The 113,963-nt window shown below is 45.0% G+C and overlaps 1 protein-coding gene across 1 annotated transcript; it reads left to right on the top strand.

Moving 5' to 3' along the window:
* The first annotated feature begins 13,545 nt into the window (after positions 1-13,545).
* LOC149429098 (E3 ubiquitin-protein ligase MID2-like) lies at positions 13,546-77,971 on the top strand. Its single transcript, XM_089666735.1, has 4 exons — positions 13,546-13,744; positions 27,056-27,217; positions 44,626-44,833; positions 68,949-77,971. The coding sequence occupies exons 1-4, from the start codon at positions 13,546-13,548 to the stop codon at positions 69,352-69,354; spliced, it is 975 nt and encodes a 324-aa protein (XP_089522861.1). The 3' UTR covers positions 69,355-77,971.
* The last annotated feature ends 35,992 nt before the right edge of the window (positions 77,972-113,963 follow it).

The following is a 113,963-nucleotide window of genomic DNA, read 5'->3' on the forward strand; positions in this document are numbered from 1 at the left end:
CGTGTGTTTTGGGTCCTTGTCATGCTGGAACACCCATCCACGACCCATTTTCAATGCCCTGGCTGAGGGAAAAAGGTTTCTCACCCAAGATTTGACGGTATATTGCCCCATCCATCGTCCCTTTGATGCGGTGCAGTGTCCTGTCCCCTTAGCAGAAAAACACCCCCAAAGCAGAATGTTTCCACCACCATGTTTGACAGTTGGGATGGTGTTTCTTGGGGTCATAGGCAGCATTCCTCCTCCTCCAAACACGGCGAAATGAGTTGATGCCAAAGAGCTTCGATTTTGGTCTCATCTGACACCAACACTTTCAACCAGTCCTCCTCTGCATCATTCAGATGTTCAGTGGCAGACTTCAGACGGACCTGGACATGTGCTTTTCTTGAGCAGAGGGACCTTGCAGGCACTGCAGGATTTCAGTCCTTGTCGGCGTAGTGTGTTACCAATTGTTTTTCTTGGTGACTGTGGTCCCAGCTGCCTGGAGATCATTGACAAGATCCTCATGTGTAGTTCTGGGATGATTCCTCTCTGTTCTCATGATCATTGACACTCCACGAGGTGAGATCTTGCATGGTGCACCAGACCTAGGGAGACTGACACTTGTTTTGTGTTTCTTCCATTTGTGAATGATTGCACCAACTGTTGTCACCTTCTCACCAAGCTGCTTGGCCATAGTTTGGTAGCCATGACCAGCCTTGTGTAGGTCTGCAATCTTGTCCCTGACATCCTTGGACAGCTCTTTGGTCTTTGCCATGGTGGAGAGTTTGGAATCTGATGGTTTGATTGCTCCTGTGGACAGGTGTCTTTTACACAGGTAACAAAATGAGATCAGCAGCACTCCCTTTAAGAGACTGCTTCTAATCTCAGCTTGTTACCTGTATGAAAGACACCTGGGAGCCAGAAATCCTGCTGAATGATAGGGGATGAAATACTTATTTCCCTCATGAACATTATATATTACAAGATGCTAGGTCTCTTTAACGTGTTATAGGAAAACACGACCGATATTGATACTCTGTGTTCTGTATTCATCATACCGCCTCTGTCAGTCTGAACTGACTGCATACATAAAGGGATTCAGGTGCGTGAAATTGCATAAGTTCAGGAGCCTGAGACTGTTTCAGACGACAGTATTTCCTGAAATAATTAGATAACGCAGAAAATTACTTATGCTCTTTTTTGATGATTTGGAACTGCTTAATCCGCATACTTCAGGAAATGAAGGTGAGCGGTTATTGGTAATGTGTAGTTTAACACAATTCATTTTAAAGAGTCCATAAACCTAAAAACTGCAAGTGCACATTAGCCCTGATTCATTAAGCCGCAGATTCTCATAGCTGTTCATCCATTGCATGGAAATTCTTCTCTGTGCGACTGGAGTAAAATCGAATGTCCTCAGGCTATATTCTCTGCAGTGTGAATGTGGAAAAAACCTCCTCTAGATGGAGCTGAGGAGCATTTTGATGGTCATCGCCATCTAGTGGCCATAATGCTGTACTTTTCTGATTCTCACATTCTCAAGCTGCAGAGAATATAGCCTGAGAACACTCAATTTATCCACATTCGCACAGAACAAATTTACATGCAGTTATGGTGGCTGAATAGCTATGCAATTTTTTTAAAAATAAACATGACCCTTAACCACTTCCCATCTGGCCCATGTACATAAACGGCCGGACAGGAGCAATGCAGGAGCGGGTGGCCGTTTATAAACGGTCTCCGCATTCCCTGCTGTGCGGCACCACAATCCAGTGCCCGATCGCTGTACGGGACCTCTGTGTGAGGTCCCGATCATGTGATCACTGATTGGCCAATCAGTGATCACATGAATAGTAGTAAGCAAGATGTCACTTCCTGACATCATTGCTTGCTACGTGTTTATAAATGGCCCCCGCATTCACTGCCTGTGTGTGCTCCCTGCGACCGCACGGCACCTCAATCCGGTGGCCCGCTGTGTCCTCCAGACACAGAGGAATACCGATCGCTGTACGGCACCTCTGTATGAGGTCCCGTTCATGTGATCACTGATTGGCCAATCAGCGATCACAGGAATAGTAGTAAGCAAGATGTCAATTCCTGACATCATTGCTTACTATGTGTGAAATCTGTGAATGATCACAGAGATCACATGGTTTATGGCCATTCACAACAGCCTTGTACCATGTGACAAGCTGTGACCAATCACAGCCCCAACCTCAACCCTAATGAACACTTTTGGGATGAACTGGAGTCAGAGAAAGAATTTTTCCCTTCAGCAGACGTTCATTGTTATTTTAGAGTTGGGTGCAGAAGAAAAAGTAGAAAAGCTTCCCCCTGACAATATGCTGTAGAGATAGACCCTTGCCCTCTGTGGAAGCAGAGGGCTCACTGCAAAGTCAGAGCTAGCAAAATTGGATCAATTTTTGAAAGATGTTGGGTTCCAGTATGGCCAATCAGTGATCACATGAAGAGTAGTAAGCAAGATGTCACTTCCTGACATCATTGCTTACTACTTGTGAAATGTGTGAATGATCACAGAGATCACATGGTACAGGGACATTCAATACAGCCTTGTACCATGTGACAAGCTGTGACCAATCACAGCTCACACAGTATTTCTCAATGGCTGCAGGAATGCAGCCAGAGAGGAGAAATTATTGCTTTTACAGCCTTTATGGGTTTGGGTTATTTTTTTTTTTACCAAAGAGATAGATGAATACGTTTTGGCCAAGATTTATGAAGAACAATTATTTATTTGCAAAATTTTATAAGAAAAACAATTTTTTTTTCAAAATCTTTGGACTTTTTCTTTTATATAGAAAAAAAAAATAAAAATCCCAGCGGTGAATTAATATCACCAAAATAAAGTTTTATCTGTCTCTAAAAATGCTAAAAGATTCATATGGGTACAGTGTTGCATGACCGCGCAATTGGGGCTGCCCATTCAAGTGAATGTTCTGCTGCACTATGTTCAGATGTGAATGGGGCCTTCCAACGGAGACTATAAATCCACTGATCCAATGGTGTCACCATCAGGAAACCCTTTTTGGGGGAAAAATGCTATGCAGCCATCACTGTAGGATGGAGGTGATCAGCAGCCCTGAGAATAACAGTAGAGGCAAAAAAAGGGGCAAAAACAAATACAGTCAGGTCCATAAATATTGGGACATGGACACAATTCTAACATTTTTGGCTCTATACACCACCACAATGGATTTGAAATGAAACAAACAAGATGTGCTTTACCTGCAGACTGTCAGCTTTAATTTGAGGGTATTTACATCCAAATCAGGTGAACGGTGTAGGAATTACAACAGTTTGCATATGTGCCTCCCACTTGTTAAGGGACCAAAAGTAATGGGACAGAATAATAATCATAAATCAAACTTTCACTTTTTAATACTTGGTTGCAAATCCTTTGCAGTCAATTACAGCCTGAAGTCTGGAACGCATAGACATCACCAGACGCTGGGTTTCATCCCTGGTGATGCTCTGCCAGGCCTCTACTGCAACTGTCTTCAGTTCCTGCTTGTTCTTGGGGCATTTTCCCTTCAGTTTTGTCTTCAGCAAGTGAAATGCTCAATCGGATTCAGGTCAGGTGATTGACTTGGCCATTGCAGAACATTCCACTTCTTTCCCATAAAAAACTCTTTGGTTGCTTTTGCAGTCTGCTTTGGGTCATTGTCCATCTGCACTGTGAAGCGTCCAATGAGTTGTGAAGCATTTCGCTGAATATGAGCAGATAATATTCCCGAAACACTTCACAATTCATCCGGCTGCTTCTGTCAGCAGTCACATCATCAATAAATACAAGAGAAGCAGTTCCATTGGCAGCCATACATGCCCACGCCATGGCACTACCACCACCATGCTTCACTGATGAGGTGGTATGCTTAGGATCATGAGCAGTTCCTTTCCTTCTCCATACTCTTCTCTTCCCATCACTCTGGTACAAGTTGATGTCGGTCTCATCTGTCCATAGGATGTTGTTCCAGAACTGTGAAGGCTTTTTTACATGTCGTTTGGCAAACTCTAATCTGGCCTTCCTGTTTTTGAGGGTCACCAATGGTTTCCATCTTGTGGTGAACCCTCTGTATTCACTCTGGTGAAGTCTTCTCTTGATTGGTGACTTTGACACACATACACCTACCTTCTGGAGAGTGTTCTTGATCTGGCCAACTGTTGTGAAGGGTGTTTTCTTCACCAGGGAAAGAATTCTTTGGTCATCCACCACAGTTGTTTTCCGTGGTCTTCCGGGTCTTTTGGTGTTGCTGAGCTCACCGGTGCGTTCCTTCTTTTTAAGAATGTTCCAAACAGTTGTTTTAGAGGCAAAAATGTTAGAATTGTGTTGATGTCCCAATATTTATGGACCTGACTGTATTTTATTGAGAAAAAAAAAAGCCAATTGTTTAAGAGGCAATATGTTTTAGCGAACTTACTTTTATTATTTCCGGTTTACATCTACTTTGATTTCTACATTTTGCTTTGCAGTTATTGTATGTAACAGTCTCTCTATCCATTTATGCTGCATTTATTTGTCGTTTCGTCCCAGGGGGAGTGAAGGACAGCTTTTGTTTGCGCTCCCTGTAGAAATAGAAAAAAAAAAAACAATTCCCAGGCAAATAACAGCTAATAGGAGAAGGGGAAGAAGCGGTTGATTGATGAATAGGATCAATAAGTGGTTTAATACATTTTTTTTTTCCACCGGCTTGTTCTCACCAGGAGGTGCATCCGAGCGTGCGCTTTTTTTTTTGTGTGTTCCCCTGAGTTGCATTTTTGGGCAGCCCATTCATTTCAAGGGGCTGCTTTGTGTGCGAAAGACACTCATAAAAAGTTGTTGGCTTCATTTTTTTTTTTCAATCAGGCCGCACCGTGACGCATGGCGCTGTACTACATGTTTGCCAGATGCATGGGGGGGGGGGGTATGAAGAATTAATGGCACCTGTGCACATCTGAAAAAGGTCAGCATGTGTTTGTGATGTGCAACTCAATGGCACTTGCATACTGTCTGCAGCTGCTCCTCCTGTGGAATACATAGCCATTCCAGGCTGTCATTTTGACAGCCGGGAATTGCCAGTAATAGTGGTAGCTTGGGGGGGAGGGGAGGGGGGGAGTAGCTGAATGTAAGTAACTTTCTCGAGGTTTCTTCCAGCAGATCTTCACCCTCGATATGTTGTCTCGTCTTCAAAGAGATGTAACAAAGCATGCAAAAAAAAAGGATCTGAAGTTTCTTTCAAAAAAAATATTACCAATTGCTATTTTTTTTCTAAAAAAAAAAAAATCTTTTTATCCCTTTTTAATGCTTTGTTACATCTCTTTGAAGTCACTTTGTATTCTAAACTTCAACAAAGTTTCCCCTAAGGCTGGCCATACATTATACAATTTTATATTTAGATTTACCAAAAAACATATAATAGGAGGTCAAACCTAAACAACACTTTCAATTGTATCCAATTAGGCAGGCCCTTGTACTACATAGTTGAAGGTAAATCTAAAGGAAATTGGGCAGAAAATTGTATAGTGTATGGCCAGCCTAAGTTCAGCTCTTCTCCCCTTGCCACGGCTGTTACTGACTATTACCAGCTGTCAAAAATGACAGCCGGGAATTGCTCCGTATTACAGTGATACTAAGGCTGGCCATACATTATTATTATTATACAGTATTTATAAAGTGCCAATAGTTCCCTCAGCGCTGTACATTACAGAGGGGGACAGAACATGTGACAGAACAATAACAATACAATGCAAAACATGAGGGGATCGTGGGCCCTGCTCCTTGGAGCTTACAATCTAGGAGACATTATACAATTTTCTTGAGATTTTTGCTTTAGATTTACTAAAAACCATATAATAGGAGGTCAAACCTAAACAACACTTTCAATTGTATCCCATTAGGCAGGACCTTGCACTTCACAGTTGAAGGTAAATCTAAAAAATTGGAAATTGGACAGAACATTTTATAGTGTATGGCCAGCCTTAAGACTTGTGGTTTTTTGTAACCACTTTCACCCCCTTCCAGTCCAAACGCTTTCACCCCCCCTTCCAGTCCGGACGCTTTCACCCCCCCTTCCAGTCCGGACGCTTTCACCCCCCCTTCCAGTCCGGACGCTTTCACCCCCCCTTCCAGTCCGGACGCTTTCACCCCCCCTTCCAGTCCGGACGCTTTCACCCCCCCTTCCAGTCCGGACGCTTTCACCCCCCCTTCCAGTCCGGACGCTTTCACCCCCCTTCCTGCCTGGACTCTCTCACCCCCCTTCCAGTCCGGACGCTCTCACCCCCCTTCCAGTCCGGACGCTCTCACCCCCCTTCCAGTCCGGACGCTCTCACCCCCCTTCCAGTCCGGACGCTCTCACCCCCCTTCCAGTCCGGACGCTCTCACCCCCCTTCCAGTCCGGACGCTCTCACCCCCCTTCCAGTCTGGACGCTCTCACCCCCCTTCCTGTCCGGACGCTTTCACCCCCCTTCCTGTCCGGACTCTCTCACCCCCCTTCCTGTCCGGACTCTCTCACCCCCCTTCCAGTGCGGACGCTTTCACCCCCCTTCCAGTCCGGAACGCTTTCACCCCCCTTCCAGTCCGGACGCTTTCACCCCCCTTCCAGTCCGGACGCTCTCACCCCCCTTCCTGTGCGGACTCTCTCACCCCCCTTCCAGTGCGGACGCTCTCACCCCCCTTCCAGTGCGGACGCTTTCACCCCCTTCCAGTCCGGACGCTTTCACCCCCCTTCCAGTCCGGACTTTCTCACCCCCCTTCCTGTCCGGACTCTCTCACCCCCCTTCCTGTCCGGACGCTTTCACCCCCCTTCCAGTGCGGACGCTTTTTTTTTTTTCTTTTACAGTGACACTGTACTACTTGTGAGGGGTGATGAAGATTTTTTTCTTCTTTTTTGTTTACACTGATTGCTTTTATATCCATAAAGGCTGTAAAATCAATCATTTCTCCTTCTCTCTGGCTGCATTCTTGCAGCCATTGAGAAATACTGTGAGAGCTGTGATTGGTCACAGCTTGTCACATGGTACAAGGCTGTTGTGATTTGCCCTGTACCATGTGATCTCTCACAGATTTCACTGGTAGTAAGCAATGATGTCAGGAAGTGACATCATGCTTACTACTGTTCCTGTGATCTGATTGGCCAATCAGTGATCACCTGATTAGGACCTCACACAGAGGTCCCATACAGCGATCGGTGTTCCGCTGTGTCCGGAGGGTGTTCTCAGGTGCGGATTTAAAAAAGGGTCCTGTGCCTTTTTTGGTGCGGATGGGAGACTATTTTTTTTTCACATGATCGGGACCTCGCACAGCGATCGGTGTTCTCTGGACACAGCGGGCACCGGAGCGCGGCGCTGCATGCTCCCAGGGAGCACGCACAGGCAGTGAATGTGGGGGCCATTTATAAATGTCCACCCACTCCTGCACTGCTCTCGGACAGGAAATGGTTAAAGTGGTTCCAAATTTTCAAGGTTTATTATTTATTTATTTCAGGTACTTATATAGCGCCGTCAATTTACGCCGCATTTTACATATATATTGTACATTCACATCAGTCCCTAACCCTCAAGGGGTGTACAATCTAAGGTCCCTAACCCTCAAGGGGCGTACAATCTAAGGTCCCTAACCCTCAAGGGGTGTACAATCTAAGGTCCCTAACCCTCAAGGGGTGTACAATCTAAGGTCCCTAACCCTCAAGGGGTGTACAATCTAAGGTCCCTAACCCTCAAGGGGTCCCTAACTCACATTCATACATACACATACTAGGGACAATTTAGACAGGATCCAATTCACCTACCAGCATGTCTTTGGAGTGTGGGAGGAAACCGGAGTACCCGGAGGAAACCCACGCAGGCACAGGGAGAACGTGCAAACTCCAGGCAGGTGGTGCCATGGTTCGGATTCGAACCAACGACCCGAGTACTGCCAGGCAGAAGTGCTAACCATTTAGCCACTGTGCTGCCCATGCATGTAAAAAACCTTCTGTGTGTAACAGCCTCAATACTTACCTGAGCCCCCTCTTGATCCAGCGATGTCCATGAGAGCCTCGGTTCACTGGAGACTCTCACTCCTGATTGGTTGAGGTAGGCTCCCACTGCTGTCAATCACAGCCAATCAGGAGAGTGAGAGGGCATGGCCGAGCCACCGCTCTGTGTGTGAATGAATGGACAGGCAGAGTCACGGCTCAACTGCTCGGGTGCCTCCATAGCAAGCTGTTTGCTATAGGGGCACCTGACAGGTGGGAGAGACCACGATCCGGGTTGCTCTGGGCAAAACCAACGCGCACAGCAGGTAAGTATAGACATGTTTGCTATATATATAAAAAAAACAAGACTTTAGTATCACTTTAATTTCTACATTTTATTTTGCAGTTATTTACGTGCCGGTAACTCTTTGCATTTGTATGTATCTTAAGCTCCATATGTTTGTTTTGCCATTTTTCTCCCAGGGTGGTTGGATTTTCGTCTTAGTGCAGGACGACAATTTTACACATCAGACTGAGCTTCTGTTTGCGCTCCCTGCGGAATCCGTGATTTCATGTTTGCAAACCAAAGACAGCTTGATAAAAAAAATATGGTTTTGATAGAGGGATCTGAATTTAGCAATCTGACATGTCATTTAAATAAATTCCTATTTAGCTGAATAAATAAAATCGAGACCAGGAGTCCTTGACCAGAATATCCATGTCTGGGGGGGGGAGGAACCAATTGATTGGGGTATGGGACTTGGGGGTCAGTTAACCAATTCAATACCAGGCAATTTTACGCCTTCCTGCCCAGGCCAGTTTTCAGGTTTCAGCGCTCTAACACTTTGAATGACAATTGCGCGGTCATACAACATTGTACCCAAACTAAAATTTTATCATTTTCTTCACACAACTAGAGCTTTCTTTTGGTGGTATTTAATCACCGCTGGGGTTTTTATTTTTTGCTAAATTACCAAAAAGTTTGAAACAAAAACACGTTTTTCTTTGTTTCTGTTATAAAAGTTTACAAATAAATTATTGTTCTTCATAAATTTAGGCCGAGATGTATTCTGCTCCATGTCTTTGGTGAAAATAACCCAAATGATGTATTTTTTAGTTTGTAGGAAAGTTATAGAGTTCACAAACTATGGTATAGATCTGAATATTGATCAATCCTGAAGTACTGACAGCCAATCTAATTTCTTGAGGTCCAAGAATGTCAGAACAGTACAGATATCCCCCAAATGTCAGGACGGTACAGATATCCCCCAAATGTCAGGACGGTACAGATATCCCCCAAATGTCAGGACGGTACAGATATCCCCCAAATGTCAGAACGGTACAGATATCCCCCAAATGTCAGGACGGTACAGATATCCCCCAAATGTCAGGACAGTACAGATATCACCAAATGTCAGAACGGTACAGATATCCCCCAAATGTCAGAACGGTACAGATATCCCCCAAATGTCAGAACGGTACAGATATCCCCCAAATGTCAGAACGGTACAGATATCCCCCAAATGTCAGGACGGTACAGATATCCCCCAAATGTCAGGACGGTACAGATATCCCCCAAATGTCAGGACGGTACAGATATCCCCCAAATGTCAGGACAGTACAGATATCCCCCAAATGACCCCTTTTTGCAGAGTAGACAGTCCGACGTACTTCATAAGAGGAATGGCGAGTTTTTTGAAGTTGTATTTCTTTTGTCATAATTTTTCGGAAAATTTAAAAAATTAGTTTCACTATTTTTTTTTTCCATACTGTCACCAGTGCAGTACAGCGTCATCATATAACTGGCATGGCGGTGATCAGGGACACTGACTGGTGACAGTATGAAAAAAAAATATATCTATATTTTTTTTTTTAATTTAATTTTGTTTTCCTTTTTTAAAGATTTTTTTTTCATATTTCACTATGACCAAAGTAGTACAATGTTACCATAGTAACATTGTACTGCTTTGGGGAAGTGATCAGAATTTTTTTTTTTTTTTTTTTTTTTACACAATTTACTTATAGCAAAGAATTACTTTGCTATAAGCAAGCATTTACCTGAATGACATCGATTCATTCAGGGTTTTTTTTTTTTTTTTTGTGCTTAGCTGTGATTTGGCCACAGCTAATCACATGACATGTGCATGTGATTAGCTGTGACCATTCCCAGCTAGATACTAGTATACAATGGATGGCATGAATGAAGCCATCCATTGTATACAACTGTCATGTGACCTGCTGTGATTGGTCACAGCAGGTCACATGGTACCGGCAACGGGGGCCGATACTCAGATCTGTCATCGGCCGTGTCCGAGGTACACGGCCGGTGACAGATCGCGCCGCTGAGCGGCTCTGCAGGAGCGCAATCTGCGCATGTGCAGGAGGATGCCATATGGCGTCCACCCGGAACGCTGATGACATTTGCCGGCCGCCATTCGGCCATAGGGCGGGCGGCAAATGATTACATTAAAGAACATACAAAAGCTTTAGGCAGGTGTGAAGAAATGCAGTGAAGAATGCTATTAGATATACAAGTGTTAATCGTTTTAATTTCATTAATTGATAAAATGGAAAGTAAATGAACAGAAGAGAAATCTAAATGAAATAAATATTTGGTGTGACCACCCTTTGCCTTCATCTAGGTTTCTGAAGGAACCTGGCAGGTAGGTAGGTTGTTCCAAACATCTTGGAAAATTAAGCACCGAATGAGCTGTTTGGCTGAGGTCTTTGACCGCCCGTATCATGATGGAGGACCAGAGCGACGTCATGACGTCGCATCCAGTCGTCGGCAGAAGTAAACAATTTTTTTTTTTTAAAGCAAAAGTTTAAAAACATATTTTTTTCTATCTTTTGCTTTTAAAGGTAAAGAAGAGGTTTGGGGTCTTTTTGACCCCAGATCTCTTCTTAAAGAGGACCTGTCATACATATTTCTATTACAGGGGATGTTGTACGTTTATAGATAAAGTTGATCCAGGGAATATCTGATTGCCTCTCGGGGGATCAGGAAGGAATTTTTTCCCCTGCAGGAGCAAATTGGATCGTGCTTTGCTGGTTTTTTTTTGCCTCCCTTGGATCAATGGTGGTTGTAGGATTATAACATTTTTTTTTTTTGGTTGAACTGGACAGACTTTTGTTTTTTTTCAGCCACACTAACTATGTACAAGGAAAAAAAAAGGGACAGTGTAAAAAAAAAAAAAAAAAGAAAGAAACATTTTTTTTAAAAGCACTCCACCGTGCCCACGCGCAGAAGCAAACGCATATGTAAATTGCACGCACATATGTGTTCGGGTCAGTGGGAGAGTGGAGTATTAGGAGGAAGTGGTGAGTGCCTTAGAGGGGCGAAGGAAGCAGGGAGGAGCCAGAGGGATATAGTGAAGAGATTTTGGGAATGGAGGAGAGGAATATGAGAAGGAGGAGTGGAAGAGGCATTTTAGGGAGGTGCACGGGGTGGCGGACAGGAGTGGTGGGAGGCTTGGCTGCGATAGTCCAGCGTGCAGTGGCGTATCTCATCGCTGTGTCGATATATATTTATTGTGTTTGGGGGGGCTGCGCAAATACCATGTGACATAAAAATTTGCAGTGAACGCCATTTCATTCTCTAGAGTCTTTGTTAAAAAAAAACCCATATATATATATATATATATATATATTTTTTTTTTTTTTGTGTATATATATATATATATTTGTATTTATTTATTGTGTTTGGGGGGGGGGGTGCTGCGCAAATACCATGTGACAGAAAAATTTTCAGCAATTGCCATTTCATTCTCTAGAGTCTTTGCTAAAAAAAAAACCTCCATATATATGTATATATATATAGTGTTTGGGGGTTATACGTAATTTTCTAGCAAAAAATACAATACTTGCATTCTATACACTTCTGTGGTCTGTTATCGTTCCCCTCCCCCTTATACTTACCTGAGCCCGATCTCGATCCAGCGATGTGCACTAGAGCAGCGGCTCTTTTGTTGGCTCCTGCTGCTGTCAATCACAGCCAGTGAAGAGGGGAGCAAGGGGCAAGGCTGAGAAGCACTCAGTGTGTCAATGGACACACAGGGCATAGCTCAGGAGCAAGCCTGCACGAGTGCTCCCAATGCAAGTAGCTATGGGGGCACTTAGCGGAGGGGGTGGGGCCAGGAGCGCCAGCGGGAAGATCAGTGAAGAGGAGGATCGGGGGCTGCTCTATAAAAATCCTAGGTTTACAATCACTTTAACAGAAAGGCCTCACTTCTCAGAAGACTGGAAAGATTTTTATGTATTAGCAGCTCACAGGGAATAGGATGAAGCTGAAAAAAAAGAAAACCCGTACTTCGCTTTTAATTATTTTTTTTTTTTAGCGCTTAGTGAATTCCCTAACTGACACTAGGGCTAGTTGTTGAAAATCACTTGGCAATACAAATGTGTTCACACCTTCCAAATGAGATTTTGAGTATTAAAAAGAAAAATTTTTTTTTTGAGATTTTGAGTATTAAAAGAAAAATGAAACGGTGAGTCAGTGTCAGAGTTCTCTTTTTAGAAATTAGGCCCTTTAATTCTAATATATATTATAATATGCTGGCAGGGCTATCAATAATGGACACCAAAATTTGCACTTCATTCAGCACTTTTGTGACAAAGTCATAAGTTCTCATTAATATGCGAAGTCTAGAATCGGAATTGGTGACTCGATGCCACATTCACTAGGTGCTACCGTTTTATTGTACAAAAAAAAAGAAAAAAAAAAGTGTCAAGTTCTCAACGCCAAGATGATTTGACACGTTTTTAATTTTTTTTCCAATCGTGACGTAAATCAGTTTTATTGAAAAAAAAAAATCTGACTATAACACATTCCTTTAATACTGTTGAGATGGTGTACATTGCATAAGAGCTCAGTGTATTTCACGAAATCCCTTGGTAAGTCGGAGTTTGTTTATTTAATGGAGATTTTCTCGGAGCAGCTCACTGGAGCTTAGATTTGGTATTAAATCTTATTGGAAGCATTGTGCGTGTATATAATTATTTAATAATACATTTTACCAAGGGATCCAATTATGGCTGCTAAACAAGTGATTCTGCGAAGAAAATATCTATCCGATATACTTGAAGTTTGTTTTCATTAATTCGCATGCCTCTGTGTGCTCCTTACTTCTATAGACTGTTGCCTTCCATTAGCATAGCTTTTTATTTGCTTTGCATTGTTACTGTAAATTATTATTATTATTATTATGCAAGAATTATATAGGGAAGACAGTTTGCGCAGAGCTTTACAAAATAAAGGGAAACAGTAAAGTTACAATACGATTCAGTACAGGAGGGCCCTGCTTTGTGAGAGTCTACAGTCTAAAGAAGTGGTCTTCAAACTGTGGGGACCAGATGCGGCCCTTTGCTTCCTTTTATCGGGCACTGTTTCATCTACTGATACGAACAATGGGGCGTAATTCCCTCCCAATTATATAAAAAATGGGGCACTATTCTTCCAGCTGACACACCAATGATGGGGCACAGTTCCTCCCATTGACACCAACAATTGGGCACAATTACCCCCATGAACATCAATGATGGAGGCCGATGACACGAAGAACTGGGCGCAATGACACCAACATTGGGGCACTATTCCTCCCAATGACTAAGGACGATGAGGCACAATTCCTCTCACTGCCACCAGAGATGGGGCATTGTTCGTTTTGACTCTGGGACCTTTTCTACTCCTGATCTCCGCAGTCTGGCGGACAGTAAACTGGCCCCGTTTAGAAAGTTTGGAGATGTCTGGTCCAAAGAGAAGAGGAATGATACAAGAGGCATCAACTGTGAGGGAATGGATGGAAATGGTGGAGGTAGGATTGACATCCCTGAAGGAATGAGTTTTCAAGAATCAGCCGAAGATATACTGTATAGAGTAGGAGATGGTTTGGCGGAAGCGTTCCGCCTGGGCTTCCTCTTGCGGAGTAGTCTCAGCCAATGGTCCCCTTTCCCGGCAAGTCTTCCAGCGCTCTGCCAAGACGGGTATTAAAGCTCAAAGACAAACCTTCCCCGATATCCCAAACCACGAGTCGGAATTTCCTGTAGGGTGAATGAAGGAATGCTTTATTGAACACAACTCAACTTATATAGCACATGTTGGCAGTAATCCCTGCCCCCTCCATCCCCACCAGACAGTCTGGACCTAGTTCCCCACCCACACCCAAAACTCTACAGTACAATACAGCAGTAATCAGCACAATATGAAATCTAGATAAGTGAAAGGCTACAAGTCCCCATTACCCAAGCAAACTGTAGAATGCCTGTCTACACAACAGCTGCTAAACATATACACTTTTTTTTTTAAAAAGGTAGAACAGGAATGCCACTTAACAAGGGGATAAAACTGGAATGGAAAGGGCAAAATGTTATCACAAAGGGACAATTCTTCACAGATGGCCATACAGGTTGGGATAAGGTGTTCCAGAGATTGAGAGAGGCTCCAAAGAAGCCCTGGAGGTGAGCAGGAGTGGAGGTGACAAGGGAAGTGGAGAGCAGGTGGACCTGGAAGGAAATGGGAGAGAGGATGGTTTAGGTGATGTTTTGAGAAGAGGATGGAGTTGTAGCTCAGGACAGAGCTGTGGATGGCTTTGTATGTTATTGGTATTTCGAATTTTCAAATATTCGTTGGGCGACCTAAAGTCAGTGGATAGACTGGCAGAGAGGGATGGTGGACACAGGATGGTTGAGTCATGATAGACCGAAGAGGGAATAGTCTGTGTAAAGGTAGACCAATGAGGATGAATGACACCAACATTGGGGCACTATTCCTCCCAATGACTAATGACGATGAGGCACAATTTCTCTCACTGACACCAGAGATGGGGCATTGCTCTTTTTGGCGTTGAGACCTTTTCTACTCCTGATCTCCGCAGTCTAGCGGACACTAAACTGGCCCCTTGTTTAGAAAGTTTGGAGATGTTTGGTCCAAAGAGAGGAGGAATGATACAAGAGGCATCAACTGTAAGGGAATGGATGAAAATGGTAAAAGCCAAGATTTTAGGTGGAGGCAGGATTGACATACCTGAAGGAATGAGTTTTCAAGAATCAGCCGAAGATATACTGTATAGAGTAGGAGATGGTGTGGCGGAAGCATTCCGCCTAGGCTTCATCTTGCGGAATAGTCTCAGCCAATGGTCCCCTTTCCCGGCAAGTCTTCCAGCGCTCTGCCAAGACGGGTATTAAAGCTCAAAGACAATCCTTCCCCGATATCCCAAACCACGAGTCGGAACTTCCTGTCGGGTGAATGAATGAATGCTTTATTGAACACAACTCTGGCACCTAGTTCCCCACCCACACCCAAAACTCTACAGTACAATACAGCAGTAATCAGCACAATATGAAATCTGGATAAGTGAAAGGCTACAAGTCCCCATTACCCAAGCAAACTGCAGAATGCCTGTCTACACAACAGCTGCTAAACATATACAGTTTTTTTTTTTTTTTTTTTTTTTTAAAAAAGGTAGAACGGGAATGCAACTGAAATGGAAAGAGCAAAATGTTATCACAAAGGGACGGTTCTTCACAGATGGCCATACAGGTTGGGATAAGGTGTTCCAGAGATTGGGAGAGGCTCTAAAGAAGCCCTTGAGGTGAGCATGAGTGGAGGGGACAAGGGCAGTGGAGAGCAGGTGGACCTGGAAGGAGATGGGAGAGAGGATGGTTTAGGTGATGTTTTGAGAAGAGGATGGAGTTTGTAGCTCGGGACAGCTGTGGATGGCTTTAATGTTTTTGGTATTTCAAATTTTCAAATATTCATTGGGTGACCTAAAGCCAGTGGATGGACTGGCAGAGAGGGATGGTGGACACAGGATGGTTGGTAAGGTGGTTGAGTCATGATAGACCGAAGAGGGAATAGCCTGTGTAAAGGTAGACCAATGAGGACAAAGTTGCAATAGTGAAGGTGAGACACAAGGAAAAGAAATAGTAGCTCTGTAATATTGCTTGTTGAGAAGCAGCATGCTTTGGAAATGTGTTACAGAGCTTAAGGCAGCAATATTTGGACAGTGATTGGATTCAGGACTGAAAGCAGAGGTCGAAGATTACACATATCACCCTGGCATGTGGGGAGGGGATGATAGTTGTGCTAATGATCTTGATGGAGAAGTCAGGAGAAGGCATGGGCGGGGAGGACATTTTATGAGCTCAGTTTTGGAAATACTGAGTTTGAGAAAGTGGTGTGTAATCCATACTAATCTGTCAGTGAGTAAATCAGTGATGCAGGAGGAGAAATAAGGGGTGAACTCAGCTGTATGACGGTTGTGTTCACAAGTTTGCATACTTCTGGCAGAATTTTCTAAATTTGAGCCAATTTTGCCTCATCGATGCAACAAAACCGTCCACTTACAATACACCAAACAGCACTTAGAAAGACCTCAAAACTTGTGGAACATAATCATATGGGGAGAAAAGAACAAAACTGATATTTATGGTCACAATCATACATGCTGTGTTTGGAGAAGCCTCAACAAGGTCTATGAAGAAAAACACGTCATCCCTACTGTGAAGCATGGAGATTGATCCCAAGATAAATGTAGTGTATTATTAGAAAGTATTACAGAGAAATTTGTATTTCAAGCTGCATGTGGGCTCACCTGAACTTTCAACATGAAACTGATTACCCAACATAAGGTCAAGTCAACTGTTCAGTGGCTGCAGCAGAAAAAAAAAAGTGAAGGTTCTGAAGTAGCCATGGTAATCTCCTGACCTAAACATGATTGAACCACTTTAAGGAGATCTCAAACATGTAGCTCATGCTAGATAACCAATTTATGAAGGCTTGGGCTTTTGACCCTGAAGGCTTGGGCTTTTTAACATGACAATGACCGAAACATAAAGCCAAGTCGACCTTGTATTGGCCAGCAGCAGAAAAGGTGAAGGTTCTGGAGTAGCCATCTCAATCACCTGAGCTCATCATCATTGAGCCACTTCGAAGAGATCTCAAACATGCAGGTCATGATAGGCAATCAAAGAATTTACAGGTCCATGAAGGCTTGGGCTTTCCAACATGACAATGATCCAAAACATAAGGCCAAGTAGACTCTTCAATGACTGCAGCAGAAAAAAGTAAAGGTACTGGAGTAGCCATCACCCGGTGTAAAAATTTTGAAGATATCTCATACATGCAGGCAATGGGAGACAACCAAAGAATTTACAGGAACTGAAGGCTTGTACTTTCTGACATGACAATAATCTAAAACATAAGGCCAAGTCAACCTTTTATTGGCCAGCAGCAGAAAACGTAAAGGTTCTGGAGTAGCCATCACAATCACCTGAATTCAACATCTTTGAAACACTTTGAAGGGATTTCAAACATGTAGGCCATGATAGACAACCAAAGAATTTACAGGAACTGAAGGCTTGGGCTTTCCAACATGACAATGATCTAAAACATAAGGCCAAGTAGAACCTTCAATGACTGCAGCAGAAACCATTTGAAGGTCCTGGAGTATCTATCGCAATCTCCTAACCTCAGCCTTGCTGAGCCATTTTAAAGAGATCTCCAACTTGCAGTTCATGCTAGACCAGTGTTTTTCAACCTTTTTTGTGCAAAGGCACACTTTTTTCATGAAAAAAATCACGAGGCACACCACCTCAATGCATAGTAATTCATCCCCCATATAGTAATTCATCCCCCATATAGTAATTCATCCCCCATAGTAATTCATCCCCCATATAGTAATTCATCCCCCATATAGTAATTCATCCCCCATATAGTAATTCATCCCCCCCATAGTAATTCATCCCCCATATAGTAATTCATCCGCCATATAGTAATTCATCCGCCATAGTAATTCATCCGCCATAGTAATTCATCCCCCATATAGTAATTCATCCCCCATATAGTAATTCATCCGCCATAGTAATTCATCCGCCATAGTAATTCATCCCCCATATAGTAATTCATCCCCCATAGTAATTCATCCCCCATAGTAATTCATCCCCCATAGTAATTCATCCCCCCTATAGTAATTCATTCCCCATATTAATTCATCCCCCATATTAAGTCCCCCCTGTGTCAATTCACTTACCTTTGCTCCGCGCGTTCCTCTCGCCGTGTTCCCGCGCCGTTCCGGTCTTCAGGGCGGATTGTGAGAGGAGCCTAGCTCCCCTCCCCTCACGTTCGTCATGCTGCCCCGCCTACACACATCCTGACAGCCACATCCGCGGGCCGGATTAAAAGGTCCGCCGGGCCGTAGTTTGCCCATTGCTGGGCTAGACCTTGTACCGTGAGCCTCCAGGACAGATCCTCAGCGGACTTTCTCCAAATTGTTCTCATACGCTTAGAGATAGCCCTTCCAGCTCTCCTTGACCTGAGACCTCGACGAAACACCTGCAGCCTTCAGCATCCCCCATATAGTAATTCATCCCCCATAGTAATTCATCCCCCATATTAATTCATCCCCCATATTAAGTCCCCAAGCCCCCCCTGTGTCAATTCACTTACCTTTGCTCCGCGCGTTCCTCTCGCCGTTCCGGTGTAGCATGAAAATCTGTCTCCTATGAGGATCTGTCCCCCTCGATGTATCTGCGCATGTGCCAGTTTCAGGCATTAGCAGCCGATCGGCGATCTCCGGCACATGCGCAGATACGTCGAGGGGGACAGATCATCCTGACAGTATCACGCTCCGCGGGCCGGATTAAAAGGTCCACCGGGCCGTAGTTTGCCCATTGCTGTTCTAATGATTGGTCTATTTGTGAGCCGAGGCCACATGTTACGGATGAAATTGCAATTTTTCCCACAGCACACCAGACAATATCTCACGGCACACTAGTGTGCTGCGGCACAGTGGTTGAAAAACGCTGTGCTAGACAACCAAAGAATTTGGTTTCGGCCTACTTTGCTGTGCTTTGGGATGCCATTCTAAATTGGAACTGTGCAAAGTACATGTTGCCACAACTCAATAGAGCAAACCCAGACAAAGGTTTTTGTAGGTTCCACACTTGAAACTCACTCTATAGGATTGTATATAGTGATCTGAATCTGTAATGTTAACAGTGCCAACGGCCCTCAGCAATAAATAATGCACAAACCTTTAAATAAGCCAGATATCTCATAAATGATTGCCTTCATTTTATATGATCCACAGTAGTGGGATTGAATTGACAGTTACATAACAAAGTACACGTTATACCAGCCATTATCTGCCTGTTTGTTGAATGAGTGAGAATATAATGTACGGTATGCATGTTATTTTATTTAACTAGAGACTAAGGGATTTCAGTATAAACTATATGTTTGGTGTAGTTGTCTTTTTTAATAATATTTTTTTGGATTTCCACCTGCATATATCTGTCCAAAAGAAAAGGATGTAAAGCTAGTATCTGTGATTCATTAATATTTGTAATAAAACGTGATCTCAGCAGGAACGGCGACCTTACGGAATTCTAGAAATTAATACTGTATGTCAATTATATTTTTCTGTGAGAATAGATTCATGTATTCCATGTTGTCATAATTGCAGGATTTGTAGTTGTGCACCATGTAGTGCCCACCTAGTTATGGTTACTAGTAGGAATAAGGTAAATGTATGTTTTTTTTGGGGGGGGCGGAGGGGGGGTTTGGCTCCTCTGTAGCCTGCAGAGCAAAATCTGATTGCTGGAGAGGTGTATGGAGGATATGACAGTGGGCGGTATGTACAGGAGAGGAGTGTGGAGGGTATGACAGTGGGCAGTATGCACAGGAGAGGAGTGTGGAGGGTATGACAGTGGGCGGTATGTACAGGAGAGGAGTGTGGAGGGTATAACAGGGGGCAGTATGTACAGGAGAGGAGTGTGGAGGGTATGACAGTGGGCAGTATGTACAGGAGAGGAGTGTGGAGGGTATGACAGTGGGCGGTATGTACAGGAGAGGAGTGTGGAGGGTATGACAGTGGGCGGTATGTACAGGAGAGGAGTGTGGGGGGTATAACAGGGGGCAGTATGTACAGGAGAGGAGTGTGGAGGGTATGACAGTGGGCAGTATGTACAGGAGAGGAGTGTGGCAGGTATGACAGGGGGCAGTATGTACAGGAGAGGAGTGCATGACAGTGGGCGGTATGTACAGGAGAGGAGTGTGGAGGGTATGACAGTGGGCGGTATGTACAGGAGAGGGATGCGGAGGGTATGACAGTGGGCAGTATGTACAGGAGAAGAGTGCGGAGGGTATGACAGTGAGCGGTATGTACAGGAGAGGAGTGCGGAGGGTATGACTGTTGTCGGTATGTACTGGAGAGGAGTGAGGAGGGTATGAGAGTGGGTGGTATGTACAGGAGAGGGATGTGGAGGGTATGGCAGCGGGCAATATGTACAGGAGAGGAGTGTGGAGGGTATGGCAGCGGGCAATATGTACAGGAGAGGAGTGTGGAGGGTATGACAGCGGACGATATGTACAGGAGAGGAGTGTGGAGGGTATGACAGTGATCAGTGTGTACAGGAGAGGAGTGTGGAGGGTATGACAGTGATCAGTGTGTACAGGAGAGGAGTGTGCAGGGTATGACAGTGATCAGTGTGTACAGGAGAGGAGTGCGGAGGGTATGACAGCGGGCAGTGTGTACAGGAGAGGAGTGTGGAGGGTATGACAGTGATCAGTGTGTACAGGAGAGGAGTGCGGAGGGTATGACAGTGGGCAGTGTGTACAGGAGAGGAGTGCGGAGGGTATGACAGTGATCAGTGGGTACAGGAGAGGAGTGCGGAGGGTATTATAGAGGGTAGCATGTACAGGAGAGGAGTGTGGAGGGTATGACAGTGATCAGTGTGTACAGGAGAGGAGTGTGGAGGGTATGACAGTGGGCGGTGTGCGCAGGAGAGGAGGGCGGAGGGTACGACAGCGGGCGGTATGCGCAGGAGAGGAGTGTAGGACAGCGGGCGGTATGTACAGGAGAGGAGTGCGGAGGGTATGACAGAGGTTGGAAAGTTTGGGACAGAACGTTCTGGAGATGAGTGTGGACGGTATGACAGCAGGCAGTACATGTAGGAAAGGAGTGTGAAGATAATCCTGTAATAGCAAAACGAAAATGTGACTTAAGCCTTTTCCTCAATTGCAACTGTTCTTTGAAATCTAAACTCCAGCTCAGGTATTAGATCATTAAGAATAAATACATTTTTCACTTTATTATATAGTTGTACTTTAGGTGTTTGTAGCTCCTGGAATATTCCAGTAAACGCTCATGGATTTCATTGCGTATCTGATACGTAGGTGTTAAGGTGAAACGTTGTGACTGCATTAATCTTACATGATCCAGAAAACAGTAGCAGTATTGAACTGGCAATTATTTTTTGCTGTACTGCTCTGATAAAAAAGAAACACAACACAAAACATACAACAATGTGTCACTAGCAGATGTTTGCAGATACAAAGGACCCAGCTGTGGCTTTAGAAATAATTTGTAAATGTGTTGACCTTATTTGTTGGTTGAACAAACATAAATTAGCACCTGAGTTGCTGAACATTCTGTTTAATTATGCAGAATCAGTGCCATGGATATAATTACATATGCGGCAATGGACATAGGAGTTACCCACAATGTGCAAGCAAACCTGGCCCCTTTGTACCCACTAAACTATTCCATCCAGGATTGGTGTATGGTATTTGCACATAAGAAAGCAGATATCAAGGAAATGTTAATCATGACCACTAGTGAGTAGTTAGCATTAATCCAACAGAAATAAAAGTCTTCATGAGCCAGCAGGCAATGCATATGTATATTGCAGACAACATGGAATACCAACTGACCATGCTTAAGTCCATCCATGGTTACATAATTTATTTTAAGATTCTGCGGCCCTAGATTGAATACTATATGGTCAAAAGACACCTGACCATGGGACCTATATGAGCTTCTTGAACATCCCATTCCAAAAACCATGGCCATTAATATGCAGTTGGTCCCCCCTTTGCTGCCATAACAGCCTCCAATCTTCTGTGAAAGCTTTCCACAAGAATTTGGAGTCTGTAAAAAGAACATTTGAGTGGTCAGGTACTGATGTTGGATGAGAAGATCAGACTCACAATCGTATTTCCAAGTCCTCTCAAAGGTGTTCAGTAGGGTTAAGTTCAGGTATTGAGGTTGAATGAGAACCCTGATCTCAAAGGTGTTCAGTAGAGTTGAGGCCAGGTATTGAGGTTGAATGGGAAGATCTGATCTCAAAGTTGTTCAGTAGGGTTGAGGTCAGGTATTGAGCATGAATGAGAAGACCTGATCTCAAAGTTGTTTAGTAATGTTGATGTCAGGAATTGAGGTTGAATGGGAAGACCTGATCTCAAAGGAGTTCAGTAGGGTTGAGGTCAGGAATTGAGGTTGAATGAGAAGACATGATCTCAAAGGAGTTCAGTAGTGTTGAGGTCAGGTATTGAGGATGAATGAGAAGACCTGATCTCAAAGTTGTTCAGTAATGTTGATGTCAGGAATTGAGGTTGAATGGAAAGATCTGATCTCAAAGGAGTTCAGTAGGGTTGAGGTCAGGTATTGATGTTGAATGGGAAGATCCGATCTCAAAGGAGTTCAGTAGGGTTGAGGTCAGGTATTGATGTTGAATGGGAAGATCCGATCTCAAAGGAGTTCAGTAGGGTTGAGGTCAGGTATTGATGTTGAATGGGAAGATCCGATCTCAAAGGAGTTCAGTAGGGTTGAGGTCAGGTATTGATGTTGAATGGGAAGATCTTATCCAAAAGGAGTTCAATAGGGTTAATGTCAGGAATTGAGGTTGAATGGGAAGACCTGATCTCAAAGGAGTTCAGTAGGGTTGAGGTCAGGTATTGATGTTGAATGGGAAGATCTAATCTCAAAGGAGTTCAGTAGGGTTGAGATCAGGAATTGAGGTTGAATGGGAAGATCTGATCTCAAAGTTGTTCAGTAGGGTTGAGGTCAGGAATTGAGGTTGAATGAGAAGACATGATCTCAAAGGAGTTCAGTAGTGTTGAGGTCAGGTATTGAGGATGAATGAGAAGACCTGATCTCAAAGTTGTTCAGTAATGTTGATGTCAAAAATTGAGGTTGAATGGAAAGATCTGATCTCAAAGGAGTTCAGTAGGGTTGAGGTCAGGTATTGATGTTGAATGGGAAGATCCGATCTCAAAGGAGTTCAGTAGGGTTGAGGTCAGGTATTGATGTTGAATGGGAAGATCCGATCTCAAAGGAATTCGGTAGGGTTGAGGTCAGGTATTGATGTTGAATGGGAAGATCCGATCTCAAAGGAGTTCAGTAGGGTTGAGGTCAGGTATTGATGTTGAATGGGAAGATCTGATCTCAAAGGAGTTCAGTAGGGTTGAGGTCAGGTATTGATGTTGAATGGGAAGATCTTATCCAAAATGAGTTCAATAGGGTTAATGTCAGGAATTGAGGTTGAATGAGAAGACCTGATCTGAAAAGAGTTCAGTAGGGTTGAGGTCAGGTATTGAGGATCTAATCTCAAAGGAGTTCAGTAGGGTTGAGGTCAGGAATTGAGGTTGAATGAGAAGACCTGATCTGAAAAGAGTTCAGTAGGGTTGAGGTCAGGTATTGAGGATGAATGAGAAGACCTGATCCCAAAGGTGTTCCCTAAAGGTGTTCAGTAGAGTTAAAGGCCAGGGCTCTGTGCAGGACACTTGAGTTTCTTCACACCAAACTGGTCAAACATGTCTTTATAGAACTAGCCTTCCCCAGACTTGTCACAGGGCTGGAAGCACCCATTTATTGAAAATGTGCCCAGATTCTGGACATTAAAGCAAGCAGTACAGGCACTTTGAAACACATAAGCATTGTGAGGAAATTCATTTTCAGAGTTCTCAACACAGGCAGTGTGTTTTTCCATAAGACTTTAGAATATTGTCAGGCTCCACTTATGTAAACACTAGTGACAGGTGAATCTGCGTGCGTCTGAATCACAAAACACATTTGGCAAACACGTCCAAAAATTGTGAACTATATTACAACCCCACTGAAGTTAATAGGAGGCAAATTTTGAAAATCAATTCTATTCTGATGGCATCGGTTGCTAGGATGCAGGCGAATGCCAGCATCCTAGCTACCAAAGGGGGAGGTTGATACATGGAACTGAGGAGAAAGGGGTTGCAATTAGTGGCAGGTAGTAATATCGCCAGGAAATGTAGGACTTGCAGCAAACAGATAGGCAAACTAGTTCGCCATTTAAGTTTTTGAAAACTGTTAGAAACTGACTGAAACGTGACTTTAGAGTATTTTAGGTTCTTTGAGAAGAACTAACTTCACATCAAAAGCAACTAGAGGGCTCAGGGTGGGCTTGAGTTTAATTGATTAAAGTATAACTGAAGGTTATGCTTTTAAGGTTTTCGATAAGAGTGGAGAGGGATTAGAACACGTTAGGTTTTTATTGCCACCTGTGTCCTCATTAGGGCATTCAGCCCTCTCTATTTGTCCTGGTAACTGCTATCATCAACCGTAAAAGAAACTCCCAAACTGTGGGTTGTCACCAGAACTGGAATGGAGGGGAAATCTTCCACTGGGGACACTAGTTCTGGAGACGACCAGGTATTTCCTGTCTTTGGAGGGGTTTCCTCTCACTACCTGTCTTGGCTATTGGGACAGGAAGTGAAGGGAAATACCTCCAATGGGACACAGATGGCAAAAAAATACTGGCAGGGGGGATAACCCTCCCTTACTGTACCCAAAATGAAAAAAAATGGCCTTCAGTTTTAATGTCCATGGTCTGGGAACAGGTGCACTTTAACAGTTTCCTTCACCAAAAACACTTGAAGGGGACAAAAAATTGGACCTTGTCGTGGCATGTTTTCTGACCACCGTCACCATAGAACTAGGATGTCATCGATATCAGAGGTGCAAGATTTCAAAGGGATGGCTAAAAATGTACATATCAGTTTAAGGATTATTTTCTTTAAGTGACCCAGTTGGTATATAAAAATTATTCAAGCAAGTCATACCAAGATAAGTAGAATGTACACATTCATCTTAACTACTGCCTACATTGCCAATCTCCTCTGCAGTAACTGGAAATGTTCCTCTGAAGTCTCTAGTTAAAACCAGCACAGTGGCTAAATGGTTAGCACTTCCACCTGGCAGTACTCGGGTTGTCGGTTCAAATCCCAACCACGGCACCACCTGCCTGGAGTTTGCATGTTCTCCCTGTGCCTGCGTGGTTTCCTCCCATATTCCGGTTTCCACCCACACTCCAAAGACATGCTGGTAGGTTAATTGGATCCTGTCTAAACTTTGGCCCTAGTATGTGTATGTATGAATGTACGTTAGGGACTTTAGATTGTACGCCCCTTGAGGGTTAGGGACTGATGTGAATGTACAATATGTATGTAAAAGCACTGCATAAATTTACGGCGCTATATAAGTACTTGAAATAAATAAACCCAAACGTCTAGGAGTGTCGATCTCCTGGATCCCCCACAGCTCTAACTGATTCCTTCTAATGACCTCCACCCATTATAGAAGGCAACAGTCACTGTAAGCATGCCTCATTTTACATAGGATCTCCTGTATCACAGAGCCATGCGTCAAAATGAGAAGCCAGGTCTCGCTGCTAAAACTGGCTAAATGGCTGTGGTGGTGAAGGAGGACCAGGAGGAGGAAAAGTGCCCCTTCATTGGTATCAGTAAGAAGAATAGTGCCAAACCATTGTTGTCAGTGTTTCATTGTTTGTATCAGTGGGAGAAATGATGCCCCAGCACTGGTATCAGTGGGAGGAATATTGCCCTATTATTGCATTATTGGTGTCAGTGGGGGGATTGGTACCCTATCATTTGTGTTAGAGGAAAGTACAGTGCATTATTGTTTGTGTTGGAGGGAGAAATATTGCCCCTTCATTGGTGTTCATGGGAGGAATTTTGCCTCATTATTGGCATCAGTGGAACAAATTGTGCCCCATTGTTGGTGCCAGTGGAAGGAATAGTGCCCTATCTTTGGTGTCAGTGGGAGGAATAGCACCCTATTATTGGTGTCAGTGGGAGGAATAGTGCCCCATCATTGGTGTCAGTGGGGGGAATAGCTCCCCATCATTGCTGTCAGTGTGGGGGGTGGTATTGTGCCACATCATTGGATTCAGTGAGAGGAATAGTGCCCTGTCTTTGATGTCAACGGGAGGAATAGTGCCCCATCATTGGAGTCTATGGGAGGAATAGTGCCCCATCATTGGAGTCTATGGGAGGAATAGTGCCCCATCATTGGTGTCAGGGGGAGGAGTAGTGCCCCATCATTGGTGTCTATGGGAGGAATAGTGCCCCATCATTGGAGTTTATGGGAGGAATAGTGCCCCATCATTGGTGTCAGTGGGAGAAATAGTGCCCCATCATTGGTATCAGTGGGAGGAATAGTGCCCCATCGTTGGTTGTTAGTGGGGAGGAATAGTGCCCCATCATTGGTGTCAGTGGGAGGAATAGTGCCCCATCATTGGTTTCTATGGGAGGAATAGTGCCCCATCATTGGTGTCTATGGGAGGAATAGTGCCCCATCATTGGAGTCTATGGGAGGAATAGTGCCCCATCATTGGAGTTTATGGGAGGAATAGTGCCCCATCATTGGAGTCTATGGGAGGAATAGTGCCCCATCATTGGTGTCAGGGGGAGGAATAGTGCCCCATCATTGGTGTCTATGGGAGGAATAGTGCCCCATCATTGGAGTTTATGGGAGGAATAGTGCCCCATCATTGGTGTCAGTGGGAGAAATAGTGCCCCATCATTGGTATCAGTGGGAGGAATAGTGCCCCATCATTGGTTTCTATGGGAGGAATAGTGCTCCATCATTGGAGTTTATGGGAGGAATAGTGCCCCATCATTGGTGTCAGTGGGAGAAATAGTGCCCCATCATTGGTATCAGTGGGAGGAATAGTGCCCCATCGTTGGTTGTTAGTGGGGAGGAATAATGCCACAAATGAATGGGAGAAAAAGCGTTGAAAAGGCCCGGATAAAGGCAAACAAAGGATGACCGTTTGAAGACCACTGTTCTAGAGGGACAAAAAGATGGAACAAAGGTTGTGAGCTAAGCACAAAATATTTGGTGGTGTTTTTAGATCTATATAGTAAGCCTATCGGTAAATACAGATCTGCACAGCTTTGGGGAAAAAAAATGAATGAGGGCATTTAGCTGTTTGCCTGGAGTTAAGATTTCATTTTTATCATTTTCAGTAATTATGAAGCTATTATACTACCCCACTGTCCCCTTTTGCAGGTCTTTATAGCTCCATGGACAGCTGGATGATTGTGCCCAATATCAAGCAGAACCATTACACTGTGCATGGGCTTCAGAGTGGAACTCGTTACATCTTTTTAGTCAAAGCAATCAACCAGGCTGGGAGCCGACATAGCGATCCGGCAAGACTCAAGACCAACAGTGAGTACATGTGGCTTTTACTTATTATTGCTCAACCCTCTCATGAACAGGGGTCACTGACGCTTGGATATCTAGACTAAATTCAATAGTATCAGTATGTGAAGGTTTACCTGACATTAACCCAATGACTAATTTGCACACCTAAACAGTTTTTATGGTATCCTTCCTCGGACATACACTATATGGCCAAAGGTTTGAAGACCCCTGACCATCACATCTGTATGAGCTTTTTGGACATCCAATTCCAAAACCGTGGGCATTAAGATGGCGTTGGAACTGCCTTTGAGGCTGTGCAACTCCTTGACACCAAACTGGTCAAACCATGTGTGACGGGAGTGACTTTTGGGGGTGGGGGGACCTCTGTATCATCTCCCCAAATCATTATGTTTAACCCACCCTGTGCCTGTTAAGGGGTACAGGGTGTGTATGTGAATGTCTGAGTCTTGTGTATAGTGTGTGTTCCTTTGTCTAGGCCACATGGCTGTCCATTGTCTGTTTGCCATGTGCTCCCCCCCCCCCCTTGTGCTGTGTCTTCCTGTCCAGCCAACTATTATGGGATGTACTGTTTGTGTATTGGTGTGGGGGTTGGTCAATGTCCTTTACCATGTGTTTCATCCCATTGTTCTGTGTCTGGGTGGGATGGGGCGGGCTGATGATGTATTTCCTGTTCCTGGTTGTGTTTCCCCGCCCTCTGTATAAAAACATGTTGTTTGTGTAAAATAAAGAGTTGTTGGCTTCCTGTATTATGAAGAGCTGGGTATTGTCTGTTTCCTGAGGGATTTCAAGGGTGTGGTCCGTGGATGGTGTTCGGACAGGGGAAGTTGTGCTATAACGGAAAAACTCAGTGCGGTCTGGGTTCCGGTTCCGTTACTTTGGTGGCAAGCGGTGGGATTGTGCTTCCAACCTGTAAACACATCCAAACCATCACCGTGATCCAAGAGCAGGAGAGGAGAGACAGATACCACTCGCAGCTATGGAAACTGAGGTCTTATGGCGGATGCAGCAAGTGCTGGCTTATTTAGATGACCCGGGTTCTACATGGGAAGAGCGTGGATGGAGAAATACGTCTGTCCAACAGCTGGATGAGGGTGTGGAAGATGGAGCAGTCGGCACATCCCTCCAATTACAGAAACCATGTCTTTATGGAGCTGTATTCAGGGACACAGTCATGCTGGAACAGAAAAGGGTTTCCTCCAAACTGTTACCATTAGGTTGGAAGAGCACCACAGTCCAAAATGTCTTTGTATGTTGTAGCTGTACCCTTCACTGGAAACTCAGTAATTTGGAGGGGTGTCCACCATATAAACAGGCGTGATGTTCATATCAGGTGCCCACCAACATTTGTTCATGTAGTGTAATTTAGGGGTCAGTGTTGTCATACAGATTATATATTGTCCAGGCACCCCTTCGCTGCCCATTCATAGATGGCTTCTCTTCCTCCCAAGGACCCTCTCTGTTCCGCCATGATCTTCCCTTGCTCACAAAGCCAATCCTGTAAAGACATGGTTTGACTGCTTTGGTGTGGAGGAACTCAAGGGGCCTGCACAAAGCCCTGAACTCAACCCGAATGAACACCTTTGGGGTGAATTGGAATACTAATGGCGAGCCAGGTCTTCCCATCCAACAACAGTACTTGACCTCACAAATGGGGACAAATTCCCACAGACACTCCAAAATCTTGTGGAAAGCCTTCCTAGAAGATAGGAGGCTGTTATAGCCGCAATGGGGAGGCAACTCCTTAACCACTTGCCCTCCAGAGGATATACCCCCCCCCTTCCTGACCAGGCCATTACCAGGCTGTACATAAATTGAATTTATGTTCTTTTTTTCACACAAATTGAGCTTTCTTTCGGTGGTATTTGATCGCCTGTGCGTTTTTTATTTTTTGCGCTATAAACAAAAAATGACCGACAGTTTTGAATAACAAAACAATATTTTTGACTTTTTTCTATAAAACATATCCAGTAAAAAAATATTTTAAAAAATCTATTTTCTTCATAAATTTAGGCCAAAATTTATTCTGCTCCATGTCTTTGCTTAAAAAAAAAAAAAATCCCAATACGTATAAATTAATTGGTTTTCGTGAAAGTTGCAGCGTCTACAAATGGTGGTATATACTGGTGGATTTGTAAAAAATTTTTTTTTAATGGCAGCGATCAATAACTTATAGCGGGACTGTTGTGGCCATTCTGATACTGTGGGGGGGGGGGGGGACTGCCACTGACATCCCCAGTGACACCAATACAGTGATCAGTGCTAATAGAAAGTACGGAAACTGTACTAATGGCACTGGGCAGGAAGGGGTTAACATCTGGGGCGATCAAAGGGTTAACTGTGTGCTGTTTTACTAGGGAGACATGCTGCAGTGCAGAGAAATACACAGCAGCATGTCCTTGCTGGCTGGAGAGGATGTGTTGTTTACATACAGGCCCTCTCCCCTGTCAGTGATACACAGCGATCGCTGGGTGCCAGCGGAGAATCTCTGGCCGGGACCCGGTGATCGACATCTGTAGCCATCAGTGGCGGCATGGGTAGGGCAGCGCGCATGCCCGCTACCCGCGAATGCAAAATCATATATATAAATGTGTGTTTGTGATTTTGCGCAGCCCTGCCGCTCTGTAGCAGTAGTTCTGCTATAGAGTGGTAGGGAAGTGATTAATAATGCCCACGGTTTTAAAACTGAATGTCCAGCATGTGGCCATAGTGGGTCAATGACAGAATGAGCATCCAAATCCTTTGCGTATGTGCAGCTGCCAGATGGGAGATGCTTAGGACGCAGCCTGGGTTGGCTGAGGTGCAATCATGGGTTCTGCCAAACTGGGTTTGGACCAAGTTCAGACTGAACCCAGCTCATGCTTAGGCCGGCCATACATGGGTCGATTTTAATTTTTTCTTTTTTTTTTCCATTATATATTTTATTTTTTCTTTTACGAAAAAAATACCTTACAAAACCATCATAAATCTTTTTACATCATACATATAAACTTTATCCCCATACACACCCCTATCCAATCTCATCTTATCCTCTCTTTCCCCTCCTATTAATCTAGTCATATATATAGATCTCTTTAACCATTTAAATTCTCTGGTACTACTATGGGGGACCGTTCAATTTTAAGTATTTTTCTGAAGTTCCAAACTCATACCATTTACCCCAAATCTTTCTAAACTTTTCCATTTCATCTTTCTCCATGTAGCAAATTTCCTCCATCCTACTAACATATTCTACTCTGTCTATCCAATCCTTCATTGTTGGTGGATCCTGGGCCTTCCAAAACCTAGGAGTTAAACCCTTTGCCTCACCAATCAGATGATATAATAAACAGTTTTTATATTGTTTTACTGACAACTCTGTTCTATAGAAAAGACATACCCATGGATCCTTCAGGATAGATGGGATGGGAGATGCCCAGGTCTCAGCATATTGGGTTGGCTGAGGTTCAATCATGGGTTCTGCCAAACTGGGTTTGGACCAAGTTCAGACTGAACCCAGCACATGCTTAGGCTGGCGATACATGGGTTGATTTTCTACCAACTTTTTGTTCGAAAATCATACCTAAGAACAATTGGCCGATTTTCACTCTGTTAGTGGGGCAATGGCACCGGCCGATTTTCATGGTTCCTCCCTATTTCGTTTATTGGGCTTGCTGGAAAATTCATGAAAAACGACCAATTTTCCAAATCATTGGTGGCACCATTGGATTAGAGAACGAACAATGTTTTCGAATTTTTGATCGAAAAATCTATCACGTACCTGGTGATGGAGACCAATGGAGAGAGGGCTTCCCTTGCGGCTAAGTTCCGGAGTCCCCTGAGAGTGGGACAGCGGGAGTCTGGCCATAGTTGCACAGGTTGCCTGTAGGAGTGCTGGTTGGTGGTCCACTCACGGAGCACGTGCACGGAGATAAGTCTGCAGAAAGGAGGTGCCTGTGCATGGTATGCAAGCCCTTCCGGGATTTAGAGATTTACTGGGTAGTCGGTTCAAGCCAAGGTCAGGTACCAGGTGGGAATCAGAGCAGACGTAGTCAGATGGGATAGCCGAGGTCATACACAGGAGGAGCGAGAGAGAGAGAGTATCCGTAAGCCAAGCCGAGGTCAGATCAGGGGTTAAGCAGAGTGGACAGGTCCAGGAGCAAGCCAAGTCAGAATCACAGGAACAGGGCACGGGGAGCTAGAGATCATCCAGCAACTTGAAGAAGTGATGAGCCTCCTTATAAAGGCCATCTGGCACCAAACTGAGGCTGATGTGTACTTCTGCGGCCATGCAGAGTACTGGCAGAAATGCTAGATCTTCCAGAACTTCTGCCGTGGACAAGACCCTGACAAAATTGTTTGGAATGCGACTCATGGATGGCATGCTTTAGTCCGGTACATCGTATTACTCAAACAGGACCTGGTACTACAAACATAGTCATTTTGAGGTTGGAGACAGGTCAGGTACTTTGCAGCTATTCCTGAATAAAAACAGGAATTCCTAAGCAATTTTGATTGGTGCTTTAAAAATGTTCTTTTTTTTCCAACCTTCTGCTTTACCCAACGGGTTAAAATGATCTTCCCATGTCTGCAAAAAGGGAATACACAGGAAATCAGCACCAGGCATCTTGCACGTACTCTGAAGAGTAAGAAAACAATACTGCCCTTCTATTAAACCATACATTCCCAACCCCTGGTAAGAGGAAGCAGCTATTCAGTAAGACTTTGGAAATTAAATCCAAATCTCATACTGCTACTTTCTTCGCAATCCTCGGCTCCATTCTTAGGAAAATAATAGTGTTTTGTTTCACTGTAGTTCACCACATGCTGCCAGCCATTTTCACACCTATTTTTAAAGCAGTGAAGGCGCGTATGTTGAAAGTGAAGTCCGATTGAAAGCATGAATGAAAACCACTGCAAATTGGAGACTCAGCTTGTGCAATTATCATAGGGATGAACAAAGTGGTTTTAACAAAATTGATTTCCCCGTGAAATTATCGATTTTGTCGCTAGCGAAATTTCACCAAATTGGAAACTCTCACCTTACCTCAATGAGCTACTTGGAATGTACTTGAAAAAAATGATCTGCTCTTTTTTTTTTTTTTTTTTTTTTTTTTTTATTTAAGTGAAGTTTGCTTGAAAAGCAAGATCTATTTTTTTTTTTTTGTATTTGAAAATTTGCTTGAAAAAAAAAACAATCTAATTTTTTATTTATTTAAGCAAAATTTGCTTAAAAATGTTTTTCTTGTTAAGGCCAGGTTTATTTATTTATTATTATTTATTTCAGGTACTTATATAGCGCCGTCAATTTACGCAGCGCTTTACATATATATTGTACATTCACATCAGTCCCTAACCCTCAAGGGGTGTACAATCTAAGGTCCCTAACTTACATTCATACACATACTAGGGACAATTTAGACAATTCACCTACCAGCATGTCTTTGGAGTGTGGGAGGAAACCCACGGAGAACATGCAAACTCCAGGCAGGTGGTGCCGTGGTTGAGATTCGAACCGGCGACCCGAGTACTGCCAGGCGGAAGTGCTAACCACTTAGCCACTGTGCTGCCGATAGGTACACATATCTGCGGGTGGTGTCGCTGCAGATGCGCACAAAATCCACCCACACAGAAGAATGCAGAGCCGCGGGCAGGTGCCATTAATTCTAATGGCACGCCGCCAGCACTGGAAATTGCAATCGCAGTTCCCGTGCGAGCTGCAGTTTCCAAAGAAGTGCAGGGACTTCTTCCCTGCCTGTCCCGGGGGACGGGAATCCATTCAAATGAATGGGCTCTCGTGTCCGCGCAAAACTCAGCCCGTAGGAATGCGGATATGTGAACCAGGATTAAAGGGAAATTTGTTTGTTAGCCCGGGTTCACATATATGTGGCTCGGTACATCGCATGTGAATCGCACAGGAACCGCACCGCATTCCTGTACTAATCACATGCTATTTGTGTGCGGTGCGATCGGAGCCGTACATTTTGTATGGCTCTAATCACACAGCACCCGCACCAAAAATGCATAGGACCCTTTTTTTGGTCCGCACTAGAATCGGATCGCATGAGTATTCACAACTATGCGATCCGATTCTGCATCTGACACCGCATTTTATGGACCGCTTTCAGGGTGTTGTTAACATACACACCTGCAGCGGTTCACATGAACGGTGTGCGATTCTGATGCGGTGCAGAATTTGCACAGAAAACATTGCACATTCTGCACCGCATCAGTGTGAACCCGGGCTAAAACACGATCTGCTCTTTTTTTAAAAAATGTATTTATGTAATTGGGGGGGGAAAAAAAGTTTGTTTTTTTATTAAGCAAATTTTTCTTGAAAAAAATTTTTTTTTAAAGGGAAATTTGCATGAAAAACATGGTCTACTTTTTATTAAATTGAGGTTTGCTTTAAAAACATGATCTACTCCCTTTTTTTATATATGTGAGTGAAATGTGCTTGAAAAATCAATCTATTTTTTATTAAAGGAAAATTTGCATAAAAATCATTATCTACTTTTTTTTTGCATTTAAAGTCATAATAAAGGTTTGTTTTGTTTTTTTTCATAACAAACATACTATACTCACCTGCGCTGTGTAAAGGTTTTGCACAGAGCAGCCCCAATCCTCATCTTCTCGGGTCCCCCACCAGCACTTCTGCCCCCCTCTTGCATAGTGCCCCCACAGCAAGCAGCTTGCTTTGGGGGCACTCGAGCAGGTGTGCTCCAGAGGCGCTCCTCTGTGTGTCCATTCAGATATGGCACACGATTTCGGCACCACCCCTGCTCTCTCCTCATTGGCAGTAGCAGGATCCAGTGGCTACCGCTGCTGTCTTAGCTAATGAGGAGGGAGAGTTGAGGCACCACCCCTGCTCTCTCCTCATTGGCTCACTGGCTGTGATTGGCTGTAGCAGGAACCAATAGCTACCGCTGCTGTCTTAGCTAATGAGGAGGGAGAGAAGAGGCTCCTCTGCACACCGCTGGATCGGGATCAGGCTCAGGTAAGTATTAGGGGGGCTGCTGCAGACACAAAAAGTTTTTACCTTCATGCAGTGAGCCTTTTCAACCACTTTAAGAGAAATTTGCTTGAAAAAAAATAATCCACTCTATTTGGAGAGAGTTGCTTTTTGTGTATTTAGGGTATTTTTAAATTTATTTTAGTGTTTTTTTGGACTTTTTTTTACTTAATAATGTGCATTTGTTTATTTTTCCTGTTTTCTCTTTTTATGAAACAAAAATTAACAGATTGACAAGGGACTGGTTTTTTTTTTAGTACATGACCAGATCTTTAGCGGAACTGTGGTGGCCATTCTGACACTGGGGGGACTGACATCCCCAGTGACACTAATACAGTGATCAGTGCTAATAAAAAGCACTGACACTGTACTAATGACACTGGGCAAGAAGGGGTTAATATCTGAGGGGATCAAAGGGTTAACTGTGTGCTGTTTTACTAGGGAGACATGTTGCAGTGCAGAGAAATACACAGCAGCATGTTACTGCTGGCAGGAGAGGATGTGTTGTTTACATACAGGCCTCTCTCCTGTCAGTGATACCCAGCGATCGCTGGGTGCCGGCGGGGAATCTCTGGCCGGGACCCGGTGATCGACATCTGTAGCCGCCAGTGGCGGCGTGGGTAGGGCAGCGTGCGTGCCCGCTACCCGCAAATGCAAAATCATATATGTGTGTGTGAGTTTGCGCATCCCTGCCACCCTGTAGCAGTAGTTCTGCTATAGAGCGGTAGGGAAGTGATCAATACTGCCCATGTCCGGCAGGTGACCATAGTGGGTCAATGACATAATGAGCATCCAAATCCTTTGCATATGTGCAGCTGCCAGATGGGAGATGCCCAGACCAGATCCAGGATAGGTGAAAGGAGCTACCATAACCCTCAGGTGGCATTTAAAGCCTATTCCAATGTTATGAGTCAGTTCACACAGGAGCGCGGTCTGCGTTCTGCGAAATTCCTATGGTATTCAGGGCTGTGCATTTTTCAGCCCATTCTCCATTTGAATGGGCTGAAATCACACTGGCTTGCACCAGAAGTAGTTCATGCACTACGTTTCAAAATGCACTGCACTGGATCGCATGGTACTGCGGTACCATGTGTCCCAGTGCGTTTTGAACATGGTGTGGGAAATGGGCACGGATCGTGGGTTTCCTGCATCTGGTTCCAATGTAAACAAGTCCTAAAGTACAACATTTAGGAAACCTTGTAACAGAAGTAAAATCTCTGAGTAAAGCACATACAAGTAAAGAGGAGATACGAAATTATTCTCCGTCATGGGGCCCGCTCTGTGAAATGCCACTCCAATGCTGAGAAATCATCCTCAAAATCTATTGGGAAACTGGCACTTCTGGGTTTGTAGATCTCTTTTACACCCAACAGCCCTCATTGGTTCCTCATGCCCATGTCCTTATTGGTGCAGGAGAGAATAGTAGAGGACAGCAGGAGGAACCAATCAGAGCTGTTGGAGATAAAAGAGACCAGGGGCGGACTGACAACTCAGGGGGCCCCCAGGCAATAGGGGATCATGGGGCCCCTGTATCCTTGCCCAAACTCCAAAAAGCCTATGAAAAAGGTACCAGGGACATCTCATGGGTCCCCCTACTGACCCGGGCCCTCGAGCAGTGCCCGAGTTTCCAAATGGTCGGTCCGCCACTGAAAGAGACCAATACTTCAAGAAATGTCATCTTCCCAGGAGACTTCGAGGACAATGTCTCAGCATTGGGAAGTAAGTATTTAGTCTTTTCTGTACTCAGAGATTATATTTCTCTGACAGGGTCCCTTTATTTCACCTTCTCCATCTTATCCTTTACCACTCATACCACCCCTCCATAACATAAAAGATACAGGTAAAAGCAGATGTACCAGACCCAATGTTGAGAGGCCACAAAGAGTTTATTTCATCATGCCTGAAGGACAAACCAATGCTTCAGGGATTCTGACTGACTTCCTTCATTAGAGATTAAGAGTGTGGATGGTCTCCAGCTTAGATGGGTACATGAGTAGCAGAGCAGCTTAGTGGACAGCCCTTTGACTTGCAAACTGAGATCTTCGGTTCATATCTCAGCCAGGAGACTATCTGCATGGCGTTTGCATGGTCTCCTGGTGCTTGCATGGTCTCTCTCTGGCTTCCTTCCACAATGCAAAGGCATGCTGATAGATTCATTGGCTCAGATCTGAAATTGGCCCTAGTATAATATTCTACTGAGTGTGCCAAATATAGCCACCTCATTTTCTGCCCCAACAGCAGATAAAGCACTCAGAGTCCTCAGGAAGAAGAGCACTATAGAAATATCAATAAATCAATTAAATTTCTTTAAAAAAAAATAAATAAAATCAAAAGACCAGGCTCAAGCAACCAATTCCAAAGCCTCATCAGCAGCTTTATGCCCTGAGGAAGGGGGTTCACGAGAACCCTGAAACATGTTGGCTTGTCCTTTGAGCGTTTTATGATGACATAAACTCTTCATGATGCGCCAACTTTTGATATGGTGCTCCTAATTGTTTCCTGTAGTTTTTATCTAGTGTAGGGTGGTAGCTGTTGCGAAAAATGGGCTTGTTGTTTTATTATAAAACCCTGGAAAAAAGTCTATGGTATATTGTGCCACTTCTGTCTCATAATTGTTCCTAAAGTGAACCGTTTATACATTAAGGAAATTAATTTTGCTGCCATACCATGATGGTAACAAGAGGTAGTGAAATACTACTAAGATCCAAGAGCCAATTCGTTTTCTACACAGGCTACAGGGTTTAAAGCAGAACTGTGATGCTTCGGGTCCCATGGCTATGGTTACTGCCGACTTGCACATTATGGCAGACATACCACCTAGAGCAGCCTCTCTCAAACTTGGTACCCCAGAGGAACCCTTGAAATAATTTTTAGGTCTCAGGAAAACCCCTGTAAAATCAATTTATCAAGGGACTTGGGGGAAGAATGCTCCTTACTTTGGTGGTCCGAAAATTCCTAAAATTGGTGGTCAAGTGGAAAGAAATGCCGTTACATTGGTGGTCATTGGGGAGAATGTCCCTTACATTGGCGGACAGTGGAAAGATTGCTTGGGAAGAATACTGTTTACGTTGGTGGTCAGTGAGAAGTTCTCTTACAATGGTGGTCGGTGGGAAGAATGTCCCTTACAATGGTGGTCAGTGAGAAAAATGTCCTTCATAAAGGTGATCAGTGGGTAGAATGCCCATTATATTGATGGACAGTAAAAGAATGTCACTTATAATGGTGGTCAATGGGAAGGTATTCCCTTACATTAGTGGTAATTGGGAAGAATACTCTTTACATTGGTGGTTGGTGAGAATAATGTCCCTTACAATGGTGGTCAGTGAGAAGAATGTCCGTTACAATGGTGGTCAGTGAGAAAAATGCCCCTTACATTGGTGGTCCATGGGAAGGTATTCCCTTACATTGGTGATAATTGGGAAGAATGCTTTTTACATTGGTGGTCAGTTGGAAGAATGTCCCTTACATTGGTGGACAGTGAGAAGAATGTCCCTTACATGGTGGTCAATGAGAAAAATGTCCCTCACAAAGATGGTCAGTGGGTAGAATGCCCATTATATTGGTGGACAGTAAAAGAATGTCACTTATAATGATGGTCAGTGGGAAAAATGCCTTTTAATTTTGGTGGTCATTGGGAAGGTATTCCCTTACATTAGTGGTAATTGGGAAGAATACTCTTTACATTGGTGGTTGGTGAGATAATGTCCCTTACAATGGTGGTCAGCAGGGGCGGACTGACCATTTGGAAACTCGGGCACTGCCCAAGGGCCCGGGGTCAGTAGGGGGCCCCATGAGATGCCCCTGGTACCTTTTTCATAGGCTTTTTTGAGTTTGGGCAAGGACACGGGGGCCCCATGAGTTGTCAGTCCGCCCCTAATGGTCAGTGAGAAGAATGTCCCTTACAGTGGTGGTCAGTGAGAAAAATGTCCCTCACAAAGATGGTCAGTGGGTAGAATGCCCATTATATTGGTGGACAGTAAAAGAATGTCACTTATAATGATGGTCAGTGGGAAAAATGTCCCTTAATTTTGGTGGTCAATGGGAAGGTATTCCCTTACATTGGTGATAATTGGGAAGAATACTTTTTACATTGGTGGTCAGTTGGAAGAATGTCCCTTACATTGGTGGTCAGTTGGAAGAATTTCCCTTACATTGGTGGACAGTGAGAAGAATGTTCCTTACACCATGGTCAGTGGGAAAAGTATTCCTTAAATTGGCGGTCATTGGGAAAAATGCCTCTAACAATGGTGGTCACTGAATGAAAGGAAATGTATGTTCCTCCCTTTCAGTCACAACACCACCCTTAGTGACAGCTAAAAAGATCATTGGTGCCATGCTGCTGGCTCTGCCAAGTGGCATTGGATATGGATCTATCCAGGCACCTTTAGATGGGAGGTCCATCACCCCCTTAGCAACCTTTGGAAGAACCCTAGTTGAAAATGGCTGGTTTAGAGCGCCCCTCTCCAGCCTTGTGAGGTGCATGCCTCACACCATTGCTCACCATCACCACCTCTGCTATCTTCTTCCAGATCTTTATTTGTTTGCCCTTGTCCGTATACCGACCACACTTGGCCTGCTACCAGCTATGACCTCATGTGTGGCAGTCAGTGTACAATTAATAAAAATTGTTAGACAGGGCAGAGATTTTCTTGCAGAAGAGACATACAGAGTCTGCCTATTCTACCTGCTAACAATTTAAATACGTTAGTTCTATTTTAAATGATAGAAAAAAAAAGTAACATCATTTTGAATTTGCCCCTTTCTAAAACAGGCCACGTAGTTTCTAAAACAGCTGCCTATAAAAGCCCAAACACTCAGTAAGGATTTCAGATCACCAGCCTGACAAGTCAAGTACAAAGTGCCCAGGAGCATTTAAAACGCAAAGCTCATATATTCAGTTTAGCATTGATTTACTCTATAGGGCTGAAGTAAAATGGATTAGGTTTGTTGTATGTAATTTATTGTTTTCGGCAAGCGTTATACAGGGGTAAAGTCGTTCCATAAAGAAAGCCACTTCTTCATACGCAAGAACATGGCTCATATAATATATTTTGTTGAGGTTCTCGCAAATAGAGCAGGGACTTGATTTATTTCTGAATCCTCTAACTGCCACTGTCAAGGGCAGACCGGTATGATGCATGGGGTGATAAGACGAGCCTTCAAGACTCACTGTATCATTGTCATCCTGCGCTATACTGTAACATGCATAAAGCACAGCTGAAAGCGGGAAACCAGGTAAAAGAAAACGGTATGAAGTTTAGAAACGCAAGTTCCCAAAAAATTCTTTCCAGCACCCACTACACAAATTCCCACAACAATTGGTTTTTTCTTTATACTGCTGTAAATAGCATTTAAAAAAAAAAATGTAACCATTAACCCTCTTGCATTTTTTGCAAACGTTTAAAAAAAATAATTTTAGGCCTGAGGATTAGCTAAATCTTCCAAACATTATATTAGGGCAATGGTTTATGAAGCACAAAATTTCAGTAAAAAACACTAAAGTTCATTTTAGGGTACAAAAACCCAATATTTTACCTATTGTTTGGGTAAATGTAAATGATGAGATTGCGCCAAGTAAATAGATACCCAACATGTCATGCCTTAAAATTGCGTGTGCCTTTAAAACGTTATATTAGCTCAACGGTTTATGAAACGCAAAATTTCAGAAAAAAATACACTAAGTTTTTAGGGTACACAAACACAATGTTTTACCAATTTTTTGGTAAAACATAACAGAGGAGGTTGCACCGAGTAAATAGATACCCAACATGTCAAACATTAAAATTGCGTGTGCCCTTAAAACGTTATATTAGCCCAATGGTTTATGAAACGCAAAATTTCAGTAAAAATCACAGTGAGGTTTTAGGGTACACAAACACAATATTCTACCCATTTTTTGGTAAAATATAAAAGATGAGATTGCACCGAGTAAATAGATACCCAACATGTCATGCCTTAAAATTGCGTCTGCCCTTAAAACGTTATATTAGCCCAATGGTTTATGAAACACAAAATTTCAGTAACAAATACACTAAGGTTTTAGAGTACACAAACACAATGTTTTACCAATTTTTTGATAAAACATAACAGAGGAGGTTGCACCGAGTAAATAGATACCCAACATGTCAAACATTAAAATTGCGTGTGCCCTTAAAACGTTATATTAGCTCAACGGTTTATGAAACGCAAAATTTCAGAAAAAATCACAGTGAGGTTTTAGGGTACACAAACACAATATTCTACCCATTTTTTGGTAAAATATAAAAGATGAGATTGCACCGAGTAAATAGATACCCAACATGTCATGCCTTAAAATTGCGTCTGCCCTTAAAACGTTATATTAGCCCAATGGTTTATGAAACACAAAATTTCAGTAACAAATACACTAAGGTTTTAGAGTACACAAACACAATGTTTTACCAATTTTTTGATAAAACATAACAGAGGAAGTTGCACCGAGTAAATAGATACCCAACATGTCAAACATTAAAATTGCGTGTGCCCTTAAAACGTTATATTAGCCCAATGGTTTATGAAACGCAAAATTTCAGTAAAAATCACAGTAAGGTTTTAGGGTACACAAACACAATATTCTACCCATTTTTTTGTAAAATATAAAAGATGAGATTGCACCGAGTAAATAGATACCCAACATGTCATGCCTTAAAATTGCGTCTGCCCTTAAAACGTTATATTAGGCCAGTGGTTTATGAAAAGCAAGTTTCAGTAAAAAATACACTAAAGTTAATATTAGGGTAAACAAGCACAATATTTTGTCCACTTTTTGGTAATCTATAAAAGATCAGGTTGAACCAAGTAAATAGATACCCAACATGGCAAGCCTTAAAATTGTGGGTGCCTGTAAAACATTATATTAGCGCAACAGTTTCTCTAAATTTCTCTTAAAAATTAACTTACGTTAATTCTGGGGTACACCAATGCAATATTTTACCCGTGGATTTGTAAACTGAAAAAAGAGTAAATACATACCCAGCATGCGTGCGCCTGTGAAACATTGTATTAGCGCAATGGATTATAAAATGCAAAATTTCTATGAAAAATACACAAAAATGTTAGGGTACACAAACGTAAACTTCTACCCAATTTTGGTAAAATATAAAAGATGAGGTTGCAGCAAGTAAATAGATACCCAACATGCCAAGCCTTAAAATTGCTTGTGCCTGTGAAATGTTATATTGCTGCAACAGTTTATAAAATTCAAATTTCAGTAAAAAAAATTCACTAAATTTTAAGGTACACAAATGCAATATTTTACCAATTTTTTTGGTAAAATATAATAGATAAGGCTGCACCAAGTAAATAAAAGATGAAGTTGCACCAAGTAAATAGATACCCAACATGTCAAGCCTTAAAATTACGCGTCTGGGAAACATTCTAAAAATTGGGTGTGAATTTTAAGTGCTTGGATTTAACTTTAGTTTAATACGGTTTAAAATGTTTTTTTTTTTTTTTCACTAAACTTTATTTTTTAATCACATAGGGGACAAAAAGTCTCCAATGTGATGCATTTTTTGGTGATGGGTTCTCTTTAAGGAGACATCAGGCGTCTGAAAGAAGCAAGTGGTGACTACTACAATCATTTATTTATTTCAGGTACTGATATAGCGCCATCAATATATGCAACGCTTTACATATACTGTATATTGTACATTCACATCAGTCCCTAACCCTCAAGGGGCGTACAATCTAAGGTCCCTAACTCACATTTATACATACACATACTAGGGACAATTTAGACAGGATCCAATTAACCTACCAGCTTGCATTTGGAATGTGGGAGGAAACCGGAGTTCTCGAAGGAAACCCACGCAGGCACAGGGAGAACATGGAAACTCCAGGCAGGTGGTGTCGTGGTTGGGATTCCAACCAGTGACCCGAGTACTGCCAGGTGGAAGTGCTAACCATTTGGCCAGGTATGGTATATACATAGTCATGTTGGTCCAAGCTGGATGAATGTAGCTACAGTGGGGCAAAAAAGTATTTAGTCAGCCACCAATTGTACAAGTTCTCCCACTTACAAAGATGAGAGAGGCCTGTAATTGGCATCATAGGAAGACCTCAACTATGAGAGACAAAATGAGAAAAAAAATCCAGACAATCACATTGGCTGATTTGGAAAGAATTTATTTGCAAATTATGGTGGAAAATAAGTATTTGGTCAATATGAAAAGTTCATGTCAATACTTTGTTATATATCCTTTGTTGGCAATGACAGAGGTCAGACGTTTCCTGTAAGTCTTCACAAGGTTGGCACACACTGTTGCTGGTATGTTGGCCCATCCTCCATGCAGATCTCCTCTAGAGCAGTGATGTTTTGGGGCTGTCGCTGGGCAACACGGACTTTCAACTCCCTCCAAAGGTTTTCTATGGGGTTGAGATCTGGAGACTGGCTAGGCCACTCCAGGACCTTGAAATGCTTCTTACGAAGCCACTCCTTCGTTGCCCGGGCGGTATGTTTGGGATCATTGTCATGTTGGAAGACCCAGCCACGTTTCATCAATGCTGGCTGGCAAAACTGCACATACACTGTACTGCCAAAAGTATTGGTCTGCCGGCCTTTCCACACACATGACCTTTAATGGCCCCCCAGTCTTAGTCCATAGGGTTCAGTATTGAGTTGGCTCCGCCCTTTGCAGCTATAACAGCTTCAGCTCTTCTGGGAAGGCCATCCACAAGGTTTAGGAGGATGTCTATGGGAAGGTTGGACCATTCTTCCAGAAGCACATTTGTCAGGTCAGGCACTGATGTCGGGGGAGGAGGCCTGGCTCGCAGTCTCCGCTCAAATTCACCCAAAGGTGTTCTATGGGGTTGAGGTCAGGACTCTGTGCAGGCCAGTCAAGTTCCTCCACCCCAAACTGGCTCCTCCATGTCTTTATGGACCTTGTGATGTTGGAACAGGAAGGGACCATCCCCAAACTGTTCCCACAAAGTTGGAAGCATGAAATTGTCCAAAATGTCTTGGTAGGCTGACGCCTCAAGAGTTCCCTTCCCTGGAACTAGGGGGCCAAGCCCAATCCCTGAAAAGCAGCCCCACACCATAATCCCCCTAACTTTGCACTTGGCACAATGCAGTCAGGCAAGTACCGTTCTCCTGGCAGCCACCAACTCAGACAGAGAAGCATGATTGATCACTACAGAGAACACGTCTCCACTGCTCTAGATTCCAGTGGCGGCGTACTTTACACCACAGCATCCGCCGCTTTGCATTGCACTTGTTGATGTAAGGCTTGGATGCAGCTGCTCGGCCATGGAAACCCATTCCATGAAGTTCTCTACACACTGTTGTTGGGCTCATCTGAAGGCCACACCAAGTTTGGAGGTCTTTAGCTATTGACTCTGCAGACAGTTGGTGACTTCTGCGCACTGCGCGCTTCAGCATGCGCTGACCCCGCCCTGTCATGTGACGTGACCTACCACTTGGTGGCTGAGTTGCTGTTGTTCCCAGTTGCTTCCACTTTGTTATAATCCCACTAACAGTTGAACGTGGAATATTTAGTAGCCAAGAAATGTCACGGATGGACTTATTGCACAGGTGGCCACCTATCACGGGACCACGCTTGGAGTCACTGAGCTCCTGAGAGCGACCCATTCTTTCTTTTGTAGAAGCAGTCTGCATGCCTAGGGGCTTGATTGTATACACCTGTGTCCATGGAGGGGATTGGAGCACCTGAATCCAATAATTTGGAGGGCGGGTGCAATACTTTTGGCAATAATAGTGTATGTATTTTGAGCAGATGTATTTGTATTTCTGTCCATCCATTTCCAAGCCTGTACTGCTCCTCCCCATAGCACAGCCAGGAGAAGGACACCACCTACAGTTAAGGTCCTCCCTCCACCCACCAACCTATAACTGGAAAGTGAAAGAGCAGCAGCAGACTGAAGAGACCATCCCTTGCTCACTCTCCTCTCTCCTACCATCAGCATGTTCCTTCATGGAGCACACCAGATTGGTTCCAAGTCCCGCCACCTACCAACCTTTGACTGGACAGTGAAAGAGCAGCAGCAAACTGAAGAGACCATCCCATGCTTACTCTGATCTCTCCTCCTGTCAGCATATTCCTTCCATGGAGCACACCTGATTGGTTCTCAGTGTTGCCCCCTCTCTCTCTCTCATTTTGCTGTACAAGTGATCGAAAGCTGCTGATACCAAGTCATATTTCAGGTACCTTTACTAGATTAATTAAAGACATTAAATAATTTGATACAAAGGAACAAGGCGTTGTCTCTTATATCTGCTCAGTTCTAACAGACAAGGCACAGGTAGCTTAAAACAAAGATGAAATGATTAAATCTGTCTGAAAAAACGTTTTGGATAATTACGTTAGAGGAATATAGAAAGTACGTAGAATATTATGTGTCGCCATTCATTCAGTCTGATTCTGTATGTCATTTCTAATTCTAGGTCAGCCATTCAAACTTGACCCCAAATTTGCTCACAAGAAGCTAAAGATATCAAATGACGGAATGCAGATGGAGAAAGAAGAGAGCTCCCTGAAGAAGAGCCACACGCCTGAGCGGTTCAGCGGGACGGGCTGCTACGGGGCAACAGGGAATGTCTTCATTGACAGTGGGTGTCATTACTGGGAAGTAGCAGTTGGAAATTCTACCTGGTAAGTGGACTGGGCAGTATCATGGGACCTTGAAGCTTTCTTATACCTGTCATGATCAGAGAGGTAAACCAGTATGACATGGAGAAGCGTGACTTGTTGGCCACACTTGAGTAATTCTATAAGAAGTATATAATGTAACATGTCTCCAGTTTACTGTGGAAGAACCGTTAAAATAGTGTTCAGGTCAAAGTGAACCCCAATAAAATGATTATGACTGCAATTCAAAGTATGATCAGTAGGGTTGTAGAGTGTGAAAGAATGAGGATGAAGTGGAGGGTGGTCAGTGGAGAAGTGTTCCTGTACATTGGTGGTCAGTGGAGAAGCTCCTCTTATACTGAAGGTCATTGGAGAACTGTTGCCTTACAGTGGTGGCCAGTGGAGGAAGGTGTCCTCTTACATTGGTGGTCAGTGGAGAAGCTCCTCTTACACTGAAGGTCATTGGAGAACTGTTGCCTTACAGTGGTGGCCAGTGGAGGAAGGTGTCCTCTTACATTGGTGGTCAGTGGAGAAGCTCCTCTTACACTGAAGGTCAATGGAGAAGTGTCCCCTTATACTGGGGGCCAGTGGAGGAAGGTGTCCTCTTACATTGGTGGCAAGTGTAGGAAGGTGTCCTCTTATATTGGTGGTCAGTGGAGAAGCTCCTCTTACACTGAAGATCAATGGAGAAGTGTTCACTTACACTGGTGGCCAGTGGAGGAAGGTGTCCTCTTACATTGGTGGCAAGTGGAGGAAGGTCTCCTCTTACACTGAAGGTCAATGGAGAAGTGTTCCCGTACATTGGTGGTCAGTGGAGAAGCTCCTCTTACACTGAAGGTCAATGGAGAAGTGTTCCCGTACATTGGTGGTCAGTGGAGAAGCTCCTCTTACACTGAAGGTCAATGGAGAAGTGTCCCCTTATACTGGGGGCCAGTGGAGGAAGGTGTCCTCTTACATTGGTGGCAAGTGTAGGAAGGTGTCCTCTTATATTGGTGGTCAGTGGAGAAGCTCCTCTTACACTGAAGATCAATGGAGAAGTGTTCACTTACACTGGTGGCCAGTGGAGGAAGGTGTCCTCTTACATTGGTGGCAAGTGGAGGAAGGTCTCCTCTTACACTGAAGGTCAATGGAGAAGTGTTCCCTTACATTGGTGGGTAGTGGAGAAATATCCCCTTAATATTGTTGACCAGTGGAGAAAGTCTCTTATATTGGTGATCATTGGAGAAGCTCCCCTTACACTGAATGTCATTGGAGAGGTGTCTTTTTACATTCATTGATAGTCACCGGAGAAGGGTCTTCTAACATTGGTGGCAAGCAGAGAAGGGCCTCATATATTAGTAGTCCATGAAGAAGGACTTCTTAAAATAGTGGTTAGTGAGAGAAATGTCCAATTGCATTGGGGTTTAGTGGAGATCGCTCCCCTTACATTGGTGGTCAGTAGAGAAAGAAACTCTACCAGTGGGTGTCTTTCTCCAATGATCGCCCAATGTAAGGAGACACTTCTGCACTGACTATCAGTGTAAGGATGTCCTTCTGCACTGATCACCCATGCAAGTCAGTGAAAAAGTAGCTCCTTACATTGGTGGTCAATGGAGAAGGGCCAGCTGAATGACCAACAAGGCATTTTGATATTTGCAATACTCCTCCCAAGAGCCAGCCCACTGCTTGCATCAGGATTGAAGACTGTTTAAGAAGAATACTGAGGCAGGGTGCTGTGATGTTTTGAGGAAGCTATGTACAGAACCCTGACGGCCCCTCCCACCAGCCATGATCTGCATGCATTTCATAGAGAAGCACAGAAACCCAGTGATGATGTCACAGGGTCCAAAATAAAGTACTGAAAATAGAAAGGTTTTATTTTAAAATGTTATTAGGATGATGATGGGGAGAGAAAAATATAAGCAGATTGAACGGCAGCATTAAATATTAGATCTGATTAGAAGATAATGGAAGAGATTTGGCTGTTTATCGGTACGCAGATTCTCACTATTAATTCATTAACATAGTTCTGTATGTTTCACATACACAAGGCAAGGAAGGGATATTCCAGGGCATTGCATTTTCCAGTCCAGATGTCTTTTTTTCTTAAACATAAGCATTACCATACCGAGTGGGTGCTGATGACGGCTATTTTTAGTTTCAGCAATGAGCATATGTTTGAGAAAATATGACTGCACTGACAGATGTTGCCGTTTCAGTTTTTTTTTTTTATGGAGAATCCCAATCTGTGCATGAGAAAAAAAATTGTGAAATTATGACAATTTAAAAGTAAGTTTAAACCCTAAATGGCATTTATTTTGCCATGTGCAGCGTGTATTCTAAACAGTTGCCATTCGGTTTGAATACAATATTCATTTTCACCTTTTGTCATCGTTTGTTGCATATCTGTGCTGCTGATCTTGTGCAGGCATTTTGCACCCACTCTCTGTTTACTTGCACTGAAGAGGACCCACATCTCCCCTTCCTCCCAAGTCTATTTCCTTTTAGGTTTTTTTTTTTAATTGACCTTTTCCAGATGCCTTACATTTGTGGTCTGTGGAGGAGTGGCCCCTCACATTGTTGGTCAGTGAAGATGGATCCTCCTACGTGGGTGGCCAGTGTAGAAGTGTCCCTTTACATGGGTGGTAAATGTAGAAGCGCCTCCTTACGTTGTTGATCAGTGGAGAAGGGTCACACTACATTGGTGATCAGTAGAGAAATGTCCCGTACATTGGTGATCAGTGGATAAGATTCACCTTACATTGGTGATCAGTGGATCAGTTTTCCCCTATATTGGTGATCAGTAGAGAAGGGTCCCCCTACAATGGTGATCAGTATAGAAGGGTCCCCTTACATGAGTGGTAAATGTAAAAGTGTCTGCTTACATTAGTGATCATTGGATAATTGTCCCACCACATTGGTGGTCAGTGGAAAAGGGTCCTCCTACATTGGTGACCAGTAGAGAAGGGTCCTCCTACATGGGTGACCAGTAGAGAAGGGTCCCCCTACATGGGTGACCAGTAGAGAAGGGTCCCCCTACATGGGTGGTAAATGTAGAAGTGTCTCCTTATATTGGTGACCAGTGGATAAGTGTCCCCTTATATTGGTTATCATTGAAGAAGTTTCACCATACGTTGGTGATCAGTGGAGAATTGTCTCCTTGCTTTGGTGACCAGTGGATAAGTGTCACCTTACATTGGTGATTAGTGGAAAAGTGTTACCTTACATTGGTGATCGGGGGAATAAGTTTCACCTTACATTGGTGATCAGTGGAGAAGTGTCCCTTTACATTGGTGATCGGTGGCTAAGTTTCACCATACATTGGTGATCAGTGGCTAAGTTTCACCATACATTGGTGATCAGTGGAGAAGTGTCCCCTTACTTGGGTGGTAAATGTAAAAATGTCCCCTGACATTGTTGATCAGTGGATTAGTTTCACCTTACATTGGTGATCAGTGAAGAAGGGCACCCTTATATTAGTGGTCACTGGAGAGGGACCCCCTTATATTGGTGGTCAGTAAAGACATGGCTCCTTACATTGGTGGTAATTGAAAAAGTACCCATGTACATTTTTGATCAGTGGAAACGAATCTTCTTACATTGGTCATCAGTGGAGATGGATTCCCTTTATATATTGGTGGCTAGTAGAGAAATGGCCCCTCACATTGGTTGTCTATGGTGAAGGGACCCCTTACATTAATGGTCAATGTAAGCAGGAGATCCATTGGCCACTGTCCTCTCCTAAAAGAGCCCATAGAAATTTCTGGAGTATCCCCTTTGAGCATGCTTTAGAGCAGCCTTTCTCAACCTTTTCAATGCAGAGGAATCCTTGAAATATATTTCTGGTCTCTTGGAACCCCTGCTAAAATGTACTATATCTACAACTCATGATCCATCAGTGTGATGGTCAGTGGGAAGAATGCTCCTCTCATTTGTGGCCATTGGGAATAATTTCCCCTTACAAATAGCCAAAAAGAGTATTGGTGTCAGTGGGCACTTATCTGACAAGCATAAATTGCTCATTGCTCAAGGAAACCTTAGCAACCTCTGGAGAAACCCTAGAATTCCATGGAACCCTGGTTAAGAAACCCTGCTTTACACAGCAGCAGCTTGTTGCAATTCAGAACAATTCCCCGCTGTAATCTTTACAGCTGGAATTGACTTGCAAAAGCAGCAGGGGAAAGAAAAATATGGTGTAGGGAGTATGCCCTATCCACTTCGCAGGAATTTACCGACAGGGTTCATTGTCCTCCTAGAATCTACTGCTAGCAATGGGAACCCTCAGTGATGTAGAGAGAGGCACTGACATGATGACTTGCAAGAATACAATAAAAGGAATGCAAGGTGCTGTGGTCATATACTTACAGTATGTCCTCAGTCTTCTGGGCTGAAGGACATTGGGTGTCATTAAATATACAAGACTGAGAACATCTTGTGGCAGAAGAGAGGTACTGCAGGGAACAAAGCCATATGGTGGGTGCTGTGGTCATGTACTTATAGTATGTCCTCAGCCTTCTGGTTTGAAGGACGTTGGGTGTCATTAAACCTGGAAGACTGAGGATATCTTTTGGCAGAAAACAGGTACTGCAGGGGACAACGCCATAGAGAAGGTGCTGTGGTCATGTACTTATAGTATGTCCTCAGTCTTCTGGGTTGAAGGACAATGGGTGTCATTAAACTTGGAAGACCGAGGATATCTTGTGGTTGAAAACAGGTACTGCAGGCGACAACGCCAGAGAGGAGGTGCTGCACTTTTACAGTATGTCCTCAGTCTTCTGGGTTGAAGGATGTTGGGTGTCATTAAACATGGAAAACTAGGGACCTCTTGTGGCAAAAGAAAGGTACTGCAAGGGACAAAGCCATATGGCAGGTGCTGTGGCCATGTACTTACAGTATGGCCTCAGTCTTCTGGGTTGAAGGACAATGGGTGTCATTAAACCTGGAAGACTGAGGATATCTTTTGGTAGAAAACAGGTACTGCAAGGGACAACGCCATAGAGAAGGTGCTGTAGTGCTGCACTTACAGTATGTCTTCAGTTTTCTGGGTTGAAGGATTCTGGGAGTCATTAAAGCTGGAAGACTGAGGATATCTTGTGGTAGAAAACAGATACTGCGGGGGACAACGCCATAGAGAAGGTGCTGTAGTGATGCACTTACAGTATGTCCTCAGTCTTCTGGGTTGAAGGATTTTGGGAGTCATTAAACCTGGAAGACTGAGGATATCATTTGGCAGAAAACAGGTACTGCGGGGGACAATGCTATAGAGCTGCACTTACAGTATGTCTTCAGTTTTCTGGGTTGAAGGATTTTGGGAGTCATTAAAGCTGGAAGACTGAGGATATCTTGTGGTAGAAAACAGATACTGCAGGGGACAATGCCATAGAGAAGGTGCTGTGGTCATGTACTTATAGTATGTCCTCAGTCTTCTGGGTTGAAGGATTTTGGGTGTCATTAAACCTGGAAGACTGAGCATATCTTGTGGTAGAAAACAGGTACTCTGGGGGGGACAATGCCATAGAGAAGGTTCTGTAGTGATGCACTTACAGTATGTCCACAGTCTTCTGGGTTGAAGGACGTTGGGTGTCATTAAACCTGGAAAACTAGGGACCTCCTGTGGCAAAAGGAAGGTACTGCAAGGGACAAAGCCATATGGCAGGTGCTGTGGCCATGTACTTACAGTATGGCCTCAGTCTTCTGGGTTGAAGGACAATGGGTGTCATTAAACTTGGAAGACCGAGGATATCTTGTGGTTGAAAACAGGTACTGCAGGCGACAACGCCAGAGAGGAGGTGCTGCACTTTTACAGTATGTCCTCAGTCTTCTGGGTTGAAGGATGTTGGGTGTCATTAAACATGGAAAACTAGGGACCTCTTGTGGCAAAAGAAAGGTACTGCAAGGGACAAAGCCATATGGCAGGTGCTGTGGCCATGTACTTACAGTATGGCCTCAGTCTTCTGGGTTGAAGGACAATGGGTGTCATTAAACCTGGAAGACTGAGGATATCTTTTGGTAGAAAACAGGTACTGCAAGGGACAACGCCATAGAGAAGGTGCTGTAGTGCTGCACTTACAGTATGTCTTCAGTTTTCTGGGTTGAAGGATTCTGGGAGTCATTAAAGCTGGAAGACTGAGGATATCTTGTGGTAGAAAACAGATACTGCGGGGGACAACGCCATAGAGAAGGTGCTGTAGTGATGCACTTACAGTATGTCCTCAGTCTTCTGGGTTGAAGGATTTTGGGAGTCATTAAACCTGGAAGACTGAGGATATCATTTGGCAGAAAACAGGTACTGCGGGGGACAATGCTATAGAGCTGCACTTACAGTATGTCTTCAGTTTTCTGGGTTGAAGGATTTTGGGAGTCATTAAAGCTGGAAGACTGAGGATATCTTGTGGTAGAAAACAGATACTGCAGGGGACAATGCCATAGAGAAGGTGCTGTGGTCATGTACTTATAGTATGTCCTCAGTCTTCTGGGTTGAAGGATTTTGGGTGTCATTAAACCTGGAAGACTGAGCATATCTTGTGGTAGAAAACAGGTACTCTGGGGGGGACAATGCCATAGAGAAGGTTCTGTAGTGATGCACTTACAGTATGTCCACAGTCTTCTGGGTTGAAGGACGTTGGGTGTCATTAAACCTGGAAAACTAGGGACCTCCTGTGGCAAAAGGAAGGTACTGCAAGGGACAAAGCCATATGGCAGGTGCTGTGGCCATGTACTTACAGTATGTCCTCAGTCTTCTGCATTGAAGGATTTTGGGAGTCATTAAAGCTGGGAGACTGAGGATATCTTGTGGTAGAAAACCGATACTGTGGGGGACAACACCATAGAGAAGGTGCTGTAGTACTGCACTTACAGTATGTCCTCTGTCTTCTGGGTTTAAGGACCTTGGGCATCATTTAACCTTGAACACTGAGGACATCTTTTGGCAGAAAACAGGTACTGCGGGGGACAATGCTATAGAGAAGGTGCTGTAGTGATACATTTACAGTATGTCCTCCCAGTCTTCTGGGTTGAAGGATTTTGGGAGTCAATAAACCTGGAAGACTGAGGATATCTTGTGGTAGCAAACCGATACTGTGGGGGACAACACCATAGAGAAGGTGCTGTAGTACTGCACTTACAGTATGTCCTCTGTCTTCTGCGTTGAAGGATTTTGGGAGTCATTAAAGCTGGAAGACTGAGGATATCTTTTGGTAGAAAACAGATACTGTGGGGGACAACGCCATAGAGAAGGTGCTGTAGTACTGTACTTACAGTATGTCCTCAGTCTTCTGGGTTTAAGGACGTTGGGCATCAGTTAACCTTGAACACTGAGGACATCTTTTGGCAGAAAAAAGGTACTGCGGGTGAAAACCACAGAAGAAGTTTGTAGCCAGAGTTGTTTTTTTTTTTCATTTTTAAAACCTTTGAAATAAAAAAAATATCCAGAAGTTGGGCTTTAAACGTGCCTGGGCATACATACATTAAAAAAAAATGTTTTTTTTTTAATGTATGTATGCCCTGACAGTACCTAGCCTGACACGATGCCTCTATGCCTGTTTTTACCTGAATATCAAAAGCTTTTTGCCGTCTTGCCCCTAATCCAGAGCTCACAGGGAATGTCTAAGTCGGTTATAACAACTTTTAATGGCCCCGTGTAATTCTGGCTCCTGTCCCCCCCACCACCAACGGGCTCCCACTATACGTGGTCAGTCGGTTCCTGACAACACGGATTACGATGATGCTGTCGACTCGGCTTAAAAAATCTCGCACACAGTCTGTTTAACATGCAGCGTGCCATCCTCGAACATTCATTTTTAATAAGGTACATAGCACTTCAGGCTCTCAAAGCGTGAAAAAGCCCACTCCTTGCTGCAGAGGTGTTCATAATGTTTAAATTCCAGTACAAAAGAAATCTGTTTTGCCGAGTTCATAGAAAAAAAAAAAAAAACTTACAAGGAAAAATGCCTGCTGGAGGTGGACGTATTACCCAGAATCCTTTGCAAAAGGCAGCACTCGGTTAATGCATTTTTAACACTGATTTGCATTAGTACAGATGAGCCGCAGAGAGACACTGATAAAGGGGTTCTGGTGTCTGGATTGTGTACAGTTGTGTTCAAAATACTAGCAGTCAGACATCACTAACCGGATCAATCACTGTTTTGGTGGAAATGATATTTCTACATGGCAAATAATTTCCTAGCAGGTGTAGTAGAGTAATAGAAATCCAACAGACCCAACAGTCATGACATGCATGCTGCTGATTCTGTGTCATTGAATCACTCATTGAGGGGCGTGTTCACAATAATAGCCGTGTGGAGTTCTATTAGTGAGGTCATTCATTCTTTGAACAACAGGTGGCAATTATTGCCCTTATTTAAGGAAGGAAGGCAGCAAATGTTGGACATGCTGGTTACAGTGCATTTCTCTCTGAAATTCTGAGGAAAATGGGTGGTTCCAGACATTTTTCAGAAGAACAGCGTACCTTGATTAAAAAGTTGATTGGAGAGGAGAAAACATATAAAGATGTGCAGAAAATGATTGGCTGCTCAGCTAAAATGATCGCAAATGCTTTAAAATGGCAACCAAAACCTGAAAGACGTGGAAGAAAGCGAAAAACTACCATTGGAATGGATAGAAGAATAGCCACAATGGCGCGGACTCAGCCAACAATCAGCTCCAGGAAGATGAAAGAAGGTGTGACGTTCCCTGTGAGGACTGTTACAATTAGAAGACGCCTATGTGAAGCCAAGCTATCTGCAAGAAGCCCCCGCAAAGTCTCACTGTTGGGAAAAAGACGTGTGCTGAAGAGGTTACAATCTGCCAAAGAGCACTTTGACTGGCCTAAAGAGAAATGGCGCAACATTTTGTGGACTGATGGAAGTAAGATTGTTCTTTTTGGGTCTAGTGGGCGGAGACAGTTCGTCAGACGACCCCCAAACAGTGAATTCAAGCCACAGTACACTGTGAAGACAGTGAAGCATGGTGGTGCAAGCATCATGATATGGGGATGTTTCTCATACTACGGTGTTGGGCCTATTTATTGCATACCAGGGATCATGGATCAGTTTGAATACATCAGAATACTTGAAGAGGTCATGCTGCCTTATGCTGAAGAGGAAATGCCCTTGAAATGGGTGTTCCAACAAGACATCGACCCCAAACACACCAGTAAACGTGCAACATCTTGGTTCCAGACCAACAAGATGGACGTTATGGAGTGGCCAGCCCAATCCCCGGATCTTCATCCAATAGAAAACTTGTGGGGTGACATCAAAAATGCCGTTTCTGAGGCAAAACCAAGAAATAGAGAAGAACTGTGGAATGTGGTCCAATCATCCTGGGCTGGAATACCTGATCACAGGGGCCAGAAGTTGGGGGACTCCATGCAACACAGATGTACAGCAGTTCTCAGAAACAGTGCGACTACAACCAAATATTCATGAAGTCATTCAAAGGAAAGCAAAATCTTCAAACATTTCTCAGTTTATATAGTGAATGTTTGAGTTTGTAAAGAAGAATACAAACACTGCGATTTTTTTGAACCGTCTAATATTCATGTTTCTTCCATTTTTTTAGAGGAACAACACAAATTTGATGTATTTTTCTTCATGTTTTGATTTGGAATAGAATGTGTCGTGTTCCCAATGCATTTGTGTGGATGGAAATAAAAGCTATTAGAAGGATTTTCAGCTTTATTCACTTTTTTCAACACACTGCTATTATTTTGAACACAACTGTAAATGGCAGTTTAGAGGAACGCTCTGAATGGTCACCCGTTTGCTCTTGGCAAAAGAATGAGTCAAAGGCAATGGCCTGGTAAAGTACGCCAAAAATTACACCTGTGTGTTACGGTGTCACCATGGAAGATGGGCGTCTCGTTATCGTATATTTTATTATATAAAGTTTGTCTCCAAACCTTTCAGGGAACGGGGAAATGCAATTCTTAAAGTTACATAGTTAGTCTGGCTGAAAAAAGACAAAAGTCCATCCAGTTCAACCATAAAAATAAAGTTCTAATCCTACACCCACAGTTGATCCAGAGGAAGGCAAAAATAACCCAGCAAAGCACGATCCAATTTCCTACTGCTGGGAAAAAAATTCCTTCCTGGTCCCCCGAGAGGCAATCGGATATTCCCTGGATCAACTTTCCCTATAAATGTTATATCCAGTTATATTCTGTGTATCTAAGAAGGAATCCAGGACTTTCCTACAGCAATCCACTGAGCTGGTCAGAACCAACCCTGGGAGTCTATTCCACATTTTCACAGCTCTTACTGTGAAGAAACCTGGAACCATGGCCAAAATTCCAAAAATGTATAAAATGTTTTACGGCTTCATGCACACTAAAAAAAAAAAAAAACACTCTTAGCAGCAGTTTTGAACGTTTTTGTTTTCTGCCTCCAGAAGAAAATAGTGTTACCCAATGTCCATCTCTGAAGCCTATAGGCAGAGAACTCTGAAACGCCCCCCCCCCCCCCCCACCAAAAAAAATACGGTAAGACTGACATTTCTTTCTTGATAAAATATTTTTAGATAAATATTTTTATATGTGTAAAGGGGAATGTGGACTTTGATGTAAAGGGAAACTCTGTGGACTGTGATGTAAGGGGGTCACGGAGGTCACCCCTTACACAAGAGTCCCCAGAGTTCCCCTTATGTCAGAGTTCTCTTTTACATCAGAATCTGCAGGGTTCCCCCTTACAGTGCAAGGGGGACTTCTACAGATCCTGTTGTAAGGGTGGACACTGCAGAACGTGATGTAAAGGGGAACTCTTGTGTAAGGGTGTCTCTAGTCACCAGAGCCCCCCCTTACACAAGAGTTACCAGAGTTCCCCTTACATCAGAATCTGCAGGGGTTCCCGCTTACAGTGCAAGGGGGACTTCTGTATACCTTGATGTAAAAGGGAACTCTGTTGTAAGGGTGGACACTGTAGAACGTGATGTAAAGGGGAACTCTGATGTAAGGGGGTCTCTGGTCACCCCTTACACAGGAGTCCCCAGAGTTCCCCTTACTTCAGAGTCCTCAGAGTTCTCCTTTACATCAGAATCTGCAGGGGTCCCCCTCAAAAGGAGGACCTCTACGGAACAGATCCTGTTGTAAGGGTGAACACTGCAGAACGTGATGTAAAGGGGAACTCTTGTGTAAGGGTGTCTCTAGTCACCAGAGCCCCCCACTCTTACACAAGAGTTACCAGAGTTCCCCTTACATCAGAATCTGCAGGGGTTCCCTCTTAAAGTGCAAGGGGGACTTCTGTGGACCTTGATGTAAAGGGGAACTCTGTTGCTAGGGTGGACACTGTAGAACGTGATGTAAAGGGGAACTCTGATGTAAGGGGGTCTCTGGTCACCCCTTACACAAGAGTCCCCAGAGTTCCCCTTACTTCAGAGTCCTCAGAGTTCTCCTTTACATCAGAATCTGCAGGGGTCCCCCTTACAGCGCAAGGGGGACCTCTACGGATCTTGATGTAAAGGGGAACTCTGTTGTAAGGGTGGACACTGCAGAACGTGGTGTTAAGGTGAACTCTGATGTAAGGGGGTCTCTGGTCACCCCTTACACAAGAGTCCCCAGAGTTCCTCTTACTTCAGGGTCCTCAGAGTTCTCCTTTACATCAGAATCTGCAGGGGTCTCCCTCAAAAGGAGGACCTCTACGGATCCTGTTGTAAGGGTGAACACTGCAGAACGTGATGTAAAGGGGAACTCTTGTGTAAGGGTGTCTCTAGTCACCAGAGCCCCCCCCCCCTTACACAAGAGTTACCAGAGTTCCCCTTACATCAGAATCTGCAGGGGTTCCCCTTTAAAGTGCAAGGGGGACTTCTGTGGACCTTGATGTAAAGGGGAACTCTGTTGTAACGGTGGACACTATAGAACATGATGTAAAGGGGAACTCTGATGTAAGCGGGTCTCTGGTCACCCCTTACACAAGAGTTACCAGAGTTCTCCTTTACATCAGAATCTGCAGGGGTCCCCCTTACAGTGCAAGGGGGACCTCTACGGATCCTGATGTAAAGGGGAACTCTGTTGTAAGGATGGATACTGCAGAACGTGGTGTAAAGGGGAACTCTGATGTAAGGGGGTCTCTAGTCACCAGAGCCCCCCCCCCTTACACAAGACTTACCAGAGTTCCCCTTACATCAGAATCTGCAGGGGTTCCCCCTTACAGTGCAAGGAGGACCTCTGCGGACCCTGATGTAAAGGGGAACTCTGTTGTAAGGGTGGACACTGCAAAATGTGATGTAAGGGGGTCTCTGGTCACCAGAGCCCCCCTTACATCACAGTCAGCAGAGTTCCCCTTTACATCATGGTCTGCAGTGTTTCCTCTGATATCAGAGTTCCCCTTTACATCAGGGTCCGCAGATATCCCCCTTGCACTGTGGGTCGCTAGTGTGAAAGGGGCCTAATTCATCAGGGGCAACAACCAGGGAATTGCGCTGGGGCAAGGCATACACACTTTGCTGTGTATCTTTTGCCTGAGAATTCTCTGCAGACTTGATGAATGGAGGATCCCTCCCTCAGTGTCCTCCTGTGCCTGTGTGTTCATGTCTCACTGACAGTTGGCCCTGGCTGCTGTGCTGATGATGTGATGTCTGTCATATACCACCTTCCATCCTGCCGCTGATTTCCTTTCAGTCAGAACCCACCTTTCCCTCAGCACTTCACTGAAAGCGGCATTCATTTTCTTTCTCCCTCTCCCTCCTCCAGATGGGCTCCCCTTTAAGAAGGGCACCCATAGGAACATTTATACAGTGCCTATTGGGAAATCCGCACCTGCCAATGTGTCCATTCACACTATTTTAGTCTAGGGGTATTTTTTAAGCTTCTAGAAACAGAAAAAAAACCATTTTTTTTGGGGGGGGGGGGGGTTTGGATGGGGGGGGGAGCGATTTTCTGGCAGAAAAAGGCTCCTAAATAATGCAAACCACTGCTAAGCCCTGGTTTCCAGTGTGTTTTTTTCCTTAGCGCGCGGCTGCCAGCTTCCCTACCAACCAAGGAATAACTGGTTGTTAAGGAGCAGGCGGCAAGCCAGCCCTGCATCCTTAACAATGAATGACTCAAAGCTGACTATAAAAAGAAGAATTGCCAGCAATTAAAAATTGAGGAAAAAATAGCATTCCCCCCCCCCCCCATCCATTCCAGCCTCTTCGGGTCTGGTATGGATTTTAAGGGGGACACCATGGCAAAATTAAAAACAACCAAAACAGCATGGGGTGTCTCCCCCCCAATCCATACCTTAGGACCCTATCCAAGCATGCAGCCTGAAAAGTCAGGAATGGTGGGGGGAGGGGGAGCAAGCTCCATGTTGATAGGGACAAAAGTCTCTTTCCTACAACCCTGAGCGGTGATTGTGGAGGTCTGCGGGCGGGGGGCTTATCAAAATATAGAATCTCCCTTTAATAAGGGGTGTACCCAGACCCCCCCCCCCCCCCCCAATGTGACTAAGTGTGGGGTACATTGTACGCCTAATTATTCACCAAAAAAAGTGTCAAAAATAAAAACACAGACAGTTTTTGACAAGTCTTTTATTAAAAAAAATCAAAAACAATGTCCCCCAAAGTATATCACACATCAATCACAATGAACACTGCTGCTGCTGTCCTGGGGGGAAAAAAAAAGAAAAAAAAAAGAGCTCTAGACCTGATGCTGACTCCTGCCATCTGACCGCTTTACCGCCTTCTGCCGCTAAATAAACTAAGGGGTGGGGCCACATGTGACATCACCAAGTGGCCCCACCATTCCGTTTATTTAGTGGCGGGAGGTAGCAGAGCTGTTAGACAACAGAAGGTGGCAGAGCTATCAAATGACAGGAGCCAGCGTCAGGTGCAGAGCTTTTTTTTTTTTTTCCGTGGGACAACTACAGTGTTCATGATTGATATTGGATCTACCTCGAAGAGATTGTCTTTGGGTTTTTTTTGTTTGTTTTTTAAAGAAAGTACTTTTCAAAACAGTCTCTGTGTTTTTATTATTTTGAAATTTTTTTGGGTGAATGAGTAGGGGTACAATGTACCCCATACTTATTCACATGGGAGGGCAGGATCTGTGTCCCCCTTATTAGGATTCCAATAAGCCCCCTGGCCGCAGATTCTATACATTTTTATCATAAGTGTATTTTAAATGATGGAGACAGAATGTCAACCCAATGAAGGACCTAATCATACCCACAGTGAAGCATGGTGGTGGCAGCATCATGCTTTGAGTTCATTTTTCTTCAGCTGGAACTGGGGCCTTAGTCAAGGTAGAGGGAATTATGAACAGATCTGAATACCAGTCAATATCAGCACAAAACATTCAGGCTTCTGCTAGAAAGCTGAACATGAAGAGGAACTTCATCTTTCAGCATGACAACAACCCAAAGCATACATCCAAATCAGCAAAGGAATGGCTTCATCAGAAGAAGATGGAAGTTTTGGAATGGCCCAGCCAGAGCCCAGACCTGAATCCGATGGAAAATCTGTGGGGGGATCTGAAGAGGGCTCTGCACAGGATATGACAGATTTGGAGTGTTTTTGCAAAGAAGAGCGAGCAAATATTGCCAAGTCAAGATGTGCCATGCTGATAGACTCATACCCAAAAAGAGTGCTGGAATCACATCAAAAGGGGCTTCAACAAAGGATTAGTGTAAGGGTGTGCACACTTATGCAACCAGATTAGTTTAGATTTTTTATTTTTACTTCCCTCCACCTACAAGATTTCAGTTTGTTGTTCATCTGAGTTGTACAGTTTATCAGTCACAGTAAAGGTGGAAAAAGTTCTGAAATGATTTATCTTCGTCTCATTTTTTTACATCACAGAAACCTGACATCTCAATAGAGGTGTGTAGACTTTTTATATCCACTGTACTTATTTTACTCACTGCACTGCGACTAAATTTATAACATTTGTATCATGGATTTTTGGTTGAAATACTGTCTCTATCCTTTAAGATACACCTATGATAAAAATTATAGACCCTTCTTTTTTTTTGTAAGTGGGCAAACTTACAAAAATCTGCCAGGGATCAAATAATTTTTTCCCCACTGTGTGTGTATATATATATATATATATATATATATATATATATATACACACACATACACACATACAGTGGGGAAAATAATTATTTGATATAATTAATATATATATAATTATACAGGATTTATATAGCGTCAACAGTTTACGTGTGTGTGTGTATATATATATATATATATATATATATATATACACACAGTGGGGAAAATAATTATTTGATATAATTTTTATATATATATTTTTTTTTTTATTATACAGGATTTATATAGTGCCGACAGTTTGTGTGTGTATGTATGTATATACATATATATATATATATATATATATATATATATATATATATATATACACACACACATACACACTGGGGAAAATAATTATTAGATATTATATATATATATATATATATCTATATATAGATATATATAGATATATATATATATATATATATAATATATGCCCACTCACAAAGAAATGATCGGTCTAAAAATCGAATGTTCGGTGTATTGTAACACTGAGAGACAGAATAGCAACAAAGAAATTCAGCAGAAATGCATGTCTAACAATCATGACTGATTTGTTCATGAGGGAAATAAGTATTTGATCCCCTATCATTAAGCAGGATTTCTGGCTACCAGGTGTCTTTCATACAGGTAACAAGCTGAGATTAGAAGCAGTCTCTTAAAGGGAGTGCTGCTAATCTCATTTTGTTACCTGTATAAAAGACACCTGTCCACAGAAGCAATCAAACCATCAGATTCCAAACTCTCCACCATGGCAAAGACCACAGAGCTGTCCAAGGATGTCAGGGACAAGATTGTAGACCTACACAAGGCTGGACTGGGCTACCAAACTATGGCCAAGCAGCTTGGTGGGAAGGTGACAACAGTTGGTGCAATCATTCACAAATGGAAGAAACACAAAACAACTGTCAGTCTCCCTAGGTCTGGTGCACCATGCAAGATCTCACCTCGTGGAGTGTCAATGATCATGAGAACAGTGAGGAATCATCCCAGAACTACACGTGAGGATCTTGTCAATGATCTCCAGGCAGCTGGGACCTCAGTCACCAAGAAAACAATTGGTAACACACTACGCCGACAAGGACTGAAATCCTGCAGTGCCCGCAAGGTCCCTCTTCTCAAGAAAGCACATGTCCAGGCACGTCTGAAGTTTGCCACTGAACATCTGAATGATGCAGAGGAGGACTGGTGGAAAGTGTTGTGGTCAGATGAGACCAAAATCGAGCTCTTTGGCATCAACTCAACTCGCCGTGTTTGGAGGAGGAGAAATGCTGCCTATGACCCCAAGAACACCATCCCAACTGTCAAACATGGTGGTGGAAACATTCTGCTTTGGGGGTGTTTTTCTGCTAAGGGGACAGGACAACTGCACCGCATCAAAGGGACGATGGACGGGACAATGTACCATCAAATCTTGGGTGAGAACCTTCTTCCCTCAGCCAGGGCATTGAAAATGGGTCGTGGATGGGTGTTCCAGCATGACAATGACCCAAAACACACGGCCAAGGCAACAAAGGAGTGGCTCAAGAAGAAGCACATTAAGGTCCTGGAGTGGCCTAGCCAGTCGCCAGACCTTAATTCGATTGAAAATCTGTGGAGGGAGCTGAAAGTTCGAGTTGCCAAACGTCAGCCACCAAACCTTAATGACTTGGAGAGGATCTGCCAAGAGGAGTGGGACAAAATCTCTCCTGAGATGTGTGCAAACCTGGTGGCCAACTACAGGAAACGTCTGACCTCTGTGATTGCCAACAAGGGATTTGCCACCAAGTACTAAGTCATGTTTTGTGAAGGGGATCAAATACTTATTTCCCTCATGAACATGCAGATCAGTCATCATTTGTTAGACGCATTTCTGCTGAATTTGTTGTTGCCATTCTGTCTCTCAGTGTTACAATACACCGAACATTCGATTTTTAGACCGATCATTTCTTTGTGAGGGGCGAACACTCAAAATCAGCAGGGGAGCAAATACGCACCTCCTTCATTGTGTGTGTATATATATATAATCATTATACAGGATTTATATAGTGCCAACAGTTTATGTGTGTGTATACACACACACAAATACATTCATCCACACCATAGCTATGCATACATATAAATAAAGGTTTTCTATATTTTATTTTTTTTCTTCGTGGGAGTTCTAGATACAATCTTCTGAGACTTCATTCACCACCAGCCCCCCTTCCCAATGCACCTCTGCAGCAATACATTACGTCTAATACAATGAGCCATCAATAGATCCCTGTTTCCATTGCCTGCTCCTAAGTGCACCTCGGGATTGCTGTATGTCTGGATCAGTAGCTCTGGAAAATTGGGGCTTAGTTGGTTAAAAAAAAAAAAATCCCTGCTTTATGAAGGTTAGCGGCTGTTTCCATAAAGAATGAATGATAGCGCATGTAAAATACATGTTAAACTGCGCAGTGCGTGCATTTTAATACATAGTGCTGAAGAGAAATTCTCCCATATTCCCACCCATATTAAAATGCACAAAGACGCATCAAAAATTTACTGCACGGTACTGAAAAATGCATGATAAAATGAATGTGTGTACAGCCCAGTGCCAAGTTTAATATATATACAGTGGGGATCGAAAGTTTGGGCACCCCAGCTAAAAATTTGTATTAATGTGCATAAAGAAGCCAAGGAAAGATGGAAAAATCTCCAAAAGGCATCAAATTACAGATTAGACATTCTTATAATATGTCAACAAAAGTTAGATTTTATTTCCATCATTTACACTTTCAAAATAACAGAAAACAAAAAAATGGCGTCTGCAAAAGTTTGGGCACCCTGCAGAGTTAATATCTTGTACTGCCCCCTTTGCCAAGCTGAGACCTGCCAGTGTCATGGATTGTTCTCAATCATCGTCTGGGAAGACCAGGTGATGTCAATCTCAAAGGTTTTAAATGCCCAGACTCATCTGACCTTGCCCCAACAATCAGCACCATGGGTTCTTCTAAGCAGTTGTCTAGAAAACTGAAACTGAAAATAGTTGACGCTCACAAAGCTGGAGAAGGCTATAAGAAGATAGCAAAGCGTTTTCAGATGTCAATATCCTCTGTTCGGAATGTAATTAAGAAATGGCAGTCATCAGGAACAGTGGAAGTTAAAGCAAGATCTGAAAGACCAAGAAAAATATCAGACAGAACAGCTCGCAGGATTGTGAGAAAAACAATTCAAAACCCACGTCTGACTGCACGATCCCTCCAGAAAGATCTGGCAGACACTGGAGTTGTGGTCACTATTCCACTATAAAGAGATACTTGTACAAATATGGTCTTCATGGAAGAGTCATCAGAAGAAAACCTCTTCTACGTCCTCACCACAAAAATCATCGTTTGAACTTCGCAAATGAACATGTAGACAAGCCTGATGCATTTTGGAAACAAGTTCTGTGGACCGATGAGGTTAAAATTGAACTTTTTGGCCGGAATGAGCAAAGGTACGTTTGGAGAAGAAGGGGCACAGAATTTAATGAAAAGAACCTCTGTCCAACTGTTAAGCATGGGGTTGGATCAATCATGCTTTGGGGTTGTGTTGCAGCCAGTGGCACAGGGAACATCTCACGAGTAGAAGGAAAAATGGATTCAATAAAATTTCAGCAAATTTTGGATGGTAACTTGATGCCATCTGTGAATCTGTGAAAAAGCTGAAGTTAAAGAGAGGATGGCTTCTACAAATGGATAATGGTCCTAAACACACCTCGAAATCCACGGGGGATTACATCAAGAGGCGTAAACTGAAGGTTTTGCCATGGCCTTCACAATCTCCTGACCTCAACATAATTGAAAATCTATGGATAGACCTTAAAAGAGCAGTGCGTGACAGACAGCCCAGAAATCTCAAAGAACTGGAAGACTTTTGTAAGGAAGAATGGGCAAAGATACCTCAAACAAGAATTGAAAGACTCTTGGCTGGCTACAAAAAGCGTTTACAAGCTGTGATACTTGCCAAAGGGGGCAGTACAAGATATTAACTCTGCAGGGTGCCCAAACTTTTGCAGACGCCATTTTTTTGTTTTCTGTTATTTTGAAAGTGTAAATGATGGAAATAAAATCTAACTTTTGTTGACATATTATAAGAATGTCTAATCTGTAATTTGATGCCTTTTGGAGATTTTTCCATCTTCCTTTGGCTTCTTTATGCACATTAATACAAATTTTTAGCTGGGGTGCCCAAACTTTCGATCCCCACTGTATATATATATATATATATATATATATATATATATATATATATATATATATATATGGTTTATGTGTGCTCAGGTGATCACTACAAACCTTGATATTGCAGCCGGCAGCACTTTTCCTTTGACGTCCTCCCGCAAGACCCATTGGTGTCTACAGAGGATGTCTAAGTCTGCTGCTGTGCCCGTGTACAGTCGCCGATACAAATGCATGGGTGTACGCAGCACCTGTGGCTCCCTGGGTGTAGGAAAGTGCAAGGAATTGAATGCCAAGGACACAACAAATGCCAATGTGAATGAAGTCTGAAGAAGAAAAAGCCTACCTCCTCCCTGTGCACACAGAATTCCGGGACTCAGAACATGGTATGGTGGATAGTGCCTGTGCAGTGTGACCTGGGCTGCAAAAAACACATGTGCAGCGTTCTTCTAAATGAGAGAGGAAAAAGTTATCTGCTGAGCCGCCCCCCCACCTTCCTCTCTTCCCTAGACCCATTGAGGTTGTGAACTCCGGCATTCTTCTGCAGCGGTCAGTATATGTTGTTGCTTTGCCTTTTATGTGTGAATGTCAGGTTGCTGCTAAGTGCAAGTGGAAGTCATCTGCTGCGTTTCTTACTGTATTAGACTGGGGCCTGCGGGCTAAAACCCTCCTGAAACAAAATCTCAGGAACCTTGGCTGGCTGGCAGTGGATGTGCCAGATTGTGTATTATAAAATAGAGACTTGTGCCTCCATTGCCTTCCATCCAGCCGTGACCTATGCTGGGTGCTTCCGGGTGTAAAAAGGGAACTCTACTGGGCACTCCCTGGTGTGAGGGGTGCCCTCTGCTGGGCACTCATGCTCAGTGCTCCTGGTTGTAAAGGGGGCACTTTGTTAGTCGCTTCCAGGTGTAAAGGGGGGGGGGGCGCTCCTGGGTGTAAAGAGGGGACTCTGCTGGGCGCTCCTGAGTGTAAAGGGGGCACTAATGCCCAGTGCACCTGGCTGTAAAGGGGGCACTCTGCTAGTCGCTCCCAGGTGTAAAGGGGGGGGGGGCGCTCCTGGGTGTACAGAGGGGACTCTGCTGGGTGCTCCCTGGTGTGAGGGGTGCCCTTTGCTGGGCGCTCCTGAGTGTAAAGGGGACACTCATGCTCGGTGCCCCTGGATGTAAAGGGGGCACTCTGCTAGTCGCTCCCAGGTGTAAAGAGGGGGTGCTCCTGAGTGTAAAGGGGGCACTTTTCTAGTCGCTCCCAGATGTAAAGGGGGTACTCATGCTCGGTGCTTCTAGCTGTAAAAGGGGGCACTCTGCTAGTCGTTCCCAGGTGTAAAGGGGGGGGCGCTCCTGGGAGTAAAGAGGGGACTCTGCTGGGCGCTCCCTGGTGTGAGGGGTGCCCTCTGCTGAGCGTTCCTAAGTGTAAAGGGGGCACTCATGCTCGGTGCTTCTGGCTGTAAAGGGGGCACTCTGCTAGTTGCTCCCAGGTGTAAAGGGTGCTCCTGTGTGTAAAGATGGGACTCTGCTGGGTGCTCCCTGGTGTGAGGGGTGCCCTTTTCTGGGCACTCCTGAGTGTTAAGGGGGCACTCATGCTCGGTGCTCCTGGCTGTAAAGGGGGCACTCTGCTATTCGCTCCCAGATGTAAAGGGGGGGGGCGCTCCTGGGCGTAAATAGGGGACTCTGCTGGGCACTCCCTGGTGTGAGGGGTGCCCTCTGCTGGGCGCTCCTGGCTTTATTGAGGGCACTCTGCTAGTCGCTCCCAGATGTAAAGGGGGGGGGGGGGGCACTCCTGGGTGTAAAGAGGAGACTCTGCTGGGAGCTCCTGGATGTAAAGATGTGCACTTTGCTGGGCGCTCTCAGGTGTACGGGCTGCTTTGGTGCATGCTTCCGGGCGTAAGGGGGGGGGGAATCTACTGAGTGTTCCCGGGTGTAAAGGGGGGGGGGGGAGTCTCTAATGGAGTCTTTGATAGACATTCCTGGATGTATAGAGGGGACCTATTCACTTATTTACATTTTTAAATGTTTATTTTGGGCGCACAGATATTTGTGAAATATATGATGTGGCCCTGGTACTGAAAAGTTTGGAGACCCCTGTATGATGATAATGGGTGCAGTGTTATCCACGTCTACTAGATAGTAAATGGTATGGTGGGGGAGCTTAGACTAGTATCTTCTATGGTGCACTACAAACAAATGTAACATTCTACATCGAATTTACGGTCTTCTACTGTTGTAAGATGTCTGCTAAATGTCAATCGTTGTTATTCTGCACATTGCTACAATGATGGGCTAACTCCCAGAATGATTAAAAAAAAGCAAAAATAGTAAAGTGGGCCTTTTTATTCTCTTCAGTTTTAAGGTAGAATATCTGATTATTTTAATAATAAGGGCAAAAAGGCAAAGCATCCCAAAAGGAAACTCCTATGTAACTACAGGTTACCAGAGTCATAGCTTACACAACATTGGGGACTCCCCATATCAGAGCTGTAATAGCCCAGCATTGTCATATGGGTGAGAAACCAGACATTACTGTGAATTTCCCTCAGCTCCTGGCACTGAACAGAATGAGAGGGGTGCAAAAATTATGTATATGAGAAGTTCTGGGGAATTAAGCAAACTTGTTGCTTTGCCTTGAATGGCCAAAGCTCAGGGGTTTTTTTTTAAGGCAGTGGTCTCCAAACTTAGGCCCCAGTGATAGAGACTATTCTTTCCATTAATACCAATGATGGGGCACTATTCCTTCCACTGACACCAATAATGGGACACTATTCCTCTCACTGACACCAATGATGGGGCACTATTCCTCCCACTGGCACCAATGATGGGGCACTATTCCTCCCACTGATACCAATGATGGGGCACTATTCCTCCCACTGACACCAATGATGGGGCACTATTCCTCCCACTGACACCAATGATGGGGCACTATTCCTCCCACTGGCACCAATGATGGGGCACTATTCCTCCCACTAATACCAATGATGGGGCACTATTGCTCCCACTGGCACCAATGATGGGGCACTATTCCTCTCACTAATACCAATGATGGGGCACTATTCCTCCCACTGATACCAATGATGGAGCACTATTCCTCCCACTGATACCAATGATGGGGCACTATTCCTCCCACTGATACCAATGATGGGGCACTATTCCTCCCACTGGCACCAATAATGGGTCACTATTCCTCCCACTGATACCAATGATGGGGCACTATTCCTCCCACTGATACCATTGATGGGGTACTATTCCTCCCACTGATACCAATGATGGGGCACTATTCCTTCCACTGACACCAATGATGGGACACTATTCCTCCCACTGACACCAATGATGGGGCACTATTCCTCCCACTGATACCAATGATGGGGCACTATTCCTCACACTGATACCAATGATGGGGCACTATTCCTTCCACTGTCACCAATGATGGGACACTATTCCTCTCACTGACACCAATGATGGGGCACTATTCCTCCCACTGACACCAATGATGGGGCACTATTCCTCCCACTGACACCAATGATGGGGTACTATTCCTCATACTGATACCAAGAATGGGACACTATTCTTCCCCTGTCACCAAGATAGAAATTATTCTTCTTACTAGTACCAATGATGAGTCATGACTCCTCCTCCTACTGCCCACAGGTGTTATGTAATTTTTTTTTTTTACTCCCCCGCTGACCACAAAGTTTGAGGCATTTTCTACTCCCACTGGCCACAAAGCGGCCCTCCTAAAGTCTGAAGGACAGCAAACTGGCCCTTTGCTTAGAAAGTTTGCATGATAAAATGAATATGTGTACAGCCCAGTGCCAAGTTTAATATATATACAGTGGGGATCGAAAGTTTGGGCACCCCAGCTAAAAATTTGTATTAATGTGCATAAAGAAGCCAAGGAAAGATGGAAAAATCTCCAAAAGGCATCAAATTACAGATTAGACATTCTTATAATATGTCAACAAAAGTTAGATTTTATTTCCATCATTTACACTTTCAAAATAACAGAAAACAAAAAAATGGCGTCTGCAAAAGTTTGGGCACCCTGCAGAATTTATAGCATGCACTGCCCCCTTTGCCAAGCTGAGACCTGCCAGTGTCATGAATTGTTCTCAATCATCGTCTGGGAAGACCAGGTGATGTCAATCTCAAAGGTTTTAAATTCCCAGACTCATCTGACCTTGCCCCAACAATCAGCACCATGGGTTCTTCTAAGCAGTTGTCTAGAAAACTGAAACTGAAAATAGTTGACGCTCACAAAGCTGGAGAAGGCTATAAGAAGATAGCAAAGCGTTTTCAGATGTCAGTATCCTCTGTTCGGAATGTAATTAAGAAATGGCAGTCATCAGGAACAGTGGAAGTTAAAGCAACATCTGGAAGACCAAGAAAAATATCAGACAGAACAGCCCGCAGGATTGTGAGAAAAACAATTCAAAACCCACGTTTGACTGCACGATCTCTCCAGAAAGATCTGGCAGACACTGGAGTTGTGGTACACTATTCCACTATAAAGAGATACTTGTACAAATATGGTCTTCATGGAAGAGTCATCAGAAGAAAACCTCTTCTACGTCCTCACCACAAAAATCATCGTTTGAACTTTGCAAATGAACATATAGACAAGCCTGATGCATTTTGGAAACAAGTTCTGTGGACCGATGAGGTTAAAATTGAACTTTTTGGCCGGAATGAGCAAAGGTACATTTGGAGAAGAAGGGGCACAGAATTTAATGAAAAGAACCTCTGTCCAACTGTTAAATAAATCTAACTTTTGTTGACAAATTATAAGAATGTCTAATCTGTAATTTGATGCCTTTTGGAGATTTTTCCATCTTTCCTTGGCTTCTTTATGCACATTAATACAGTTTTTTAGCTGGGGTGCCCAAACTTTCGATCCCCACTGTATGCTGCTGTATATTACATTTATATTTTTAGTTTGGTTACCCTGTAATACCTGATGGACACAGCTCTAATTTTACTTATTTTTTCTAGGTATGCCGTAGGAATTGCTTACAAGTCCGCACCAAAGAATGAATGGATTGGAAAGAACACTTCATCCTGGGTATTCACCCGATGTAATAACAATTTTCTCGTTAGGCACAACAACAAGGAAGTTCTGTTGGACGTCCATCCCCAGCTGAAACGGTTGGGTGTCCTTCTAGACTATGACAATAACACCTTTTCCTTCTACGATCCTGCTAACTCCCTTCACTTGCACACTTATGAAATCCCATTCATACTGCCCGTATGTCCTACTTTTACCATATGGAACAAGTCTCTATTGATCCTCTCAGGGCTTCCTGCTCCGGATTTCATGGACACGTTTCTTCCTCAACAAGAGTGTATCTGCAGACCTCAAGAATCACCATACGTATCTGGACTCAAACCGTGCCAGTGAACACTACTGCTGTCCTCTGTATTATATACTTTTATTAGGGAATAGGACATATTATTGCCTGCTTTAAAAGGTCAGTCAAAGAAAAAAAGAAACTCGAAGAACCTTCCCAGTTCCTGACCTGGTTTCTGTACATAACGCCGGATTTGACGTTCAGGAAGATCAATAGCTTAGCTAGCTTTATTCAATTAATAGCTTTTTTAAATACATTTTTTCTTCAATTTATGTTCTGCTGTTGTAAAATACATATTTTTCATTTGTTTGAAAGACTATGTAAGCCTTTCCCTATATCTAATGGGGGTATTGTACATTTGTTTAGGAAGAAGACATACGTTACTTTATATACACTATAGGGAGGAAAGTTTTCGGGACAACGGACCATCACACTTGTTGGACATTGCATTTCAAAGCTAAGGGCACGAATATGCAGTTGCCCTTCTGTAATGGCTTTGACAGCCTCCACTCTTCTAAAAAGCCTTTCCACAAGAATACATATTTTTCATTTGTTTGAAAGACTATGTAGGCCTTTCCCTATATCTAAGGGGGGTATTGTACACTTGTTTAGAAAGAAGACATACGTTACTTTATATACACTATAGGGAGGAAAGTTTTCGGGACAACTGACCATCACACTTGTTGGACATTGCATTTCAAAGCTAAGGGCACGAATACACAGTTGCCCCTATGTAATGGCTTTGGCAGCCTCCACTCTTCTAAAGAATACATATTTTTCATTTGTTTGAAAGACTATGTAAGCCTTTCCCTATATCTAAGGAGGGTATTGTACACTTGTTTAGAAAGAAGACATACGTTACTTTATATACACTATAGGGAGGAAAGTTTTCGGGACAACTGACCATCACACTTGTTGGACATTGCATTTCAAAGCCAAGGGCACGAATGCGCAGTTGCCCCTCTGTAATGACTTTGGCAGCCTCCACTCTTCTAAAAAGCCTTTCCACAAGATTTTGGAGTTTTCTTATTCTGCCAGAAGAGCATTTGTGAGGTCAGGTACTGATGTTGGATGAGAAGACCTAACTCACAGTTGGGGTTTCTGTTTATCCCAAAGGCATTCTGTAGGGTTATGGTCAGGGCAGGGCACTGGAGTTCCTCACCACCAAACTGGTCATACTGGGGTTTATTTACTAAAGCTGGAGAGTCCAAAATCAGACTCCCTTCTGCATAGAAACCAATCAGCTTCTATCCTCAGCTTGTTCAATGAAGCTTTGGTAATGAAACCTGGAAGCTGATTGGTTTCTATGCAGAAGGGAGTCTGATTTTGGACTCTCCAGCTTTAGTAAATAAACCCCACTATGTCTTTATGAAGTTGGCTGTGTGCACAGGGGTACAGTCATGCTTAAATAAAAAAAGTCCCTCACCCAATGGCATGCCTTTGTACACAGTCATGCTGGAAATGAAAAGAGCCTTCACCAAACTATTACGACCAGGCTGTAGGCACACAATTACCTAAAAAGTCTTTGTATGCTGTAGCATTACCAATACTGGAAACACCTGGACCCAACCAGTTGGAGAGTTTTCGACATACTTTTGGCCATATAGTCGGTGTGACGGTCAGGAGTTCTTAAACCTTTGGCAATATAATGCATCTTTTCAGGTCAGAAAGTGGTAAGTGGGAATTATTTTAGTGCCCCATATCATGTCAGTGACCTTTTGTTACAATTGTATTGGGAGAAGCACATGGTTAAATACATTGGGAGGTACAGTGGAGATTAGAAAGGGCTGGAATTTCGCAACACAAAATAACCCACTTGCTCAAGGCACATCATCGGAAGATTGACTGTAAATTATTCCTTTCCGCCTCCACATAATGGCTTGTACAAAAAAAAAGATGCTAACAAGCTAGACGTCACGAAACTAGAGTAAGGAAATGCTGCATTCTTTATTCATCAAGACGTAATGTATTTTAAAGAACCTCTGCCGCTGCAGAAAACACTTGAGTATTGAGCTATTTAGCTTGACAAACTACTGCTAACTAAGGCGTCAGGAAGCACTCACTTTTTACATTTGTAAGTTGTTAGAAACGTAGCTGCTGAAGATTCAGGGAAAATGATGTCTAGTATGTAAGGGACCCTTTCTGTTCAGTCAGGTTGCGCAGTGCCAATCACAACTCTGCAAAGTGTCAGATGTGCAGATCACTACCAAGTCCCTGTTAGGGCACGTGGCCCTAAAAATGTCATTAAGATTTCTCACCTGTGCTAGTATTCAACAGATTTTGCAGAGTGAGGGTACTTTTTTCCGGAAAGATGTGTGTTGTCCATAAAGTATGAGTTTCGCGTAAAAGTTTGGATGGCATTAATAAAGATTAGGATGCCTGTCAGGGTTTGTTTTTTTTGCTGCCTGTGACCTAATTTGACAGATTCGCCCTATTTGTCATGGTGGGCATTAAGCTGCATTCGCGAGATGGTATCGAACGCTTTAAGATCAGCGGTAAAATAGCTCATGGCGTTTTTACATTTTTGCCATTCGCGCAAAATGCTGATAAAATACCACATGGGCTATTTCTTGAGGTTATTTTCTTAGCCGTGAAAACTAGAGGTATTGTAACGCCGGCACCCGACAGCATCCAGGAGACAGTGGCTGTTGCTTCCCTAACAACCATAACTTATCTGCTGTAAGTGGGGATTCCCTGTTGACAGCAAAATGTAAAACAAAGGAAGAGCCAGCATTCCAAAATTAAAGCAAAAAACCATATGATTTCCCCCAATCCATACCAGGACCTTCAGGGCTGGTATGGATTTTGAGGAAGACCCAACTCTAGAAATAAAAATAAAATTAGTGTGAGGTTCCCCCCAGGAGACAATGGCCGTTGCATCCCTAACAACTATAACTCATGTGCTGTAAGTGGGGATTCCCTGTTGACAGCAACCCCCCTGAAGATTGCTGTGATATACCGACCTCCTGGATCCATATCCCGCTTCCTGGATGACTTTTCCTCCTGGCTACCCTTCTTCCTCTCCTCTGAGCTACCCACCATCATCCTTGGGGATTTCAACATCCCTGTCAACCTCGACAACCCGGACACATCCCATCTCCTCCACTTAACCTCCTCCTTTGCACTTGCACAGTGCATACAATCCACCACCCACTCCAACGGTAATATCCTTGATCTCGTCTTCTCCAACCGCTGCGCTCCCCACACCCTCACTAACACCCCCTTCCCTCTCTCTGACCACAACCTGATTACCTTCTCTATCTCCTCGTCCTCCAACGCCTACCCCTCCAAATGTCACACTACTACCAGCCGTAACCTCCGCAACCTTAACCCTGCCCCCCTCCACTCTGCATCTGATCAGCTCCACGACAGCATCCTCCCCCTGTCCTGCCCCGACTTGACTATGACTGCCTACAACAACGCGCTGTCAACAGCCCTTGACTCAATGGCGCCTTTAACCACACGCAACATCAGACCCCGACCGCTCCAGCCCTGGCAGACTGATCACACCAAAACCCTCAAACGACACAGTCGTGCCCTGGAGCGACTATGGCGCAAAACCAAATCCCAACAAGCCTTCACCCGCTACAAATCTGCCTTCCACACCTACACCTCTTTCCTCCACACAGCCAAACAAGCCTACTTCCTGACCCTCATCAAGGCCCTCTCCTCCAATCCTCGCCGACTCTTCTCCACCTTCAACTCTCTACTCTCGCCACCCCCACCTCCACCCAGCACCTCACTCACTGCCCTTGAGATTGCCAATCACTTCAAAAACAAGATTGACACAATTCGCAAGGACATTGCCGCAACTCACACGCCTTCTCAACCCGTCCCCTCTCACACAGCTACCCCCTCATCCCCCCTCTCCCTCTACATAACCCGCAGGGACTTCGTCGCTGCTCAAACTCCCTCCAACCCCATTCCCCCTCAACTATCCCCTCATCACCCCTCTCCCACGGCCCCAAAACTGCTCTGACCTCCACTTTCACCCCACCCTACATTCCTCATACTGAAGCCCCCCCAACACTCTGCACCTTTGACCTTACTACCATCGAGGAAGTCTCCAAGATCCTCTCTGATGCCCGCCTCACCACCTGCCCCCTTGACCCTATCCCCTCAGAACTCCTACGACCTCCCTCCCCCTCCATCCTACACTCCCTCACCCACATCTTTAAACTCTCCCTCTCCTCCGGCACTTTCCCCTCGCCTCTGAAACATGCACACATCACCCCCATACTTAAAAAGCCCTCCCTGGACCCCAATGACCCGAACAAACTCAGACCCATCTCCCTGCTCCCATTTACATTCAAACTCCTCGAGCGCCTAGTCTACACCCGCCTATGCTCTCACCTCAACGACAACCACCTCCTCGATTCCCTACAGTCCAGCTTCCGTCCCCTACACTCCACCGAAACCGCCTTACTCAAACTCTCCAACGACCTGCTAACCGCCAAAGCTAATGGCCACTATTCAGTGCTCCTACTCCTTGACCTCTCTGCGGCCTTCGACACAGTCGACCACCCCCTCCTCCTCAAAAAACTACACTCCCTCGGCCTCAGAGATTCTGCTCTCTCCTGGCTCTCATCCTACCTGTCACAACACTCTTTCAGCGTTACCTATAATGCTACCACCTCCCCCTCTATCCCCCTCTCTGTTGGGGTCCCTCAAGGCTCTGTCCTCGGGCCCCTTCTCTTCTCCATCTACACCTCCTCCCTTGGCCAACTCATACACTCTCACGGCTTCAACTACCACCTCTATGCCGACGACACACAAATCTATCTCTCAACCCCCCACCTCACCCCCTCGGTCTCCGCCCGAATCACACACCTACTGAGTGACATATCAGACTGGATGTCGCTCCACTTCCTTAAACTGAACCTCTCCAAAACCGAGTTCCTTGTCTTCCCCCCAGCCCGGACACCACCCTCCATTGACTTCTCCGTCACATCCAACAACGCCACCATCAAACCCGCCCCGCAGGCCAGAGTACTTGGTGTCATTCTGGACTCCAACCTATCCTTCCAGCCCCAAGTCCAATCTTTAACAAACTCGTGCAGACTCCACCTCCGCAACATCGCCAAAATCCGCACGTTCCTAACCCCAGAAACCACTAAACAGCTCATCCACTCCCTCATCATATCACGACTCGACTACTGCAACTCCCTCCTCACTGGCCTGCCTTGCCGCTGGCTATCCCCGCTTCAGTCCATCCTGAATACGGCTGCCAGACTCATTTACCTTTCCAACCGCTCCATCTCTGCCACCCCCCTTTGCCAATCCCTCTACTTGCTTCCGATTGCCCAATGGATCAAATTCAAAATCCTAACACTGACGTACAAAGCTGTCCACCATACTGCCCCGTACTACATCACTGACCTAATATCCAAGTACCGCCCAGCACGCACACTCCGCTCCTCACAAGACCTCCTTCTCTCTAGTTCCCTGGTCTCCTCCTCCCATGCCCGCCTCCAGGACTTCTCCAGGGTGTCACTCATCCTCTGGAACTCCCTGCCCCAACCCATCAGATTATCACCTACTCTCCTCTCCTTTAGGCACATCCTGAAAACCCATCTCTTCAGGGAAGCCTACCCCACCCCCTGCTAACCTGCCGACCTCCTCCACTCTTCCTACCACTCCATCCCCCACAGCTATCTCCTCCTGTACCACCATCCCCTCCCTCCTAGATTGTAAGCTGCAGGGCCCTCGATCCCCTCATGTTTTGCATTGTATTGGTATTGTTCTGTCACATGTTCTGTCCCCCTTTGTAATGTACAGTGCTGAGCGAACTATTGGCACTTTATAAATACTGTATAATAATAATAATAATAATAATAATAATAATAATAATGTAAAACAAAAGAAGAGCCAGAATTCAAAAATTAAAAAAAAAAAAAAAAAACATATGCCTTCCCCCAGTCCATACCAGGACCTTCAGGGCTGGTATGGATTTTGAGGAAGACCCAACTCTAGAAATGAAAATAAAATTTGTGTGAGGTCCCCCCCCCCCAAAATCTATACCAGACCCAAAGGGCCATTGGGGGGAGAAGCCCGCACTGTGTTTTTTTTTGTTGTTTTTTGGGGGGGTTTTTAATGCCCGCTCTTCTTTTTCTTGTTTACATTCTTTTTTCAACTGGGAATCCCTGCCGACAGCAGATGAGTCATTGCTGTTAAGGATGCGGCGGCCGCCAGCTATGCACTGGTTGTTAAGAACGCAGCAGACGCCGGCTCCTTGACAACCAGCTGAAATTTCATACATTCCTTAAATGTTGCATGCCTGGACCACTACTTATTTAATGCATGCATTTTTTTAATTTCTTTTAGTGAAATTACTTTAACACTGTTTTATCTGCATACATATTTACTGAGCGTTTTTGTTTTTTTGAGGTAAAAGAGATATATGGTTTGTCTCAACCCTCTAACTGCTATTTTTTCTGGACAGCTTAGTCTGTTGAAAAAATAGCAGGATCCACGAGAGGCTGCGCTCTGCTGGATGGTGTCAGACTCTCCCTGCCAGTACTGATCATGGCTTCGGTGGTGCCCAGTGGATGTCATTCTGTGAGCTGTGCCGGTGAGTGCTGGAACAACTCTCCCCCCCATTCATCACTATGCCATCACTGGCTCCAGTTGAGATGGGGGGGGGGGGGGGTTGAGCACCAAATTTTACTCTTGCCTAGGGCAGCACGAAGCCAAAATACACCACTGTCAGAGTTGAGCAAATAAGAAAGCTGCACCATGTTTCCTATTTGGATTGTTAGATAAACTATATGTACAAACATTTGTGGACATCTGACCACCATATGTCAATGAGCTTGTTGGACATCCCTGTCACGATATGAGGTCAGGTTCAGAGACCAGTTGCTACAGCAGTTGTAAGGCTTACCTGAAACCAGCAGCATTGGTACACCAGCGGCCCACCCTGGGAATGACGCAGGCTCACCTGAGGTGCGGGGTCTAAGCATCCACCCGTCTTCCCCAGAGCTCCTAATGGTGGAGATGGATTTGGCTGCGTGTGAATGCCAGGTCGCAGATCTCAGGATCACCCCACCAGGGAATGAGTAGGCTGGAAACCAAAAGCGGATCAAACAGTTCAGGGATCAAACAGAAGCGGAGTCAGTCACAAGCCAAGGGTCGGTCACCAATGGTAGTAGATAGGATGAGGCAGAATCGTAGTCAGTAGCAAGCCAAAGGTCGGTAACGTAGATGAAGACAGCAGCAGGAACGGAAAGCGGGATATTGGCTGGTAAGGCACAATAATCTGGCAAGGAGGAAGTGCATGGACATGGCTTTTATAAGGAAGTTCATAGGAGGAGCAAGGAGTTCAAGGTTCAAGAGAAATCAAGGCACAAGGCAGGATTATCCAAGAATTGTCAAGGGAACTGTCCAGCATTCCAGATAGCTCAGTGAGAAGAGACATTGCCTCCCACTGCAGAAGGACCAGGCTCGATCCCAGGCTCTGGCGCACCCATTCCAAAACTATGGTTGCTAATATGACTTTAGCCCCCCTTTGAAGCTTATAACAGCCCCATTCTTCTTGGAAGACTTTTTACAAGACTTTGAGTCTGTCTGGGAAATTTTTATCTTTTCAGCCAAAAGAACATTTGTGAAGTCAGGTATTGATGTTGGATGAAAAATATGGCTTTCAGTTTTCATTCCAATTCATCCTGAAGGTGTTCAGGTGGGTTGAGGTCAGAGCTTTGTGCAGGACACTTAAGTTCCTCCACAATAGACTGGTCAAACCATGTTTTTAGGGAGCTATGAGATCAGGTACTGATGTTGAATGAGAAGACCTAACTCACAGCTGGTGTTACCATTTATCCCAAAGGGTTGAGTAGAGCATAGGCACTGGAGTTCCTCAATGCCAAACTTGTCAAACAATGTCTTTATGGAATTGGCTGTGTGAATAGGGGCGTAGTCATGCTGCAACAGAAAAGGTCCTTCACCAAACTGTTGGAAGAGCACAATTTTCTGAAATGGCTTTGTATGCTGTAGTATTAATCTGGCCATTCATCTGGAAACTCCATTATTGGGAGGATTGTCTACTCTAAGTACTTTTTAGCCATACAGTGGGTGTGATGGTCAAGCGTCCAAAGGATTTTTGCCATATTAGGGAATTTAAAAATTGCCCAACAATGTAGGAACTAATCAATAATTTAATTTATTATGTAGAATTTATGTCAAGACCTAGTTGGTTGCTCTTGGCTTTTACTTTGCTTTCTTCACTTTTCATATCTCACAGCCTTTGTATGGAAGAATAAAATACCTACACAAAGCTTTAACTCGTTCTTTGTGTTTAAAAATATTGTATGGTAATGTCATGGCGTTTCCGAAGATGGGGAAAAGCCAAATAAATTTTACTCTTCCAAGAGGAATCACTGATTAACTTATTTAACTGAAAAATATTTTTGTTGGTAAGTCTCTACTATTTTCATACTATTGAAGTTACAGTTATGTTGTGATTATAATCCACCGATTCATTCTTCTATACCAATATTAATATATATATGTATAATATGAAATTGTTGTATAATATATTTATTCAGAAAGCTATATAAAATGTGAAATATAATTTTTGCCCTTATCAATGTACAAGGGGAGGGGGGCTCTTTTTAATGGAAAAAGAAAGAGATGATGGTCATTTCTATAAATAAAATTTGTTCAAAGCTACATTTGTGTGTAAGCCATTGATGATGTAAGAAGGTTGCTTTCATCTATATTTAGACACTGTAATGTTTTTTTTCCCACGTTTCGACCTGCACACTCTCCTTAACCACCTTACATTACCCGACAAATAAAGAAGAGCTCAGTTTGAACATACAGAAGGTTTTTACCCCCCTCATTTCCCACTTTATACCCCCAACCCACTCCATTTACCCACCAGTAGAACATACGTGATACTTTTGGGAATGGAGGAGCATTTGACCAAATCCAGGTACTTGATGATTGGCCAAGAAGGGACATAACTGTGAATCATGGAGTCCCGTAGCAAAATCTTGATGTAGTAAATGCTTCTTACTGCACAGGGGTGGATCTGTGACTAGGTACGATCCTGAGGTCTGACTTGAATCCTTCTACTGGAAACCTAATAGTTTAATTTTCCTTACCAGCCCTCCTACTAGGGACCCCCCCACGCCAGACTCTATAGCAGCCACTTGTTACGCTACTGGGCCCAGCGATGTCACATGAGGGCTGGTCTGGTGTCCTCAGATGTGTGTAAGCTTGTCTAGAGTAGGAATGAGCTTGGGTTTGGGCCAAACCATGAAGAAAATGGTCAGTGCGGATCCAAAAGCATCTGGGGCATTCCTCGCACCCTAGCTGCACGTACACAAAGGGGTGAGGATTGTTTGGAACATCACTGACCTTACATGGTAGGAATCCTTTGACTGCAGCCAATTGGGCCAGCAATGAGAGCCAAACATGTTTGGACTGAATACAAGCTCAGCCCTAGTCTAGAGGGATTTAAAGCTTACACATGGCTCCCTTTCCTTGTCCCCAACTCCCTATTGGAGCCCCTCTCCCCAGCACTTATGAGGTTCTCAGCCGTGTGTATAGCAACTTTAGAGGGAGTCAAAGCTTACATAGGGCTTCCTTTACTTGCTCCAAATACAACAGTTGTTTTTAACTAAAATAGGATCGTGCAGCGCTAAAAAAGATATAAATACGGTGTCCAAAAAGACAATCAAAGCAACTGATATATATCCAAATTAGAGGAAATAAATAATCAAATAAAATTATAAAAAGTTCCAATAAGGTGACTTTAGTGAATCTTGGTCCGGCAAAAACGGGTTACTAAGCGTGCGAGGGATGCGAAGGCACATTTTGGGCTATGGCTATTGTTTTACCACTGGGCTCAGTGACGTCATAATAGTGCAGGTGTGGTGTCCTCAACCATGAGTGCAAGCACTTCTATAGGGAGTAAAAGTTGACACAAGGCTTCTTTCTGTGCTCCCAACAGATCGGCTTTTCTTAACAGCCCTCTAATTGGGCACCACTCCTACATTGGGCCCAGCAGCAGCTGTGTGCGCTTCCATGACTCTTGTTACGCCACTGAGCTTAAAGATGTCACGTGGAGCAGGTATGGTGTCCTCAGATGTGTCTGTAAGCTCACCTAGAGAGGCTCAAAGCTTACACAGGACGTTTGATCTCAACAAGACTAGCTCTTTTTAAAAGCCTTCCTAATAGGGCCCCCTCCTACCCTAGAAATCTTAGTAGCCACCTGGGCCACTACTGCTATTGTTATGCCACTGGGCTCAGCGATGTCACAGTAGGGCAGATATGGTGTCCTCAAACTTGCCTAGAGCAACGCAAAGCATACACAGGGCTTATTTTCCTTGCTCCCAACAGATCGACTCTTCTTAACAGCCTCCCTTATAGGGTTCCATCCTAACCCAGTCCCCAATTGCTATGGCTATTTTCATGCCACTAGGCCCACTAATTTCACAAAGGGGCAAGAAGGGTGTCCTTGGCTGTGTGTGTGTAAGCTCGCCTAGATGGAGTCAAAGCTTACACAGGGCTTCTTTTCCTTGTTCCCAACAGATCAGCTCTTCTTAACAGCCTTCCTTATTGAACCCACCCTTTTAACTCAGGCCCAACTCCTTGTGGGCTTGTGACTTGAGGGCTGCTATGACTATGGTTATGCCACTGGGCCCAGTAATGTCACATGGGGGCCAGTATAATATCCTCAACTGTGTGTTTACACAAGGCTTCCTTACCTTTCTCCCAACAGATCGGCTCCTCTTAGCAGCCTGCCTAATTGAGACCCACCTTCTACCCTAGGCCCCAGAGCAGCCACGTGGACTGCTATGGGCATTGTTATGCAACGGGGCCCAGCATGGAGGCAAGTATGGTGTCCTCTGATGTGTGTGTAGGACTCAAAAGCTTACACAAGCCTTCTTTTGCTTGCTCTCAACAGACCGGCCCTTCTTAAAAGCCTCCCTAATGGGCCCCCCCTCCTACCCTTGGAACCACAGTAGCCATATGGGCTGCTATGGCTATTTTTATGCCACTGGGTCCAGCCATGGCACATATCCTCAGATGTATGCATCAGCTCGCCTAGAGGGACTCAAGCTTACACAGGGCTTCCTTTCCTTGCACCTAACACACCTGCTCTTCTTAAAGAATTATATAATGGGCCTCCCTTCCTACCCTAGGAACCATAGCAGCTACGTGGGTGGCTATGGTTTTGTCATTAGGTCCAGCCATGGTACATGGGGTAAGGTATGGTGTCCTCAGTTGGGTGTGTAAACTCACCTAGGGGGCTCAAAGCTTACAATGGCCTTCCTTTTCTTGCTCTAAACAGACCAGCTCTACTTAACAGCCTCCATAATTGAGCCCCCCTCCTACCAGAGAAAACATAGCATCCACATGGGCTGCTATGACTATTGTTATGCCTAGGGGCCCAGCAATGTCACACAGGGGCAGGTATGGTGTCCTCAGCTGGGTGTGTAAATGCTCAAAGCTTACACAGGGCCTCCTTTTCTTGCTTCCAACAGACCAGCTATTCTTAACAGCCTCCCTAATGGGACTTCCTACCCTAGAAACCATAGCAGCCACATAGTTACATAGTTAGTCCAGCTGAAAAAAGACAAAAGTCCATCCAGTTCAACCATAAAAGAAAAAAAATTATAATCCTACACCCACAGTTGATCCAGAGGAAGGCAAAAAAACCAGCAAACATGATCCAATTTGCTCCTGCAGGGAAAAAAATTCCTTCCTGATCCCCCGAGAGGCAATTGGATATTCCCTGGATCAACTTTACCGATAAATGTTATATCCAGTTATATTCTGTGTATCCAAGAAACAATCCAGGACTTTTTTAAAGCAATCCACTGAGCTCTTACTGTGAAGAAACCTTTCTGTGTTTGGAGATTAAATTTCTTTTCCTCCAGACGTAAAGAGTGCCCCCTTGTCCTCTGTGATGACCTCAGGGGGAATAACTCTACACCGAGTTCACTATATGAACCACTAATGTATTTATACAAGGAGATCATATCCCCCCTTATGTATTATACATGGAGATCATATCCCCTTATGTATTATACATGGAGATCATATCCCCCCTTATGTATTATACATGGAGATCATATCCCCCTTATGTATTATACATGGAGATCATATCCCTCTTATGTATTATACATGGAGATCATATCCCCCTTATGTATTATACATGGAGATCATATCCCCCCTTATGTATTATACATGGAGATCATATCCCCCCTTATGTATTATACATGGTGATCATATCCCTCTTATGTATTATACATGGAGATCATATCCCCCTTATGTATTATACATGGAGATCATATCCCCCTTATGTATTATACATGGAGATCATATCCCCCTTATGTATTATACATGGAGATCATATCCCCCCTTATGTATTATACATGGAGATCATATCCCCCCCTTATGTATTATACATGGAGATCATATCCCCCCTTATGTATTATACATGGAGATCATATCCCCCCCTTATGTATTATACATGGTGATCATATCCCCCCTTATGTATTATACATGGAGATCCTATCCCCCCTTATGTATTATACATGGAGATCCTATCCCCCCTTATGTATTATACATGGAGATCATATCCCCCCTTATGTATTATACATGGAGATCCTATCCCCTCTTATGTATTATACATGGTGATCATATCCCCCCTTAATCTCCTCTTCTCAGTAGAGTATACATTTAGTTCCTCTAATCTTCCCTCATAGCTGATCTCCTCCATGCCTCTTATCAGTTTGGTTTCCCTTCTGCACTTTCTCCAGTTCCCCAATAAGCTGCTATGGGTATTGGTATGTGAGGGGGGGGGGGCACGTATGGTGTCCCTAGAGGGACTCAAAGCTTACACTTGCTTCCAACACACACTGGCTCTTCCAACCGTGCACATGTGCCGCAACTCCATTTATTCCTACGGGACAGTCGTACTCCTGGTGGCCTCCAAAGATTCGGAGTACAGCCTTCCCATAGGAATAAATGGGACCACGGTCGGAAGAGCAGTCCAGAGGCTTTCTTTCAGAAGACTGAGTTGCACAGTGAACAACGCTCAAACAGGGAGGACGGGAAGTCATTGATGGCCGGGTTGCCTTTGGTGGGGGGGGGGGGGGGGGAGAAAATAATTTCGACAACTTCACCAAAGGAAAACTTGTCCTTTAGGCAGCCGTCCCTGTGTACATTCAAACAGGTTCCATTTAAATATTACATTGTTACGGCCTCGGTAGTGCTGAGATCATCCTGTAAACCAGTGTTTCTCAACTCCAGTCCTCATGGACCCCCAACAGGTCATGTTTTCAGGATTTCCCTCAGATGAAACAGCTGTGGTAATTACTAAGGCAGTGAAACTGATCAAATCACCTGTGCAAAATAATGGAAATCCTGAAAACATGACCTGTTGGGGGTCCATGAGGACTGGAGTTGAGAAACACTGCTGTAAACCAACCGTAGTAGAGCGTAGATTCTAAATGTACGCGGAATGTTCTGTCAATGTGCCTCTCATTATCACGAAACATTATTCTGGTAATGGTGCCTTATCATTACCATGCAGACAATCAGTTTACTGCAGAATAAAGGCTCAGAATTAAGTAGTGCAGACAGCGGGTCCCAGAGGAGCCAAGAATAGAGCCAGAACAATATGAGATTTTAACATCTCTCTACTCTGTGCTCACAGAACCGAGAAATAGGATCCACGTGCCGCACGGACCGACTTAGCACAGAATTCTTATCAACCTCCAGCAAATTAATGGCACGATGTTACATAAACTACTTTTTTTTACCTATCAGCCGAAAAATATGTTTGGCGCCATGTGTGATGTCTGATCTGCCGTCATGACATGTCCTTTAATGAATGTAACAGAACACGAAGGGGGTCCTTGATTACAAAATTCGCCGTTCCCATTTCTTAAGTCTTTGAAATTGTTTTCTAAACGATCATTTACTCCATCTAGTGGCCGGAATGCGGTATTTTTCTGAACTACCGCAATCAGAAAAGTAATACCAGGTTGTGGCCACTAGATGGAGCTGATTATATGGGATAATCCTATTATAAACAATACAGTGATCATTCGTGGTGCCTGTGAGAATGAGACAATATTTTATACATCCACCCCTTCGTGTTTTCTTATTCCTTGAATCACAGCTGCTGGGTTAAAGCAGATGTAAAACCTAAGGCTAGGTTCCTTTCTTGGCATTTTGGCTATGCATGATTTAAAAAACATGCGTTTTCTTGCATTTTCTTGGTGGCCAATACAAAAAAGGCTGAAATGACTTGCTAAACTGATCACATTGTTTAGGCTTTCCCTGTGAACTACAGAACCCCCCTTACGTTAGAGAGATAAGGAGGAGGAGGTGTTCTGTAGTTCTAATATGCTTCCTGTCCTAGGCAAAAGCTTTTCGCAAATGCCTTTCTCCTGGTAGGAGAAAAGCAGCAATAAAAGCATGCCTAAAGCCACGTTTAGACACATACTGGCACGTCAAGCATTTTGGGCATTCATTTCATTGGCTAGAATAGTAATTTCATCTGGCCACTGAAATGACTTAGCACAGAATTCTTATCAACCGCCAGCAAATGAATTGCACGATGTTACATAAACTACTTTTTTTACCTATCAGCCGAAAAATATGTTTGGCGCCATGTGTGATGTCTGATCTGCCGTCATGACATGTCCTTTAATGAATGTAACAGCACACTAAGGGGGTCCTTGATTACAAAATTCGCCGTTCCCATTTCTTAAGTCTTTGAAATTGTTTTCTAAACGATCATTTACTCCATCTAGTGGCCGAAATGCGGTATTTTCCTGAAATACCGCAATCAGAAAAGTAATACCAGGTTTGGCCACTAGATGGAGCTGATTATATGGGATAATCCTATTAGAAACAATACAGTGATCATCCCTGGTGCCTGTGAGAATGAGACAATATTTTATACATTCACCCCTTCATGTTTTCTGATTCCTTGAATCACAACTGCTGGGTTAAAGCAGATGTAAAACCTAAGGCTGGGTTCCCTCCTTGGCATTTTGGCTATGCATGATTTAAAAAAACAATCTGTGAAACACATGCGTTTTCGTGCATTTTGGCCAATAAAAAAAAGGCTGAAATAACTTGCTAAACTTTTCACATTGTTTAGACTTTCCCTGTGAACTACAGTCTCCCCCTTATGTTAGAGAGATAAGGAGGAGGAGGTGTTCTGTAGTTCTAATATGCTTCCTGTCCTAGGCAAAAGCTTTTCTCAAATGCCTTTCTCCTGGTAGGAGAAAAGCAGCAATAAAAGCATGCCTAAAGCCACGTTTAGACACGTACTGGCACGTCAAGCATTTTGGGCATTCATTTCATTGGCTAGAATAGTAATTTCATCTGGCCACTGAAATGAACACTCAAGCGCTAAACGCCTCTAGCGTTTGGGCGCGTTTACATGCGTTTAGGCGCATTAGGCATTTTGTTTCTGTCCTCCTCTCCTGAACATGATTTTGCATTCAAACGTATGCCCCTAAATGCTCCTGACTCCAAACTCCTGTAAATGCCTACATGGACACAACGGCTAACATAGAGAGGCATTAAGGCTACATTCACACTTATGTGACTTGTCATCAGGGGCGGACTGACAACTCATGGGGCCCCTGGGCAATAGGGGATCATGGGGCCCCTGTGTCCTTGCCCAAACTCAAAAAAGCCTATGAAAAGGGTACCGGGGCATCTCATGGGGCCCCCTACTGACCCCGGGCCCTCGGGCAGTGCCCGAGTTTCCAAATGGTCAGTCCGCCCCTGCTTGTCATGCAACTTTGGACACAAATTCACATGACAAGTTGCAGCCCATGTATTTCAATGGAAGCTGTTCAAATCCAGGCGCTTGTAACCTCTTCCCGTCCGCCCATAGTCTATAGAAGGAGGTTGGGAAGATTTGCCAATGCGGGCTAACGTACCTATACGTCAGCCCGCATCGGCGGCTCCTGTGTTGGAGCCCAGCGATCCTAGTGTCACTCGGACACAGCGAATCACGTTACCTACGTGTCCAGGTGATTGCTGTGTCCAGTCACAGGAATCACATAGTAGACACTGGAAAGTGAAACTGCAGATCACTTCTCTGTGCTCTCATTGTGAGAGAAGAGAGAACCGATGCTGCAGTCTGTGAGTGTACAGCAGTCTGTCACAGTGCATGTCCACTCAGAGACTACAGTGCCAGCCAGCCCAGTGTCCCTGATCACTGCCCCAGTGTAGGGACAATAAACAATGCAGCCCTACTGTTGCCTGTCCCAGAGCTCACAAAAACTCTGCCATACTCCATACCAGCACCCTGATCACCGCCATATGCCATACCAGCACCTTCATCACCTCCATACCCCATACCAGCACCCTGATCACCTCCATACTCCATACCAGCACCCTGATCACCTCCATACTCCATACCAGCACCCTGATCACCGGCATATTCCATACCAGCACCCTGATCACCGCCATATGCCATACCAGCATCCTGATTACTGCCATATCCCATACCAGCATCCTGATCACCGACATATGCCACACCAGCACCCTGATCACCACCATATGCCATACCAGCGTCCTGATCACTGCCATATCCCATACCAGCATCCTGATCACCGACATATGCCATACCAGCACCCTGATCACCACCATACCTCATACCAGCACCCTGATCACCACCATATGCCATACCAGCATCCTGATCACCGCCATACCCCATACCAGCACCCTGATCACCACCATATGCCATACCAGCACCCTGATCACTGACATTTGCCATACCAGCATCCTGATCACCGCCATACCCCATACCAGCATCCTGATCACCGCCATACCCCATACCAGCATCCTGATCACCGACATATGCCATACCAGCATCCTGATAACCGCCATATCCCATTACAGCACCCTGATCATTGTCAAATTCCATACCAGCGTCCTGATCACCGCCATCTCTCCCATACCAGCACCCTGATCACCGCCATATCCCATACCAGCATTCTGATCACCGTCATACCCCATACTAGCATCCTGATCACCACCATACCTCATACCAGCACCCTGATCACTACCATACCCCATACCAGCATTCTGATCACCGTCATACCCCATACCAGCATTCTGATCACTACCATACCACATACCAGCATCCTGATCACCGCCATACTCCATACCAACGTCCTGATCATCGCCATACCCCATACCAACGTCCTGATCACCACCATATCCCATACCAGCACCCTGATCACTGCCATACCAGCATCCTGATCACCGTCATACCCCATACCAGCATCCTGATCACCGTCATACCTCATACCAGCATCCTGACCACCGCCATACCCCATACCAGCATCATGATCACCGCTATACCCCATACCAGCATCCTGACCACCACCATACCTCATACCAGCATCCTGATCACCGCCATACCCCATACCAGCATCCTGACCACCGCCATACCTCATACCAGCACCCTGATCACTGCCATACCAGCAGCCTGATCACCACCATATCCCATACCAGCATCCTGATCACCGCCATACATCATACCAGCAGCCGGCATTTTAGGGTCTCGACTGATCATATATCATATGATATATTTATCCCATAGTTTGTAGACTCTCTAGCTTTCACACAGAATAAATATTATACACTGCTTTGTTTTTTTGACCAAAGAAATGTAGCAGAATACATGTTGGCCTAAATTTTTGAAGAAAAAATATTTATTTGCAAGTATTTTCATATTTGTTTTCATTTATATAGCAAAAAATAAACAAACCCAGTGGTGATCAATTAACCACCCAAATAAATCTCTATCTGTCTCAAAAAAAGGATACAAATTTCCTATGGGTACAGTGTTGCATGACTGCGCAAATGTCATTTAAAGTGTGATAGTGCTAAAAGCTGAAAATTGGCCTTGACTGGAAGGGGGTGAAAGTGTCCGGACTTGACTTGATTAACCTCCCTAGCAGTCTGATTATGTCCATATTTCTGTGCTCAAAACGGTACATTTTTTTGCATGGAAATATGTCGTTTTTTATTGTAGGTCTGTAATTTAGGAATAACTCACTGAAATCTGCCCGAACAAGAGTCTAGTAAACATCCCGGGGATGATAAAACGTGAAACATGAAATAATTAATTATAATTTAATAAATAATCATAAAAAATAATAATATAATAATAATAAATTTAATTCAATAATATAATCAAACCAAAAAGACTGAAATTTGAAATAGAGCGCCAAGTTCGCACATCGCTGAGCAAAGTCGCAGAATCGTTTTCAGTGTCTGATGAGGAATTTCCCCCACGAATCATTATCACTCAATTCTGCAAGTGGGTCTGATTTACTATCGCTGTTCTCTAGCCGGTTTAAAACCGCGTCTGACCTAAAGGGACACTTTTTGGACGCCATGGACGTTTCTCAGTTTCCAGGCAGAAAGAACAGTAAAAATGCAGGCAGGGCGCCGGACAAAGCACTCGGGACAAAATGTATGTGAAATGGTTTGATACAGGAATGTTATACTATGTGATTTTAGTGTATTTAGTGAATGTCACTATTTACATTTTTGAATTTCCCGCCGTTCCGTCCTCCGTACGTCCCGACACTCGCAGGGAACGAAACCCGAATGCCGGAGGAGATGGCCGGAGACGCTGCTAGGGGGACATAGCGGGAGCGAAGGACAAGGAAAGTGCTGGAGGGATCCCAGATCAACGCTGCAGTGTATTCCCGAGTGTAGCTCGCGGTTACCGCTTGTGGCGCTGAAACTTTACCCCGAGCTACACTCGGGAATACCGCCAGGGAGGTTAAAAATGTTCCTTCACTACTTTGGTGTGACTTGAGTGCCATAGCAATGTGAACTCTCAAAAGTCGTATCTTAACCACTTCCAATCCGGACACTTTCACCCCCTTCCTGTCCAGGCCAATTTTCAGCTTTCAGCGCTATCACACTTTGAATGAAAATTGCGCGGTCATGCAACACTGTACCCATATGAATTTTTTAGCATTTTTTTGAGACAGATAGAGCTTTATTTTGGTGGTATTTTTTCACCGCTGGGATTTTTATTTTTTTTGCTATGTAAATTAAAAAGTCCAAAAATTTTGAAAAAAAGTGTTTTTCTTATGAAATTTTGCAAATAAATAGTATTTCATCATAAATCTTGGCCAAAATGTATTCCTTTATATTTTTAGTAAAAAAAAAAAAAAATTACCCAAATTAGTTTATAACCAAAAATTATAATTTTTAAACTTTTTTTCATTTTTTTGTTATTTTTTTTATATATATACAGTGGGGCAAAAAAGTATTTAGTCAGCCACCAATTGTGCAAGTTCTCCCACTTACAAAGATGAGAGAGGCCTGTAATTGGCATCATAGGTAGACCTCAACTATGAGAGACAAAATGAGAAAACAAATCCAGACAATCACATTGGCTGATCTGGAAAGAATTTATTTGCAAATTATGGTGGAAAATAAGTATTTGGTCACCTACAAACAAGCAAGATTTCTGGCTGCTCTCACAGACCTGTACCTTCTTGTTTAAGAGGCTCCTCTGTCCTGCACTCATTACCTGTATCAATGGCACCTGTTTGAACTTGTTATCAGTATAAAAGACACCTGTCCACAACCTCAAACAGTCACACTCCAAACTCCACTATGGTGAAGACCAAAGAGCTGTCGAAGGACACCAGAAACAAAATTGTAGACCTGCACCAGGCTGGGAAGACTGAATCTGCAATAGGCAAGCAGCTTGGTGTGAACAAATCAACTGTGGGAGCAATAATTAGAAAATGGAAGACATACAAGACCACTGATAATCTCCCTCTTTCTGGGGCTCCACGCAAGATCTCACCCCGTGGGGTCAAAATGATCACAAGAACGGTGAGCAAAAATCCCAGGACCACACGGGGGGACCTAGTGAATGACCTGCAGAGAGCTGGGACCAACGTAACAAAGGCTACCATCAGTAACACACTACGCCGCCAGGGAGCGCACCCAAGCAGGGTGCGGGGAGGCCGTTTATAAACACCCACCCGACCCTGCACTGCCACTGCACTGCGTTTATATACAACGGCCGGACGGGAGGTGGTTAATGTTATCCATGCAACAGCTGTGCAACAGTCAAAGCCAATCCAAACCTGCATCAAAGTCGCAATGGAAATTGCATGAATTTGAAGTTGCACAAGTGTGACTCTAGCCTTAGGGGCAGAGAAAAAACAAAAAACAAAGAAAGGTCAAACGCCTGTAAAAGCTACAGTGTACATGAGGCCTTCGGGTGACAATGCTCCTCCATACAGTACAGTGAACAAGCATTACCACCTTGGGACAAGAAGTATTTCACTGGCTCCATTGGAAGCCCATGTGACAACGCAGTCAACCTTTGTCAGGAAGTCCAAGAGCAAGGACATTCCTGGTAGGATCATCTGGAATTATTTTATTGAGATCTGCAGTAGTTGAAAAAAAAAATAATATTTGACTTTTGAAATGACATGAACGTTGAAGAATATACAGTATAACATTTTAGCAATGAATATACTTTAACCATTACTCTTCCCACCTCCGGCCCCCCCCCCAGGCTTGCTCCATGAAGAACGGCTTGCTTTCTATGCTCTTTGAATTTAAACAGGTTACGATGGCCTGCAAAACCCTTTAGGCTTGTTTGCTCCCCAAGGTTTGGATCTTGTCGTTCTCATTTCATATCAAAGTTGCATACCGCTAAGCAGCTACATTATTTAAATTACCTGAGCGTATACGTATGATGGTCGGATCTAGTTAAAATAGAACATGGAAATATTTCTGGCACTCTGTTAAGTGTATGCCAGGGCAAAATTAAAAAAAAAAAAAAAACAGTATCTACCAATACATGAACATTTCCTCATTTTGTATCGGGAAGAGGAGGAGATGGCGGTACTGGGTACTGGTATTGTTCAGCGCCCAGGGCAAGAATATGGAACTGCACCTCTCCCCATCTCTGATAATTCATGATGAAGAATGAGTGTACCCAGGGGCGGACTGACCATTTGGAAACTCGGGCACTGCCCGAGGGCCCGGGGTCAGTAGGGGGCCCCATGAGATGCCCCTGGTACCTTTTTCATAGGCTTTTTTGAGTTTGGGCAAGGACACAGGGGCCCCATGATCCCCTATTGCTCGGGGGCCCCATGAATTGTCAGTCCGCCCCTGGGTGTACCGCTCTCTGCCCCTTCTCTTCTGGCTGCCCATGGTTGGCCAATTGCTTGATTTCTAGCAACTAGAAAGTGGGTGAAAAGTGGGCACGTTGGAGCACAGTGTGACAGTGGTAGCAGTACAGAGATCTCCCTCCAGATGAACCTCTGTTTAGACCACCCCCCCCCTTCCCCACCAATTACCCCTCAATACTGCCCTCTCTCCTCCCAATACAGACTTCTTCCCTCCTCAATACAAACCTCCACCGACCAGTACAGACCTCTCCACCTTCCCAAAAGTACAGACTACAGATTCCCCGGCCCCCCCAATACAGACCATGGACCCTCCAGTACAGACCTTTCCTCCCCAATAGAGACCTCTCAACCTTCCCCAAAGTACACAATACAGATTCCCATGCCCTCCTTTCCCCAATACAGACTACAGACCCCCCTCTTGACCCTCCCCTAAGTACAGACTACAGATTCCCATGCTCCCCTTCCCCCAATACAGACTACAGACCCCTAGTATGGACCTTTTCTCCCCAGTAGACACCTCCCCACCCTCCCCTAAGTACAGACTACAAATTCCCCCACCCCTCCAATACAGACCACAGACCCCTCCAATACAGACCACTGTCCCCCCCCCCGAATACAGACCACAGACACCCCAGTACAGACCATTCTTCCCAAATAGAGTCCTCTCCACCCTCCCCCAAGTACAGGCCACAGATTCCCCCGCCCCCTGAATACAGATCAAAAGCCCCTCCCAGTACAGACTCCCCTCCAACCAGTACAGACCACAGACCCCCCTACTTCAGTAGAGATCACAGACCTGATAGTACAGACACCCCCTCCCCCCAAATATGCCCTTTTCTCCCCAGTACAGACCTCTCCACCCTCTTTAAAAATACAGACCACAGACCTCCCGTTCCCACCAGTACTGACCACAGACACCCCTTCAATATAGATCACAGACCTGCTAGTACGGACTTCCCCCCAAGTATGCCCTTTCCTCCCGAGTACAGACCTCTCCACCCTCTATAAAAATACAGACCACAGACCTCCCATTCCCACCAGTACTGACCACAGACGCTCCTTCAATATAGATCACAGACTTGCCAGTACGGACCTCCCCCCAAGTATGACCTTTCCACCCGAGTACAGACCTCTCCACCCTCTATAAAAATACAGACCACAGACCTCCCGTTCCCACCAGTACTGACCACAGACACCCCTTCAATATAGATCACAGACCTGCCAGTACGGACCTCCCCCCAAGTATGCCCTTTCCTCCCGAGTACAGACCTCTCCACCCTCTATAAATATACAGACCACAGACCTCCCGTTCCCACCAGTACTGACCACAGACACCCCTTCAATATAGATCACAGACCTGCCAGTACGGACCTCCCCCCAAGTATGACCTTTCCTCCCGAGTACAGACCTCTCCACCCTCTATAAATATACAGACCACAGACCTCCCGTTCCCACCAGTACTGACCACAGACACCCCTTCAATATAGATCACAGACCTGCCAGTACGGACCTCCCCCCAAGTATGCCCTTTCCTCCCGAGTACAGACCTCTCCACCCTCTATAAATATACAGACCACAGACCTCCCGTTCCCACCAGTACTGACCACAGACACCCCTTCAATATAGATCACAGACCTGCCAGTACGGACCTCCCCCCAAGTATGACCTTTACTCCCCAGTACAGACCTCTCCCCCGAACCCTAAATTTCAAATACCAGACCTCTCATACAGTGACAGAGCACAGCAGCAATCCTTGGCAGTGTCATGTGACACTGTACATCAGAGCCAAGGAGGAGTTTGTGGGGAGCCTTCCTTGGCTCTGTAAAAGCCATTGTATCTGAAGACTGAATAAAAAGCAGCTGCAATGTAAAGTCAGGCTGTCACATTTCGGGACCTGGTTCAGCCTGGCACTAGAGGCACCCCTATACTGTAACATGACCGGGGATGATTCTGGGAACACTTGTTCCTCAGGAACAGACCCCTCACAAAATGGGCCTGTCCCAAAGAAACCGGGACCATTGGAAATCATAATCTTATTATCCCTGGTAGAATTTTAAAGGACATGGCTTAGCTTGTTTTTGGCCCAGATATTTGATACGGCAGGACTACCAGGAGCTTCCCAAATCATCATATACAATTTTGCATCTGCTACTCTCAGATTTTTTCAAAGCTTGGTTCCAATTTCCATTTACTTCAGTGGCACTGCCAGTTCAGAAATTCTAAATTTCTGAGGTTTGTTAATTTTTGAAAATGTAGCTGAGCCTCATTTATTAAAATGTCAGAAGTTCACTCATCTTTAATAGGAGGTTCTGGAAGACCACTTTCCTAAGTGGACATCTGGAGGTTCAGTCCAGACACGCAGTCTCTGTATGGAGAAAACCCTCAAGAGCTCTCCAGATGTTCCCTAATATTTACCGACTTGCCATCCCATTCCCCTATCAGCAATGATTCGATGGATTGATAATTTCACTTTTACAAAGTCAACACACATTACACAGAATACAGAAATCAACGGTCTCTGGTAGATGCAATTAACACTATCAGTTTAGGTATACCTAAACACTTTAGTGGAGCTATGGACATCGTGGGCTGGTCCAAGCCAAAGCTGACCTTGAAGGCAAAGTCATATGATATCACCACCTGCGTCAATATAATATAATCGTTATGTGCAGTTCCCTCAAATTCAACATAGTAAGCTCAATAACCAAACAATGGTACATGGGACCATGCCCAGCTAGAACAAGGTGACAATTTCTCTCTATAGTCCTTCTGAAAGGTATAACTCACACTCCCAATATGACAATCTGCTGCAGGAATCCACCATGAGTAAGCCCCGGTGTCAAATAATGTCAGAGCTTACCCAGGTAGATGATGTGCTCCCCATACCCCAGCATTCAGGTCTGACAATGGCACATGTTCACCTATATGTGAAAGCCCCATTCTATAAGAGCAATAGAGTGTGAGCTCCAACAGAGTGAGAAGGTAGCCAAGGGGCTTGGATAGGTGAACATACCTTACAGGCAGGAGGCCCTGCTACTCTCTGATGAATATGCAAAGTGGTGGTGTCTCTTTAAAGAAAACCTCAATGAACTAGAATTGTCTATGGCAGCTTTTATCAACTAGGCTTCCGTAGAACCCTGGGACAAACTGTTTCTTGTGCAATGAGCAATTTCTGAATCTCAGATAAGTAAACATTAACACCATGGATAATTTTAGTTATCTGTGAGGGGGGGGGGGCATTATTTCCAGTGATCACCAATGTAAGGGCCAATCTTCCCAGTGACCACCAATAAAAGGATCATCCATCCTAATGACCCACAATATAAGGGGTGTTCTTCTTACTGACCACCAATGCAAGGGACATTCTTCTCAGTGGCCACCAATATAAAGGGCATTCTTCCCAGGGACCACCAATGTAAAGGGAATTCTTCCCACTGACTACAGATGCAAGGGACATTGTTAGCAGTGACCCCCAAAATAAGAAGCATTCTTCCAACTGGCCCAAATGTAAGGACCAATCTTCCCAGTGACCACCAATATAAGGATCATCCTTCCAAATGACCCACAATATAAGGGGTGTTCTTCTTAATGACCACCAATGCAAGGGACATTATTCTCAGTGACTACCAAGGTAAAGGGCATTCTTCCCACTGACCAACAATGTAAAGGGAATTCTTCCCACTGACTACAGATGCAAGGGATATTGTTAGCAGTGACCCCCAAAATAAGAAGCATTCTTCCCACTGGCCCCAATGTAAATGCCAATCTTCCCAGTGACCACCAATATAAGGATCATCCTTCCAAATGACCCACAATATAAGGGGTGTTCTTCTTACTGACCACCAATGCAACGGACATTCTTCTCAGTGGCCCACAATGTAAAGGGCATTCTTCCCACTGACTACAGATGCAAGGGGCATTGTTCCCAGTGACCACCAAAATAAGGAGCATTCTTCCCACTGACCACCAAAGTAAGGGGCATTCTTTCCACTGGCCACAAATACAAAGATAATTCTTCCCACTGGCCACCAATGTAAGGAACATTCTTCCTACTGACTACCAATGTAAAGGGCATTCTTCCTAATGACCATCAATGTAAAGAGTAATCGTTCTCTGACCATCAATGTAATGGGGCCCTTCTCTCACTGACTTTCCCATTGACCACCAATGCAAGGCAATCCTTCCCCTACTGATCACCAGTTTAAGAGGACCCTTCTCCTCTGACGACCCATGTAAGAGACCATTTCACTGACCACCAAATCAGGGACCATTACATTTTCCATTAAAGTGGACATTTCTTCACTGACCACCATGTGAGGAAACACTACAATTTTCATTCTCTGCATTTCTTTTCAGGCCATTAAAATTCTTCATTCCATTCCATTATCATTACTAAAAATTGTTTTGTCCATTAGCAGCGCTAAGTATCAAATATGCCAAGTATTCTGTTCACGCTCATGTAGAGTGAGCTGTAGATACAATAATTATATGAGACTTGAAAGTTATTTCAAGGGTTCACCCTTGTTAAAAAATGTTGAGAAAGGCCGGTCTATGGATATACCACTGACTGTATAAATGAATGGAAAAAAGGGGGTGAGGAATTATGTGGAAGAAAATACAAGTAGACGTGGATGGCCTCTAAAAGCTTCAACATTTATTAAAAAAAAAAAAAAATCTGGCACAGCTGAAGTCACATGCTGGTCCAAAGGATAAATGTGACAGTCTCCTGCAGGAATTCTATGAGGTTTCTAAGTTTAAAAATAGAAGAAACTAAAATAGACTAAAAATAGAAAAAAAAAGGAATTGTGCTGAATAAAAAGTTCAGTCCAAGCATTGTCAGACAGGAAGCTTTGTAATAAGGTATTTTATGTTCCCAACTTGGTCCTAAAAGAAATCAATGGCAAAACGGTTGGTTATCCGTTATGTAGTTCAGGTTTGGGCACCAATTCACAAAAAAGAACATTGGGGAACTGGAGAAAGTACAGAGAAGGGCAACCAAACTGATAAGAGGCATGGAGGAGATCAGCTATGAGGAAAGAATAGAGGAACTCAATTTATTCTCTACTGAGAAGAGGAGAATAAGGGGGATATGATCACCATGTATAATTCATAAGGGGGGATATGATCACCATGTATAATACATAAGGGGGGATGTGATCTCCATGTATAATTCATAAGGGGGGATATGATCACCATGTATAATACATAAGGGGGGATATGATCTCCATGTATAATACATAAGAGGGGATATGATCACCATGTATAATACATAAGGGGGATATGATCACCATGTATAATACATAAGGGGGGATATGATCTCCATGTATAATACATAAGGGGGATATGATCTCCATGTATAATACATAAGGGGGGATATGATCTCCATGTATAATACATAAGGGGGATATGATCTCCATGTATAATACATAAGGGGGATATGATCTCCATGTATAATTCATAAGGGGGGATATGATCTCCATGTATAATACATAAGGGGGATATGATCTCCATGTATAATACATAGTAGGGGATTTGATCTCCATGTATAATACATAAGGGGGGGATATGATCTCCATGTATAATACATAAGGGGGGATATGATCTCCATGTATAATACATAAGGGGGGATATGATCTCCATGTATAATACATAAGGGGGGATATGATCTCCATGTATAATACATAAGGGGGGATATGATCACCATGTATAATACATAAGGGGGGATGTGATCTCCATGTATAATTCATAAGGGGGGATATGATCACCATGTATAATACATAAGGGGGGATATGATCTCCATGTATAATACATAAGGGGGGATATGATCACCATGTATAATACATAAGGGGGGATATGATCTCCATGTATAATACATAAGAGGGGATATGATCTCCATGTATAATACATAAGGGGGGATATGATCTCCATGTATAATACATAAGGGGGATATGATCTCCATGTATAATACATAAGGGGGATATGATCTCCATGTATAATACATAAGGGGGGATATGATCTCCATGTATAATACATAAGGGGGGATATGATCTCCATGTATAATACATAAGGGGGGATATGATCTTCATCTATAATACATAAGGGGGGATATGATCTCCATGTATAATACATAAGGGGGGATATGATCACCATATATAATACATAAGGGGGGATATGATCTCCATGTATAATACATAAGGGGGATATGATCTCCATGTATAATACATAAGGGGGGATATGATCTCCATGTATAATACATAAGGGGGGATATGATCACCATGTATAATACATAAGGGGGGATATGATCTCCATGTATAATACATAAGGGGGGATATGATCTCCATGTATAATACATAAGGGGGGGGATATGATCTCCATGTATAATACATAGTAGGGGATATGATCTCCATGTATAATACATAAGGAGGGATATGATCACCATGTGTAATACATAAGGGGGGATATGGAGAGATGGTCGTACGTTTTCCTGCAAAATGTCTTGATAAACTCTGGAATTCATTTTCCCATCAATGACAATAATCCGTCCAGGCCCTGAGGCAGCAAAGCAGCCCCAAACCATGATGCTCCCTCCGCCATGTTTCACAGTGGGGATGAGGTTTTGATGTTGGTGTGCTGTGCCTTTTTTTCTCCACACATAGTGTTGTGTGTTCTTCCCAAACAACTCAATCTTGGTTTCATCTGTCCACAGTATATTCTGATTCTGCCAGTAGTGCTGTGGAACATCCAGGTGCTCTTTTGCAAACTTCAAACGTGCTGCAATATTCTTTTTGGACAGCAATGGCTTCCTCCGTGGTGTCCTCCCATGTACTCCATTCTTGTTTAATGTTTTCCTTATTGTAGATGTGTCAACAAAAATGTTAGCATGTGCCAGAGATTTCTGTAGGTCTTTAGCTGACACTCTGGGATTCTTCTTTACCTCATGCAGCATTCTGCGCTGTGCTCTTGCAGTCATTTTTACAGGACGACCACGCCTAGGGAGAGTAGCAACAGTGCTAAACTTTCTCCATTTGTAGACAGTCTGTCTTACCGTGGACACATGAACATCAAGGCTTTTGGAGATACTTTTGTAACCCTTTCCAGCTTCATGCAAGTCAACAATTCTTGATCGTAAGTCTTCTGAGAGCTCTTTTCTGCGAGGCATGGTTCACATCAGACAGTGCTTCTTGAAACCAGTAAACAGGTGTGTGTTTTCTAAGGGCAGGACAGCTGTCAGCAACACATCCAATATCATCACAGTGATTGGAGTCAAGGTTGGCTCACTCCTGGCTCCAATTAGCTCTGGGAGAAGTCATTAAGCTAGGGCCTCACATACTTTTTCCTCCCTGCACTGTGAATGTTTACATGTTATGTGCAATTAAACCATGGCACCATCTAATGTTTGTGTAGTATTATGTTCAGCAGACTGTGTTCTTCTATTGTTGTGACTTAGATGACGTTCAGAGCACATTTTATGCCCAATTCATGCAAAACTCCACGTAATCCCAAGGGGTTCACATACTTTTTCTTGCAACTGTACATATATGTACATATATATTAATATATATATATATATATTTTTTTTTTAATTTAGTAAACTATTAGAATACATTATTTACACTATCATGACTATATGTAAAGAACATATTTTATATATATTAATGTATATACACTGTATTTATATTACCAGTACAGGTTTACGTACTGTTTATTTGTACATATGTTTTTAAAAATTTTATTTTTTTATTTATTTTTACTTTCTTAACCAGTCAGACACATTAAACCACAATCAGTAAAATTAATTTGCATGTTTAATCCGCATTGTTTTACCCAGCGGTTTTATAACAAGTAGCTTTGAAAAGCTCCTAAAAATAGATTTTGTTTTTTCTTGGTCAATAGTCTCAATTTACGAAATGCGATATTGTTAGCCTGGAAATGGCTGCCTATTATTACCATTGAGCACTCCAATCATATTCCACATGTGACACTTATTATGTGATTCTTTTACAAAACAGTGGAGATCAATTTCCTCGATGGTGGAAAAGAACACGATGACATCCCAGCACAGATGACTCATAGAGGACACAGCTGGGAGCCCAAGCCTGGATGTACACGGTGGCGGATTGTGGAAGAAGCCCATACCGCGCTCTCCGCCAAACGCGGCTCTAGATTATATCATTCTAGGCATTTCCATCACACACTGTGATCTCTCCTGCCGCTCGTTTCCACTCCTCCTCCCAATCACTGACATCGCATAGAAGCTTGAGCAATCTTTTTTCTACAGCTTCCATTAACATAATCCATGATGATCCTGCCATGGAGGTCTGTCCTTCCTGTTATAGGGTGACAACGCTACTGTATGTCCCCGTCTCCCCGTTGTCACCTTGCCACATGAGCTTCCAATGGAGACTAAGGGCTGCTGTTGTCAACACACAGGAATGGTCTGCTGTTGTCACCATTAGGAAATGTAGACATGAAGTGGCTGCACCTAAAGATATCATAGTGGATGTGAACATCAGGATTTTCTTTCCTTGTTTTTTGTTTGTAAGGAAAAAGAAATAAACGTAAAGAATATTTATTCCATTGAAATCGGAACAGCGGCGCTCCTGGGGATGAGGGATGAGGTGGGGGAAGGGGCTGTTATAAGCAGCTACTGACCACAAACACATTGGTGGTCAGTGACTGACTGTAACACTACAATAACCCATTCTCCATGACCCTACATTGGGATTCAGTAGCTGGTTTTAACAACATCTCTCCCCTCCAGCATTGGTGGTCAGTGGCTGGCTGTATCAATAATACCCTCCCCTTCCAGCATTGATGGTCAGTGGCTGGCTGTACCAATACCACCCTCCCAGCATTGGTGGTCAGTGGCTGGCTGTACCAATACCACCCTCCCAGCATTGGTGATCAGTGGCTGCCTGTAACACCACCACCCTCCCAGTATTGGTCATCAGTGACTGCCTGTATCAATACAGGCAGCACTGACAGGCTGTATCAATAATACCCTCCCCTCCCAGCATTGATGGTGAGTGGATGGCTGTAACACCACCACCCTTCCAACATTAGTGGTCAGTGGCTGGCTGTAACACCACCACCCTTCCAGTATTGGTGGTCAGTGACTGCCTGTATCAGTAATACCCTTCCCTCCCAGCATTAGTGGTCAGTGGCTGGCTGTAACAATACCACCCTCCCAGCATTAGTGGTCAGTGGCTGGCTGTAACACCATTACCCTTCCAGTATTGGTGGTCAGTGACTGCCTGTATCAATAATACCCTCCCCTCCCAGCATTAGTGGTCAGTGGCTCGCTGTAACACCACCACCCTCCCAGTATTGGTGGTCAGTGACTGCCTGTATCAGTAATACCCTTCCCTCCCAGCATTGGTGGTCAGTGGCTGGCTGTAACAATACCACTCTCCCAGCATTAGTGATCAGTGGCTCGCTGTAACACCACCAACCTCCCAGTATTGGTTGTCATTGACTGCCTGTATCAATAATACCCTCCCCTCCCAGCATTGGTGGTCAGTGGCTGGTTGTAACAATACCACCCTCCCAGCATTGGTGGTCAGTGGCTGGCTGTAACAATACCACCCTCCCAGCATTGGTGGTCAGTGGCTGGCTGTATCAATAATACCCTCCCTTCCAAGCATTGGTGGCCACTGGCTGGCTGTAACAATACCACCCTCCCAGCTTTGGTGGTCATTGGCTGGCTGTAACAATATGCAAATATCAAATGCCTTGATAGGTGGGTGTAAGTCTGGAGTAGTGGTCTTCAAAATGCAGCTTTGGGGGCCAGATGTGGCCCTTTAATTGCTTTTATCCAGCCCTTGAAGCACTATTTCACCTACTGATACCAACAATTGGGGCATCATTCTCCCCATAGACACCAATGAAGGGGCGCAATTTCTTCCAATGACATGAACGATGGGGCACAATATCTCCCAATTACACCAATGATGAGTTACAATTCCTCCCACTGACACCAAAGATGGGGCACTCTTCCTCCCACTGACACCAAAGATGGGGCACTATTCCTCCCACTGACACCAAAGATGGGGCACTCTTCCTCCCACTGACACCAAAGATGGGACACTATTCCTCCCACTGACACCAAAGATGGGGCACTATTCCTCCCACTGACACCAAAGATGGGGTGCTATTCCTCCCACTGACACCAAAGATGGGGCGCTATTCCTCCCACTGACACCAAAGATGGGGCACTATTCCTCACACTGATACCAATGATGGGACACTATTCCTCCCACTGACACCAATGATGGGGCACTATTCCCCCCACTGATACCAATGATGGGGCACTATTCCTCCCACTGATACCAATGATGGGGCACTATTCCTCCCACTGACACCAATGATGGGGCACTATTCCTTCCACTGACACCAATGATGGGACACTATTCCTCCCACTGATACCAAAGATGGGGCACTATTCCTCCCACTGACACCAATGATGAGGTGCTATTCCTCCCACTGATACCAATGATGGGGCACTATTCCTCCCACTGATACCAATGATGGGGCACTATTCCTCCCACTGACACCAATGATGGGACACTATTCCTCCCACTGACACCAATGATGGGGCACTATTCCTCCCACTGATACCAATGATGGGGCACTATTCCTCCCACTGACACCAATGATGGGACACTATTCCTCCCACTGACACCAATGATGGGACACTATTCCTCCCACTGACACCAAAGATGGGGCACTATTCCTCCCACTGACACCAATGATGGGGCACTATTCCTCCTACTGACATCTGGACCTTTTTCTACTCCCAATGTAGCTGTAGCTTCTAATGTACATTGTGAGAAGCTCACAGTATGCAGCAAAATCAGTACAAGAGAGGAGCTGGTAGAACTGTGCTGAAGGGGAAGGCCTAGGGTCAGAATTAATATATCTTCCAAGGTCTCCTCCTGTTCTGGTTTAACAGACAACATAAAAATCATAAATAACTCAAATTTACAAACAGTCTTCAGAAGAAGGGAAAATAAAAAAACAACAAATGGAAGCAGAACACACAACAGACTTTCGGATCTCCAGAAGAGAAGAAGTGTCTAATTATTATCTATCGGTGTGTGTGGTCTGCTGTTGTCTGGGGTATCCTCCGGTGTTCTGTTTATGGGCTGAGCTCTGTTCATTGAATCATTTATAGGGGCTGCAGCCGGATTACAGATCATTATATATTATACAGGTGAGAGACTCCGCATACACGCCCTGCACAGATTCTGGATGTGTGTGATAAAAGGACTAGTACAATGTGTCCACAGATGGATACTTACCTCCACTGATGTATACTTACCTCAACATATGTATGCCCACCTCCACAGACGTATACCCACCTCCACAGGCGTGTGCCCACCTCCACAGGCGTGTGCCCACCTCCACAGGCGTGTGCCCACCTCCACAGGCGTGTGCCCACCTCCACAGGCGTGTGCCCACCTCCACAGGCGTATGCCCACCTCCACAGACGTATACTCACCTCCACAGACGTATGCCCACCTCCACAGACGTATACTCACCTCCACAGACGTATACTCACCTCCACAGACGTATACTCACCTCCACAGACGTATGCCCACCTCCACAGACGTATACTCACCTCCACAGACGTATGCCCACCTCCACAGACGTATGCCCACCTCCACAGACATACTCTCACCTCCACAGACGTATACCCACCTCCACAGACGTATACCCACCTCCACAGACGTATACCCACCTCCACAGACGTATGCCCACCTCCACAGACGTATGCCCACCTCCACAGACGTATGCCCACCTCCACAGATGTATGCCCACCTCCATAGACGTATGCCCACCTCCACAGACGTATGCCCACCTCCACAGACGTATACTCACCTCCACAGACGTATACTCACCTCCACAGACGTATACTCACCTCCACAGACGTATGCCCACCTCCACAGACGTATACTCACCTCCACAGACGTATGCCCACCTCCACAGACGTATGCCCACCTCCACAGACATACTCTCACCTCCACAGACGTGTGCCCACCTCCACAGACGTATACCCACCTCCACAGACGTATACCCACCTCCACAGACGTATACCCACCTCCACAGACGTATGCCCACCTCCACAGACGTATGCCCACCTCCACAGACGTATGCCCACCTCCACAGACGTATGCCCACCTCCACAGATGTATGCCCACCTCCACAGACGTATGCCCACCTCCATAGACGTATGCCCACCTCCACAGATGTATGCCCACCTCCACAGATGTATACCCACCTCCACAGAGATGTATACTTCCTATCCTAGCACAAATACCCCCCCCCCCCCAATCATCCTCTCCCCTGCACAAATCCACTTCTCCACCCTCTGTCCCAGCATAAATTCCCTCCAATCCCCCCTCCTAGTACAAATCTCTTTAAATCCTGCCTCTCAGCATAACTCCCACCAAATTACCCATCCCAACACCGATACTTCCTCCCAACCCAAATCCCTTCTAGAACAACCCCTCCCAACCTGCCTCCTAGAACAATTTTCCCCCTCAATTTCCCCTCCCCACAGTCCCCCAATCCCCCTCTTCTAGCACAAATTCTTCCCAATCCTCTCTCCCGACACAAATTCCCCCTGATCCCTCTCCCCTAAAACAAAAGCCCCCCCCCCCCATTATCCCCCTTCTAGCACAACTTCCCCCCCAATCCCCCCTTCATACACAAAGCCCCCCAATCCCCCCTTCTTGCACAAACTCCTTTCCAATGCCCTCTCCTAACAAAAATCCCCCCCCCCCTTCCAGGCCAATCTCCTCTTCTAGCACAAATTCCCCGATATCTCTCCTTGCACAAATCCCACCCAAATCCTTTCTCCTATCACAACCCTACCCAATCTCCTCTCCTAAAACAATCCCCCCAACCCCCCCTTCTAATTCCCCCTAAATCCCTCCTTCTAGCACAACCCCCCAGTCCTCCCCTTCTAATACAAATTCCCCCCAATCTCCTCTCCTAGCACAGATTCCCCCAACCCTCTCTCGTAGCACAACACTGCCCTAATGCACCCCTCCTAGCACATTTCCCTGTCAATCGCCCCTCCTAACACAAAGTCCCCCAACCCCTCCTCCTTGCACAAACTCCTTCCCAATACCCTCTCCTAGCACAAATCCCCCCCAATCCCCTCTTCCAGCACAAATCCCCCCCAACCCTCAGCCAATCTCCTCTTCTAGCACAAATTCCCCCCACAGTCTCTTCTCCTAGCACAAATCCTCCCCAATCCCCTCTCCTAGCACAAATCCCCCCTCCCCCAATCCCCTTTCCTAGCACAAATTCCCCTAAATCCCTCCTCCTAGCATAACCCCCTCCAAATCACCCTTCCTCCTCACCCGAACCCCCATCCTAACACTAATCCCCCCCTCCTAGAAAAACCTCTCCGAATCCCCTCTTCCAGCACATATCCCCCCCAGCCAAACTCCTCTTCTAGCAAAAATCCCCCCCCCCGCAGTCCCCCTCCTAGAAAAAACTCTCCCAATCCCCCCTCCTAACTCATTTCCCCCCCTCCTAGCACAACCCCCTACAATCCCCTCTCCTAGCAATTTTCCCCCCAATGCCCCCACTCCAAAGAAAAATTCCCCTCTACTAACACAAATTCCCCCCTCATTCCCCCCTCCTTGAACAATTTCCCCTACACAATCCCCCTCATAACACAAATCTCCCCTCTAACACCCCCGCCCCCAGCATCAATTCCCCCCCATCCCCATTCCTAGCACAAATTCACCCCAATCCCCCCCCCCTAGTACAAATCCCCCTTCCAAACACAACTCTCAATCCCCCTCTCTGAGTTCAAATTCCTCCCAATCCCTCCCCAGCACAGATTCCCACAATTTCCTCTCCTCCAGTCCCCCCTCTAAATCCCCCTCTCCTAGAACAAATTCCCCCCAATCCCCCCTCCTAGCAATAACTCCCCTAAACCCCTCTTCCTAAAACAACCCCTTCCAGCACAAATTCTCCCCAGTCCTCCCTCCAAACAAGAATCTCCCCCCGATCCCCTCTCTCAGAAAAAATACACCTTCAAACCCCTCTCCTAGCACAAATTCCACCAAATCTTTCTCTCCTAACACAAATCCCCCCCTGCAATCACAATTCCCACCAATCCCCCATCCTAACAAATCTCCCCCCCTCCAATCCCCTCTCCTAGCACAAATTCCTTCCAATACCCCCTTCTAGTATAAATCCCCCCCCCAATCCTCCCACCTAGTACAACCACCACAATTCCCCCTCCTAGTACAAATTCCCCCCAATCCCGCCCCTCCTAGCACAAATTCCCCCTAAATCACTTCTACAAGCACAAATCCCCCCTCCCCCTGCAAATCCCCCCTCTTAGCACAACCAATCCCAATCCCTCCTCCCACCACTATTTCCCCCACAATCTACGCTCCTAAAACAAAGCACCCCAGTCCCCTTTCCTAGCACAAATTCCCTCCAATCACCTATCCTTGCACAAATCCCCTGACCCCACAACCCCCCCTCCTAATACAAATTCCCCAGCAAATCCCCCTTTTTAACTCAAATTCCCCCCATCCCCCTCCCTAGCACAAATCCCTCTAAACCCCTCCTCCTAGCATAATCCCCTCCAAACTACCTTTCCTCAGCACTCAAATCCCCCCTCCTAACACAAATTTTACATCCTAGAAAAAACCCTCCCAATCCCCCTCCTGGCAAAAATCCTCCCAATCCCCCCTCCTACAACAAATCCTCCCAATCCACCTCTCCTAACACAACCCCCCACCAATTTCCTCCTTCTAGCACAATCCCCCCAACACAAATCCCCCCAATCCAACTCTCCTAGAACAAATTCCTTCTAATCCTCTCTCTTAGCACAACACTACCCTAATGCCCCCCTCCTAGCACAAATCCCCCTAAATCCCTCCTCCTAACATAACCCCTCCAAATTACCCTTACCAGCACAAATCCTTCCTCGCCACTCGAATCTCCCCTCCTAGCACAAATTCCCCCCTCCAAGAACAACCCCTCCCAATCCCCCCTGCTAGCACAATTCCCCCCCCCCCCCTTCCAAACACAAAAGCTCCCAATCCCCCACTCGTAGCACAAATTCCCCCCAATCCTCTTTCCTAGCACCACGCTACCCTAATGCCCCCTCCTAGCACAAATCCCTCTAAATCCCTCCTCCTAACATAACCCCTTCAAATTACCATTCCCAGCTCAAATCCTTCCTCCCCACCCAAATCCCCCCCCCAGCATAAATTCCCTCCAATACCTACTTCTAGAACTAATTTCTCCCCAATCCTCCCTCCTGATACAACTACCCTAATACCGTCTCCTAGAACAAATTCCCCCCCCCCCCCAAACTCCCTTCCCAGCACAACCCCCCAAATCCCCCCTGCTAACACAAATCCCATCCCCCTCTCCTAGCACAGATTCCCCCCAATCCTGACTCCTAGCACAAATTACCCCCAATCCTTTTCCCTAGCACAATACTCCTCTAATGTCCCCCTCCTAGCACAAATCCCCCTCCTAACAAAATCTCCCCCCAATCCCCTTATTTTAGCAAAAACTCCCCTTCAATCCCCTCTCCTAGCACAAATTCCCCCAAATCTCCCTCTCCTAACACAAATCCCCCCACAACCCCCCCTGCAATCACAATTACCCCTCCAATCCCCCCTCCTAACAAAAATCCCTTCTTCCAATACCCCTCTCCTAGCACAAATTCCCACCAATCCTTTCCCCTAGCACAAATTCCCTCCAATACTCCTTTCTAGTACAAATCCCCCCCCCCCCCCAATCCTTCCTCATAGTTCAACCCTCATAATACCCTCTCCTAGCACAAATCCTTCCCCCAATCCCTCCTCCTAACAAAAATCCGACACAATCATCCCATTCCCCCCCAGCACAAATACCCCTCCAATCCCCTCTCCTAAAACAAATCCTGCCCCCCCCCCCAAATCCCCCTCCCTAGCACAACCCTACAAATCCAACCGGCTAACACAACTCACCCCAAATCCCCCTCTCAAGGCACAAATTCCCCCCCAATCCAATCTTCAAGCACAAATCCTCCCCAATCCCTCCTACTAGCGTAAAGCCCTCCAAATTACCCATCTGAATCCTCATTCCCAACACATATCCCCCAAATCCCCCTCTCCTAGTAAAAAATTTCCCCCAATCCCCTCTTCTAGCACAAATACCCCATCCAATCCCCCCTTCTAGCACAATCCCCCCCCTTCCCCATATCCCCTCTCCTAACATAAATCCCTCTCCCCAATCCCTCTCTCCTAGCACAAATCCCCCCTCCTAGCACAACCCCTCCCAATCCCCCCTCCTGGAACAGTTTCTTCCCCCAATTCCTCTCAATCCTACTCTCCTAGCAGAAATTCCCCCAATCCCCCTCTCCTAACACAAATTTCCTTCAAATCTCCTCTCCCCAGCACAAATTCCCCCAATCCCCCTCCTAGCCCAAATTCCACACCCCAATCACCCCCCCAACACAATATATCCCCAATCCTCCCTCCTCATGCTAAACCCACCCAATCCCCTCTCCTAGCACAATTTACCCCCAAACCCCTCTCCTAGCACAAATTCCCCACCCCAGTGCATCGTCCTAGTACAAATCCCCCCTCCAATTTCAACCTCCTAACACCCCCTCCCCTCTCCCCAATTCCCCTCTCCTAGCAAAATTCCCTTCCCCCAATCCCCTCTTTTATCACAAACCCCTCATTCCCCTCTCATATCACTAATCCCCCCAATCCCCAATCACCCTCTCATAGCATAAATGCTCCCCAATCCACTCTCCCAGCACAAATCCCCCCTCCTAGCACAAATTACCCCACCCCCAAATCCCTCCTCCGAGATCCACCCCCAATCCCCCCTCCTAGCACAAATCACCCCCCCCCCCAGTCCCCCCTTCTAGTACAAGTACCTCCCCCCTATCCCCCCTCCTAACACAAATCCCCCCAATCCCCTCTCCTAGCACAAATCCCCTCCGATCTCCTCTCCTAGCACAAATTCCCCCTAATCTCCTCTGCTAGCACAAATTCCCCCCAATCTTCTCTGCTAGTACAAATCCCCCCAAAATCCCCATAATCCCTTCTCCCAACACAAATTCTCCCTCCCCAATCCCCCTCTCCTAGCACAAATCCCCCCCAATCCTCTCTCCTAGCCCGAATACCCTCCACCTATGACAAATTCCTCCTCTAGCTAAAACCCCTCCAAATTACCCTTCGAAGCATAAGATCCTCCCATTTCACCCTAATCTCCCCTCCTAACACAAATTCCCCCCCCCAGAAAAACCCCTCGCAATCCCCCCTCCTACCACAATTCCCCCCCCCCTCCAAACACAAAACCTCCCAATCCCCCACTCGTAGCACAAATTCCCCCCAATTCTCTTTCATAGCACCACACTACCCTAATGCCCCCTCCTAGCACAAATCCCTCCTAACAAAAATCACACCCCACAAATACACAACCCACCTCAATCCCCCCTCCTAGCACAAATCTCCCCCAATCCCCTCTCCTAACAACCCCCCCCAATCCCCCCTCCCAGCAGAAATCCCCCTAAATCCCTCCTCCTAGCAGAACCCCCTCCAAATTACCCTTCCCAACACAAATCCTATCTCCCCATCCAAATCCTAGAACAATCCCTCACAATCCCCCCTCCGAGCACAAGTTTCCCCTTCATTGTCCCCCTCCTATCACAAATCCGCCCCCAATCCTCCTCTTCTAACACAAATCAACCCCAACCCCCCTCTCATAGCATAAATTCTCCCCAATCCATTCTCATAGCACAAATTCCCCTAGCCCCCAACTCCCCCATCCTAGATCCACCCCCAATCCCCCCTCCTAGCACAGATCACCCCCAATCCCCCCTCCTATTACAAATCCCTCCCTTCCAATCCTCCCTCCTAACACAAACCCCCCCACCCCCCTCTCCTAGCACAAATTCCCCTCAAAACCTCCTATCATGGCACAAATCCTCCCCATCCCCTCTAATTCTCCCCATTTCCCCCCTCCTAGCACAAATCCCCCTCCTAGCACAAATACACCTTAATCCATCCTCCTAGCATAACTCCCCCCCCCCCCCCAAATGACCCTTCCCAGCACAAACCCTTGCTCTCCAATCAAATCTCCCCACCAAATTCTCCTTCTAGCTTAAATTCCCCCCATTGCCCTCAACTAGCACAGATCACTTTCAAAAATCCCCTCTCCTAGCAAAAATCCCCCCCCAATCCCCTCTCCTAGCGCAAATCCCCCGCAGTCCCCTCTCCTAGCACTAATCCCCCTAAACCCCTCCTCCTAGCATAACCTCCTCTAAATTACGTTTCCCAGCACATATCCTTTCTCCCTACCCAAATCCTCCCTCCTAGTACAATTTTCCCCTTTAAATCCCCCCCCCCCAACACAAATCCTCTCCAAGCCTCCCTCCTATCATAAATTCCCCCAATTCTATAGCGCATACCCCCCCCAGGACAAATTTCCCCAAATCCCTCCTCTAGCTAAGTAGTCCCCATTGCCCCCCCACATTTACAAACCTCTCATCTTGGTACAAATTAGTACTCCCCCCTCCTTTTACTGTGTACAGTTCCCCAGGCCTGTATGTCCTGTTCCCCCCCTCCCAAACTTACAGGTGGGAAACAGGTAGAGGTGCAGGTGGTGCTGTGCTCTCACTCCTGTCAGTGGAGCGATCCTCCATACAGCAGATGATCGCTCTTGGATCAGGCTGTACACAGTTTGATTACCCTGCCCCCTATCTCCAATGAACACTCATCTCTTGGCAGCAGAGAGCCAGGGAATGAATGAAACAATGAACATGCCGATGTAAGAGCGTTCCTATGCCATCTGCTTTATGGAGGATCTCTCCACTGACAGGAGAGGAGAGCACAGCCTGCACCTCCCGCCTCTGTCAGGTTATTTCTGCTTTGAAGGCTTCACTGATCCAGGCTGCTCTCCCCTTGTCCTAGCCGTGAGTGCGGGGATTGGAGAAGGCACTCAGCAGCCAGGCACAGGACTCATGGAACCCCCCCCTCCCCCAGATCAGACTACATACCACTCACTGCCCTATCACTACATACCGCTCACTGCCCTACCACTACATACCACTCACTGCCCTACCACTACATACAGCTCACTGCCCTACCACTGCATACTGCTCACTGCCCTACCACTACATACAGCTCACTGCCCTACCACTACATACCGCTCACTGCCCTACCACTACATACCGCTCACTGCCCTACCACTACATACCGCTCACTGCCCTACCACTACATACAGCTCACTGCCCTATCACTACATACAGCTCACTGCCCTACCACTACATACTGCTCACTGCCCTACCACTACATACAGCTCACTGCCCTACCACTACATACTGCTCACTGCCCTACCACTACATACAGCTCACTGCCGTACCACTACATACAGCTCACTGCCCTATCACTACATACAGCTCACTGCCCTACCACTACATACCGCTCACTGCCCTACCACTACATACCGCTCACTGCCCTACCACTACATACAGCTCACTGCCCTATCACTACATACAGCTCACTGCCCTACCACTACATACTGCTCACTGCCCTACCACTACATACAGCTCACTACCCTACCACTACATACTGCTCACTGCCCTACCACTACATACAGCTCACTGCCGTACCACTACATACAGCTCACTGCCCTATCACTACATACAGCTCACTGCCCTACCACTGCATACTGCTCACTGCCCTACCACTACATACAGCTCACTGCCCTACCACTACATACCGCTCACTGCCCTACCACTACATACCGCTCACTGCCCTACCACTGCATACCGCTCACTGCCCTACCACTGCATACAGCTCACTGCCCTACCACTACATACCGCTCACTGCCCTACCACTGCATACCGCTCACTGCCCTACCACTGCATACAGCTCACTGCCCTACCACTACATACCGCTCACTGCCCTACCACTACATACCATTCACTGCCCTACCACTACATACCGCTCACTGCCCTACCACTACATACCGCTCACTGCCCTACCACTACATACAGCTCACTGCCCTATCACTACATACAGCTCACTGCCCTACCACTACATACAGCTCACTGCCCTACCACTGCATACTGCTCACTGCCCTACCACTACATACAGCTCACTGCCCTACCACTACATACCGCTCACTGCCCTACCACTACATACCGCTCACTGCCCTATCACTACATACCGCTCACTGCCCTACCACTACATACAGCTCACTGCCCTATCACTACATACAGCTCACTGCCCTACCACTACATACAGCTCACTGCCCTACCACTGCATACTGCTCACTGCCCTACCACTACATACAGCTCACTGCCCTACCACTACATACCGCTCACTGCCCTACCACTACATACCGCTCACTGCCCTACCACTGCATACCGCTCACTGCCCTACCACTGCATACAGCTCACTGCCCTACCACTACATACCGCTCACTGCCCTACCACTGCATACCGCTCACTGCCCTACCACTGCATACAGCTCACTGCCCTACCACTACATACCGCTCACTGCCCTACCACTACATACCATTCACTGCCCTACCACTACATACCGCTCACTGCCCTATCACTACATACCGCTCACTGCCCTACCACTACATACAGCTCACTGCCCTATCACTACATACAGCTCACTGCCCTACCACTACATACAGCTCAATGCCCTACCACTGCATACCGCTCACTGCCCTACCACTACATACCGCTCACTGCCCTACCACTACATACCGCTCACTGCCCTACCACTACATACCACTCACTGCCCTACCACTACATACCGCTAACTGCCCTACCACTGCATACAGCTCACTGCCCTACCACTGCATACAGCTCACTGCCCTACCACTACATACTGCTCACTGCCCTACCACTACATACCACTCACTGCCCTAGCACTGCATACCGCTCACTGCCCTACCACTACATACAGCTCACTGCCCTACCACTGCATACCACTCACTGCCCTACCACTGCATACCACTCACTGCCCTATAACTACATACCACTCACTGCCCTACCACTGCATACAGCTCACTGTCCTACCACTGTATACAGCTCACTGCCCTACCACTACATACCGCTCACTGCTCTACATACCGTTCACTGCCCTACCACTACATACAGCTCACTGTCCTACCACTACAACTGCTCACTGCCCTACCACTACAACCACTCACTGCCCTACCACTACAACCGCTCACTGCCCTACCACTACATACCACTTACTGCCCTACCACTACATACCACTTACTGCCCTACCACTACATACCACTTACTGCCCTACCACTACATACTGCTCACTGCCCTACCACTGCATACCGCTCCACGCCCTACTACTACATACCACTCACTGCCCTACCACTGCATACCCAGGGGCGGATTGACCATTTGGAAACTCAGGCACTGCCCGAGGGCCGGGGTCAGTAGGGGGCCCCATGAGATGCCCCTGGTACCTTTTTCATAGATTTTTTTGAGATTGGCCAAGGACACAGGGGCCCCGTGATCCCCTATTGCCCGGGGGCCCCATGAGTTGTCAGTCCGCCCCTGTGCATACCGCTCACTGTCCTACCACTATATACTGCTCACTGCCCTACCACTACATACCGCTCACTGTCCTACCACTACATACCGCTCACTGTCCTACCACTATATACCGCTCACTGCCCTACCACTAGATACCGCTCACTGCCCTACCACTACATACCATTCACTGCCCTACCACTCCATACCCAGGGGCGGACTGACCATTTGGAAACTCGGGCACTGCCCGAGGGCCCGGGGTCAGAAGGGGGCCCCATGAGATGCCCCCGGTACCTTTTTCATAAGCTTTTTTGAGTTTGGGCAAGGACACAGGGGCCCCATGATCCCCAATTGCCCGGGGGCCCCATGAGTTGTCAGTCCGCCCCTGTGCATACCGCTCACTGTCCTACCACTATATACCGCTCACTGCCCTACCACTACATGCCGCTCACTGCCCTACCACTGCATTGATTTTGAGTAGGGCACAGTTAGGGAAGATGGTATGGATACCACATAATTTTCGCACATTAGATGTGAATATCAGTTCACCGACAAAGATAGTTTTAAAAGCTTGGAATAGGTTGTATAGGCAAAAATAATGGAAATATAACTCACTTATGACTCCCCTGGGGGGAACTAAGTATTTTCCCCCTGGGAAGGATAACATTTCTGGGAAATGGCTTAAAGATAAAAATGTACGTTTGAAGGATATATTGAACTGGCTTTTTTAGATTTAAAGAAGAAAGAGGATTTGTTTTCCACATTAGATGAGTGGCGGTATTGTCAATCAAGTTACTTTGTCTCAGTGCTTCCACAACCATTGAGGACTGAGGAGGATCTGTATCCATTTGAAAAACTGGTAAACATAGCTACAGCTCCTAGATGATTTACCTCTAGGATATATAGGATTCTTATGGACATGGAGAGTGCCAACCAGGGGCGGACTGACCATTTGGAAACTCGGGCACTGCCTGAGGGCCCGGGGTCAGTAGGGGGCCCCATGAGATGCCCCTGGTACCTTTTTCATAGGCTTGTTGAGTTTGGGCAAGGACACAGGGGCCCAATGATCCCCTATTGCCCAGGGGCCCCATGAGTTGTCAGTCCGCCCTTGGTGCCAACCCTCCTCTGTTCTTGAGAAAATGGGAACAGGAGCTTGGAACAAAATTGAATGAACAGCAAAGGAATAAAATTTGCAAATGAACACATGGGGTGATGAATATGAGCACAGCTGAGATGAATTACAAATGTCTGGTGAGATGGTATATTACACCAAGTAAGGCACATAAACAACAAGTAGATGTTTCGCCAATGTGTTGGAGAGGCTGTGGGGAAAAGGGAACAATGGGACACATATGGTGGGACTGCCCGAAAATACAGGACTATAGGAAAGGAATAATACAACTCATTCAGGAAATATGTGGGATTACGGTCCAGAGATATTCATGGATGTGTTTGTTTTATGGACCCGAGCCTCTAATGAACTTGTTTAGGAATAGGGCACTGTATCATTTAGTCAGTGCGGATAAGGGCGGCTTGATTCCTAAATGTTGGCAAGTTTCAGAGCCACCGAGAGTAAAAGATTGGATAAACAGAGCGGAAAACATCTATAGGATGGAGGAGTTATATCATATTGAGGTGGATAAATTAGATAAATTTAGGAAACATGGAGTAGTTGGTTAAATTTTAAGACATCTAAAAAATATCTGGAACTAGTTGGAGTCTAAGTGGACTACATCAGAGGAAGTCTAACGGAGATCCTGAGAGAAAGAAAGGATGTAGGAAGGAGGGGTATAGATCAGGGGCGGACTGACAACTCATGGGGCCCCCGGGCAATAGGGGATCATGGGGCCCCTGTGTCCTTGCCCAAACTCAAAAAGCCTATGAAAAAGGTACCAGGGGCATCTCATGGGGCCCCCTACTG

The sequence above is a fragment of the Staurois parvus genome, unplaced genomic scaffold (assembly GCF_062004578.1).
Source record: "Staurois parvus isolate SC_StPar_1 unplaced genomic scaffold, SC_StPar_1.0 ptg002806l, whole genome shotgun sequence".
Classification (NCBI taxonomy): Eukaryota; Metazoa; Chordata; class Amphibia; order Anura; family Ranidae; genus Staurois; species Staurois parvus.

What these genes read in the sequence shown, in the direction of transcription:
- LOC149429098 (XM_089666735.1), top strand. Translation starts at nt 13,546, where the DNA reads ATGAGGCACAATTCCTCTCACTGCCACCAGAGATGGGGCATTGTTCGT. An exon ending in AATGGATGGAAATGGTGGAG is followed by an intron (nt 13,745 to 27,055) that starts GTAGGATTGACA and finishes CCCCTTTTGCAG; the next exon opens with GTCTTTATAGCTCCATGGAC. An exon ending in GCAGTTGGAAATTCTACCTG is followed by an intron (nt 44,834 to 68,948) that starts GTAAGTGGACTG and finishes TATTTTTTCTAG; the next exon opens with GTATGCCGTAGGAATTGCTT.